The sequence below is a fragment of the Oncorhynchus tshawytscha genome, linkage group LG03 (genome assembly GCF_018296145.1).
Source record: "Oncorhynchus tshawytscha isolate Ot180627B linkage group LG03, Otsh_v2.0, whole genome shotgun sequence".
Lineage (NCBI taxonomy): Eukaryota > Metazoa > Chordata > Actinopteri > Salmoniformes > Salmonidae > Oncorhynchus > Oncorhynchus tshawytscha.
Genome location: NC_056431.1, coordinates 61,707,274 through 61,851,452, shown reverse-complemented (window position 1 = coordinate 61,851,452; position 144,179 = coordinate 61,707,274). Strand labels below are relative to the sequence as shown.

Below are 144,179 nucleotides of genomic sequence, written 5' to 3'. Positions count from 1 at the left end.
AGGAGAGGAGAGGCACAGATAGTGTTGGTGTTATTTGCGCTTCTATGCTTTTGCTTTTACAGGTTAGGCCACTTCCTTTAGGATGCATTAATACAATCCTTGAAAAACGTTTTGCTTCCTTGACAAAGCCTTTCTTCAAAGAATGTTGTTTTTCTGAACCTTTCACACTGGCATTGAAAGAGACACACTAGATCAAAAGGCAAAAATAATTTTCAACACTTTCCTCTCATTGTTTGTGTAATGAGTGGCACTGCTGTCTAAGGCACTGCATCCCAGTGCAAGAGGCATCATTATAGTCCCTGGTTTGAATCCAGGCTGTATCACATCTGGCCGTGATTGGTGGTCTCATAGGGCAGCTCACAATTGGACAATTGGCAGCTCCGTCATTGTAAATAAGAATTTGTTCTTAACTGACTTGCCTAGTTAAATAAAGGTTAAATAAAAAATATAAAAAATAAACCTCAGGTTTCTCCTACTTTGATGATCTGCCTCTTGTTGAGCAGATTTCTCCTGCTGCATGATGTTTTCATCACTCCTCTAAGAGGACCTTTAAGTTTAGCGGAAGATGTGTTCTGTTTGGATCACACACTGTCTATCAAGCAAAACTCTGTTGTCATTTTCATATTTGGAGGCATATTTTGAAAACCACAATGTAAAGAGTGTGTATCAGACCTCCAGGTTGAACAAAGGTGTGGTGGCATCCCAGACTGATGAAGCCACTTTGCATGAGCCTCAGCCTCATAGCAGATCCTTTACCATCCAAGGACCAGCCCTAACCCAATTAACCCGTCTCAAAAATCCCTTTGTGGCTTTAGCTGGACTTTGAAGTCATGGGGACTCCTTTGTGTCGGGACTACTTTCGCTGTCAGACAACCTCCTGGAAATATTTCTGCAAGAGGAATTGTTTACCGTAAACCCAATTTGAAAAACATTTTTAGACCAACTTTGAGACCGGCAAAATCAAAGTCTTTTCGTGTTTTTATGTTGGTTTCACACTGGGATTCATTTCAATAAATCTTTCCATGTGTGTACTCTCTTTGTAATTAACTGCTGTACCAATAGAAACTTAAAGCAGCTCATAATTTGTCCATTCCATTCAAACAGACAGATTGCAAAACCATGTAAAAGCACGACTCTCTTTAATATCTAAGAGGCAAGTGGTTGAAACTCTTTTATGAGTTTGAATTCAATTAAGGCCCATATGAATTTGTTTATGTGCTTTAAGTTGATCCTTAAGGGAAATCAGTGTAATTTAGAGAAAATGTACAGACGTCCCTCTGACAGAGAGACAACGGAGTTTTACTGGAAAAATATCTCTCATTTACATATTCCCATGCTTTCCACAAACTCATCTGGTTTCACACTATTCTGTTGAAGACAATGAGACCATCTGATTCAATTTGTCATAGATAAGCCCTGCGCATGTAGTTCATTTTCCCAGAGCCCAGTTATTAAAAGGGTTAAGATGTCACAGAGAGATCATGTTCTCAATTCGCTCACATTTTTAAACAACACTGTAACCATTTGTAATTAACTTTTCGTAGGAAAATATGCACTTTTTTCAACAATTGAATATGTATCCTCTCAACACCCCACAGAGATAATATCCTGTGAGACAACAGAGGAAATGGTTCTGTTTTGTTTTGTTTTGTGTTGTCATGCGTGTGTATCCGTGTAAATGCATTTCTCAATAGCTCAGTTGCTTGCGTTCAGAGCTTTGTGGGTCCTTTATTTGAACAAGCTGCCTGTCAATGTGTCATACTGAAAGATCTCTGCTTGTGCACTCGCAGACCTGACACGATTCTCATGTGACAAAAATGGAAAACACTCTGGCTGTGTACTGCCTCCTTCATACTGCTCGATGAGAAGATTAAAGCCGATCCAGACGAAGTAGACTTTCTTCATCTCTGAGTTGGTAGATGGGAAGGCCACCAGGGGAAACAGCTCACTTGTCTATGACATCAGACACATTATCATTGATCTCTCACTCTCTCTCTCCTTCACTCACTCACTCACTCACTCACTCACTCACTCACTCACTCACTCACTCACTCACTCACTCACTCTCTCTCTGAGCCCTTCATCCTGTACTCCTCTCTCTCACACTTCCCATTACTCATTACTCACTCTTCCCCCCCATCAAACCGCCCCGATAAGGAGACCCAGACAGGGTCTCGACTGTAGTAATCATACCAAAGCTCAGGAAAGCCCAACAATGAGGGTCTTTGTCCAAGACTGAGAAAAACAACACATCACCTTCACTTGACTTTAATACTTAGCAGGCATCCCTGCTGATAATTGCTGGGAAAAAAAGTGTTGGCACCCCCTTCTCTGGGTAATTGTAGACAATCTGGTGTATTTACGGCAGCTGTCTTCACACCAATAGGATGGCATGGGTCTCACCGACCAGTCACTACGGCCTACTGTAGAGCCTCTATGGAGAGCAAGGGACATTGTTCACAGCTATTACTAAATAAACATTTCCAGAGCCTGCTCACACGGTTGCCAGATTTGAAAATTAGACACACTTTCTGTGGGAGCATAATTTTCAGGATGGCAAAGAAATACTCTGAAATAGTTTCCGAAGGTAGAAATCTGTTGGTGTATAGTTAGAAAATTATTTAATTTTTGAATTGATATCTAGTACACACGCTATACAATACCAGATAACTGAAGTCTCTTGTCACCTTTGGTGATAAAGAGGTAACCCAAATATGACACAGTTCCTTGGTGCAATGCTGAAATTGGATATCTGAGACAGTATTATAGTTTTTCTCAGTCGCTTTGGTGTATTTCTCAGATCAAAAGTGCAATTCTTGATACTACTTGTACAAATTCCAAATCATCTCGTCACTTGTGCACATCATTAAAGCATTTTCTTATTCCTTTTGAACAAATTGCAATTGATAATGTACAAGTGTCAGCTTTTTTCCACATTATCAATTGCTCATGTCATGTTGATCAAAATATAGTAGATGGTTCTCTGTTGAATAGTCTTACCCCTCAAAACATCTAGGCATTAGTTCCTGGCATAAGCCATTACATGCAAAATTGTTGAACTATTTGTCATAAACTGTCAAGCATAGTTTTATACATTTCTATTAGACCTCTTGTACAAAAACGTGAATTGATGAATCGTGCAGGTGAAATTGACCCTCACTCATGAAGGAATGGAAAGTGTTAGTTCAACCAACAATCAACCAGTTGTCTAAATTGCTCAAAGTTGCATCTCATGAAGAATCAATTGGCAAGCATATATATACAGACCACAACACAGAGTTGCAATTTTCCAATAATGGATGGACCAGGAAACGAACAGGGTCAACAGCCAAGAGGAGGAAGAAGATGAGCAAGGATGCGTGGTGGAAGGCAAAACCGAGGAAGAGGCAGAAGAGGACATAGGCGCATATCTGATGACATAAGGGCCACTATTGTAGACCATGTTGTCAATCATGGCCTTACAATGGCTGAGACGGGTCGAAGGGTGCAGCCGAATATTGGGAGATCAACCGTGTCCTCAATAGTTCAAACGTTTCGAAAAGAGAACAGGTATGTCCACCAATGTACAGTGCACTGTTACTGTATATAAGCAGTATACTGTATACTTCCTACAATGCTTCACAGCATACAGAAATATACTATATACAGATACATACTGCACCTTACATGCACCCACCTGTATATTTTACAGTAAAATGTGTGTTCACCTAGTTTTTGTCTATGTGAAAGTGTGCGATGCATCACTGCATTTTTCCCCACATAGGACTGCAAGATTACCTCAAACTGGTGGCAGAGGACGCCTTTTCACACCTCAACAGGAGGAGGCTATTTGCACCATGGTCCGAGCAAACAATGCCATGAGACTCAGGGAAATACAAAGGATCATTATAGAAGACACAATGTCTTTGAAAACATCCATACGGTTAGCATCTCAACCATCGACAGGGTGCTGCATAGAAACCAGATGAGTATGAAACAGCTGTACCGTGTACCATTCCAAAGGAATGAGGACAGAGTTAAGGAGCTACGGTACCAGTATGTACAGGTAAAACATACATCTATGTAACTACTTTACAGCAACATTTTATAGTGATACATAGTACAGTAAGCATAAACTGCACACATTTCCATTGCTGTGGAAGGAACATGCAATATATGTACATTTTATGTCACTCTTCCTTACCAAAACAAATTCAACTGTGTGTTCTGGGATATAGCGTATAATGGAGTTGGAATCAAGTGAACCCTCTTACAACTTTGTATATGTGGATGAGGCTGGCTTCAACCTGACCAAATGCAGAAGGCGGGGTCGGAATATCATCGGTCACAGAGCTACTGTGGATTTGCCAGGCCAACGGGGAGGAAATATCACCATGTCTGCTATTTCGGAGCATGGTGTCCTAACCCATATCCACCTTATAGGGCGATACAACACCCAGCATCTACTCAACTTTTTAGAGACTCTCTACAGGGCTCTCATCCCTGATGATGAGAGGGGTCTGCTTAGAGAGGATTTGCCAAAGTATGTGGTCATTTGCGATAATGTGAGTTTCCATCGATCAAACATCATAAGGCAATGGTTTGTGACCCACCCGAGGATGCTCATAGAATTCCTCCCACCTTATTCACCATTCCTTAACCCAATTGAGTAGTTATTTTCAGCATGGAGGTGGAAGGTGTACGATCGTCAGCCACACACACAGATGACCCTGCTGGCTGCAATGGATGCAGCATGTGAGGACATCACAGTAGACGCCTGCAGAGGATGGATAAGGCATTACAAAAGATTCTTTCCACGTTGCATTGGAAGGGAAAATATCCGGTGTGATGTGGATGAGAATATGTGGGCCGACAGACAGGAACGTCTGGATGTGTAGAGACAGCACAACAGTGCTGCGGGCAAAGTTGTGCCTTAGGGGTGGTTTCCTGTGTTTCTTTCTAATTTAGTTTTTTTTCCTTTGTGCCCCTTGGGTTGTCCAGTCTCTTTCAATCAATAACCCACATACAGTAATATGTAAATATTACTGTTGAAATTGATATATGCCATAGAAGTGCAGCCTTGTGCATTTTCAATACAGTAACTGTCATCCAAACTGTAGCCTAAGTTTACATCAGGTAATACTGTCAAAGTACACAGTTACATTGACAACATGCCTAAACATTTTGATGACCTTGTTCGTGAACAATGACTCAATGACTTATCATTCTGATGACACTGACATGATCATTGGCATGAATATTTACTTTTGAGAGATGTACTATGGATTTTTAGTGACTGACTAGCTTTAGAAACATATCCATTGTATATTGCAGTTTGTACAAATTGTTCTGAGAAATGCACTTATTATTTTGTACATGTTAGGGATGATGTGAAAAATGCACCAAAGCGACTGAGAAAAACTGCAATGACTTGGAGGGAAAAACTGTAATGACTTGGAGGGAATAATTTGACCCCATTTTCATTTCAATGCCTGATCTGCTATTCTAATCAATGGGGTAGCTACAGTCCATTATGGCTGGATACATTCCATTATGACTGGATACATTCCATTATAACTGGATACATTCCATTATAACTGGATACATTCCATTGTAACTGGATACATTCCATTATAACTGGATACATTCCATTATGACTGGATACATTCCATTATAACTGGATACATTCCATTATAACTGGATACATTCCATTATGATCGGATACATTCCATTATAACTGGATACATTCCATTATGACTGGATACATTCCATTATGACTGGATACATTCCATTATGACTGGATACATTCCATTATAACTGGATACATTCCATTATGACTGGATACATTCCATTATGACTGGATACATTCCATTATAACTGGATACATTCCATTATGACTGGATACATTCCATTATGACTGGATACATTCCATTATAACTGGATACATTCCATTATAACTGGATACATTCCATTATGATCGGATACATTCCATTATAACTGGATACATTCCATTATGACTGGATACATTCCATTATGACTGGATACATTCCATTATAACTGGATACATTCCATTATAACTGGATACATTCCATTATGACTGGATACATTCCATTATGACTGGATACATTCCATTATAACTGGATACATTCCATTATGACTGGATACATTCCATTATGACTGGATACATTCCATTATAACTGGATACATTCCATTATGACTGGATACATTCCATTATAACTGGATACATTCCATTATGATTGGATACATTCCATTATGACTGGATACATTCCATTATAACTGGATACATTCCATTATGATTGGATACATTCCATTATGATTGGATACATTCCATTATGACTGGATACATTCCATTATAACTGGATACATTCCATTATAACTGGATACATTCCATTATGATTGGATACATTCCATTATGACTGGATACATTCCATTATAACTGGATACATTCCATTATGATTGGATACATTCCATTATGACTGGATACATTCCATTATAACTGGAGACATTCCATTATGACTGGATACATTTCATTATAACTGGATACATTCCATTATGATTGGATACATTCCATTATGACTGGATACATTCCATTATAACTGGATACATTCCATTATGATTGGATACATTCCATTATGATTGGATACATTCCATTATGATTGGATACATTCCATTATGACTGGATACATTCCATTATGACTGGATACATTCCATTATGACTGGATACATTCCATTATGATTGGATACATTCCATTATGACTGGATACATTCCATTATAACTGGATACATTCCATTATAACTGGATACATTCCATTATAACTGGATACATTCCATTATAACTGGATACATTCCATTATGACTGGATACATTCCATTATGACTGGATACATTCCATTATGACTGGATACATTCCATTATACCTGGATACATTCCATTATAACTGGATACATTCCATTATGACTGGATACATTCCATTATGACTGGATACATTCCATTATAACTGGATACATTCCATTATAACTGGATACATTCCATTATAACTGGATACATTCCATTATAACTGGATACATTCCATTATGACTGGATACATTCCATTATACCTGGATACATTCCATTATAACTGGATACATTCCATTATAACTGGATACATTCCATTATGACTGGTTACATTCCATCATAACTGGATACATTCCATTATGATTGGATACATTCCATTATGATTGGATACATTCCATTATGATTGGATACATTCCATTATGACTGGATACATTCCATTATAACTGGATACATTCCATTATGACTGGATACATTCCATTATAACTGGATACATTCCATTATAACTGGATACATTCCATTATGACTGGATACATTCCATATAACTGGATGCATTCCTTTATGACTGGATACATTCCATTATCACTGGATACATTCCATTATAACTGGATACAAATCAAATCTAAGTTTATTTGTCACGTGCACTTAATATAATAGGTGTAGTGAAATGCTTACTTACATGCTCTTGCCAATAGCGCAAAAAAGGTATTAGATGAACAATAGGTAGGTAAAGAAATAATACAACAGTAAAAAGACAGGCTTTATACAGTAGCAAGGCTATAAGAGTAGCAAGGCTACATACAGACACCGGTTAGTCAGGCTGATTGAGGTAGTATGTACATGTAGATATGGTTAAAGTGACTATGCAAATATGATGAAAAGAGAGTAGCAGTAGCATACAAGGAAGACCTGGCTAGAAGTCTGTTGTGGAATGTGCCTCACTGTCTAAATGTGGAAGAGGAAGTTTGTCACTTCATGGTAATCCTGCTACCAGCTCCGATTCGCTCCGATACGATACAGGAACGATACGTTTTAGTTTGAGACAATTTGTTGCAATTCGGTTTGATTAGAGAATGAATCGACAGGATTCGTTTCAAACATTTGTTGCATAAACACATGCACTTTCCATTCTAAATGAAAATCTGCTGCTGATGGAGCTCATGACCTAGGCCTCTCTGAGCTGGATCTGTCTGAGCTGTGTGTGCCTATGACTGTGTGTGTTTGTTCTGTGTGTGGGTGTGTGTAAATGATGTATGTCTATGGTGTATACTATGTAGGCAGCTGCTTTGAGCCATAAATGACACGAGGCATCTACCACCCCACTACCACTGTCAGATTAGGGGTGGCCATGTAGCCTATGTTTTTTGTCCCTCCACTTTGGTTCTGGAATCACCATTAACCACTAATTAACTTGTCATACTTTAAGATGAAGTGTTTGATCTAGTAATGCATCAATATGTATTGTTTATAAATTAGCTATGACAAAGCCAATGAATAAATAGAACAATTTTGGATTTCAACACATCACAAAATCGAATGGTTTTGACAGTTTGGATGTTTTTAATGAGCATATTTTCTCCTCCATTTTGGCCATGCGGTGTGCCTCACAGAAGTGATTCCTTGTTATGAAATTATCAACTTTACCCTGCATATCTAAAAATGACCACATGCACTGATTGTTAAAAGCAGAACTACCAAAACTATTGCTCATGGGGAACCTAAAAATCGGTTATAAGCCCCGTTCAGCAGGTATTGTCAGGGGAGAGTTGTGTCTTCAGTAGATTACTTTTATTCGGGTAAAACACCATTTTCAACAGCGCATAGAAAGCAATAACCTAGAAAATCACATTTTAGCATTTGAATGCTGAAGGTGCCAGGCAGATGTGCAAGATCAGGAACAGGCCTCCTACCTCGCATTGGTCAGTGCGTGAAGCTGGGCACAGTGCACAGTTTGACTAGACTAGTGATATTCCCTAGTGTTATTCGGCATGCAAAATACTTCCAGATCAACAACTGTCAACACAGTTACATGCTAATGCCGCGTTCATGAGCTAATTGGAACTAGGAAACTATGAATGTTCCGATTTGCTAACTGGTTGTACTGTAGTCATACACTTTCCGCGTTCAACCAGTTAGCAAGTCAGACTTTTCTGGGTTTCCTAGTTCCGGCTAGAAGGTGAACACGCATCAGTTGTCACAAAATATTAGGTATTTTCAGAAGGTATACAAAAGTTGGCCTAATATGAGCAAAACATTTTTGTGAATCTGCGATTCGTAACATTTCAATCAATTTTCTGACCTAACATGCATAGGTCAGAAAATTGATTCAAATGTTATGAATCACCAATTCATTTAAACTGTTTTGCTAATTTCGATCTGTTTGGGGTCCGAGGACCGATGCAGTCCTATCTTAAACATGTGTATCCATAAATCGGTATCTCTCGGTATCGGTATATAAATCGGCATTTCACTGTAAGGTCCTGTTGTATTGGGAGCACATGACAAATAAACTTTGATTTGATTTGAACTATGCCTTTTTATGTTCCTTCTAACAGCCTATAGGTTTATGTAAAAAGCGGTGTGTGAAATTAGCAGGTTTAAAATCTCAGTGGAGGCAGTAAGAGTTACTTAAGGGAGACCATTACATCCATATGTTATTATTGTTTGTTTATGTTCATTGGGCAGTGATGGCAGCGTGTCAGTCCTATTTTTCAGATCTCACAGCAAGAGCAGATTCATCTGGACATGGGCCAAAGATTGACTCAGTGATCACCCAGAAAAGCCTTGTTCAGTGTTGTGCACATGAACAGGCATGTGTGTGTGTGTGTGTGTGTCTGCAATTTGTGTGTGTGCTGTATTCCTGTGTGTACATGCATGTATTCCTGTGTGTGTGTGACGTGAGATCTGTTCTGTTTCTCACCACCCGCTGTGGGCCTCCCCAAGCAGGCCAGATGGATGGTCTCACCCAGTGTCAGGGAGGTGACAGCTGCCTGACCAGGGCCCTCCTGTCCTGGCCCTGCCTGGGTCTGGATCCTGTCCTCTGACAGCCCCTGACAGGCCCTTTGACATGGGACACACCACGCCAGCCTCTCCGCTCTCTCCCCTCTTCTCTCCTCGATCTACCCCCTATCTTCTCTCTCTCTTCTCCCCTTCTCCCACTCTCCGACCTCTCCCCCTCCCTCCTCTCCCCTCTGCCTTCCCCCTCTCCCTCTCCCCTTACCCAGAATGCCTGCCTAATGGAATCCCAGGTTTGCTGGAAATCAATGCTCTCACACAGAGCCCCTTTAATGAAATGTGAGGCACACCCTTACTCCATGGCATTTGTGGTGGCAGTGAGTGCCATGCAATAAGTATTCACCCCACTGATGACTGATTGATTAACCTGTTCAATGACAATGAATGTTTTCATTAAAGATGAAAGAGACTACTAATTGTCTTACAACATACTCTGTATGCTAGGGTGTGGGTGTGGGTGTGGTTGTGTGCGTGTGTTTCAGTGCGTCTAAAGTTAAAGTCTAACATCAGCCTTCCTTTTTTGGTTACGATAACCTGATAATAACTGTATGGTGTCAGACGAATAAACTTTTATTTGCCGTTGGTCTAGCTGGTTCAGAAGGGTTAACAAAGGAACTTACTTCTCCCTTGCTCTTTAACACCACCTTTCCCCCTCTCCCCTTCTCTCTCTCTCTTTCTCTCTCCTCTTCTCTCCCCCTCTCTCTCATCTTCTCTCTCTCTCTCTCTCTCTTCCCTTCTCGCTCTCTCTCTTTCTCTCTCCCTATCTCTCTCATTCTTTCTTCTTCTCTCTCTCTTTCTCTCTCCCTATATATCTCTATATATCTCTCTCCCCTTCTCTCTCTCTCCCACTCTATCCCCTTCTCTGTCTATCCCACTCTATCCCCTTCCATCCATGTCTTTCTTTCTCCCCTTCCCCCTCTCTCCCCTTCTTTCTCTCTCCCATTCTCTCTCTCCCCCTCTCTCTTCTCTCTAAGTGCTGTAAACATTACAGAGCTCTCATTAGAGTGACTAGGGGTGCTGCTGGGGCAGGTGCTGTGCAGTCAGCAGTAACATGGGGTGCTGTGGTACGGTGCTGGGACTGTGCAATGTGTGAGTCATTACTGCAGGCTATGTAGTCTGCAGTCTGCAGGGCTCCACTGGGGAGGAGGATGGGGAGGGGAGAGGAGAGGAGGAGGACAGAGACTGGCCTGGTATAGAGCTGTGTTAATGAGAGAAAGCTCTCTATGGGGATGGAGAGATGGAGCGATGATGGGGAGAACACACACAGTGCCACTCCAGAGACAACTGTAGGATTACCATAGGTAATCTACTAAATGAAAAGCAGACCGCATGTTGCACCGAGGGGGACAAGAAGTATGAATGGTAGTTTACTGTGGAATATTTCAAAACAGCTCTTGTGCTGTGCTCTGATTTCAGGGCATATTCCAGACAGACACTCCTCTACCGGCTTGATTTCTTACCTGCGGCTCCTTGAATAGAGTATGATACATTACTGGGAGTCGCATACAGCTACTGCTTCAGACTACAAGCTTTATATATGATGTTTATTCATTTGGGATTCTTGTCCTCAAGCATCTTTCTCTCTTTCAGGACACCAGAATCACTAGTGAAGTACATCTGGGACACATTATTACATTCTAACCGAGTTGATAAAGACTCGATGAAGTCAATTTAGGACCTCGTTAGCCCACCTGCTGATTTAATGTGGAACATTGAGAATAATCTGTGTGAATAATCTCAGTTCAGGCATTGCTTTGTGATGAGCAAGAAACCACAGTGTCCCTGGAAGTGCTCTGTCATCTCCCTTCCAAGCCTCCTAGGCCTATGGGCCTCCATCAGCCATTAACATCAAACTATACCCAATAGCCTTTCCAGATGTTCTTCTCCCTTGTATTTCACTTAATCCAACACCTCTTCAGGCCACTGTCCATCCGTAAATCAGAGGCTTGCTGCTGGAGGAGGCAGTGAGTGAGGATGTGGCTGGAAACATGCTGACTTCATGAACTCAGTGTGGACATCTTCAGGACACCAGCAAAGCTATTAGCTGTTACCTTTACCCCAGAGGTTACCTTTACCCCAGAGGCCGTCAAGCCTCTTAAAGGGGGTTTAGTATGCCCTGTACTGCCCCACCTCAAAACCATGTGGACTGTGAGGTTTTATGATAACTATACTGAACAAAAATATAAACGCAACATGCAACAATTTCAAAGGTTTTATTGACTTACAGTTCAACAGTTGAATATAAATCAATTCATTAGGCCCTAATCTATGGATTTCACATGACTGGGCATGGGCGCAGCTATTTGTGGGCCTGAGAGGGCTTAGGCCTAACCACATGGAAGCCAGGCCCACACAGTGGGGAGCCTAGCACAAGGGGTACCTGTGTAATGGATGAATGTTTAATTAGCTTCTTGATATGCCACACCTGTCAGATGGATGGGTTATTTTAGCTAAAGAGAAACGCTCACTAACAGGATGTAAACAAATTTGTGCATAAAATTTGAGAGAAATATGCTTTTTGTGCATATGGAACATTTCTGGGATATTTTATTTAAGTTCATTAAATATGGAACCAACACTTTACATGTTGCATTTATATTTTTGTTCAGAATAGTTTGTTTTATGGTCAGTCGCGAGTCACTGAGCGGTGTTGAATGCATTTCACAGATCCATTTGTTGCAGATCTCTGTGGACTAGTGTTTCCCAACTCCAGTCCTCTAGTACCCCCAACAGCACACATTTTTGTTGTAGCCCCAGACAAACTCTCTTGCTTCAATTTAACGAGGGATTGATGGTTAGTTGACAAGTTGAATCTGGTGTACTTATCCAGGGCTACAATACAAATGAGTATTATTGGGGGTACTGCTGTGGGTACTGGTGGTTGGGAGAACTTTTTGGATGGGGGTACTGTTAGGGGTACTGTTACTGGGGTACTGTTTTGGGGGGGGGTACTGGTGGTTGGGAGTACTGGTGGTTGGGAGTACTGGTGGTGTGGGAGTACTGGTGGTGGTACTGGTGAGGTTGCTGTTGACAGTGCTGTTTGGGTACTGTTGGGGGTACTGGTGGTTGGGAGAACTGTTGGGGGTACTGGTGGTTGGGAGAACTGTTGGGGGTACTGGTGGTTGGGAGAACTGTTGGGGGTACTGGTGGTTGGGAGTACTGTTGGGGGTGCTGATATTTGTGATATTTCAATAAAATAACAACTATGTGTAAAAAAAACTATTTTTTATTATCAAAGAATGAATAATGCTGCAACCACTTTAATCCCCCTTCCATTGCCCACAAAGATAGATATATCATACGATGTCCTTGAAGATTCTGCCATGACTCTCCCTGACATACCCAACTTCTAGACAGTTAATCCTCATCAGTCCTTCCTCTCTGAGTTCTTCAAGGTCATCTAGTCCTATGGGAAATCATAGCACTCTAAATCTATCACCTTTGTAAAGGCACAATCCCTCAAAGTTCCCCCTTTTTTCATTTTATTAACGGTTATTGGTAGGTCTGTGCTCTTTTAATGTGGAAATCCATCTGCTCTTGGACTTAGTTTTATCATATCCATAATCCATACCTGCACTGGAAAGATTATTTCACTTCACAAGGAGAATGAGTGATTCGGTGTTGGCCAGTGGTTTATCTTTTTAGAATATATTTTTAATTGCCTTAGATATCTAAATGACATGAGAAATTTGACAGGGCACAAAAAATCATGCAGACAGCTATTTTATTTTGATGCTCCAGCTCTGCTCTCCAAGCTGATATTAATCATCAACTCGACAAAAGATCTGTGATAAATCTTTGCTATGAATGCTCACAGACTGTTAGACATTCCCCACATTGGGGAATGGCAGCGTAGCCTAGTGGTTAGAGTGTTGGACTAGTAACCGGAAGGTTGCGAGTTCAAACCCCCGAGCTGACAAGGTACAAATCTGTTGTTCTGCCCCTGAACAGGCAGTTAACCCACTGTTCCCAGGCCGTCATTGAAAAAAAGAATATGTTCTTAACTGACTTGCCTGGTTAAATAAAGGTAAAAATTTTAAAAATTAAAAAAACATAGCTCCCCACCCTCCATATGTGACAGGTGGAGAGTTCAAGTCAATATGTGACTGGTGGAGTGTTCAAGTCCATATGTGGCTGATGGAGTGTTCAAGTCCATTTTTAGCTGGTGGTGTGTTCAAGTCCATATGTGGCCGGTGGAGTGTTCAAGTCCATATGTGGCTGGTGGAGTGTCCAAGTCCATATGTGGCTGATGGAGTGTCCAAGTCCATATGTGGCTGGTGGAGTGTTCAAGTCCATATGTGGCTGATGGAGTGTTCAAGTCCATATGTGGCTGATGGAGTGTTCAAGTCCATATGTGGCTGGTGGAGTGTTCAAGTCCATATGTGACTGGTGGAGTGTTCAAGTTTGTATGTGACTGGTGGAGTGTTCAAGTCCATATATGGCTGGTGGAGTGTTCAAGTCCATATATGGCTGGTGGAGTGTTCAAGTCCATATGTGGCTGGTGGAGTGTTCAAGTCCATATGTGGAGTGGCTGTGGCTGGTGTTCAAGTCCATATGGAGTGTTCAAGTCCATATGTGGCTGGTGGAGTGTTCAAGTCCATATGTGACTGGTGGAGTGTTCAAGTCCATATGTGACTGGTGGAGTGTTCAAGTCCATATGGTGGCTGGTGGAGTGTTCAAGTCCATATGTGACTGGTGGAGTGTTCAAGTTTGTATGTGACTGGTGGAGTGTTCAAGTCCATATGTGACTGGTGGAGTGTTCAAGTCCATATGTGGCTGATGGAGTGTTCAAGTCCATATGTGACTGGTGGAGTGTTGAAGTCCATATGTGACTGGTGGAGTGTTCAAGTCCATATGTGGCTGGTGGAATGTTCAAGTCCATATGTGACTGGGCAAGTATTTAAGAACATAAGTTCAACTCCCACATAAAGGCCTTCCATACGTGTCATTCTGCTTGTTGCTCAGTCTGTAAAAGCATGTCAATTGACTATACACAGAAGATAGGCATGTCTGTGGGTTTTCCTGGTCAGGTCCCGTGGACAGGAAAAACTAAGCCCATACCACAGTATGCCTATAAAACATGGTGGGCCTACTGTCTTTGGCTGACAGTGTGTCCCAAATAGTCTTTCCAGGACTCCTTTCCTTTTTGACCTTTGACCTGAGAAGACTTGGAAGATAAAAGTAGTGTTTGTGAATTAAAGAACAATATATGGATAAAGCCAGTATGTTCCAGGTCCTGTCCAATGAGTCAGTGGCATTGACCTTGCGTTAGAACCTACAGTGTCTCCACCACGTTGGCAGTAGAGTAATGCTATTCCACTGACGCCTCCTGAGCTCTTACCTCCTCCAGCCTTCACAACAAAGCCTCCAGAGCAGCTGCTCTGAATCGACTGTCAGAAGATCATCCCTTTATTTATTCTAAACAAATTGCTTGCACATGTTCCTATGCTGCCTTCCCCTCAAGGTTAAAGCACTTTCCGCTCGTAGCTGTGCCTGGGAAAGGATGGAGAGACAGAGGGATGTATGGATGGAGAAAGGGATGAAGAGAGACAGTCAGCAGACTGATAGATCTTCTCTCTGCCGTGGAGACTACAGTGGTGGCTCTCGTTTCCCATCGACACCTAAGAACAGAGGGTCAGACACAGGGTAAATTGGATTCAGACACACCCATGGGTGATGTTCCATTGATTCCCGGCCTGTTTGTGATCACACCTTTAAGATACAAATTCAAATCAAATCTGAGATAACATGAGGCAACACACTCACATGGTGAGCAATTACTATCAATGTCATTTGTGACTGACCACCTTGATTCGGTCTTATGCAGCAAAATTTGAAATTGTGTTTTTTACAGTGGATTCAAGCAGACACACAAAGCTACAAAATGGTATATCATACACTGCATTTGATGAACAATGGGAAAGTAATTCTGCTTTGAAAGTTGATAAACTTGTAACCTCACTTTTGAGTGATGACCTTATTTTTGGTACCTACTGGAGAGCTCTTCTTTGTCTACACCCATTCAGAATCGTTCACACCCTCTTAAGCTTTAGTTCCACCAATCACTTTAGGGGTTGATCCGAGCGTTCTGTCCTAACATCAGCAGTCAAGCACCCAAGCAAACTGACTAACAGTTGTTGCAGTGACATTCTATTAAAATGGACACTTGCATAGTGGAGTCTTTTGTTAAGACATGAACCATAATCACAACTCATGACATTACTACCCTGCATGAATCTGCAGGAAGCCAACAAACCAGGTTCAATGTTAGCTAGCTAACATTAGGCTATAACTAGCCAAGCAAATGGTAATGAGATACGAATAATATGATCATACACGTAACGTTAGCTAGTGAGTCAGCCAGCTAATGTTAGCTTAAAGTTAATGAAATTACTTTGTCAAAATGAGAAATGTGTAATATTTGAAAACAAAGCTAGCTAGACTATCTTACCAGGATACATCATGGTTGGATGCTCCTCCCTGTCACGGATGCGATGGTTGCCCTTAGTTTGAAGATGTAATCCAGAGACAAGTGTTTCTCCATCTCTTCAGCTATCTTACTCTAATTCCACTGATTTCAAAACTCGGTCCTCCACAAAGTATTAGCAACACTTGTGCAGTTCTACTAAGAAGTTAAATATATATACAGTGGGGCAAAAAAAAGTATTTAGTCAGCCACCAATTGTGCAAGTTCTCCCACTTAAAAAGATGAGAAGCCTGTAATTTTCATCATAGGTACACTTCAACTATGGCAGACAAAATGAGAAAAAAATCCAGAAAATCACATTGTAGGATTTTTAATCAATTTATTTGCAAATTATGGTGGAAAATAAGTATTTGGTCAATAACAAAAGTTTATCTCAATACTTTGTTATATACCCTTTGTTGGCAATGACAGAGGTCAAACGTTTTCTGTAAGTCTTCACAAGGTTTTCACACACTGTTAATGGTATTTTGGTGATGTTTTGGGGCTGTTGCTGGGCAACAAGGACTTTCAACTCCCTCCAAAGATTTTCTATGGGGTTGAGATCTGGAGACTGGCTAGGCCACTCCAGGACCTTGAAATGCTTCTTATGAAGCCACTCCTTCATTGCCCGGGCGGTGTGTTTGGGATCATTGTCATGCTGAAAGACCCAGCCACGTTTCATCTTCAATGCCCTTGCTGATGGAAGGAGGTTTTCACTCAAAATCTCACGATACATGGCTCCATTCATTCTTTCCTTTACACGGATCAGTCGTCCTGGTCCCTTTGCAGAAAAACAGTCCCAAAGCATGATGTTTACACCCCCATGCTTCACAGTAGGTATGGTGTTCTTTGGATGCAACTCAGCATTTTTTGTCCTCCAAACACGACGAGTTGAGTTTTTACCAAAAGGTTATATTTTGGTTTCATCTGACCATATGGCATTCTCCCAATCTTCTTCTGGATCCATCCAATTGCTCTCTAGCAAACTTCAGACGGGCCTGGACATGTACTGGCTTAAGCAGGGGGACACGTCTGGCACTGCAGGATTTGAGTCCCTGGCGGCGTAGTGTGTTACTGATGGTAGGCTTTGTTACTTTGGTCCCAGCTCTCTGCAGGTCATTCAGTAGGTCCCCCCGCGTGGTTCTGGGATTTTTGCTCACCGTTCTTGTGATCATTTTGACCCCACGGGGTGAAAACTTGCGTGGAGCCCCAGATCGAGGGAGATTATCAGTGGTCTTGTATGTCTTCCATTTCCTAATAATTGCTCCCACAGTTGATTTCTTCAAACCAAGCTGCTTACCTATTGCAGATTCAGTCTTCCCAGCCTGGTGCAGGTCTACAATTTTGTTTCTGGTGTCCTTTGACAGCTCTTTGGTCTTGGCCATAGTGGAGTTTGGAGTGTGACTGTTTGAGGTTGTGGACAGGTGTCTTTTATACTGATAACAAGTTCAAACAGGTGCCATTAATACAGATAACGAGTGAAGGACAGAGGAGCCTCTTAAAGAAGAAGTTACAGGTCTGTGAGAGCCAGAAATCTTGCTTGTTTGTAGGTGACCAAATACTTATTTTCCACCATAATTTGCAAATAAATTCATAAAAAATCCTACAATGTGATTTTCTGGATTTTTTTCTTCTCATTTTGTCTGTCATAGTTGAAGTGTACCTATGATGAAAATTACAGGCCTCTCTCATCTTTTTAAGTGGGAAGACTTGCACAATTGGTGGCTGACTAAATACTTTTTTGCCCCACTGTATATATATATATTTAACTTCTTAAGGCTAGGGGGCAGTATTCGGAAGTTCAGATGACTGACGTGCTCAAAGTAAACTGCCTGTTACTCAGGCCCAGAAGCAAGGATATGCATATAATTGGTAGCATTGGATAGCAAACCCTCTGGAGTTTCTAAAACTGTTATGTCATGTCTGCGAGTATAACAGAACTGATATGGCAGGCAAAAACCCGAGGAGAACCCGGATCTTTTTTTTTTAGGTCACAGGCCATTCCAATGCTTGTCTATGGGATATTCAAAGGAATTCCTCCCAGATTGCAGCTCCTATGGCTTCCACTAGATGTCAACAGTCTTTAAAAATGGTTTCAGGCTTGTTTTTTGAAAAATGAGCTCGTAGTTGTAGTTTTTCAAGGTGTCTCTCATTAGGACTGTAGTCTTGTGGCGCACGTGAATGAGGGTGCACACTTCGTTATTTATCTCCGATGTTGAACATACTACAATCCGTCTTAAATTGTATCATTTGTTTTCATATTAGGGTACCTGCGGATTGATTAGAAACGTTGTTTGACTTGTTTGGATGAAGTTAACCAGTAACTTTTGGGATTCCTTTGTCTGCATGTTGAACAAGTGGAACAGTTGGATTACTGAATCAAACACGCCAACTAAACTGACATTTTCGGGATATAAAGAAGGACTTTATCAAACAAAATTACCATTTGTTGTGTAGCTGGGACCCTTGGGATTGCAAACAGAGGAAGATCTTCAAAGGTATTATTTATAATTATTTTCTTGCTATTTCAAATTTTTGTGAAGCCTCTGCTGATTTGAATTTTTTTTTTAATGCTGGTGTATGCGTGGCATCCCACCTAGCACAAAGAGGTTTTAAAGCCGTGTTGGGCAGGATTACCTACACATACTAACCAGCTCAAATAGACAGAAGCGGGCTATATGGCAGGCCAATCTGAACTCGTCTCTTGGCATGTCCAGCCCACTCATTATCTCAGCCAATCATGGCTAGCGGGAAAGTTACTGGCTTTTTCTGTGGCTAAACCAAGTAGGTTTGTAATTTAACCATTTTATTTGTATTTACATATGGGATACATGTTTTTTTTAATTGAAATTTCACATTTCAGAAGGCATTTCTGCCCCCAAATGTTTTGATTAAAAAAAAGAAAGATTACGTTCAAATGTGTCTCGTGTGAAGTAGTGACCCATGACATACACCTAGTTTCCTGAAACGGGTCATATTTGCACAAGTTGTGCTGTTTGGACACCATGGGAAGTCCTAGGCGTGAAGTGTTTAGTTATGTCTGTCACACCCTGACCTGTTTCACCTGTCTTTGTGCTTGTCTCCACCCCCTCCAGATGTCGCAATCTTCCTCATTATCCCCAGTGTATTTATACCTGTGTTCTCTGTTCGTCTGTTGCCAGTTCGTCTTGTCAGGTCTTACCAGCGTGTTTTCCTGTCTCCCTGCTTTTTCAAATTCTGTTTCCTAGTTTACCCGGTTCTGACCATTCTGCCTGCCCTGACCCCAAGCCTGCCTGACATTCTGTACCTGCCTGACTCTGACCCGTTTATGAACCTCTGCCTGTCCTGATCCTGAGCCTACCTGCTGTTCTGTACTTTATTGACTCTGCACTGGATTATGGACCTCTGCCTGCCGTTGATCTGTCTTTTGCCTGCCCCCTGTTTGGGTCAGTAAACATCTGTGACTCAGCTGTCTGCATCTGGGTTTTATCCATGACTAACCCAGCAGACTCAGACCAGCTCCACAATGCTGTCTCCCTGCACAAGAAGCCACCATTGGAAGACACAAGGAGTTACTGCAATGTCTTATGGAGGGACCCCATGCCCTGGCCCGAACGCCATGACCAGGCATTCAATATATTGCTGGAGCAATTCCGCAGATTCCCCACTGGGCGGTGGGTCACACCCGTAATCTCCCAGTTTACTCCAGTTTACTCCCCCTCGAACCGCTTGAGGATAGCTTACATCATAACGCTGATGTCTGGGAGGACACTCGCCTGGGCCACAGGGAGCAACAGTCTGCTGTCTGCCTCACTCTGGAGGAGTTCGTGGAGGAAGTTTGGAAGGTGTTTGATTCTCCTTTGTCCAGGAGAGAAGCCGCTCGTAAGCTGCTCAAGCTACGTCAAGACTCCCGTAGTGTGGCAGACTACGAGGTGTATTTTCACACATTGGCAGCTGAGAGTGCCTGGATCCAGACGCATTTTTCGACATCTTCCTTCAAGGATTATTGGAGGTGATCAAAGATGAGCTTGCAGCCCGGGAGCTGCTAATAGACCTTGACTCCCTCATAGCCTTGTCCATCCAGATTGATGGGTGGCTTCGAGAACGTAGGAGGGAGAGGGAATCTGTGCCTTGTCACCCTCGCTCACCCTCGATTCCCACCTCGCCTCTGAAGAATCCCGGAGACCGCCGAAGTCTACATGTCCGAGTGAACCCGACGTCACCTGAGTTCTCTTGGGAATCACCGAGGGCTGCCGTCTCAAGCCCTGCATCAGGGCAAGGCTAGATTGACTCTGGCTGAGCGCTTACGCTGACTCCACACCCAGAGCTGTCTATATTGTGGAGCTATGGGACATTTCGTGGCTACCTGCCCATTAAAAACCCAGGCTCATCAAGAAAGTGAAGGTACTCTGGTGGGCCATATGGATAACTTTTCCTCTCCCCTTATTCACACCCCTTTCCATGCCATCCTGCTGTGGGGGAACCAGTCAAAATATCTCCGGGTACTCATCGACTGGGGCCGATGAGAGCTTTTTGGAAGCTACACTGACGTCCGAGCTGGGCATCCCCACTCAGCCCCTTTCCATTCACATGGACGTTAGAGCGCTGGACGGATGCTCTATAGGCCAGGTCACTCACAATACCACTCCCATCAACCTACGAGTGTCGGGGAACCACAGAGAGACAATCCAATTTATGCTGATTAAGTCTCATCAAGTTCTCATGGTATTGGTCATTCTCTTGGCTCCAGCGACACAATTCCATCATATACTGGACCGCTGGTGAAATTATGGGCTGGAGCTGGAGCCCGTTCTGTCACGGCCAAGTCAGCGCAGCCTTCCCCGGGACGTCTTCCTGTAGGCTCAGAAGTTGCCCTGGACCTCTCCACCATTCCTGCAGAGTACCAGGACCTACGGGAGGTTTTCTGTTTCACTTCACTTCCTCCACATCAACCCTATGACTGCGGGATCGTCCTTCTCCCAGGCACCACACCGCCCAGGGGACGACTATCCTCTCTGTCGGGTCCAGAGACCAAGGCTATGAAAACTTACACTATCGTTCAAAAGTTTGGGGGCTCTTAGAAATGTCCTTGTTTTTGAAAGAAAAACATAAAATCAGTTTATTAACATAACATTAAATTGATCCGAAATACAGTGTTGATGATGTAAATTAATATTGTACATTTTTTTTAATGGAATATCTACATAGGCGTACAGAAGCCCATAATCAGCAACCATCACTCCTGTGTTCCAATGGCACGTTGTGTTAGCTAATCCAAGTTTATCGTTTTAAAAGGCTAGTTGATCGTTAGAAAAACCTTTTGAAATTATGTTAGCATAGCTGAAAACTGTTGTGCCAGTTAAAGAAGCAATAAAACTGACATTCTTTAGACTAGTTGAGTATCTGGAGCATCAGCATTTGTGGGTTCGATTACAGGCTCAAAATATCCAGAAACAAATAACTTTGTTCTGAAACTTGTCAGTCTATTCCTGTTCAGAGGTATGAAGACTCAACTAGACTAAAGGCCAGTTTTATTGCTTCTTTAATCAGAACAACAGTTTTCAGCTGTGCTAACATAATTTCAAAAGGTTTTTCTAATGATCAACTAGCCTTTTAAAATGATAAACTTGGTTTTGCTAACACAACGTGCCATTGGAACACATGAGTGATGGTTGCTGATAATGTGCTTCTGTACACCTATGTAGATATTCCATATCATGAGCTTCCCGCAGTGAAGATGGCGTTAGAGTAGTGGAGACACTGGTTGGAGGGGGCAGATCATCTGTTCATTGTGTAGACGGACGACAACAACCTGGAATATCTCCGCACCGCCAATCGTCTCAATTCCAGGCAAGCTAGTGGGCCCTGCTTTTCACCCGGTTTAACTTATCCCTTATCCCAGGTATCGATGACAAGGGGACCGCCACCAGATTCCAGCTCCCCGGTATTGTCTCGGGCAGAGGGTATGGCTGTCCACTCGTGATCTGCCCCTCCGGGTGGCATCCCACAAACTTTCCCCCTGCTTTATCGGCCCTTTCCCCATCGCCAAGACCATTATCCCCTCTGCTGTCCGTCTTCTGTTACCCCGTACCCTCCGTATTCCTCCCACTTTTCATGTGTCTAGTTTTAAACCTATGTCACGCAGCCCTTTGTCTCCTGTTTGTAGGGAGGTTGTTGCAAACAGCAGATGGGGCAAGAGTACACACTAATTACCCCCCATCTGTGTTGGTTATGAGGCCAGCAAGAACCATCCATTCATCACAGGTATCGTAAAACATGGGAACTGATCTAGAAAGACCATCATAAACAAGAAAATGACTTAGATTAGACTCCGTTACATAGCCTCAATCAGTGATAACTTTAGCTTGTCCTATTTACTGTAAACTTATCCTCGACCTGACTTTATGCGCTAACATATTTAGTTAAAAACAAATCATCACTAAAATCAGAATCAACACTAAATTATTGGTTGGCAGCCAATTTTAAATGTATTTTTTCAGGAATGGCAAGTCAATGGCACTGTGTGTTAACACAATAGCCAAGACTCTCAACACTTAATAATAACAAGCACACTTTTATTGCACTTCTAAGTTGTGTTCCAGGAAAGCTTTTTTTTACTGCATCTTACATCGTTGGCACTGTCTACTATAAAACTCTTTTAATTTTCAATCAAATGTATTGATAGCTACAGCCATTCATGAAAACTTGGCAAAGGCCATTGAGCACATTTGTCTCTTAAACTTGGAGCTGCTCTTCTGGGAATGGTATATCCACATGTGTTTCTTTCCATGACATTCCCCCTCTCTTCTTAACAAGCTCACAGAGACATATAAAGCCCTCGGTGTGGACTCCGTGTGGACAAAGGGTGGACTCTGCGACCAACACAGCTCCAGCTCTTTCATCCTGCATTGCTGCAGAGGATCTCACCGCAATGCAAAACAACATAGAACCAAACCAATCAGAGTGGATCCAATGATTCAAGTATTGTTAGACTAAAAGCTAGTCAAGGCTCTGAGTGGATTAAATACATATATGTGATGTTCAACCTAAAGACATGTCAGTTGACAACAGTGTAATTGTGAATTCAAAGAGTCCAATCAGTCACCTCTTCTATTTGATGATCCTCAGTGTATATAATTAATGCAATGTGATACAAAAGCATTGAGAGAAATATAACGATGAAAATAAACATAGGAATGGTGGTATTTGTTTTGAAGTATGGATCTGTTAGAAATGGGTTTCTGACAAACAAACAAATGCCAGGCTTTCCTCTAGCTTCTTAGGGGATCATGAGGCTTAGGAATAAACAATGACACAAATCTTAAAAGGAAAAGACAAATCCCTTCTATGGCATATGCTCTCACCATCACCATCAGCTTGAAAGAGCTGTTTCAAATGGGGGAATAAACATATATCTCTGGATTTGAAGAGGAATTACTCAGATAGAAATGAAATACCTATTCAATTCTAATATGTCTGTAACTTGTACACCTAGTGCTCGAATAACATCCCCACCCCGTTTGAACCGTTTTCTGAACATTGCTGTCTTTAACTTATTTAAAATACATTGTCATACTTTAAATTCTACCTAACAGTAGGGAGGAGTGGGCTAAGTTGAGCCACCCTTCTGGGAAACCCTACATAAAATGTATAATTTGACCAAATATTTAGGAAGAGGTCATCATTTCATGGAGTCTGTGAAGGAAGAAACCACATGAAAAAAGTGAGTGGTAAGCAAGTTACTGTAGGTCCAAAAAACAGGTTCTCACCAAGGCCCCGATTCCGACCGAGTTAAGTGCACGTAATTGGAACTTAATGCCATTTTTATGCCCTTTTCTCTCTATGACGTTGACCTTAAGCATGAGAATAGCATGCTATTCAGCCCCTATTTGTTCAGGGTGGAGAGCTAAGAAATGAACGTGTGGCGGAGGTGTCCACAGATATGCTGTATTCTTAATTCCCTCATAATTCCACCACCTTTACGTGTGAGGAAATCATGAATAAGGTCTAGCGAACCGGCCGGTTCCAAGTGGGAAAAGCATCTACTTAATTTTTTCTGATAGAAATAACAGCCTTCTCCATGCACTGTAATTTATAAATGGATAAGAACTATTGATAAGAGCTAGGTAAATGAGCTATCTGTTTGGAGAAGGAGATTGTAAATACACATAGCAATTGTTTTGATGATTTTTCCTTATGATCCTTGGAAATTGTAAAACCAGCCATATGGAAGCAAACTGAAAGTCATATCAACATGGCATGTATTGTGGCCCCTTTTCACAGTGAAATAGGCTATAAATAGCTGTGCCGTTATTCCGAATTTATATTGTGTGCCCTCATAAATTCCGTGGATGAAATTTTAGCTATAGGCTAAACCTGCCGAGTTAATGTATGCACTTTAGAATGCTTTAATTAAAGCCTATGCCCGGGCTTTTATCCATTTCATTTTACAATTTGTGTCACGATGAAAACTTGCCACCAACAGTAATATCCACATACATTTATAATTGTCACTTTAGTGTTCTTCTTCAATTTTGTAGCTTACATTTTGCATCATTCATTCCGTTTACCTTTCTTTCCTATGTCACGTCCATGTAAGTTGTTCCTGAGGGTCACTGTGGTCACTAGTATTAGTGAATCATATTAGGCTAAAGATGTGCAATAATTTGGGACATGTAGCCTATTTGAATCATTATGGAACTCAGACCACACGTAGCAGGTTAAACCTGGAGCCTGGCGCACGGTTCACGATGTCTGGACCGTTGTCATACAGTTCCATGATTTGTGAGAATTAGGGTAGATGTATTCCTTTATTGTTCAAGCCCTATTGTATACTTTTTTCCACCTTCCAATATTTCATGGATTGAACTTGAATGTGACAACTGTCAGGATGAATCAAACCACTGTATTTTTTTATTCATCAATATATTTTGTGCAAAAAAGTATTTAGTCAGCCACCAATTGTGCAAGTCTCTCTCTCTCTCTCTCTCTCTCTCTCTCTCTCTCTTAAATGTCCTCCATCTACATCTTACTGCAGATAATTAATGACATATAACATTCAATACTGGCTTTTGAATATATATATAATTTGATAGTACCGCATCCATTTTAGCAGGTCCCCTCTCCTAACTCACTGAAGGCCTGGTCCCTCCTATCTGAAGGGGTCCAGCTGTGTGTCTTCTTCCCAGTGTATTTTACCAGCGTCATAGCCGAGGCCACACTGCCCTCATAAACACATCCAGATGGGAGTGATTATTTCTCAAGATGCAGAGATGTGGGACTTGCCAGATCATGCCTCTTTAAGAGTGTTTTGTCACAGTGGCCTGTTTTGACTCATAATGCTTTTGTCTCGTATCGCCGGGGAGAGTCGTCTCCCAGTCATTCAGCGGGAGTGTGTGTATCTTTGTCACTTCAAACACGTGGAACGGAGCTTCGGAACAGAGCTCCGGATCTCTGATAATGAAATGCACCAAATCATATTAATAAATAAAGGTTCAACACAAGTAAAATAAATATCAAATCTCCCCTAATTTGGATAAGTCTTGCGGGTCATAAAAAATGGAATCTGGACACAGTGATGCCCACATTCTGACAGTCGATAACATCATTAATTGATTTTCATCTGAGCATTTTTATAGGTAAATTTGTCCCCAGATTGTGAAACTTAAAGAAGTAATAAACATTATACAGGAGATTATGGGCACTTAGACTGAGATGTGAGTGGATACGAAAATTAGATACAAATGTGTGTGGCGGGGCAGGCTGTCCCAAATCTCACTTTTTCTATGGTCCATGCTATTCAGGGTCCTTGGGTCCCTACCCCATTGAAGTTGTTTGAAGTGAAATGCTCAATGTACATACAGTAATATGTACAGTGCATCATGTTTGTACCCAACAGTATCCTCAAGTATTCACAAAGTACTCCAGACTGGGTTACGCAATGAGCACCATCACTCCACAACAAGCTCCTCTCTAAATACCTATCTATTTAATTATGTTGTAGAAATACCACTGGCACTTTTCCCAGACTTCTACGTTCACAATCAGTCACACAAGATCAGGCTTGGCCAACAACTGTTTATTTTCCCAAATACTAAATGGAAGCCTGCGGATATTACGGTTCATTACACTTTGTCTCTGACTTCAAAGGCTCTGCTGGGAATCGATTGAGTCATATTTCCCTTGTTTCTATTCAGGAATAGAGGTTGGTGTATCACAGAGAGGAGCTGTTCCTCACAGAGATAGAGACAACGAGGAATGTTGATGCATAACAATGGAATATCTCTTATCAGTTTGTCACTTCATAAAAAAATGTTAACATTGCTGGATATGTAATGCAATATGGTGGAGAGCAATGAATCAAACCATACACATTATTTCATTTTGTGGTTTGAAGTTTCAGAAACTATGTATACTCACACGCAGTGTAAAATTCTACATGTATTTTCACAAGGACCACAAAATACCACACCTAAAGCAATTTCTAATAACTGAAATATTAAAACCATGCACAAACGTTATGGTAAGGAGAGTCTTGAATCATGAGAGTTTTTAAATCTAGGAAAAAGTCTTGGATGATTTTGAACTGGGTTGTGTTTTTGTTTATATTACTGTGAGTTTTCCTGCTATTGGCCAAGCCTTGTTGCTTTGCATCAACATCAGAGAGGAATACTCTGGCCCCGTACCTACAGAATTCATAAATAAAGATGTGTAGACAAATTATGCATGACGGCAAACACTTGAATGACAGAAATGTGAGCTGTGTATTTAATAGCATGCCGTTTTGACTCTCTGGCAGGATAACAGAGGTATTATTATCGTACTGCCTGCCCAGGCTCCCCAAACAAATTCACACTTGCTAAATGAAATCCTCCATTCAAAACGTGTTTATGGATAGAAAGCAAATACAGATGCAGCATCTTAATTTGATCACCCTATTGTAGGAGAACTTCCCTGCAATGCAGGACATTTTAAACTTGTAGTGTATTTGAGGTTTAAAAAGGCTTCTGAAGTTTGCAGTTTCTACTTTGAAATGTCAGGTTGGATTTTCTCTTATGAAAAATGTAGCAACCACTATGAAAATGTCCATCCACATAATAATTCACATGCCCAGTTGCTGCAGGATTATTTTCCTGCTGTAGCAAACTGGCTCAAATTACCGACATCTGTAGTCTGGTGCAGAAAATATTATTGTACATAAGAATCCATGGGTGTCACTCCATCAAGGGGAAAACGAAGGGGAGAAACATCCAAAAACAAGTAATGAGTGTGCTTGCAACACTGCCTGTGGAACACGGAACGAGGGAGAGCTCAGTTTGTTGTTTTGGAAAGATTGTTGTGTTGACAGTGTATTGGAACGTTTCTTAGTAGCTATCTTTTGAGTTTGGATCCTATAGCACAGTTGCCATCAGTTGCTGGAACTGCTACTCTCTGTCCAGTGATCCTGCCGACCAAGACAGGGTCTGAGGAGCTATTTGGCATAGCAGCTAGCCTAGCTGCTAGCTATCTGCCTATCAAGCTAGCAGGGTTTTCTTGAGGGCTTGAATGCAGTCCGCAACACAGTTAGCCATTGACCCAGGTTTGTGGCTGTCTAGATCTGGAACACCAGATGTGGCTTCTATGCAATCTGCCCTGTTTGGAACTGGGAGGAGTAACAGCGTAACCCACATTGCTAGCTACCATGACAAAGACCAAAGCCGGCGGGAGTACCGTTGAGGACAGTGGTGTCTCTCTATCACAGGTAAAGGATCTTTTAACGTAACAAAAGAGTTCTACAAGCAGTTGTTATAACAACAAGAAAATAGCTTCAAGTGTTTTGTCCAAATACTAGTGTCAACTAATAAAATAATGGACGACCTCACCAGAGAGGTCCAGGACCTGAAGAACAGTTTGCAGTTCTCCCAGGGTCAACTCGATGAGTTCAAACAGGAGATTAGACTCATAACAGGAGATTGGATTCACAACAAGCGTAGCTTTAATTTGCTATCTTGCATGTGTGATTTAATGAAAGTTAGATTTTTATAGTAATTTATTTGAATTTGGCGCTCTGCATTTTCCCTGGTTTTTGGCCAGGTGGGACACTAGCGTCCCACATATCCCAGAGAGGTTAACTTCTTCGAGATAGGGAGCGCTCTTTTAATTTTTGTATAAAAAATGTTCCCGTTTTAAACAAGATATTTTGTCACGAAAAGATGCTCGACTATGCATGTAATTAACAGCTTTGGAAAGAAAAAACTCTGACGTTTCCAAAAGTGCAAAGATATTATCTGTGAGTGCCACAGAACTGATGCTACAGGCGAAACCAAGATGAAATTTCAAACAGGAAGTGAGCAAAATTTTTGAGGCGCTGTTTTCCATTGTGTCCTTATATGGCTGTGAATGCGCCCTGAACGAGCCTACTCTTTCTGCCGTTTCCCCAAGGTGTCTGCAGCATTGTGACGTATTTGTAGGCATATCATTGGAAGATTGGCCATAAGAGACTACATTTACCAGGTGTCCGCCCGGTGAGCTTTGTCGAAATTGGTGCATAATATTCAGCTGCAAGCATTCTTCCATGTGATTCAGAGGAGAAAGCAGACTTCCACGAACGATATATCATCGAAGAGATATGTGAAAAACACTTTGAGGATTGATTCTAAACAACGTTTGCCATGTTTCAGTCGATATTATGCAGTTAATTTGGAAAAAAGTTTGGCGTTTTGATGACTGAATTTTCATTTTTCTTTGGTAGCCAAACGTGATGAACAAAACGGAGCGATTTGTCCTACACAAATAATCTTTTTGGAAAAACTGAACATTTGCTATCTAACTGAGAGTCTCCTCATTGAAAACATCCGAAGTTCTTCAAAGGTAAATTATTTTATTTGAATGCTTTTCTTGTTTTTGTGAAAATGTTGTCCGCTGAATGCTACGCTAAATGCTACGCTAACTATCAATACTGTTACACAAATGCTTGTTTTGCTATGGTTGAAAAGCATATTTTGAAAATCTGAGATGACAGTGTTGTTAACAAAAGACTAAGCTTGAGAGCTAGCATATTTATTTCATTTCATTTGCGATTTTCATGAATAGTTAACGTTGCGTTATGCTAATGAGCTTGAGGCTGTATTCACGATCCCGGATCCGGGATGGCTAGTATCAAGAGGTTTTAAGGCTCCACTGTGTGGCAGAAAGAGATGGGCAAAGGAGTGGCTAATAGGTCTGGCTGCTTATCTGCAAATTGAGAAACTATGTGACTAAACTCAACAAAAAGAAGAAGAAACTGTATTATGAAGCCATGATCAATGACATAAAGAAAGCTGAAAAAGACTTTGGAGTACTTTAAATGAAATTATAGGCAGAAAGAGAAATTAAACTCCATCTTTCATTGAATCAGGTGGCTTATTCATCACAAAACCATTGGATGTTGCCAATTATTTTAAGGATTCCTTCATTGGCAAAGTGGGCAAACTTAGGCAGGAAATGCAAACAACAAGCAGTGAGCCATCGTACTCATGCATAAAAAATCAACTAATGAAAGACAAGCATCGCAAGTTTGAATTTTGTAAAGTGATTTTGGGAGAGGTGGAAAAAATGTTGTTATCACTCAGTAATGATAAACCTCATGGCATTGACAACTTAGATCGAAAGCTACTGAGGATGGTAGCTGACTAGATAGCCACTCCTAGCTGTCATATCTTTAATCTGAGCCTAGAGGAAAGTCTTTGTCCTTAGGCCTGGAGGGAAGCCAAAATAATTCCGCTACTCAAGAGTGGTAAAGCGGCCTTTACTGGATATGACAGAAGACCGATCAACATGCTGCCAGCTTTTAGCAAAATTGTGTTTGACCAAATACTGTCAGGATTTGGCCAGGGTTGTTCCGGTTTTGGTCACTAGATGCCCCCATTGTGCTTTTTGACCCTTTTGTTTTCTCTTGTTCCCAGTTATGATTTGCACCTGTGCCTCGTTTCCCTTGAATGTATTTAAACCCTTAGTTTTCCTCAGTCCTTTGCTCTGTGTTTGAATGTTAGCACCCAGACCCAGCGATGCTGTGAACATTTGTTGCTCCAGCTGGACTCTCTTGAGATACTCTGTTTTTGTTCCCGTTTTATTTATTTTTTATTATCTTTTGAGGCTTTTTCTGCTGTACCTACCACCTTGTAGATTTACCTTTTGACTTGGAGGATTACCATTGTTCTCTTGGAATTACTTTTGACGTTGTGGATTTATATTTTTGCCTGAGCTTTCCTTTTTACTTTATTAAAACACCGTCTCCAGTACTGCTGTGTCAGCCTCATCTTCTGGGTTCTGCCGACTTAGTGGCTCAGTTTGCTAAGTGACTGTTTCTCACACCGGAGACCTGAGTTCGTAACTGGGTCCTGACAGAAACACAGAGCCAATATGAACCCAGAGGCAGTCAGTTCCCGAGGACTTTTTTGCCACGCTGTCCCAACACGAGGGGACTGTCCAACGCCACGAAGCCGCTCTGGTCCAGCAAGAGGCCTTAATGGCTAGACATTCTCATCTTCTGTCGGAGATGCTGACTTCCATAAAGCAGATATCTGATCGACTTCCCCCGGCAACCGCTCCCGCCCCAGTACCTCAGATTCACGTGCCCGTCGCAGTTAACCCCTGGCTGAACCTCTGTCTTCCAACGGTTCTCAGGTGATCCAAGTGCTTGTAAGGGGTTTTTCACCCAATGTTCTCTCTCCTTCGAGCTGCAACCCTCGTCGTTTCCCATCGACCGGTCCAAGATCGCATATCATCATCCTGCTGTCGGAAAAAGCCCTGGCCTGGGCTACTGCTGTGTGGGATGCCCAAAGTCCCTCTGTGACAGCTACTCTGCCTTTGCTGAGAAATTCAAGTGAGTGTTTCAAGGTCCTACCAGCTGCCCTGACTCACCTTTATCCTCGCTGGCTCCACCGGAACCCATGCAGATTGGACGCATCTCCCAGGCTGAAAGAGACCGCCGGATGAGGGAGCGATGCTGTTTATATTGCGGCAAACCGGGCCATTTCCACTCCAGGGAAACGCACTGTCCCGTGCAGACCTGGGGGGACTGTAACGGGAAACATAACCTCCTCCCATCCGTCCAACTCCCGTCTGCTCATTCCAGTCACCCTTTCCTGGGACAACCACAAGCTTCCCCTTCAAGCCTTGGTAGACACTGGAGCCGCAGGAAACTTCATGGATGGTATCTGGGCGAAGGAGAATGGCGTCCCCTCTGAACCTCTAAGGGACCCCATGATGGTTACTACGTTGGATGGAAGCCCTCTGGGATCTGGACTTGTCACTCGCGTCACTACCCCCTTGCGACTTTCAGTTTCCCAACACCAGGATGTGATGAACTTTCATCTGATCTCCTGTTCCGAGTTCCCTCTCGTCCTTGGCTACCCCTGGCTTCACAGCCATAACCCTCACATCAACTGGTCTGTGGGCACTGTCAAGCAGTGGGGCCCTATGTGCCAAGCCACTTGTATCTTCCAGAGTTCCCCAAGTTCTCCTCCCGAGTCTCTAGAATCCATCAACCTTTCCCGAGTGTTACCATGACCTCAAACCGGTATTTAGCAAACAGAGGGCCACCATGATACCACCCCATAGACCTTACGATTGCCCCATCAACCTGTTTCCGGGCACCTGCCCCCCCCCCCCAGGGGTCGGATCTTTTCCCTATCTCCTCCCGAACGAGCTGCTATGGATACCTACATCAAGGACGCTCTGGCAGCAGGCCTCATTCGTCCGTCCACCTCGCCCACGGGAGCAGGGTTTTTCTATGTGGCCAAAAAAGACGGTGGATTACGTCCTTGCATCGACTACCGGGGACTCAATGCCATAACCGTCCGTAACTGCTACCCGCTACCCCTTATGGCCACAGCCTTTGAGCTGCTCCAGGAAGCCTCTGTCTTCACTAAGCTTGACCTACGGAACGCATACCATCTTGTGCGGGTCAGACCCGGTGACGAGTGGAAGACCGCTTTCAACACACCTACTGGTCACTACGAATACTTGGTGATGCCCTCCGGCCTGACCAACGCCCCGGCTGTGTTCCAAGCGCTAATAAACGATGTGCTTAGGGATATGTTTAACATTTTCATGTTCGTTTACTTGGATGACATCCTCATCTTTTCGAGCTCCCTTCAAGAACACACAAAGCATGTCAGACAAGTACTCAAATGCCTCCTAGACAGCCATTTGTACGTTAAGCCGGAAAAATGTGAATTCCATTCCTCCCGAGTACAATTCCTGGGATTTGTAGTGGAACCTGGTCGAGTCCAAAAGGACTCCAGGAAGGTAGGGGCGGTAGCGGCTTGGCCCACCCCCAAGTCCGTTAAGCAAGCTCAGCGTTTCCTGGGCTTCACAAACTTTTACCACAAATTCATCAAGAACTTCAGCTTGGTGGCAGCCCCTCTCTCAGCTTTAACCAAGGGTGGCAACGTAAGGTTTCTGTGGGGGAAAGGAGCTGAGACGGCCTTCCAAGGACTCAAGCAGCGCATCCTCTCTACTCCCATCCTGACACTACCGACTGCGGATGAACCTTTTGTGGTGGAGGTAGACGCATCAGAGGTCGGTGTTGGAGCTGTCCTGTCTCAGGGGTGAAGACAAGAAGCTCCACCCTTGCGCTTTCTTCTCACACCGGCTTACCCCGGCCGAGAGGAACTACGATCTGGGGGATCGTGAACTCCTAGCGGTTAAGATGGCATTGAAGGAATGGAGACACTGGCTCGAGGGGGCTTCTCAACCGTTTTAAGTGCTTACGGACCACATAAATCTGGAGTATATCCAGCAGGCGAAGCGGTTGAACTCCATACAAGCTCGATGGTCACTTTTCTTCAATCGATTCCAGTTTATCCTCACCTATCGGTCCGGGTCGAAGAATCTCAAACCGGACGCCTTGTCCCGAGTCTACGCTCCTGCCATTCGAGATGACACTAGCATGCCTGTCCTTCCTGCTGCTAAGCTCGTGGCCCCGATCTCGTGGCAAGTTGAGGATACTGTGAGACGAGCTCAAGCTATCGAACCGGGTCCGAAAGGAGGTCCTGCCAATCGTTTGTTTGTCCCCAAGGCAGCGAGGACCCAGGTCCTTCTGTGGGGGCACTCCTCTCGCCTCCCCTGTCACCCGGGCGTAGGTCGCACCTTGGAGTTCATCCAGCGAAAGTTCTGGTGGCCCACCATAAAAGAAGACGTTGACACTTTTGTCAAGGCCTGTCCCGTGTGCTGCCAGGGCAAATCTTCTCAGCTCCGCTCTCAAGGACTCCTTCACCCTTTACCTATTCCCCATCGACCCTGGTCCCATATCTCGTTGGACTTTATTACTGGCCTTCCTCCGTCCCAGGGTAATACTACTATCCTAGTCATCATCGATAGGTTTTCTAAGGTGGCCAGGTTCGTCCCCCTGACTAAGTTACCTTCTGCCAAGGAAACGGTAATTAACCATGTGTTCCGAGTCTTCGGGATTCCTCAAGATATGGTTTCTGACAGAGGTCCCCAGTTCACCTCAAGGTTTTGGAAGACCTTCTGCCAACTCAGACTGGCAGTGGCCCCTATATCTTCACGGCATCACCCGGCGTCCAATGGCAAAACCGAGAGGATGAATCAAGAGCTGGAAACCGCCCTCAGATGTATGGCCTCCAACAACCCGTCCACATGGTCATCCTTTGTTTGGGCAGAATACGCGCACAACACCTTGCGCTCCTCCTCCACTGGTATGTCCCCGCACGAGAGTCAGTTTGGCTATGCCCCTCCATTGTTCCCGGACCAGGAGGCAGAGGTCGGAGTGCCTTCAGCCTTGAAGTTCGTCAGACGCTGTCGGCTTACATGGAGGAAGACCTGTCTTAATCTTCTGCGTTCCTCACAGCGGTACCAACGACAAGCCAACAGACGTCGCCGTCCCGGGCCTACCCTGCGCCCTGGCCAGAGAGTCTGGCTCTCCACAAAACTTACCGCTACGGGTGGAGTCTCGCAAGCTGTCCCAGAAATACATGGGACCCTTTAAGGTTGCCAGGAGAGTTAACCCTGTTACATATCGCCTACACTTACCCATATCCCTTAAGATTAATCCCACGTTTCACATTTCCTTATTAAAACCTGTTTTTTTCTCCCCTTGTCCCGACAGGCAGACCTCCCCCTCCGCCCCATGTCATCGGAGGCCAGCCGGCTTATACCGTCCATCGGATACTGGATTCCCGCCGAGTGCAGCGGTCCTGGCAGTATCTGGTGGACTGGGAAGGCTACGGTCCCGAGGAGCGCTCCTGGGTTCCTGCAAAGACAATACTGGACCCTGACCTCATTCGACAGTTCAGGGCCCTCCACCCCGAGAAAGCTGGTAGGAATGTCAGGAGCCGTTCCTAGGGGGGTGATTTGGCCAAGGTTGTTCCGGTTTTGGTCACTAGATGCCCCCATTGTGCCTTTTGACCCTTTTGTTTTCCCTTGTTCCCAGTTATGATTTGCACCTGTGCCTCGTTTCCCTTGAATGTATTTAAACCCTTAGTTTTCCTCAGTTCTTTGCTCTGTGTTTGAATGTTAGCACCCAGCCCCAGCGATGCTGTGAACATTTGTTGCTCCAGTTGGACTCTCTTGAGGTACTCTGTTTTTGTTCCCGTTTTATTTATTTTTATCTTTTGAGGCTTTTTTCTGCTGTACCTACCACCTTGTAGATTTACCTTTTGACTTGGAGGATTACCATTGTTCTCTTGGAATTAATTTTGACGGTGTGGATTTATATTTTTGCCTGAAGAACTTTCCTTTATTAAAACACCGTCTCCAGTACTGCTGTGTCTGCCTCATCTTCTGGGTTCTGCTGACTATTAGTGGCTCAGTTTGCTAAGTGACTGTTTCTCACACTGGAGACCCGAGTTCGTAACCGGGTCCTGACAAATACAATGCTATTTCTCTGTAAACAAATTAACAGACTTTCAGCATGGTTGTAGAGAAGGGCACTCAACATGTACTGCACTGACACAAATGGCTGATTGGTTGAAAGAAAATGATAAGAATGTGGAAGCTGTACTGTTAGATTTCAGTGATATTATTGACCATAACCTGTTGAAACAATGTATGTGTTATGGCTTTTCAACCTCATGGATTCAGAGCTATCTAACAGAACTCAAAGGGTTTTCTTAACTTCTTTGATATAGGGGGCGCTCTTTTAATTTTCGGATAAAAAAACATTCCCGTTTTAAACAAGAGATTTTGTCACGAAAAGATGCTCGACTATGCATATCATTGACAGCTTTGGAAAGAAAACACAATGACGTTTCCAAAACTGCAAAGATATTGTCTGTGAGTGCCACAGAACTAATGCTACAGGCGAAACCAAGATGAAATTTCATACAGGAAGTGCCCCAGATTTTGAATGCGCTGTGTTCCAATGTCTCCTTATATGGCTGTGAATGCGCCAGGAATGAGCCTACACTTTCTGTCATTTCCCCAAGGTGTCTGCAGCATTGTGACGTATTTGTAGGCATATCATTGGAAGATTGACCATAAGAGACTACATTTACCAGGTGCCCGCTTGGTGTCCTCCATCGAAATTATTGCGTAATCTCCAGCTGCGTGCATTTTTCCATTTGGTTCAGAGGAGAAACCAAACTGCCACGAATGATTTATCATCGAATGTGAAAAACACCTTGAGGATTGATTCTAAACAACATTTGCCATGTTTCAGTCGATATTATGTAGTTAATTTGGAAAAAAGTTTGGTGTTGTAATGACTGAATTTTCGGGTTTTTTTCTTAGCCAAACGTGATGAACAAAACGGAGCGATTTCTCCTACACAAATAATATTTTTGGAAAAACTGAACATTTGCTATCTAACTGAGTCTCCTCATTGAAAACATCCGAAGTTCTTCAAAGGTAAAATCATTTATTTGAATGCTTTTCTTGTTTTTGTGAAAATGTTGCCTGCTGAATGCTAGGCTTAATGCTATGCTAACTATCAATACTCTTACACAAATGCTTGTGTAGCTATGGTTGAAAAGCATATTTTGAAAATCTGAGATGACAGTGTTAACAAAAGGCTAAGCTTGTGAGCCAATATATTTATTTCATTTCATTTGCGATTTTCATGAATAGTTAACGTTGCTTTATGGTAATGAGCTTGAGGCTATGATTACGCTCCCGGATACAGGATTGCTCGACGCAAGAAGTTAATGGAAGCTTCTCTAATGTCAAACATGTAAAGTGTGGTATTACTCAGGGCAGCCCTTTAGGCCCTCTACTCTTTTCTCTTTTCTATTTTTGCCACTGGCATTAAACAAAGCATTTGTGTACATGTATGCTGATGATTCAACCATATACACATGGTTGAATACGCAACCACAGCTAATGAAGTCACTGAAACCCTTAACAAAGAGTTGAAGTCTGTTTTGGAATGGGTGGCCAGTAAAACTGATACTGAACATCTCTAAAACTAAGAACATTGGATTTGGTACAAATCACTCCCTAGACCTCAGCTGTTCTAGACCTCAGCTGTATCTGGTAATGAATGGCGTGGCTGTACAAGTTCAGGAGACTAAATTACTTGGTGTTACCTTAGCTTGTAAACTATCATGGTCAAAATGGCTGTAAAGATGGAGAGAGGTCTGTCCGTAATAAAGAGATGCTCTGCTTTTTTGACACCACACTCCAAAAAGCAAGTCCTGCAGGCTCTAGTTTTGTCTTATCTTGATTGTTGTGTGGTCAAGTGCTGCAAAGAAAGACCTAGTTAAGCTGCAGCTGTCCCAGAACATGCTGACATGTCTTGCTCTTCATTGTAATCAGAGGGCTGATATAAATACTATGCCAGTCTCTCTTGGCTAAGAGTTGAGGATAGACTGACTGCATCACTTCTCATTTTTATAAGAAACATTCATGTGTTGAAAATCCCAAGTTGTTTGCATAGTTAACTTACACACAGCTCTTATGCCACTTATGCCACCAGGGGTCTTTTCACAGTCCCCGAATCCAGAACAAATTCAAGAAAGCGTACAGTATTATATCGAGCCTTTATTGCATGGAACTCTGTTCCATCTCATGTTGTTCAAATGAACTTGGTTTAAAACCTGGTAAAAAAAACAAACACCTCCCCTCTATTTGACCTAGATAGTTTGTGTGTATGTATTGATATGCAGGCTATGAGTGACTTTTTTATTGATGTAGTTCTGTTCTTGAGCTGTTCTTGCCTATTAATGTTCTGTATTATGTCATGGTTCATGTTTTGTGTTGGACCCCAGGAAGAGTAGCTGCTGCTTTTTCAACAGCTAATGGGGATCTTAATAAAATACCAAAAAGCTGGGCGGAGTGCGTTTAGTACCAATTCACAGTTACAAGCTCACATACAAATAGAATTCACATTTATTATCCTCATTAAAGGTTATACACATCCAGGGTTGTGCCTCTAAATATTGTGGTGGGATTTGGGGAAGCTGAGGAGAAGGAAACCTTACTACCCATGATGACACATCAGTGATGAGGGTTTCCTCTAACAGTGCCTTTCTGTTGCTAGTTCTCTCCACTCATTATTTGTATGTCCTCATCATTGTTTTGGGTGACAGAATAAACATCCAATATGTCTCTAGGTTTTCCATTGACTCTGCATGGTGGGAGACAATGTATAACAGGTATGGTATGTATAGAGCACCTTAAAGGAATCTCTGCATGTCTTGGATTGTGTTCTTGCATGAGCATGCAGTTTCCTACCAATGACTAGATGTTGCATGTTACTCCATACACACGCTATTCGCTGGGAAGCCTGTATTGATTTGACCAAACCAGAACTTTGAGTGAACGAGTTCCAAATGGTAGTTAACACTCCAATTGTCAACCTACCACTTGCTGTTACTGTGGACCAAATACGTGGAGGAAACTTCTAGTGTGCACTTGTAAAACATCCATCACAGAATTATTCATATTTGGCAGAAAGGGGCCCTCGTAAGTGTGAACAGCTATGGCATTCTGACTAAATCCTGCTTAAAAGCTGTTCATCCTTTTGTTTTTCCCACACCATTAATGATGTGATGAATGGGCTATGCCAGAAGGGTGCCTGCACCAGAGATGGTCTGTGTTGGAGGACCTGACAGGCCTGCTTCAATGGACAGCTTTCAAGTGGAGCTTGAAGTGGAAAGAGGACTCTGAGTAGATGACGATTGGAGACATGCTGCCCTTCGCGACACCTGTAATATGAGTAATATGTTTCAAATGCCATGCCATTACTACAGCTGTCAATCTCAGTCTGTCTATAGGACTTGGTGTGGAATGAGCTGAATAATATCAAGTGCATTCTCACATTCTCTCTAAGAGGCCTTTCCATGTTCCACAGAAAGCAAAGTCAATACTGCTTGTCCAATAGTCAACAGTTTCCCATGACAACAGAAAAACACAACTATTTCAATCTCTTAGATTTGGCTCCCGAATCCACATATCTTCCCATTTAGTGGTGTCTATCTTGGAGAGGGAGACGGATAATGGAACGCAGGGAGGGATGGCAGCCCTGAGAATGTCTGTAATGAGAAGCAGACTATGGAGGGGGGGCTCAGTTCATCTGTTGTTATTGTTGTCCACAGGTTTGATTTGGCTTCTCTGTTCTTCCCTGCAGGCCCAGAAGCCCATAAATCATTTAAATAGGGAAAAAACTTTCTTAAAACATTCATCAGAACCCATCTATTCAATTACATGATTTAGATCTGAGGTCCACCTGTACGTCGTCAGTAGCTCCTGATGAGAAGAAATACTAACCGTGCCCGTGGCAAAACCTATTGAATATTCCAACCATGTGGACAATGAGTCAATACAAAACAGACTTTGCGAGGCAGATCTTCAAGACAATGATTTCCCTGCTCATATAGAATCCAATCACATATAAGAAATACATAATTGGTAGCTCTATATTGAAAGAACATCATAATACCATTGAGGAATAAGACTGAAAATAAGACTGCAGAAATAGATATATAGACAGAAAAAAAGTGTGTGTGTGAGTGTGTGTGTGTGTGTGTGTGTGTGTGTGTGTGTGTGTGTGTGTGTGTGTGTGTGTGTGTGAGAGAAGATAGGAAACAAAGACAATCCTTTATGACACCTGTTGACACCTAATGATATAATCATGACTCACTTTGACTCCCATTGGCAAGGAATCAGTTGTTGGGAGGTGTGTCATTCAGTGGTCCTAGCATCTCTGTCAGTGAATGATCGCACACAATAGGACACGCTCCTCACAACCACAGCAACACACACAGCCCCAGGAAAGTCTTCTTTGGAAAAGTGACTTCTGAGAGGAACCTATCCACTGCTAACAAGAGCCAGACACATCAGCCAGAGTGCTGTTCTTGGCAGCCAGCATTGGTTCCTCTATGAAAGACAGACATCGCTGCAAGACCAGCCATATACCACAGGGATTTCAGTACGACCACTGGAGTGGTTAGTTAATAAGATGTTTGGCTTTCCTATTACCTTTATGTATTATGGCTCCCTGATTCTGATTTGGCCTTAATTAAGTTAATCAGTCTAGATTGATGTAGTGTACTGTGCATGGAGTTCAATAGGACTGGGTAATGCAACCCTATGAAAAACCATAACAACTGTGGGGATTCGAATGGGGACCCTGAGGAGGGAATGCAGGGCTGAGGGAATGACAACATTCAGATAAACCACTACTTTAATTAGCTACATGGAATTATTTGTTTGGGTAGGATCATGTAGGATCAATGTTCCAGCTACCAAAGTCTTCCTCCACATGAGGACCTCAATCCAAACTGCTATTTTCAGGATATACTTCAGGATCTACTCCCAAGTGCCGTGAAAGTTTAGACAGATTAATACATTTTTAGACCAAGATGACTCCTCTCTACTTTTATTTTTTGTTCAGAAATGTGATGTGATGAACTTCAGATTAACCTGATCGACCACACCAGTTAATTGTGGGTGCTCAACAGCTGTGGGAATGTCTCATGTCTGACCACAGCTTCATATGAATGCACTAAAGTACAGTGAACTTTCCTTTTTTCCTTTTTTAAATTGAATATTAAAACATACAATCTACCTGCAGTGAAGACACTCAACATTTACATTACATTCAGTCATCTAACAGACTCCCATCCAGGGTGACCCACAGGAGCAACCAGGGTCAAACGCCCCACCCATGGGTACGTTGACAGATCTCCCAAGCTCCCAACCGCCAGGCCACCAACCATCCAAGATCCCCCGCCCCCCACAGTCCCACGGAGCTTACCCTTAACCATCCGAGACCTGTCCCCACCCCCCAAGCCACCGTCCCCCAATGCACTAACAACCAACAAAATGAACAAAAGAGAAAAAACAGAAAAACAAAGGAAAAAACAGAAAACAACAATGCAAAAACCAAAGACAAGGACAACTAAAATCAAAACAGCAAGGCCAACTGTATACGTTTGACTGCATTTAAGGCACAGTGAACTTTTCTTCTAAAACTCTATGGCTAACTTGGCTCTCAAAGGATGTAGAAGGGTTTTAACAAAGTAGTGTGTATCTGACATTCAAGGCTGAAACTATACCGAATTTCATCAAAGTACAGAAAGTAGTGACTTTGCTTTTAAGTATCAATAAGATGAATAATATAGAGTCCATTCCAAACAACCAAAAAGCGATGATGGTGAAATATTGTTAGTGTTGAAAAGGATCTGGGAAGCATTAAGCCTTCGAAGACAACATGAAAGGCATTGTCATCAAATTAAAACAACTAGCTATCAAGGAGGTGAAGTATTCCACTTATGGGAAATGAAAAACATTCTCTTTCCACTGCCAGCCATGCTGACATCAACTTGGTGGGTTGTCAATTCATTTTAATCTAATTACACAGCTATTTTAAACAGTCTGTTTTGAAACGTGAAATGACACATCTGAGAGATCTCAAGGTTCACATCGGGGGAGCTGATTTGAATCAGTTCCTCAAACCCTAAAATATTTCACTTGTCTTTGGAGCATTGCTGCTTTAAAAGACTTCCCACCCAACGAGGTGGATGATGAGATGAGCTGAGGAGGGGAGGGGGAGCCATGGCAACATCATAATAACATGATATACTCATAAATGCGAGGCCAGCCAACACTGCCAATACATATAAAACATGAAATAGTCAATCAAATCCGATTCAAAGGGGGAAAATATTAATTTGCTCATCTCATGTGAATCTGAAGGCATAATGTGGCCTGATGAGCTTGAATTAGCTATCTTCCCTGAGGAACCCACTGCGTTATGAAGACTGTACTATCTACCCTGATGACCTGAGGAACTCACTGAGTTATGAGGACCCTACTTCATGCCCTGATGGCCTGAGAAACACACTGAGTTATGGGGACTCTATCTCCTGCCATGATGACTCAGTGGTTCATGAGGCATGGAGGATCCCCTCAAAGCCTGGAACTGACATGCTGTTTGGAAGTCAAGATATGAGAAATCTGACATGCAGCTCACCATTGTATCAGCACAATGGTATGAATTAGGTCAACAGCACATGTATTGTGACCTGTTTGATTGTGTCTGTATAAAATTAATTATCTTCATAAGATAACTCAGACAGCTACCCAATGTAACATTTTCTCCCATGTCGAGGTGATCTGTGTCCAGTGTTGTGAACCCTTACATAAGACCTGACAATTGAATTCATGACAACTACAGTGCCTTCAGAAAGTATTCATACCCCTTGACTTAATTCCACATTTTGTTGTGTTGCAGCCTGAATTTAAAATGTATTAAATTCACCTCTCAGCAAGACAATAACCTAAAACAAGGCTAAATCTACACTGGGGTTGCTTACCAACAAGACAGTGAATGTTCCTGAGTGGCCAAGTTACAGTGTTGAATTAAATCTGTTTGAAAATTCTATGGCAAGACTTGAAAATGGTTGTTAAGCAATGATCAACAACCAATTTGACAGAGCTTGGTTGGTGTGCAAAGCTCTTAGAGACTTACCCTGAAAGACTCAGCAGTAATCACTGCCAAAGGTGATTGTGTTGACTCAGAGGTTTGAATAGATATGTAAATTAGACATTTCTGTTTTTTATTTTCAATAAATCTGCTAAAATTTATAAAAACACATTTTCCCTTGGTCATTGTGAGGTATTATGTGTAGATGAGTGAGAAAAAAAACAGATTTAATCAAATCAAATTTATTTATATAGCCCTTCGTACATCAGCTGATATCTCAAAGTGCTGTACAGAAACCCAGCCTAAAACCCCAAACAGCAAGCAATGCAGGTGTAGAACCACGGTGGCTAGGAAAAACTCCCTAGAAAGGCCAAAACCTAGGAAGAAACCTAGAGAGGAACCAGGCTATGTGGGGTGGCCAGTCCTCTTCTGGCTGTGCCGGGTGGAGATTATAACAGAACATGGCCAAGATGTTCAAATGTTCATAAATGACCAGCATGGTCCAATAATAATAGGGCAGAACAGTTGAAACTGGAGCAGCAGCACGGCCAGGTGGACTAGGGACAGCAAGCAGTCATCATGTCAGGTAGTCCTGAGGCATGGTCCTAGGGCTCAGGTCCTCTGAGAGAGAGAAAGAAAGAGAGAAAGAGAGAATTAGAGAGAGCACACTTAAATTCACACAGGACACCGAATAGGACAGGAGAAGTACTCCAGATATAACAAACTGACCCTAGCCACCCGACACAAACTACTGCAGCATAAATACTGGAGGCTGAGACAGGAGGGGTCAGGAGACACTGTGGCCCCATCCGAGGACACCGCCGGACAGGGCCAAACAGGAAGGATATAACCCCACCCACTTTGCCAAAGCACAGCCCCCACACCACTAGAGGGATATCTTCAACCACCAACTTACCATCCTGAGACAAGGCTGAGTATAGCCCACAAAGATCTCCGCCACGGCACAACCCAAGGGGGGGCGCCAACCCAGATTTGATTTGATTTGATTTATTGTCTTGCTGAGAGGTGAATTAATCTCCCAGTGGCTGATGGAAAGCAGTCTGAACAAGGTTTTCCCCTAGGATTTTGCCTGTACTTAGCTCCATTCTGTTTTTTTTATCCTGAAAAACTCAACAGTCTAACAATTACAAGCATACCCATAACTTGATGCAGCCACCACTATGCTTTAAAATATGGAGAGTGGTACTCAGTAATGTGTTGTTGTATTGGATTTGCCCCAAAACATAACACTTTCTATTCAGGACAAAAAGTTAATTGCTTTGACACATTTTTAGAATTGCAAACAGGATGCATGTTTTGGAATATTTTTATTCTGTATATGCTTCTTTCTTTCCACTCTGTCATTTAGGTTTGTATTTAGGTTTGGTTTGATCCATCCTCATTTAGGTTTGATCCATCCTCAGTTTTCACCTATCACAGCCATTAAACTGTTGTTAGGGAGGATGTTCCTGTGGCGGGATCAAATCAGCGGATATTTTAGAGCGCCACCGAAAGTTTTCGATAAAACTCAAACTTTCATTAAAACACACATACAAGGTACTGAATTAAAGCTACACTCGTTGTGAATCTAGCCACCAAGTCAGATTTGTAAAATGCTTTTCGGCAAAAGCATGAGAAGCTAATATCTGATAGCATACACCCCCCAGAACACCAGACCGTCAACAAAACAACAGATTTTGCGGTAGCCGGCGCTACCCAAAACGCAGAAATAAAATATAAAACATTCATTACCTTTGACGAGCTTCTTTCTTGGCACTCCTATATGTCACATAAACATCACAATTGGGTCTTTTTCACGATTAAATCCGTCATTGTATACCCAAAATGTGATTTGCTGAAGACCGGTCTGATCCAGAAAAATGCCCCTTTACAAGACGCAACGTCACTTTTTAAAATTACAAAAGTTGCCTATATACTTTTACAAATCACTTCAAATTACTTTTCTAAACCAACTTTAGGTATTAATAAACGTTAATAATCTATTAAATTGATCACGGGGCGATCTGTATTCGATAGCAGCAAGTCTTGAAATCATCGTCCATGTTTTCACATTCAAAACATCCTGTGGTGAGCCCAAAGAAAGGAAATGCGTCACGTTACCAAACCAAGGATAAAGCCGCCCCTAAATGACAGCATTGGCGACATCGTGTGGAAGCTGTAGGCTTTTACAGGGGATTGCCATGTATTTTCTTCAGCCTTAGACAATACATTGACTGGCGGATGGATATTATTTTTGTGTTTTTGGTGACCAGTTTTTCGAAGGATTTTGACTCCTAAACACGTTCTGTTATAGCCACAGACACGATTTAACTAGTTTTAGAGACTTCAGAGTGTTTTCTATACACACACACTTATCATATGCATATACTATATTCCTGGCATGAGTAGCAGAACACTGAAATGTTGCGCGATTTTTAACAAAAAGCTGCGAAAATTCGCAGCCTCCTTAAGAGGTTTTAAAGTCAAAGTAAGGCCTCATGGTAAAATCCCTGAGCAGTTTACTTCCTCTCCGGCAACTGAGTTAGGGAGAACGCCTGTATCTTTGTAGTGGCAGTCCTCAACTGACAGCTTCATTAAAGTACTCGCAAAACACCAGTCTCAACGTCAACAGTGAAGTGAAGAGGCCAGCATCCCGGAGTCGCCTCTTCACTGTTGACGCTGAGACTGGTGTTTTGCTGGTACTATTTAATGAAGCTGCCAGTTGAGGACTGTGAGGCGTCTGTTTCTCAAACTCGACACTCTAATGTACTTGTCCTCTTGCTCAGTTGTGCACTGGGGCCTCCTACTCATCTTTCTATTCTGGTTAGGGCCAGTTTGCGCTGTTCTGTTAAGGGAGTAGTACACAGTGTTGTACGAGATCTTCAGTTTCTTGGCAATTTCTCGAAAGGAACAGCCTCCATTTCTCAGAACAAGAATAGACTGATGAGTTTCAGATTAAAGTTATTTGTTTCTGGCCATTTTGAGTCTGTAATCGAACTCACAAATGCTGATGCTGCAGATACTCAGATACTAGTCTAAAGAAGGCCGGTTTTATTGCTTTATTAATCAGAACAACAGTTTTCAGCTGTGCTAACATACAGATGAAGCCAAAGGTTTACATACACTTAGGTTGGAATCATTAAAACTTGTTTTTCAACCACTCCACAGATTTCTTGTTAACTAACTGTCGTTTTGGCAAGACGGTTAGGACATCTACTGTGTGCATGACACAATTCATTTTTCCAACAATTGTTTAAAGAAATATTATTTCACTTATAACTCACTGTAGCACAATTCCGGTGGGTCAGAAGTTTACATACACTGAGTTGACTGTGCCTTTGAGCAGCTTGGAAAATTCCAGAAAATGCCGTCATACTGCTCAGGAAGGAGACACGTTCTGTCTCCTAGAGATGGAACGTACTTTGGTGCAAAAAGTGCAAATCAATCCCAGAACAACAGCAAAGTACTTTGTGAAGATGCTGGAGGAAACAGGTACAAAAGTCTCTATATCCAGAGTAAAACGAGTCCTATATCGACATAACCTGAAAGGCTGCTCAGCAACGAAGAAGCCACTGCTCCAAAACCACCATAAAAAAGCCAGACTACGGATTGCAACTGCACATGGGGACAAAGATCACACTTTTTGGAGAAATGTCCTCTGGTCTGATGAAAGAAAAATAGAACTGTTTGGTCATAATGACCATCATTATGTTTGGAGGAAAAAGGGGGAGGCTTGCAAGCCAAAGAACACCATCCCAACCGTGAAGCACGGGGATGACAGCATCATGTTGTGGTGGTGCTTTGCTGCAGGAGGGACTCATGCACTTCACAAAATAGATGGCATCAAGAGGAGGGGAAATTATGTGGATATATTGAAGCAACATCAAGACATCAGTCAGGAAGTTAAAGCTTGGTCGCAAATAGGTCTTCCAAATGGACAATGACGCCAAGCATACTTCCAAAGTTGTGGCAAAATGGCTTAAGGACAACAAAGTCAAGGTATTGGAGTGGCTATCACAAAGCCCTGACCTCTCTCCCATAGAACATTTGTGGGCAGAACTTAAAAAGCGTGTGCGAGCAAGGAGGCCTACAAACCTGACTCAGTTACACCAGCTCTGTCAGGAGGAATGGGACAAAATTCAAAATTGTGGGAAGTTTGTGGAAGGCTTCCCGAAATGTTTGACCCAAGTTAAACAATTTAAAGGCAATGCTACCAAATACTAATTGAGTGTGTGTAAACTTCTGACCCACTGGGAATGTGATGAAATAAATAAAAGCTGAAATAAATAATTCTCTACTATTTTTCTGACATTTCACATTCTTAAAATAAAGTTGTGATCCTAACTGACCTAAGACAGGGAATTTTTACTCTGATTAAATGTCAGGAATTGTGAAAAACTGAGTTTAAATGTATTTGGCTATGGTGTATGTAAACTTCAGACTGTAATTGCAAAAGGGTTTTCTAATGATCAATTAGCCTTTTAAATTGATAAACTTGGATTAGCTAACACAACGTGCCATTGGAACACAGGAGTGATGGTTGCTGATAATGGGCCTCTGTACGCCTACAGATATTCCGTTCAAAATCAGCCATTTCCAGCTACAATAGTCATTTACAGCATTAACAATGTCTACACTGTATTTCTGATCAATTTGATGTTATTTTAACGGACAAAACATTTGCTTTTCTTCCAAAAAAAAGTAAATATCTAAGTGACCCCAAACTTTTGAACGGTAGTGTATATACATAAATGTCATATATCAGTTTTCTTTTTGTAATACATTTGCCATCATTTCTAAAAACATGTTTTTGCTTTGTCATTATGGGTTATTGTGTGTAGATTGATGAGGGGGAAAAAAACTATTTAATACATTTTAGAATAAGGCTGTAACGCAACTAAATGTGGAAAAGGTCAAGGGGTCTGAATACTTTCCGAATGTACTGTATATGTCCAGGTATATTCATAATTGAAATGTCAAATACAATACTGTTCCTATGTTGCTAATGTTGCTTTAACATGTTTGCCTAGTGCCAATGTTTTCTTATCAGTTATTAACATTAATATTAACAAAATGAAGTATTAAGTGGTTGTGTGGTTTGGCAGTTTGACTTTGCACAGCTGGGATGCAGATGATGATGGGAGATGAAAGCAGCAGAACACATGGGCTCCCATTCTGAAGACTGTATTCTACTCACTCTGAGTTACACTGTAGCAGAATACTACTTTTTCCAACCCTTCTGACACAAACACAAGCCCAATCTTCCTCAGAGCACACCAATAACCACACGGTATGCTGCTTGATTTTACCACAGTAGATCCAAATTGACCGCTACATAGCGAGTTGAAATCAAGTTAGAGAAATGTCAGATCGGAAAACTCCCACTGGGTGGTACTCCCACTGTGTATTTTCCAAACACGCAGGATTAGGAAAAGCCCGAAATAGTGATCATCAGCGCTACTGACTTGAACTTCATCAATTTAATGTTTCTCTAAAAGTTTACATTAAATACCGTATCTCAGGGACCCAATATGGTTTCATTAACAACATTGTGATGCAATAATGTGACCGTGTGAAAGTAGGGCAGTTGGCAGGATGATACGAGAGGCAGGGCCAGGTCCACCAACTCAGTTTAATGGGCTTCTGAGCCTGCAGGTTTATCATTTAATTGACATGCTATTATAGAGTGTTATTACTGTCACTAATATCCAAATAATCCCCCTCCACACCCATGTTAGACATCATGTATTGTTAATGAGAGCCAGCTACCTACAACATCAGAATTTAACTTCATACAAGTATAGAAAAAACATAAAAGTTAGTGCTTTAAACACGTCCAGATTCCTATGCGTGCCATGGGGCAGAACAGCCTGCTCGTTGTGATTACAATCAATGGTGCCTGTGATCATCACGGTGGAAATGAGCTCTGGACTAGGAGCACAAACACACACACACGAATGCAAACATGCACGCACAAATGCGTGGATGTGCACTGCCTGGACCAGTAACCAACACACGATCATTTGCTATAGCATATACACATACACACATGCACATGGGGCAAGAATCTAGCCTCAGACTGGGAATTCCTTTTATAAACGCTGTGGTTTGCCAGAGCCATGGGTTAGCTGCAACATGTCTTATATTTAGAAGCAGCAGTGTGTTGGTACAATATAAAACACATCAACTTACCATGATTGTGTTTTATTGGAGAAGTCAATCATTTCAGAGGTGCCCTGCCTGTTTCCAAAGGCATTAATAGTTTTAGTGGAGAAAAGTCCACACTGTTCTTTTGCAGTGTAATCAATTTCATACACCTTCTCTGGTCCTGCCCCCTGTTGGGTTTTCAGAAGGGAAAATGACTTTAGCAGAGGTATAGGCTAACGCACAACAAAGTCTACTTTATGAGTAAAATTACACATAAACGTAAATATGTGACATTAATTTGTCTGGGTTTGAACCAGCTGTGACCTGATCTTTAGCAGACCTTACACATGGAACACCCAATGCCAGGCAGAGCAGACATGGATTGTACATTCTGAAAGACAGACAGACTGCACCAGTCAGGAACAATATGAACCAAATAGAACAGCTTTTCTTTCTCTATCTTCCTTAACAGAAACACACTGTTCCTTTAACCAACCAGCTGTTAACTTGTTATGGCTGCAATCCCGTTAATGGGATAATTGTCATCAACAACCGCTGAATTGCATAGCGCCACATTCAATGAATATTACTAAAAATATTTATATTCATGAAATCACAAGTGCAATATAGGAAAACACAGCTTAGCCTTTTGTTAATCCACCTGCCGTGTCAGATTTTGAAAATATGCTTTACAGCGAAAGCAATCCAAGCATTTGTGTAAGTTTATCGATCGCTCAACAAAACATTAGGTACACTTAGCATCAGGTAGCTTGGTCACGAAAATCAGAAAAGCAATCAAATGAATCGTTTACCTTTGATGATCTTCGGATGTTTTCACTCACGAGACTCCCAGTTACACAATAAATGTTCCTTTTGTTCCATAAAGATTATTTTTATATCCAAAATACCTCTGTTTGTTTGGCGCGTTGTTCAGAAATCCACAGGAAAGAGAGGTCATGACAACGCAGACAAATTCCAAATTAGTTTCCGTAATGTCCACAGAATTATGTCAAACGTTTTTTTTATAATCAATCCTCAGGTTGTTTTTAAAATATATAATCGATAATATATCAACCGCAAATGTCTTTATCAGTAGGAGAGGGAAAGGCAATGGCAGCACAAACTCTGTTGCGCGAGCAAAACTCATGCGACCATCTGACGCGATGTTATCTTTCTGGCTCATTTTTCAAAATAAAAGCCTGAAATTATGTCTGAAGACTGTTGACACCTTGAGGAAGCGATATGAAAAGAAATCTGGTTGATATCCCTTTAAATGGAGCAAAGGGAGGCTATGGAACATGGAGTTTTCAAAATAGAAGCCACTTCCTGGTTTGATTTTCCTCAGGGTTTCGCCTGCAATATCAGTTCTGTTATACTCAGAGACAATATTTTGACAGTTTTGGAAACTTTAGAGTGTTTTCTATCCAATACTAATACTAATATGCATATATTAGCAACTGAGACTGAGGAACTGGCCATTTACAACGGGCACCTTTTCATCCAAGCTACTCAATACTGCCCCTGCAGCCATAAGAAGTTTTAATACAGTGTATTACCTGTTTCCAGTTGCATGACACAATGCCAGATTCATTATTTGATCAAAAGGAGAGCAGAGAGGAAGAGATGTTCTTGATCCATCAGTCATCTTTCTTATCATTTTGAAGTTATTTTTCATACATTCTAATGACTTATCATTTAAAGAATATATTCCCACAACCAAATCCTTCACCTTACAAGACAACCTCTCATGTACAATGACCTGCTTGACATGATAATGATGTGATTCCTGTGGAACCGAGAAGGAGGTTCTAACCATTCTAACATCCTCTGGGTGGATTCCTTCCTTCTGAATCCGACCCCTGACCGGCTCCTTGTCACTGAGCCCCCAGCCCCAGAGTCCCCTGCCCTGCCCTCCCCCTCAACGGCTGCAGTGTCTGTTCTCTGGGGGGACGGTGACCTCTGACCTGCCTCTGAGGCTCCGCTACCGTCCAGCTCTCTGACACGGGGTCCGGTCACGGACTTCAGAGGAGAGAAAGGAAACACTAGATCTAAAGTTGCCTCCCTGGCCACTAGTCGCTCCTAAAGCTTTAGGCAACCCTTACATGGTGACAAGGGTCAAAGATTCCACGACTCGTTGCTGTAACCTGAGTTTAAATCAAATCACATTTCCATTTACCTAAACTTACTAGTAATGCAGGCTTATAGAGTATACTGTATAAGTAATAAGTATAGTATTTGTATCACATAACTTTCACATAGCATTACACATGATCCTAACTTTCACATATCATTACACATAGTCCTAACGTTCACATAGCATTACACATTTTGGAATTAACAGGATGTCCTTTATTGGCAATATTTGAACGCAACTGTGACAAATGTTTGAAGCGGATATGAGCATACTTAGTTAATAGGCCAATAGGGCCTTCCTAACTTCATTAATTATGAGCAAGTCACATTGGTCAATATCTGTTTATTCCCAGGAAGGAGCATTAAAGGGATTAGTTATAATCCAAGGAAATTATAAACAACTCTAACTCGGCTGGATGATAGTTTTCAAACTGATCTCTCTTCACTATGTCTGCTGTATATTAGTGGAGAAAGATGTTTGGCTAGGAGAGAATCAAATCCAATTTTAATTTGTCACATGCTTCATAAACAGCAGGTATAGTCTAACAGTGAAATGCTTACTTACGGGCCCTTCCCAACAATGTAGAGATGTAAAAATAGAAATAATAGAAAAATAATAACACAAGGAATAAATACACGATGAGTAACAATACATTGGCTACATACACAGGGTACCAGTACCGAGTCGATGTGCAGGGGTACGAGGTAATTGATGGATATGGATGATGATTTCTAAGTGGAGGCCTTCTTAGTAAACACATAGTCAGATCTCAGTGGACCTCCTGTTTACCTTTGACTCTAAGTCTGAGGAACTCAATGGACCTCTTGTTTACCTTTTGACCTTGAGGAACTCAATGGCAGGTCCTCCTGACATCGTGTGTTTGTAATTTGACAAATTAGGATAGTGGCTGAAATGCGAGAAGTGTTGCTCCCACAAGGAGGTGGATCACCTGTGTGATTATAGAATAGGGTTGCACAACACCGATAACGTTCCCAAAATGTTTGTAAAATGTAGCTAGTCTCAACAAAAACCAATACCCTCAACAAGTGTGCTGAGTTCTGAATATGGATCTATCCAAGGGTCAAGGGAATTCAGATAGACATGTATTACCATTTTTTGTGTCTTTTCATGTGTCCTTTAGGTTCCATACAGTATTCTGTGTATAACATACTTATTTTTTGTGTGTTTCTGCAGTGACAGAGTGCCTTACAGAAATGAAAACTCTTGAAATCGGAAGGTCATCGAATCCTGGCATGACCACAATACATTCTTAAGCTTACTTCTTAAGTGCCTGGTAATAAGCCCCCTCTTGGTATTTCTGCTAACCCTCTCCGCAGACATATTATTTAGTCTTACAGTTGTATAATGTCTGCCAGGCACGTAGTGAAGTCGCTATACGTCCATACGTGTTCTGGTCTTCATTAGACTACAGCTGAGCATCCTCCCGGCCTGACAGAAGGTTTTTCATCTGCACCTCCCCAGCCTGGTCCTGCTCAACCAGAATCTAACCAAAAACACCCCACAGCCCTGGGCAAGGTCAGAGTTCCCACCAGCACGCAACATTACAGCAATATTTGCCTGCTCTAATGGAGAAAGAACAACATTCAAGTTACTTTGCATCAATCTCAGACAATATATTCCAGTCCAACCATTCATAAGCATCCAATGGAAATGGAATTGTTCCAGATGTTTGTGATCTAAAAAGAATACCACGCTCAATCATTGGCAATGGAACTGACCTGGAACTCACATGGGAATAGACATGTGCGCATTCAACTCATTAAGACTACCAATCATAATTGTAACTTGATGAGTGACAATGGGCTCCCGAGCGGCACAGCGGTCTAAGGCACTGCATCTCAGTGCTAGAGGCCACACTACAGACCCTGGTTCGATTCCAGGCTGTATCACATCCAGCCATGATTGGGAGTCCCATAGGGTGGTGCACAATTGGTCCAACGTCGTCCGGGTTTGGCCGGGGTAGGCCACTATTGCAAATAAGATTTGTTCTTAACTGACTTGCCTAGTAAAATGAACAATGAATGGGAAATTACTGTTTAACAAGAGTCCTATATTAGAGGGCCCCAACCCCAAAAAGTACTCAATTGTCATACTTGAGTTAAATTAAAGATGCCTTATTAAAAATGACTCAAGTAAAAGTGAAAGTCACCCACTAAAATAAAACTAAAATAATGCTACTTGAGTAAAAGTCTAAAAGTATTTGGTTTTAGATATACTTAAGTATCAAAAAGTAAATGTAATTGCTCAAATATACTTAAGTATCAAAAGTAAAAGTATAAATAATCTCTTATTCCTTATGTCAAGCCAACCAGACAGCACAATTTTATTATTTTTTACATTTATGTATAGGCAAGGGCACACTCCAACTTAATTTAAAATAAAGCATTTGTGAGTCCACCAGATCAGAGGCAGTGGGGATGACCAGGGATGTTCTCTTGATAAGTCTGAATTGAACCATGTCCCTGTGCTGCTAAGCATTCAGTACTTTTGGGTGTCAGGGATGGAGTAAAAAGTACATAATTTTCTTTAGGAATGTAGTGAGGTAAAAGTAAAAGTTGTCAAAAATATAAATAGTAAAGTACAGATACTCAAAAAAACTACTTAAGTAGTACTTTAAGTATAATTACTTAAGTACTTTACACCACTGCAATACTGTGGCGAAGTGGTGAGGCATGGTTCAGTGCAATACTAATCTGCAGAATGGGTGCCGAGGGGTCAGAGGAAATGTATTGGAAATTGTCACTCTCCACTGAAAGGAGTTAGTGTTTAATATACCCCATTTTAATAACCCCCTAAGGTCGATGTCCATACCCGCGTGCAAATCTAATTAGCATAATAAAAAAATCCCCATAAACATCAGTCAGTTTGCATTGGATGCATCCAAATGACCTCATCAGCCTATGTCGCACTTCTGCATCTGCGGTGAAAGGTGACAGAGCTACAACGCTGTTTGTCAGACCATGAGACATCCCGAAAATTGGTCTTCTCACAAAATAATCTGTAGCGTCCACACAGTTTGGCCTACAAATTGTATGACCACTCTATGCATAGGTGAGACTCTCACAAACATGTACATGTTGGTTGTTTCATCTGAAGGTCCTCCGGTACCAGTTCAAAAAATGAATGGAAGTAAACTATATATACAAAAGTATGTGGACACCCCTTCAAATTAGTGGATTCGGCTATTTCAGCCACACCAGTTGCTGACAGGTGTATAAAATCGAGCACACAGCCAAACTCCATAGACAAACATTGGCAGTAGAATGGCCTTACCGTCACAGGATGCCACCTTTCCAACAAGTCAGTTTGTCAAATTTCTGCCATGCTAGAGCTGCCCCGGTCAACTGTAAGTGCAAATAATGTGAAGTGAAAACTTCTAGGAGCAACAAGTGCTCAGTTTTTAAGTGAAGTGTTAGGCCACACACAAGTTCACGGAAAGGTACTGCCGAGTGCACAAAAATAACCTGTCCTTGGTTGTGACACTCACTTTTTATTTAACCAGGCAAGTCAGTTAAGAACAAATTCTTATTTACAATGACGGCCTAGGAACAGTGGGTTAACTGCCTTGTTCAGGGGCAGAACAACAGATTTTTACCTTATCAGCTCAGGGAATCGATCTAGCAACTTTTCGGTTACTGGCCCAATGCTCTAACCCCTAGGTTACCTGCCACCCCCTCACTACCGAGTTCCAAACTGCTTCTGGAAGCAACATCAGCACAATAAATGTTAGTTGGGAGCTTCATGAAATGGGTTTCCATGGCTGCGCAGCCGCACTCAACCCTAAGATCACTATGCGCAATGCCAAGCGTTGGCTGAAGTGGTGTAAAGCTCGCCGCCATTGGACTTTGGAGCAGTGGAAACGCGTTCCCTGGAGTGATGAATCATGCTTCACCATCTGGCAGTTCGACGGACAAATCTGGGTTTGGCGGATGCCAGGAGAACGCTACCTGCCCGAATGCAGAGTGCCAACTGTAAGGTTTGGTGGATGAGGAATAATGGTCTGGGGCTATTTTTCATGGTTTGGTCTAGGCCTCTTAGTTCCAGTGAGGGAAATCTTAATGCTACATCATACAATTACATTCTAGATGATTCTGTCCTTCCAACCTTGTGGCAACAGTTTGGGGAAGGCCCTTTTCTGTTTCAGCATGATAATGCCCCCGTGCAAAAAGTAAGGTCCATAAAGAAATGGTTTGTCGAGATCGGTGTGGAAGAACTTGACTGGCCTGCAGAGCCCTGACCTCAACTCCATCGAACTCCTTTGGGATGATTTGGAACGTTGACTGCGAGCCAGGACTAATCACCCAACATCAGCCCCGACCTCACTAATGCTCTTCTGGGTGAATGGAAGCAAGTCCCCGCAGCAATGTTTCAACATCTAGGGGAAAGCCTTTCCAGAATAGTGGAGGCTGTTATAGCAGCAAAAGGGGGACCTAGTAATGCCCATGATTGTTTATGAGATGTTCAATGAGCAGGTGTCCACATACTTTTGGTCATGTAGTGTATATATCGAGACAGTTTAATTGCAAAAATATGGGGTTAAATACAAATGTTTAACTGATCTTTCATATATCTCTTAGATATAGGATAGACACTTCAGAACAAACTTCCTTTTGATATTTTTTAGGACTATCTGTTGTTTCATATAGTTAATCTGACATTCGATGCTTGTGTGGATGTTTGTGTGGACTAATAGCAGTAAGGCCAAAAATAATCTTTCATCAAATCACTTTTTGATATATTTTTGGGATACTTCAAGGGGTCTTAAAATTCTAAATCAAATAGCTAAATGATCCTTGATTTGACCTTCTTTCAATTCCATATATTTTAGTAGAACCTCCCCCACGGCTTAGACAGGGCGTAGACTCTGATGGGTTAATCAAAAAGACAAAACAGAAGGGTAAATAGAAGGGTAAATATTTGACTGGCCGTGATTATTCAAGCAGTCCAAAAGGATAATATTGTTTACCAAAATATGTTTGAATTGGAAAACAATATCCCCCAGCCTGGAACAACAGGCTTGTAATGTCATACAAAGTGAATAAACTCTCTCCGGGCTTGTAGTGACCGAGACAAAGCTTTTGTGTCCAACAACAAGACTTTTATTTAGTTGTTGCAGTTTTTATTCATGTTATGTCCTTGGACTTGGACTTTAGTGCAGCATGGCTCAAAGGAGATGGGAGGCCTTTGTTTTAAGGTTTTCACATTTGAGTGCTGTGGTATTTGGTGTGTTTGTGGAGAGGACTGTGAAAAGCTGAAAGGGAGCTGGTCTGACTCACAGAGAAAAGAGGCCTTGGCTAAACACTGGACAAGCTCCTGAAGCATAGAGCAGCACATCGGAGGATTAGCGTCCTTGGACAGAGGAACTAATCTCTTGTGATATACTAGAGCTGTACATAAACAACATCCTCAGAGGAGAAAGGCCAGCCACTGCCATAGCACAGCCACTGACCTACTGCAGAAAGAGAGAGGTTCTGAAGAGGTGTAAGGCAGGGCTCAGAATAATTAGCTAGCTGCTGACTGTAGAAAGTGCTGGGTCTTGACCATTTGGAATTGTGGACATCCTTAGAGGGGCAACGGCCAATCGTCTACAGTCTAGACTGCTAGGGCATCTGTTGGCACAGAGGAAGTGGTTAAAGATACACAGTGCGCACACACACACGCACACACAAACTTCTAATCCCTGCCTACATGTTATTATCTACCTCAACAACTCCAGTATCCCTGCACATTGTAAATGCGGTACTGGCACGGACCCTGTATTTAGCTTCCTCTTTTATTTCTCCTGGTTTAGTTATACAATTTTGATCTTGAAAACTGCATTGTTGGGAAGGTCTTGCAAATTAAGAATTTCACTTTGCATGTAACAAATAATACTTGAAACACACACATAGGCATGGCAACAGAGATTGAAGCCCTGGCAATACGCAGTATATGAATCTTGTAATGTACATGAATCTTGATATACTACAAAACAGTAGAATGTTCACACTTCTTGATAATGATATTGCGTTAATAAACAGTAATTGATAATAGCTTGAGGCCATGGCATTATAAAACCCATGTGCACAGAACACTTGTCAGTCTGTGGGAGAGCTAATCGACTGTCTGTCAGTTGTGTATATATTTTTTTTATTTCACGTTTATTTAAACCAGGTAGACTAGTTGAGAACAAGTTCTCATTTGCAACTGCGACCTGGCCAAGATAAAGCAAAGCAGTGCAACACAGACAACACAGAGTTACATGAAAAGAAAACTAGAATATGTGGTCTAAAACAGCAGTGTAGACATTACTAGGGGCAAAAGGGCTAGCCAAGAGTAACATGTTGGGTCATTCAATCCAACATCAGAATGTTCAGACTATGTAAAACTGAATCAGGCCACACTTGGCCAATCCTGTAAGGTGTTTATATGTAAAAATATAATATATATATATATATATATATATATATATTACCAGTAAAAAGTTTGGACACACCTACTCATTCAATGGTTTTTCTTTATTTTTTGGTGTAGAATAATAGTGAAGACATGAAAACTATGAAATAACACATATGGAATCATGTAGTAATCCAAAAAGTTTTAAACAAATCAAAATATATTTTACATTCTTCAAAGTAGCCACCCTTTGCCTTGATGACAGCTTTGCACACTCTTGGCATTCTCTCAACGAGCTTCATGAGGTAGTCACCTGGAATGCAAAGACCAAGTCCATATTGTGGCAAGAACATATACTGCTGCCATCTAGTGGCCAAAACCAAAATTGGAATAATACATTATGGCCTTTCTCTTCCATTTCAGAGATGGACAAAAAAAATACAAAAAAAGTTGTTTTTTTTCTTTGAATGATCTTTTACCAGATCTAATATGTTACTCTCCTACATTCATTTCACATTTCCGCAAACGTCAAAGTGTTTCCTTTCAAATGGTATCAAGAGGCTTCTAAACAGCTTCTACGCCCATAAGACTCCCGAACATATAGTCAAATACCCAAACTACCCAGACTATTCTTTACACCACCGCTACTCTCTGTTGTCATCTATGCATGGTCACTTCAATAACTCTAACAGTTGTACAGTTGAACAGTTGAACAGTCTGTACAGTTGAAGTCAGAAGTTTACATACACCTTGACCAAATACATTTAAACTCAGTTTTTCAAAATTCCTGAGATGAATCCTAGTAAAAATTCCCTGTCTTAGGTCAGTTAGGACCGCCACTTTATTTAAAAAATGTGAAATGGCAGAACAATAGTAGAGAGTGATTTATTTCAGTTTTTATTTCTTCCATCACATTCCCAGTGGGTCAGAAGATTACATACACTCAATTAGTATTTGGTCGCATTGCCTTTAAATTGTATAACTTTGGTCAAACATTTTGGGTGGCCTTCCACAAGCTTCCCACAATAAATTGGGTGAATTTTGGCCCATCCCTCCTGACAGAGCTGTTGTAACTGAGTCAGGTTTGTAGGCCTCCTTGCTCACACATGCTTTTGCAGTTCTGCCCACACATTTTTTATAGGACTGAGTTCATGGCTTTGTGATGGCCACTCCAATGCCTTGACATTGTTGTCCTTAAAGCCATTTTGCCACAACTTCGGAAGTATGCTTGAGGTCATTGTCCATTTGGAAGACCCATTTGCAACCAAGCTTTTAAAATGTATTTTACGTTTATTTAACTAGGCAAGTCAGTTAATGAGGCGAGGGAACTCCACCCCCCCCGTTCAGCTGAAAAGGTGGCTCAGGGAATGCAAAAATATTCTTTAGAAATATTTAACCTCCACACATTAACAAGTCCAATACCTCAAATGAAAAATTAACACCTTGTTCATCTACCCAGCGTGTCAGATTTTTTAAATGTTATAAGGCGAAAACACAGCATATATTTATGTTAGACCACCACCAAACCAAAGAAAAAAATGTAGCTATTTTTTCCAGCAAAAGATAAAAACAGAAAAGCAGGATAAAAAAAAAAAATCAATCACTAACCTCTTGAAAAATCTTCATCAGATGACAGTCATATGACATGTTACACAGTACATTTATGTTTTGTTCGATAATATGCATTTTATATCCATAAATCTCGGTTTACATTAACGCCATGTTCAGAAAATCCTCCAAAATATCCGGAGGAATTATAGAAAGCTACGCCAGATAACAGAAATACTCATCATAAACTTTGACTAAAGATACATGTTCTACATATAATTAAAGATACACTGGTTCTTAATGCAACCGCTGTGTCACTTTTTTTTAACATTACGGAAAAAGCCTAACATTGCAATAATCTGAGACGGCGCTCAGACGTAACAATATTTCTCCGCCATGTTGGAGTCAACAGAAATACAAAATTACAACATAAATATTCCCTTATCTTTGATGATCTTTCATCAGAATGTAGTGCAAGGAGTCCTAGTTCAACAATAAATTGTTTTGTTTCATAATGTTCAATTCTAGTGTCCAAGTAGCAGCATTTGCTACCACTTTCAGCTCATCACATGCCCAAAAAATGACTTCTGGTCCAGGATAACTTTGCATCAAAACTTCCAAAAGACATATTACAGGTCGAAGAAACTGGTCAAACTAAGTGCAGAATCAATCTTCAGGATGTTATAATCATATATATCCAATAGCATTCCAACCGGATCATTCGTTTTCATCTGGGGCTGATTGGAACAGCCGAAGCAATCAAAGACAAATGCGCCACAACAAAATGGCATTCTTTTGCGACACCAACTACTTTCCTTCCCATTAGGTCAAGTTCACAGCAAATGCTCCATTACACTTTCTACTGAATGAGGACATCTAGTGGAAGACGTAGGAAGTGTTTCCAGATCCATAACTTGTTGGGAAGGGAGGGGGCGATGACGTCAAAGTTGCCCCAACTTTCAGGATTTCAAAACTTGTTTGGAAGATTGCCTGCCCTGTGAGTTCTGTTATACTCACAGACATAATTCAAACGGTTTTAGAAACTTCAGAGTGTTTTCTATCCAATGTTAATAATGATATGCATATATTAGCAATTTAGGACAGATTTTGATGCAGTTCACTATGGGCACGCAATTCATCCAAAGTGGAAATACTGCCCCCTATCTCTAACAGGTTTTAAGAACAAGTTCCTATTTTTTTAAATGACGGCCTAGGAACAGTGGGTTAACTGCCTTGTTCTGAGGCAGAACAACAGAATTCGACCTTGTCAGCTCGGGGATTCGATCTTACAGCCTTCCGGTTACTAGTCCAACTCTCTAACCACCAGGCTATCTGCCGGCTCATCCTGACTGATGTCTTGAGATGTCACTTCAATATATCCACATAATTTTCCTTCCTCACGCTGCCATCTATTTTGTGAAGTGCACCAGTCCCTCCTGCAGCAAAGCACACCCACAATATGATGCTGACAACCCCGTGCTTCATGGTTGGGATGGTGTTTTTCGGCAAGCCTCCCGCTTTATCCTCCAAAGATAACCATGGTCATTTTGGCCAAACAGTTCTATTTTTGTTTCATCAGACCAGAGGACATTTCTCCAAAAAGTACAATCTTTGTCCCCATGTGCAGTTGCAAACCGTAGTCTGGCTTTTTTATGGTGGTTTTGGAGCAGTGGCTTCTTCCTTGCTGAGCAGCCTTTCAGGTTATGTCGATATAGGACTTGTTTTACTGTGGATATAGAGACTTTTGTACCTGTTTCCTCAAGCATCTTCACAAAGTACTTTGCTGTTGTTCTGGGATTGATTTGCACTTTTTGCACCAAAGTACGTTCCATCTCTAGGAGACAGAATGTGTCTCCTTCCTGAGCAGTATGACGGCTGCGTTGTCCCATGGTGTTTATACTTGCGTACTATTGTTTGTACAGATGAACGTGGTACCTTCAGGCATTTCGAAATTGCTCCCAAGGATGAACCAGACTTGTGGAGGTCTACATTTTTTTTCTGAGGTCTTGGCTGATTTCTTTTGATTTTCCCATGATGTCAAGCAAAGAGGCACTGAGTTTGAAGGTAGGCCTTGAAATACATCCACAAGTACACCTGCAATTGACTCAAATTATGTCAATTAGCCTATCAGAAGCTTCCAAAGCCATGACATAATTTTCTGGAATTTTCCAAGCTGTTTAGTCAATTTAGTGTATGCAAACTTCTGACCCACTGGAATTGTGATACAGTGAATTATAAGTGAAACAATCTGTCTGTAAACAATTGTTGGAAGAATTACTTGTGTCATGCACAAAGTAGATGTCCTAACCGACTTGCCAAAACTATAGTTTGTTAACAAGACATTTCTGGAGTGGTTGAAAAATGAATTTTAATGACTCTAACCTAAGTGTATGTAAACTTTTGACTTCAACTGCACATACAACTTCAAATAACCGGCGCCCCCACACATTTACTCTGTATCGGTACCCCAACCAGAATATAGTCTCGCTGTTGTTCTTTCACTGCTGCTCTTTAATTACTTGTTACTTTAATCACTTATTCTTATGTATTTTTTGAAACCGCATTGTTGGTTAGGGGCTTGTAAGTAAGCATTACACTGTAAGGTCTACAATACCGGTTGTATTCAGCACATGTGACTAATAAAATCTGATTTGTTAAGAATATGCATTTGGGTATGTCATTTTAAGTGAAATTCAAAAAAAGGGGGCGGATCCCTAAGTAGCAATAGCATCTGAGGTATGATCAATATAAAAACAAAAAGGAAAGCACCTCAAACCTCTTGGCATGCCATCCTCATTTTGGTCGCTTTCATGTACGGTGTTCTCACACACCAGCCTTTATTTACTCGCAATAATGTTTACATTCCACAGCATATTGGAAAGGTGAAGGGATTGAGAAAATATGGATTTAAAGCTGTTTAAATACTAACAGTACACTTGAATTAACTGGCAGGGCACAATACTGTCGTCTAAAGGAGAGTGTTATGTCCAGGCCATCAAACTCCAGGCATGGCTTGCTGGTAAGCTCTGAATGACCGGTTTATTTGGACTGTTTGAGTGCATGTCTCAAACTCCTGGGTAGATCAGTGAATATGCTGTGTTGGAGTATGGCATTATGGAATACACAGCCAACATAAGCACCAGCATCTGCCAAATAGTCTAATGTTTAGAGAATATACTCTATTTCATATTGACTCATTTCTCATAGTAATTTCAAATAAGCAGGAAAAGCATAAGGAATAGTTTAAGGATTATTTTATTACTTAACAGTTTCTACAGTTTCTACCATGGAAAAATAACATGTAACATGAGACTATATTTACAATTCCATTTTTACAAAATGTCTTTACAAGATGTTTTGCCGGATCAAAAACTCGACTAAAACACACACACAGACATAAATAAATAGACATTCACTGACTGTTCCACAACAAATATTTCTACAGCCAATAACATACAATTCCATCATTTCCACAGTTATAATTGCATTAATAAGCATGACAGATTATTCCCCATATAATTCTCTGTTAATGAAATATTGCTAACATAGAGGTAACACAGATGTATTTATGCCTACACAACACTCACGTTTGACATGCAAAACCTTTACAAGCATTCAAGTTGAAGCTAGTAATTCATTTACATTTTAAAATAAAATATTATCAGTGCTTGACTTGGATGGAAATAGGTGGCGGTACTCATTTTGGGTGCTGATACTGTCTATATTTAGGTGCAGGAGCTCCACAATACTTTTGAGCTTATATTCTATAAGAGGAACAGGAGCTCAACAGTAGAACATTTGAGGTGCCGCTACCTGCCCAAGTCAAGCACTGAATGTACTTCTACATGCAACATACTATGAGAAGTATTCTGGGTTAAACTACACTGGTTTTAGTTCCATTATGCCAAAGGAACATTGTTTTACTTACTTGGTAAAACAAAATAAATAGGTGAATTTCAACACTCCTTTCTCAATGAATTACATGATTGTGTTTTACAATTGTATGGCATTTCCCGAACTGTTATTCAAGTGTCTTCAATGTAGTTACTAGGGTTGGGTGGTATCCAGACTTCCATACCGTGCTTGTGCCATCCAGGGTTTTGCGGTATAACCGGTAGTGTACAAAATGGCTGCTATTTTTAACAAATTGCTTTTATTTTTATTTTTAAAAAGCCCAACACATGTAGCTTACCAAAATGTTAACAAGTACTAAGAAATCCTCATAGCGGATGTTAGGTAAATGCTAACGAGCGCATGTGAACATTTACTACTAAAACAGACAACCTAGCGCATAGCGTAATGAAAGTAACGCAAAACGCATAAAACAAATATTAGACAGCAGGGATCCTAATCCAGGTGGGGATTGTCTCTGCTGCGGTTACCAAGAAGCTTGATCTAGCAAGCTAACGTTAGCCACTTAGCTAAAATTAACAAATTAGCAAAACCAAACTGGAAATAATTTATTTGGCACATCTCAGATAGTTAACTTAATAGTTATAAGATATTTAGCTGGCAAATATTACTACAGAATTTCATACAAGTTTAACTTGATCACCTCACTTAAATTGCGCTGCAGGAGTGACTTACCTCACGAAGCTCCCATTTTGCTCGTTGTGCTTCTCTGTAAACAAACACACGTGACTGGCTCAAACAGCTGTTTTGAGAAACTAGCTTCATAATGAAACATCTAACAGGTGAAATTATAAACACGATCTGCTGTATCTATTACCTAGTGCACAAGTTGAATGCAGGTATTAATTTAAAAAGTACTAATATTCAAATGCATTTAAAACAAACAAAAAAATGGTATTGACGGTATTGGAAAATAATACGGATAATATTTATTTATACCTCCCAACCCTTTTAAGTTACTAAGATATTCAAACAAAATGCTTGCATATCATGGTAAAAACAATGTTTTCTCTGGGCCTTTTTTAATCTAACAACGTTTGAGTTATTTTATCTAATGAAATTCAATTGGAATTGATAATATACTGCTGCTTTGTAACTGGTTCTATTGGATGAAAACAGTTTGAGAACTCCTTAACCATCTTAGTCTCTGTCCCACAAAGCCTTCAGTGAAATAAAGGGAGAATGGATCAACCTGTCCTAAAGAAAAGTCCTACATAAGAGTATGTATCTGACTGTATGGTACAGAGAGCCCAGTCAGTGGGTTGAATCAGAAAGGGCTGTGAGGGGAAAGCATATTCTGTGCAGCCTGAATGTGAACCCATATCACATGGGTTGGGGTCAGACTTCATGGTCTGCTGTGTGGTTTCCACACCGAATTCCCTCCCTGGGTGAAGGTGCTGTGAGACAGATTCCGGCCAAACTGGGTCTGATGGGCCAAGGGGTTTCAATGTCTTTCTGCTGAGAGCTTCTGGTGTGGATGGTGCTGCCTGAGTCTGGGTCCTACAACACACCAAAAAAAACATGTCAATATCAGTTCCTAATGAAAGTTCAGAATAATGATCAAAAGGATTATGTGATCATGTAAGAAACATACTCATCAGATGACCTCAAAAGATGTCACTGAAGAGTCAGCTCCAATGAGCTACGGCATCTCTGTTTAAGACCACCTGGACACAGCCTGGTAGTTGACTAGAGGAGAGCAACAGTTGTGATCAGTGGTCAGTGAGCTGGTACTTACGGTGTTGCAGGACTGGTAACACACTGGGGGTCTGGAAGGTCTTGACAGAGGCAGGACCCTCCCCTCCTGACATTATCACCTGGACCTCCAGTCTGTAGTATGTGGCTGGTCGCAGGTTAGACACCACCAGCAGATTATGGTCCTGAAAGGGTTAACAGCACAAGAGAAGACAATTAACCATCGTTGGTGCCACTGTAAAAAACAATCTTTCACATGACACTTAGCATGAGAGGTATTAAGCCACTTCCAAGGACAACTTGAAACGGATAGAAAATTGCTTATTTTTCTTAAGAACCCACATTAAAGATGTGTTTTTTTGTGGAACCTTTTCTCCAGTTGTAAAGGATTTTAACAGCAATGTTGTATCAACTTCAATTTGTCCTCCAAGACTGTCTGAATACTTTTCTCACATACAGACTGTTCAATGTTCACTTTGTTTGGAATTTAAGGTAGTAAACCGTTTTGTTCCCCACACAGAAGTCTAGAGTTTTAGTCCCTTCTGATGTTAACATGTTGAATTAGCTGTTGGGTAACATGGGCTATACCCCATACACCCTCTGCTCTCAATTCAGGTAAACAAAGATGCATCCTGTTTTCTCGCTTTCCCTTCCTGACAAACTGAGTGTAGTTATGGGTGTTTTTATTTTCAGAGCTACAAGCAGCTCGCTGGGCGGAGAAGACAGACAGAACGGGTTGTTGATAGATTATGTAAAACCAGATGAAAGAGGAAGCAGGGAAGGTAGATGACACACAGGAGGATGAGAACTTGTAGCAGGACACGCCCCTCCCTCAGATCTCTCTCGGTTTCTCTGCTCACCACTGCTTATCTGGTTATTCATGTAAAGAGAGCAACACAGTTGTATCCTTAAAATACCTCCACTCCTGGCAGGCGTTGTATAATGAAATGCTGAAGATGGAGCTTATTCTTTAGCTCGGGAAAAATTCAATATAATTTTCCTCAAGAAAATATACATTTCCCTTCCTTGCTAATCTTTTGTGTCCTACAACAAAGAGCCATGTCCTGGTATAACCTACTCTGAAGGGACTGCATGTAACTTTCTAAATAAGAAGTTCTGTCACAGGAACAATAGATTTACTTGAAAAGAGAATGAAATAGACTTACTGGAGGCAGGATCTGGGACTGGGAGATGATGCTGTTGGGCAGGCTGTTTTGTCGGCTCTCTTTGGTGACCTCTGCCCAGGTGACCTGAAAGCCTGTGATTCGTTGATGGGCCAGGACCCGTGACACCCGCCACAAGAAGTTGCCTGTGATGTTTCCCTCGTGGATGGAGAAGGACGCCGTCAGATTCTCTGGCTTAGCCAACACTTTGGGAACAGGGGCTGCAGAGAGAGAAGGGAATAAAGATGTTGAAAAATACTGGTCTGATGGACATGTGTTCTTGGCTTAATATAAATTATATGGTGTGGTAAGAAATTAGTCACAGTACATTTAAAAAAGCAATTGTCTACTTGTACCATAATATGAGAGGATGCCTCTTTCAACTAGCATGTGGAGAGCCTTGTAGTCAGACATAATGTTAAATGAGAATCAGAGTATCATAATAACATGAACTGGTTGTACTGGGCAGCTGACTCACCTCCCTCCCCAGGACAGGGGATGTGTTTGTGGCTCTTGTTCCTGATGGTGGTGCAGGACGGGGTGAGGAAGGTGGTGCTCTCGTCCTTGGCGCGCCTCTTGGACTTGAGCATGTGAACGGTGACTTTGTACTTGCAGGAGAAGAGCAGGCACGGGAGGTTGATATAGTTCTCCTGAGTCAAGAAACACATGAAATGTTCTGAGACTTGGTGACTTTTACATGATGTCACCCAGGTCACATCCCTGAGAACCACCACAGATAATGAAATCCATAGAGAGGATCAGATTCCCTCCCTATGCCCTTAAACATGGCCCACATTACAGAACCACTTTGAACAGTCATGTGTTAGGGGTTAATCCACTAGTCCTCCATTCAAACTACAATGCAAAATTATATCCTTTCTATGGGTTCCAAGTGTAACACAAACATAAAGGGGACACTTAACAATAACGAAGGACCAAGAGTACATTTTGGGGACATTTGAAATGAAGATGACATGTCAACTCAATGTTAAGGAATTCTTAGCACCATTCTAATGCTGCAGACTTGTTTCAGACATTAATTAACTATTGACCTAAAAATCACCTCCTGTGTCCCTTTATCCAGAAAATGTGAACATTTCCTGCTGAGTGGTGGAATTAGATCTTTCATTTGTAATAATGTAGTTCTACCCTAATAGTCAATAACTCTGAGTATTCTCTCAAATGCAAAAACTCTGATTATGAATGAACCAAGGCGCCATGTTTGCACACAAGAGACGTAGACCAACGCTGTGCTGGAATCCTTCCCAGGAATCTATAGAAAAAGGATGTGTATATCCAAGCAACCAGAGAAGGGCTCTCTCAAGAATGTGTTGATTGCCAGGCCTATGCCATCCTAGAACAGCCCTGAGTTCAACCAGCACCACACCACCCCACCCCCACACCACACTCACGCACACACACACACACCCAGCATCCAATGTTCTCATTCTGGGGGTGCATGGTCCCCCCATTACCGGAAATATTGTTTTAGTAAATGTGTTTTATTGGGCAGCGCATCACGTTTGACCACACCAACTGAGTCATAACCAAAACAACAGTCGCTGATTTGCTGCAAAACTACACAACGGAACTGAGGCGCTGAGTGGTGTCCTTTTCTTTAGACAACATGCCTTTTCAGGACGCCAGACAAGAGAGGTTGGAGGGCAATTTGCATACCACTGAGCTGCACATCAAGTCATGGGTCGACACAGCCACTGACACTTGGACTGATGAGGTTTACTTTGATAGAACGTTGATTTGGGGGATGGGACTGACCTGGGTGACTAATTTCTCTGGTCCTCTGGTCTCGTTATGGCTGCAGTACTCAGGCATCCACTGGACATGGTAACGACTCACCAGAGGGTCTGGGAGGAGAAAGAGAGAGAAGGTCACTGACCTGGTGCCAAAACTACAACAAAGAATCCGATGACACAGCCATCATCAGACATGATACATGCTTGATGGATAAAATGATCTTACAATAACACCCAATCAGACTGTTTCAGTACTCTATTACTGTCACACCGTCAACCTGATCTTATCAGGCATTAACAGATCCTCTGATACAGTATCTAGCATAATGCATTAAAATACGCTTCTAAAGACTCATCTCAACATTAACGTCAACATAATAAAATAAGAAATAAAAAGCGGGGTTGAATTTGACTAAACGTGCGTACATTGAACTATTTTTTAGAAATGTGTTGTTTAACCATCTCAAAAGGGAAGGGACCACTGCCGCTACCTCGCTTTCCAACTAAGGTGCCTGAATAGAGGAGCAAACTGACTTACAGGAGATTCAGCAACACTTGGAGGACAATGGAATAAAATACAACAGCTTCTTTATTGCTAAAAGTAGACACTTTTATTTAACCATCTCATCAGCGAAACATGGCATTGTAGGCCTACCCTCAGCAATGGTGAAGCGGCCCTAGTCCCGGCCCTAGTTCACTTCATTACTACATAGTAGTGCCTCATTGGCTGATCAGTTCTGTTTATGCTCCCATTGCCCTGTCATTTTACTGGAATTATTATTCATCCGGCTGTGTGCGTTCCGATGTGAAATTATACTTTTCCCATTAATAATTGAGTTATGCTGGGGCCTCGATTGCGGTCGGGAGATAAAAAGAGGACTTTGAAGGTTTCGACACGGATCTGGCGCACACAGGCTCCCAGCAGTTTGGAAGCAGAAGAGAGAAATTACAGGGAAGCAGGAAATGGGAAGAAAATAAACAAGATATGCGTAGCTGGAGCTGACAGAGGGGAAGAGGTATAGAAAACAAGGAAAGGAACATGGAAAACAGGTATAGAGCTGCGTGGCAGTGTTTGATTTTTATTTCACGTTTATTTAACTAGGCAAGTCAGTTAAGAACAAATTCTTATTTTTAATGACGGCCTAGGCACAGTGGGTTAACTGCCTTGTTCAGGGGTAGAATGACAGATATTTTTTTTCTCTCTCTCTCTCTCTCTCTCTCTCTCTCTCTCTCTCCCCGCGTGCGTCTGTCTCTCTCCCCGCGTGCGTCTGTCTCTCTCCCCGCGTGCGTCTGTCTCTCTCCCCGCGTGCGTCTGTCTCTCTCCCCGCGTGCGTCTGTCTCTCTCCCCGCGTGCGTCTGTCTCTCTCCCCGCGTGCGTCTGTCTCTCTCCCCGCGTGCGTCTGTCTCTCTCCCCGCGTGCGTCTGTCTCTCCCCGCGTGCGTCTGTCTCTCCCCGCGTGCGTCTGTCTCTCCCCGTGCGTCTGTCTCTCCCCGCGTCGTCTGTCTCTCCCCGCGTGCGTCTGTCTCTCCCCGCGTGCGTCTGTCTCTCCCCGCGTGCGTCTGTCTCTCCCCGCGTGCGTCTGTCTCTCCCCGCGTGCGTCTGTCTCTCCCCGCGTGCGTCTGTCTCTCCCCGCGTGCGTCTGTCTCTCCCCGCGTGCGTCTGTCTCTCCCCGCGTGCGTCTGTCTCTCCCCGCGTGCGTCTGTCTCTCTCTGTGGGTCTCTCCCTGCGTGCGTCCCGCTCTCTCTCCCCGTGTGTCTGTCTCCCCACGTGTGCCTCTCTCCCGTCTGTCTCTCTTCCTCCCTCCCCGTGTCCGTCTCCCCGTGATTCACTACATCACCATCTGAGACCAGATGTGTCACAATGTTGACCTGCCTCAAAATGAACGAGTGCAGTAATACAGCGTTGAGATTACCTGTCCCTCAGTTTAAAGTTCTGAATACACAGAGTCTGATGAAGAGAAACCTGATCCTAGGCTTTCAGGGACCAGGTCTCGCTCGCTCTCTCCAGTCCAGCTGTCTGCTTCCTCCTGTATAACCACGGTGGTCAGAGGCAGACCCAGAGCCATCCATCATCATCAACCCAGTTAGAGGCCGTGTCTGTGCCCACCACACCGCCACCCTGCCAGACTAGGACAGCTGCAGTGTAATGGAGTCACCCCCCCAGGCTAAGCCATGGAGTGGGCCCAGAACCAAGTCCAAAACACTCTGGGCTGAACGTGTGCCCAAGCCAGTCACAATCACTCAGCCCTGCTAACCACTCTGGACCAGGAAGACTCTCCAGCTCTTCTCAGTTGCTCTTCTCAGTTGCTCTGTGATTCAGCAGAAGGCCTCATCACCAGGCTTCTCCTCTCCCCAGACTAGGCATTTCTGCCTCCACTTTGTGGCGCTTGGCTTGGGCGATGACATATTAGCAACATAACATTGTCCAGTGAATTGGACTTGACAGGCTACCCTTGGAGCGCACCTTTTGAAGGTTTTCATATTTCCACTCTGGTCTTAATCGTGGGGGCTGGCGCACAAAGTCTAAGGAGGAATACAAAGTTTAAGGAGTCTATGGACACTTATGCAATTATTTGTCTGTAATGCTTTAAATCTTTTACGTCCTCCTGTGTGTTTCTGCAGGGTGACGTCAGGTCTTGTAAAACAAAACGGAGAGTTTCAACACTAGTATGAGAGACGGCTCATATTTGCTACAGCTGTCAATAAGCTCCATCACCTCTTGTTCCCGGTGTTTATTTTTCTTCAGCTAACAGAACATCCTAAACCTCTGCTCCTCCTGGTCCACGGTAGATTCACACTCACTCACCCTGCGCTCATGTTACTCCAGTCAGACACAAGGTTTCATTTAGTTGCTCTACAATATTCAACAGCATTTCTCCAGATTGAACTTAACTGAGAATCATTCATATTCCAACATTAATTAGTCAATAAAAAGATTCAGGATAACTAATGAAGGAGAAATGATGTGGCAATTACAGTAGTGTAGGAGCCAAGACCCACATTCAGAACAGGCATATGGTACATACCTCCCCGGTTCTTCCAGTAAACGCGGACCTGCAGCTGGCCGTCCTGGTAGAATGGTGTGCCGACCTCCAGAGGGCCTGCCGGGCGCTTGCCCAGGGTGGAGCCAACGGGCATGATCACTTCCTTCTCTTTCTTGGACACTGGTTTCACTTGGTTAGACAAAGAGAAGAAAGGTTAAGGTCTAATTTCCAGTCCAGATACACTCAGAAAAGCTCAGAATGCAGCTTTAAGCTCTTTTATGGGAAGGTTACAGTATGCTTAAACATCTTTGATCATACCAAAAGTTATGCTAATAAATACTTTTAAATTCATTCATAAAATCTGTATCGGACAGCATCTTGATTTATCACCAAGTCCAATGAGCTCAGCCTTGTCAATAATTCAATGCCATTTTACATTTATAGTTGAGTCATTTAGCAAACACTCTTATGCAGAGCGACTTAGTTAGTCCATTCATCTTAAGATACTGTAGCTCGGTGGGACAACCACACCTCAAATCATAGTAAGTACATTTTTCCTCAAAGTTGCTTTCAGCATACCCCATGATGCCTTACCTGAGCCATTGTTCTGGGAGGTGGTGCTAAAGTGGAGTGACACCTTGGAGCTCTTCAGACGCACCTGACCCCAGTAGGTGATGGCCTGCAGCTCCACCGTGTAGCTACTGTTGGTCAGCAGCCCCTCCAGATCCACCCAGCTCTGGGCCTGAAACCAGAGACACCCACACATTGTCACCCACAGAGCCAACAGAGTAGACCATAACCATGTCCCTAAATCCAGCAGACTAGAACCGTCCTAACCCAAGCCTGGTCTGTGGAAATAAGAACCATCCTTATTGGGAACACGTGTGCTGGTTTAAACCAACATGTAGAGAGAGGAGACAGTGATAAGGTCTGTGTGAGGGAGCCACATTATCCCCATCCCCTGGGGCTTCTTCACGTTGTGTTTAGGTCTCAGCATTCCTCCAGCAGCATGGGCCTGATAGGCTCCAGTTATTGACCGGCGCTTGTTTTGACATACCACCATCAGCAGGTAGCGTTCAAAGCCCTGCAGTCCCAGAGTGGAAACCAGTAGTACATGTGTCAATAGGTATCTGGTGTCTCCCAGCTTTCTCACCTCCACACCACATCTGCAACTGGTTACCAACACTCATTCAGGATTCGAAGTCAGCAAAAGTGGTCAGACAATGGCGTTTTCGCTTTATTCACTATCAAAATTCTCTTCTTCATAGCGATGATAAGCTAAGTGTCCTTTCAAAGCTTAACCAAGCGTTTCAGGCGAAATAAAGGAAAATAAAACAAATGAGGCCAGCAGTGCGTCGTGCTGCTTGAACAATAGCGTTAAGAGTTTATGTAATCAAATGCGATCTGCCTCGCCTTGTATGTGTTTTTCCATTGTGGGGCCTTTGGTTCTTATTTACATTGCAGAGAATAGGGGAGTGGGGTTTAGATGAGTCTGGTCCAACCAGTCCAGCACAGGCCCGCGGTCTCTAGCCTCCCAACCCGCCGACACATCACCCAGACAGGGGGAGAGAGGAGCCGATGCTTACCCCGTTGGTGGTCTTCCTCCGCTTCTTCTTGGATGGCACCAGGGACTTGCCAGGGTCGGTCCAGCTCCAGAAGACTTTGTAGTGATGGACTGGGATGTCAGGCTCCTCGGGCAGGGTCCAGTTGAGACGGGCTGTCACCGTCCCCTCAGCACTCAGCATCATGTTGGTGACACGCAGGCTGGCTGGGCTGGGAGGGGCAGCAGGATCTGGAGAGAGACCAGGAACACAGTACTGTAAAGTCATGTCATTCACAGCAGCTCTCCTCTCTCCAGCTGTCAGAACTGTTTTTGCTTGTTCAATCTGACGACCGTAAGAGGTGTCAGAAAAGTGACAGCTGCAAGGTCTTTGTGGTGCTAATGATTGGCTTGTGATTCACAAACCGCCCCCCTCACCCAAAAAAAGTTTGTTATTAATTAGAAGGGACGATCAATTAACCACAGAAATGTGTTTATCTTGATAAAAAGCATGTCAGACATTTGGTTTAATGTGTCTAACCAGGGTACATTTGCACCAGTTGAGAAAGTTAAGCAGGGCCTAGCCAGTATGATGGTGTAACGTAATTAGTCCACCACTGACAATCAGTCATGAAATGTTATGACAGGTGTCATTTCACGTTTATGACAGCGTTATGCAAGACGGAGAGCTCAGGTCAAGGGTCACCAAACACATGCTGCGCACTTTGGCTCTACCCTCACATTCCATCTACTCCTCGACTCTCCCTACTGGGGGGCATGCGTGCAAGTAAGATGGCTGGTTTTGAGGCTGGCCAGATGGGGTCTGTCTTAGGATTTCTGGCAGCTACAGTGTACAGTAAAGTATGGATGTCAGGCCGGTAGACCCAGGCAGGGCCAGGCAGTCAAAGAAAGGGGCAGGGCCAGATGCCAGACCAGAGGGAATTAGCTGTTAACCTCTTGAACCTCTGGGGGCAGTATTTCACTTTTGGATGAAAAACGTTCCCATTTTAAACAAGATATTTTGTCACGAAAAGATGCTCGACTATGCATATAATTGACAGCTTTGGAAAGAAAACACTGACGTTTCCAAAACTGCAAAGATATTGTCTGTGAGTGCCACAGAACTAATGCTACAGGCGAAACCAAGATGAAATTTCATACAGGAAGTGAGCCAGATTTGAGGCGCTGTGTTCCAATGTCTCCTTATATGGCTGTGAATGCGCAAGGAGAGCCTACACTTTCTGTCGTTTCCCCAAGGTGTTTGCAGCATTGTGACGTATTTGTAGGCATATCATTGGAAAATTTACCATAAGAGACTACATTTACCAGGTGTCCGCTCGGTGTCCTCCGTCGAAACTATTGCGTAATCTCCAGGTGCGTTCATTTTTCCATTTTGAACAGAGGAGAAACCAAACTGCCACGAGTGACTTATCATCGAATAGATATGTGAAAAACACCTTGAGGATTGATTCTAAACAACGTTTGCCATGTTTCTGTCGATATTATGGAGTTAATTTGGAAAAAAGTTTGCGTTGTAATGACTGAATTTTCTGGGTTTTTTCTCAGCCAAATGTGATGAACAAAACGGAGCGATTTCTCCTACACAAATAATATTTTTGGAAAAACTGAACATTTGCTATCTAACTGAGAGTCTCCTCATTGAAAACATCCGAAGTTCTTCAAAGGTAAAATCATTTATTTGAATGCTTTTCTTGTTTTTGTGAAAATGTTGCCTGCTGAATGCTAGGCGTAATGCTATGCTAGCTATCAATACTCTTACACAAATGCTTGTGTAGCTATGGTTAAAGCATATTTTGAAAATCTGAGATGACATTGTTGTTAACAAAAGGCTAAGCTTGTGAGCCAATATATTTATTTCATTTCATTTGCGATTTTCATGAATAGTTAACGTTGCGTTATGGTAATAAGCTTGAGGCTATAATTACGCTCCCAGATACGGGATTGCTCGTCGCAACAGGTTAAGAAGATTACGGAGACTACAGCCCTGCTACAGTCAGCTCCTCTCCCCTTCCTTCCCTCTCCCACTTGAAAGTGGGTCCAGAACTAAGTCCACAACACTCTGGGCTGAACTTGTGCCCAACCCACTCACAAGAGACTGTTTCAGAGCAAACCAGCTGTTATCCATGCTATATAAAATATGCAGCGAGAGTTTTCTGCAAAATGCCCAAACAAAGTATGATGGTGAAAAATTGCAATCACTCCACACTGCCCTGGACAAAAGGAACACTCATGTGAGAATGCTATTCATTGACTACAGCTCAGTGTTCAACACCATAGTGCCCATGAAGCTCATCACTAAGCTAAGAACCCTGGGACTAAACACCTCCCTCTGCAACTGGATCCTGGACTTCCTGACGGGCTGCCTCCAGGTTGTAAGGGTAGGCAACACCACATCTGAAACTCTGATCCTCAACACTGGGGCCCTTCAGGGGTGTGTACTTAGTCCCCTCCTGTACTCCCTGATCACCCACGACTGCGTGGCAAAACATGACACCAACACTATCATTAAGTTTGCTGACGACAGAACAGTGGTAGGCCTGATCACCGACAACGATGAGACAGCTTATAGGGAGGTCAGAGACCTGGCAGTGTGGTGCCATGACAACAACCTTTCCCTCAATGTGAGCAAGACAAAGGAGCTGATCATGGACTAAAGGAAAAGGCAGGCTTAACAGGCCCCCATTAACATCGACGGGGCTGTAGTGGAGCGGGTCGAGAATTTCAAGTTCCTTGGTGTCCACATCACCAACGAACTAACATGGTCCAAACACACCAAGACAGTCGTGAAGAGGGCACGACAAACCTTTCCCCCCTCAGGAGACTGAAAAGATTTGGCATAGGTCCCCAGATCCTCAAATAGTTCTACAGCTGCACCTTTGAGAGCATCCTAACCGGTTGCATCACCGCCTGGTATGGCCCTGCTCGGCATCTGAACCTAAGGCGCTACAGAGGGTAGTGCGAAAGGCCCAGTACATCACTGGGACCAAGCTTCCTGCCATCCAGGACCTACATAATAGGCTGTGTCAGAGGAAAGCCCATAAAGTTGTCAGAGACTCCAGTCACCCAAGTCAGACGGTTTTCACTGCTACCACACGACAAGCGGTACTGGAGTGTCAAGTCTAGGACCAAAAGGCTCCTTAACAGCTTCTACCCCCAAACCATAAGACTGCTGAACAATTAATCAAATGGCCACTGTCTATTTACATTGACACCCCACCATTTGTTTTGTACACTGCTGCTACTTGCTTTTTTCACTTCACCCCTACCTACATGTACAAATGAACAAACCTGTACCCCCCGCACACTGACTCTGTACCCCATGTATATAGCCTCATTATTGTTATGTTGTGTTACTTTTTATTATTTTTTTACTTAAGAAAATATTTACCAAATGAACTAAACTCTCAAAGGGCTTGTAAGTAAGCATTACATGGTAAGGTCTACACTTGTATTCAGCACGTGACAAATAAAGTTTGATCTGATTATCAGACTGAGCTATGTAAATAACGGAATGACAGAATCAAATCGCTCATCAAGTCCATGACAGCTCTCGACAATCCATCAACTTTGTGGGGCTGATGCGACTGATTGGAGGTCAGTTTTCAGGACTGCAGCAAAATCCTGTTTCCACCTGGTGTTTGATGTCGACAGCCTGTCAGAACACACGTTTGAATAGATTAGAAGTTTAATAGTCACATGTACAGGGTCGCAGGTGTAATTACAGTGAAAATCTTAAGCTCTGAGCACCAACAATGCAGGTCAGTGAAATAAAAAACAAAGTGTAATAATTAGAATATAATAAAATATATACATATTAACACTAACATTGGTAATGGGGGCGGGGGGAGGGCTGGAGCTGGAAAAAGGCAGAGCAGGCAGCTGACTAGTGGGGGGTATTCAGCAGCCTGATGTTCTGGGGGTAGAAGCTCTTGGCCAAGCTTCCAGTTTTTGCCATGATGCTCCTGTACTGCCCATGTCTTAGTGACAGAAGCAGGGAGAACAGGCCGTGGCTGGGGTAGCCCAGGTCTCTGATGATCTTCTTGGCATTCCTGCGACATCTGGTGTTGTAGGTGTCCTGAAGGGCAGTCAGTGTGCACCGATTGGTGCGTTCGGCTGTAGCGCCTTGCGGTCCGCGGCAGTGGAGTTAACGTACCAGGCTGTGATGCAGGCCGACTGTATGCTCTCAGTGGTGCTCCTGTAGAACACTGAGGCCCCTCTTGAACAGACAACATTTCATGCCTTCTTCACAACGGTGACAGTGTGGTTTGACCATTTCAGCTGCTCGGAGATGAGTACGCCGAGGAACTCCATTTTTTACAGTTTCCATGGAGGCCCTGTCGATGAGGATGTGCCAAATCCGTAAATTTAAATAAATTCATTAGGCCCTAATCTATGGATTTCACATGACTGGGCATAGGCCCACCCATTGGGGAGCCAGTCCCAGCCAATCAGAGTTTTCCCCCCACAAAAGTTATTTATTACAGACATAAATACTCCTCAGTTTCATCAGCTGTCTGGGTGGCTGGTCTCAGATGATCCCGCAGGTGAAGAAGCCGGATATGGAGGTCCTGGGGTGGCATGGCTACACGTGGTCTGCATTTGTGAAGCCGGTTGGACGTACTGTAAAATTCCCTAAAATGACTTATGGTTTAAAAACGTACATTGAATTCTCTTGCAACAGCTTTGGTGGACCTTCCAGCAGTCAGCATGCCAACATCTGTGGCATTGTGTTGTGACAAAACTGTACATTTTAAAGTGCACCTGTGTAATCATGCTGTTTAATCAGCTTCTTGATATGCCACACCTGTCAGGTGGGTGGATTATCTTGGCAAAGGAGAAATGCTCACTAACAAGGATGTAAACAAATTTGTACACTAAATTTGTGTGTATGGAAAATGTCTGGGATCTTTTATTTCAGCTCATGAAACATGGGACCAACACTTTACATTTATATCGGGGCTCTCCCCAGCTCAGAGTCGTTGTTGTGCTCGAAGCGTGAGAAAAAGGTGTTTAGCTGTTCCGTGATCGTTAGGAGCCACTGCCACATATGCCTGTGTCCGACTCATTGAATTGCTCCTCCACTTTTTCCCTATACTTGTGTTTCGCCATCTTGATCGAGCTGCGTAGGTAGTATTTGTGCTGTTTAACCATATTAATAGAAATTACCAGGAAGGTCCTTCAGGCAGCATGTAATGTACCACTACCACCAAACCGGTAGCCTAGCGGTTAAGAGCGTGGGGCCTAAATGTCGCTGGTTCGAATCCCTGAGCAAACTAGTTGCAAAATATGTTGATGTGCCCTTGAGCAAGGCACTTAACCCAAATTGCTCCTGTAAGTCGCTTTGAATAAGAGCGTCTGCTAAATTACTAAAATGTAAGGTGGTTTGTGTTTTGGTTCCCTGGTGAGTATTCCACTAGTATCTTATTATAGCTATAAATATTGAAGATCAAGACAAAGGTGGTTACCACTTGACAAAAGCTCTACCCAAAGGCTTGTTAGTAAAGCAAACGCGAGAACTCAGACATAGGGTCAAATCCAAAACTTGATCTCAGTGCACTGCAGTACGCTACGCACAGCTCTCCCTGTACACCAACAGAGCCTATCGGCTCGACATCAGATCAAATCTAGACACAATATTACTCATAAACCTGTGCTCCACAGGAATTCCACAACAATTGGCCGGGTGCTTTAACAAATGTCATCTACGGTCACATTAAATAGCTATTTAGTGTCATTCAACGTGGGATCACACAGAGCAGGACAGGCATCAGCACAGCCCTACAGCCAGCCATCAAACTCAGTGCTAATTTGATCTGAAGCACTGAGCAGCCTACCTTACCTCATTCTCCATGGAAGCCAGACAACAACTTGCATGCAGTTGAAAGCTGCAATATCCTGACTAACTCAGACATATTACATGTTATATGGCTGTAAAGAGGGAAAAGCCCACCTTTGAAGAGCTACACGTACAAAGGTCTGGTTACAACACTATGCAGAAAAGAACATGTTCTGCACTCAGGGGTTTCTGATGACTATGTTCTGTTTGGCATCAGTGTGAATTGACAACTTTAGGATCGGAAGGGCAAGGAATGCTTAGGGAATGCTAAATCAGATTTGAGGTTCAGGTTTGCTAGGTAGGGAGAAGAAGAAAAAAAAAATCAAGGCTTACTTATGCTTGTGATGGATTTTTAAGACATCCTGACAAAATTATTTTGCTATTTGCTTGCAATAAATTAGCATTGCGGGTGTGAATAATCTGTAATGTAAGTATGTATGCATGTATGCATGTATGCGTGCATGTTTCTGCAGACTGAGTTTTCCTCAGTGCATGCTTGATTTAATTCTAGCCAAAAGGTCACAGACACACCAACGCAATACGCAGAAAACACAATTTGTACATGCACATGTGTAACAAAATGGGTCAATGGGCCGTTACTGAGGCAAATCATGTTGTAAAGGATTGTCCCACCTGTTCCTAGGCCTTGACTGTAGCAAAGAGAGAGGATAGGGTGTCACACAGGAACTGACACTCATTGCAGGGGCCCCACACACACACTCAGACGTAGCCTACCTCTGGAGGAGCGGAAGTGCTTGCTGGGGGAAGTAAACCCGCGGGTCCCGTGCACGTTGACGGCTGCCACTCTGAACTGGTACCATCTGCTGGCTCTGATGTCGGCCAGTTGGACGCGCTCCTCTGTAGTCTGAGGGACAGATGGGAGAGAGCAGGCACACAGGGGTCAGATGTCACATAGGGTCACAACTTTTGTGAGTTTTGCTGCAACATCCGACATCTGTCTGTTTTTCCTTGCAAAACTTTCAAAGACACTGACAGTAAGGAATGTGCAACAGTGTCAGACAGTCTGAATGACAGCTGTGGAGTAGCACCCTGACTTTCTCACATCTATCTCATGTGGTGAAAATATTAGTTTTTGTTTTTCCCCCAAAGAATGCATCACAGATTTTATGTTAAATCTTTCAACAAAAGTACTGAGCATGCAACTAAATGAAATGGTTGGATGACAATGTGCTGTCTGTGAATGAAAGAGCGATCCAAATGCAGTAAGGTATTCAGAGAAGCCTGGTTTGGTATGTCGTGGTGTAGTGTGCTGTGCTGTCCTACCTGTGCCACGGTCACCCACTCTGTGGCGTCGTCCTCACTGGGGTGGATGCCATAGTTCCAGCAGCGCTGCACCACGTACAGGACAGGCTCCACAGAGATGTTGAACTTAGAGGACCAGCGGATCTCCAGGTCTCCTGACAGCTGTTCCACAAACACTAGCTCCTTCCTAGGCTTCAGAGGAGCTCCTGAGAACACATACACATGACATCACTGTGAGACTGGCTTTGGTAGAGAATAGGCCATGACATCACAGTGCGACAGAATTAATGAGAGACATGACATCATCACTGGGAGACTGACGTTTGGAGAGAAATTACATAACATCACCACTGTGAGATTGAGACAGACAGCCAGACACTGTCCACTGGGTCAATAGCATGGTCATTGTGCTGTGATGGACCGTGATATACTCTTGGATGAAGAGAATGTGTTTTACCAGCTGTCTCTTTGGGGAGGAGGAAGCAGATAATTAGCCTCTGGGTATGTGAGGTAGGGTGGAGGCAGAGGCGCTTACACTATGTCAAAACACACACAGTACATGGGTAAACACATACAGTGACTTCAGAAAGTATAAACACACCCCTCAAATTTTTCCAGCCTGAATTTTAAATGGATTACATTGAGATTGTCACTGGCCTACACACAATACCCCATAATGTCAAGGTAGAATTATGTTTTTCAACATCTTTACATATAATTTAAAAAAATGAAAAGCTGAAATGTCTCGAGTCAATAAGTATTCAACCCCCTTTGCTATGGCAAACCTAAATACGTTCAGAATAAACATTTGCTTAACAGGTCACATAAGTTGTATGGACTCAGTGTGCAATAATAGTTTTGAACATTATTTTTACACCCACATACAGATAATTGTAAGATCCCTCATTCAAGCAGTGAATTTCAAACACAGATTCAACCACAAAGACCTTGGATGTTTTCCAATTCCTCGCAAAGGGCACCTATTGGCAGATAGATTTAAAAAAGCATAGGGTAATTTATTTGAGCATAGGGAAGTTAATAATTACACATTGGATGGTGTATCAATACACCCAGTCACAACAAAGATTCAGGCGTCCTTCCTAACTCAGCTGCCGGAGAGGATGAAATCCCTGAATGGTTTCCTTCATGAGGCCAATGGTGACTTTAAAACAGTTACAGTTTAATGGCTGTGATAGCAGAAAACTGAGGATGGATCAACAACATTGTAGTTACTCCACAATACGAACCATACTGACAAAGTGAAAAGATGGAACCCTGTAAATAATTAAAATATTCCAAACATGCATCCTCTTTGCAACAAGGCACTAAAGTAATACTGAAATTTTGGGGGGGCAAAGCAATCCACTTTTTGTCCTGAAGACAAAGTGATGTAATATGTTTGGGGCAAATCCAACACTGAGTACCACTCTCCATATTTTCAAGCATAGTGGTGGCTGCATCATGTTATGGGTATGCTTGTAATAATTAAGGACTGGGGAGTTTCTCAAGATAAAAAATAAATAGAATGGAGCTCAGCACAGGCAAAATCCTAGAGGGAAACCTGGTTCAGTCTGCTTTCCACCAGACACTGGGAGATGAATTAATTTTTCCAACAAATGTTTACAGACCGATTACTTCTTATAATTCACTGTATCAAAATTCCAGTGGGTCAGAAGTTTACATACACTAAGTTGACTGTGCCTTTAAACAGCTTGGAAAATTCCAGAAAATTGGCTTTAGAAGCATCTGATAGGCTAATTGACATCATTTGAGTCAATTTGGAGGTGTACCTGTGGATGTATTTCAAGCCATACCTTCAAACGCAGTGCTCTTTGCTTGACATCATAGGAAAATCAAAAGAAATCAGCCAAGACCTCAGAAAAAGAATTGTAGACCACAAGTCTGGTTCATCCTTGGGAACAATTTCGAAACGCCTGAAGGTACCACGTTCATCTGTACAAACAATAGTACGCAGGTTTAAACACCATGGGACCACGCAGCGGTCAAACCACTCAGGAAGGAGACGTGTCCTAGAGATGAACGTACTTTGGTGCGAAAAGTGCAAATCAATTCCAAAACAACAGCAAAGGACCTTGAAGATGCTGATGGAAACAGGTACAAAAGTATCTAAATCCACAGTAAAACGAGTCCTATATCAAGATAACCTGAAAGGCAGCTCAGAAAAGAAGAAGCCACTGCTCCAAAACCACCATAAAAAAGTCAGACTACTGTGTGCAACTACACATGGGGACAAAGATTGTACTTTTTGGAGAAATGTCCTCTGGCCTGACAAAAAAAGAACTGTTTGGCCATAATGACAATCATTATGTTTAGAGGGAAAAGGGAGAAGCTTGCAAGCCAAAGAACACCATCCAAACCGTGAAGCATGGGGGTGTCAGCATCATGTTGTGGGGGTGCTTCGCTGCAAGAGGGGCTGGTGCACTTCACAAAATAGATGGCATCACGAGGTAGGAAAATTATGTGGATATATTGAAGAAACATCTCAAGACATCAGTCTGGAAGTTAAAGCTTGTTCTCAAATGGGTCTTCCAAATGGACAATGACCAGGATTGCAAGCAAAGTTGTGGAAAACAAAGTCAAGTTGGAGTGGCCATCACAAAGCCCTGACCTCAATCCCTTTGAAAATTTGTGGGCAGAACTGAAAAAGCGTGTGCGAGCAAGGAGGCCTACAAACCTGACTCAGTTACAGCTCTGTCAGGAGGAATGGGCCAAAATTCACCCAACTTCAAGTGGGAAGCTTGTGGAAGGCTACCAAAAACGTTTGACCCAAGTTAAACAATTTAAAGGCAATGCTACCAAATACTAATTGAGTGTATGTAAACTTCTGACCCACTGGGAATGTGATGAATGAAATAAATCATTCTCTCTAATATTATTCTGACATTTCACATTCTTAAAATAACTTACGGCTAGTGGTTGACAACATTCCGCTGAAAAGGCAGCGCGCAAAATTCTAATATTTTTGTGAAATATGTAAATTTCATACATTAACAAGTGCAATACACCAAATGAAAGATTAACAAGAAGTTGATCTACCAATCGTGTCCGATTTCAAAAAGGCTTTAGAGCGAAAGCCAAGTCCCAAAAACACACACAGCCATTTTTCAAGCCAAAGAGAGGAGTCACAAAAAGCAGAAATATAGATAAAATGAATCACTAACCTTTGATGATCTTCATCAGATGACACTCATAGGATATCATGCATGTTTTGTTCGATAAAGTGCATATTTATATGCCAAAATCTCAGTTTACATTGGTTCGTTACATTAGGTAATGTTTTGCTTACAAAACATCCGGTGATTTTGCAGAGAGCCACATCAATTTACAAATACTCATAATAAACATTGATAAAATATAACTGTTATTCATAGAATTAAAAGATATACTTCTCCTTGATGCAACCGCTGTGTCAGATCTCAAAAAAACTTTACGGAAAAAGCAAACCATGCAATAATCTGAGTAAGGTGTTCAGACAACGAATCAAGCCAAACAGATACACGCCATGTTGTGGAGTCAACAGAAGTCAGAAATAGAATTATAAATATTCACTTACCTTTGATGATCATCAGAATGCACTCCCAGGAATCCCAGTTCCACAATAAATGTTTGATTTGTTCGATAACTTTAATCTTTATGTCCAAATACCTCCTTTTTGTTAGCACGTTTAGTAAACAAATCCAAACGCACGATGCGCAAGCAGACGAAAAGTCCAAAAGTTCCGTTACAGTTCGTAGAAACATGTCAAACAAAGTATAGAATCAATCTTTAGGATGTTTTTAACATAAATCTTCAATAATGTTCCAACTGGAGACTTCCTTTGTCTTCAGAAATGCAATGGAACTCAAGCTAACTCTCACGTGAACGCGCGTCACCAGCTCGTGGCACTCTGCCAGACCACTGACTCAAAGAGCCCTCATTCCCCCCTCCTTCACAGTAGAAGCATCAAACAAGGTTCTAAAGACTGTTGACATCTAGTGGAATCCGTAGGAAGTGCAATATGACCCCATAGACACTGTGTATTCTATAGGCCAAAAGTTTAAAAACTACAAACCTCAGATTTCCCACTTACTGGTTGGATGTTTCTCAGGTTTTCACCTGCCATATGAGTTCTGTTATACTCACAGACATCATTCAAAAAGATTTAGAAACTTCAGAGTGAAACTTCTATCCAAATCTACTAATAATATGCATATATTAGCAACTGGGCTTGAGTAGCAGGCAGTTTACTCTGGGCACGCTTTTCATCCAAACGTGAAAATGCTGCCCCCTATCCCAAACAGGATAAAGTGGTGATCCTAACTGACCTAAGACAGGGAATTTTTACTAGGATTAAATGTCAGGAATTGTGAAAAACTGAGTTTAAATGTTTATTTTTTATTTTTTGTACCTTTATTTACCTAGGCAAGTCAGTTAAGAACAAATTCTTATTTTCAATGACGGCCTAGGAACAGTGAGTTAACTGCCTTGTTCAGGGGCAGAACGACAGATTTTTACCTCGTCAGCTCGGGGATTCGATCTTGCAACCTTTCGCTTACTAGTCCAACGCTCTAACCAGTTGGTAAATTTCCGACATCAACTGCACATTAGGCACACATTACATTTGCCTCATTGTTCCTCACGTCAACCCATTCAAACGCTTTCAATGTGCAATAAATTAGATTTATTACGAGCGCGGTGAGGGGAAAGTGAGCGGCCAGGACAGATTAACTCTCTCCTGGAGGATTTATTTCAGCTGAGAGGTAGTGACGTATTGATAGAGCATGGGCTGAGTGGTAATGAGATGGAGATTGGAAACAACATTCAGGAGTACAGAAAATCACTGAATAAATCCCATACCTCTCGAATAAAAATCACCTGGCGTTCTCACACACTTACCCAAGGACCTCTTCGCTCCAACTGAGGAGAGGGAGCACCTAGAGCTGCTCTGCATTCATGAAACACATACAGTATAAAACACGAACTCAAGGTTGTAAAGTAACAGCAAATAAAGTGCTCACAATAGTGTTGAATTGACTGTGCTGCATAAGCAGGCTGCTTCATCCTGTTACATCTCTTTTAGAGGCTTTTCAACGTGATTGATTGATGCTTATAAAATGCCGGGTGGGAGATGGAGGGCCCATTTGCCAGACACATATGGAGTCAGTCTTGTGTCTCGTAGATAGAGGCTCTACACAGAGGAAAACCTGTCTGCCATTGTTTTACAGCTCCAGCGTGTGTGCGCGCGTCAATGACGAACGCACAATACCACAGCATTCCTCCTACCCGTCTCATTTTCCCTCAGCCACACACACACTCCTCATCCAACAACCCTCCACATGCAGCTAAGCGACCAATCCTAAACCCTCGCTCAGCTCTCTGCCCTACAAAGATTACCACTATGGGTCCTGGTCCCATCCACTAATCATACTCACAGGATTCATCCTTCAATGGCCACATACTTGCTCTGCCCCATCCAAAAAAACACAGCCATGACGTTATCCCTGATGAACAGTGATGAAGAGCGGAGCGTCCATTCATGTCTCACGCATTCCAACAATAACTCTCCTAGATGCCCACGCACACACTGTCATAACGACCTGGCTAATTACATGGGCCAAGGCAAAAGAGCACCAATCATTGTGGGAGGAACACACCACATCCAACAATACATTCTTCAAAAGGTTAATGTAGTACAATGGCCTCCCATAACGTTTAAATACAGAGGAGTGCTCAGTGTCATGCCATGGTTACCAGAGCCATTAATATACATGGTTTTATACAGCTCTGGTGGTTAACAATGAAGACATGTTTCACATACGTACATTAAATGACTGCATTTGTTTTGAAACACTGAGCAGCCACACCCCGTGGTGGTCAGGCACTGTTCACGCTCGTCTTGAAGTGGTGTGGAGCTGTGAACAGCTGGGGAGGGTGAGGATCAAGCAACAACAGCTTCTCCAGAGGGAGATAGCTCATGAGTAAAGACTGACAGATGTACATGAGGACACGTTTTGAGAACAAGACATGCTTTTCCACACTGGTCTGTGGTCTCCATGTGATAGTAGAATTATCCATTACGAATGACGACCAAGCCATCATGACTCAGAGTTTGAGAGCCTGCTGAACACTTGAACTGGACTGACCACCTACTCAGATTCTCCGCACCTTAGCACTCATCACAACTGATGCTACCAGACTCTTCTTATACTGCTCAGTTTATACACTGCCCCCCCCCCCATCCCCAATACGCATGTAAATATTTGACTATAAACTGTGCCTTCCTGTATTATACTTATACTGCTACAATGTTTATTATATTCTACTGAGCCATTTACTTTGTTCGTGTTATTATATTTTATTGTTGTTGCATTGTTGAGAGGGAACCTGGAGGTAAGAATTTCCTTGGACAATGTATATCATGCGTATCCTGTACATACGACCAATAAAACTTGGAGAGAGTGCGCATGAGAGAGAGCGAGCGAAAGAGAGAAGAGGGAGGGAGAAGAGAGGGGACTAAAAAGAGATAAGAGCATCTGCCTCTGTGCGCTTATATGGGAGCCTCTGTGCGCTTATATGGGAGCCTCTGTGCGCTTATATGGGAGCCTCTGTGCGCTTATATGGGAGCCTCTGTGCGCTTATATGGGAGCCTCTGTGCGCTTATATGGGAGCCTCTGTGCGCTTATATGGGAGCCTCTGTGCGCTTATATGGGAGCCTCTGTGCGCTTATACGGGAGCCTCTGTGCGCTTATACGGGAGCCTCTGTGCGCTTATATGGGAGCCTCTGTGCGCTTATATGGGAGCCTCTGTGCGCTTATATGGGAGGTTCTCACTAGCCTCCCACTAAATAAGAGTCTCTGAGGGGAGAAAACAAGAATCTGGAGGATAGTCATACATACCGTACATTCATTAGGAAATAACGAGGCATTCTCGTGATTAGAGTTAAAATCTCAAAACCTGAAAAGTCTCAAATTTTGCACCACAGTGAAATAGCGATTTTCCATATGCTCACAACATATCTTATTCAGAACTCCACATTGCCAGTACAGCTTTGAAAACAGAAGTTTCAGACTTGTGAATAGTAAGTAATATCACTGAGTTGATGTAAAGACAACAGCTCTATATGGTAGATATAGGACTGGGCCCAGTAGGGTCTTCAGAAGACATAGCATTTAGAAAAATATCTGCTTTCTACAGTGCACCCTTCCTCAGTCAGGGACACACCACACACACACTCCCTGTCGACCTTCACCGGAGCGTGCATGCACACACCACACACATCTGAGAGCGATCTCCATGGGGGAAACGCTCCATTTGTGCACATACAGAAACAATTACTCTCCACACCGTGAGCACATAATTACACATTCATCACTGGAGATCAGGATTGGAATTTTATCCAGACTTAAACCAGACAGCTAATTAAAACGTGCAAATCTGATCCCAAAACAAAAATCAACCATAGGCTACAGTAAGTGTTTGGATTAGCATGACAGTCAACTGTTTGGTTCTATATGTTTGTCTGATCTATGGTGAATGTTTTTAATTGAGGACAGTATATTCCTGCATTAAACTCAAGGATATATCTCCTTTCATCTTCCTCCATCTACAAAGGCTGCACAACAACTGGCCATGACACTGCCATTGATTCTCTCAGAATATAGGAATATTATTAATGCACGCTTCAACACACACATATGCACCACCCCCCTCACACACATCTGTGTGTGCACTTCAAAAGTAATCCCAACTCTGTCACTGCAGTGCTTCAAAGACTTAAAGAAAGAAGCAGCCAGGCTCCCCATTTCCACTGAGCCCAGTTCCATTCCTCCTGCCTTATTATGGCCCAAGGCTGTCAGCAGCCAGAGAGGCGGTGGGCTGCTGATATAACATACAACTGAAGAAGAGATGCAGCTTCCATCTCTTGTCACAGAGGCACAGAGTCTCGCTCTTACGCAATGGGCTACGAGCTCTCCTCACAACATCCAGACACCTCAGGCTGTGCCATTAAACAGTTTTACTGGAGTGGAGTGCTCCCCTTGCGCTCTGTGCATCTGTGAGCCTGAAGCTGATTTGGAACAATTTCACACACTGGATGTATCTTAAAATATGTACAGAATGTTGTGATTGAGTTGAGAAACTCACAGGAAATATTTGAAATGACTCAAAATTCTAATATATGGTTCACTGCATAGCTAATTGGAGTTTGCAGCACTACTCGTGAAACTAGTCATTTATACAAACTGCAAGCTCAAGTTTTATAAGTCCTATGTACAGGATACACATGGTATTCACCATCCAACGAAATGCTTACTTACAGGTTCCTTCTAAACAATAAGAAATAATGAAAGATAACAATAATACAAAGAGTAAATGGCAGTAGAATATACAGTATATATTTTTTTAGCACAAGCATAATACATGAAGACAATTTATAGTCCAATATCTACATGTTTTTGGGGGATGGGGGAATTGGGGAGGCAAGTGTTTAAATTGTGCAGTATTTAGCCATAATAATGAGCCTGGTAGCATGTGATGTGACATATGTTTATAGCATGAATGAGTGAGTGTGTGCTAAGGTGTGGAGAATCAGAGCAGGTGGTCAGTGTAATTCAAGTTTTCAGCAGTCTCTGAGCCTGTTGGTATCAGACCTCATGCTCCGATACCTTTAGCCCTACCATAAGGGAGAGAACAGCTTGTGGTTGGGACATGTGGGGTCCTTGATGCTGCAGGCCTTCCCCAGGCACCGTTTCGAGTAGATGTCCTGGATGGGTGGGAGCACTGTCCCAGTAATGAACTGGGCTGTCTTCGCCACCCGTTGGAGGCCCTTGTGGTTGTGGACAGAGCAATTCCAGTACCAGGTTGTGATGCAACCGGTCAGTACACTGCCTGAAGTATTTGAAGAGGACCCAAGGTGGTAGAACCGAGAGTTAGTGTGAAGGAGGTGTTGTTGCCAATCCTCACAGCCTGTGGTCTGCCCGTCAGGAAGTCCAGGATCCAGTTGCAGAGGGTGGTGTCCAGACCAAGGGCACTGAGCTTGGAGGGAACAATAGTGTTGAATACTGAACTGTAGTCAAAGAACAGCATTCTCACATAGCTGTTCCTCATGTCCAGATGTGTTACAGCCATGTAAATAGTGATGGAAATGGATTCTTCAGTGGATCTGTTGGAGAGGTAGGCAAATTAGAGTGGGTACAGGGTGCCTGGCATACTGGCCTTGATATGGGCCATGACCAGCCTATCAAAGCACTTCATGATGACCTGGGTGAGTGTGACAGGGCTAGTCATTTGGGAATGTCACCTTGTTTCTCTTGGGCACTGGGATGGTGGTCTCCTTGAAGCAGGTGGGGACTACAGCCTGGGACAGAGACAGGTTGCAGATGTCAGAGAAGATGCCCGCCAGCTGGTCAGCACACACTGAGGACACAGCCATGGATGCCATCTGGGCCAGCGGCTTTGTGAGTATTCACTCACGTCAGCCTCGGAGAGCGAAAGCACCTGGACAGAAACTCTTCCTGGATGGCTCGGGATTGTCTGCCTTGAAGCGAGCATAGAATGTGTCAAGCTCATCTGGGAGGGAGGCTTCGTGGGCACCACACAATTAGATTTGCCTTTGTAGTCCGCGATAGCCTTTATTCCTTGCCACATGGGTCATGAGTCTGAGTTGTCCGACATCAATTCAAGTTTAAGCCGGAATCCTTAATGGTGAAACTGCCATGTCTGTTTGCAATATTACAACAACAAATAAGTTACTGCAATCAGGTTGACACAGACATCATTGCACGAGTGATAGAACAGAAGAATATGTATTGCAATATTATTTTCACCACGTTTGGCGACACGCCTCACCACCATTTAGTTAACAAAACAACAAAAAATACCCATGGGGCAGACATTGGTGCTGTTCTCCCTACTGCGGATTCAATCTTTAATAGTAATAGAATAGTATTTTAATCAATAGTATTTATCAATATATAACGACAAAAGGAAGGAGCAGAAAGCTCCATTTGCATTTTAATAGTCCTGTACAGTATCTAGCGTCAGTGTTGTACCCAGTGGATGTTATACTGCACATGTACATGTGTGTCATTGTACCTTTGTAGAGGTTCTTGGGGGTCTGACAGGTGTGTCCGCAGCCATTGGTGCAGCACTTCTTGACAGTGGAGCACTCTCCATCCTCCTCACAGCTCTCCACACAGGCTGCAGCGAAACCACTGGCCTTATCAGGAGCCGGGCAGTCCCCCTGCTTCACCCCCTCCACAGACTTCAGGAACTCACAGCTAGTCAGACACTCATAGTGCTTCTTGGGAAAGAGAGTCTGAAAGGTAGAGGGGGAGGAGGAGGTGGTAGGAGGAAGAGAGGGAGGAGAGGGGCAAGAGGAGTAGGCAGACAGGAGGAAAGGCAGAGGAAAAACGTTATGCTAGATGACTTGTAGCAGTGTGTCAAGCTTCCATGCCTTCATTAAGATCAGTTTATTGGTTAATTGCACACAAGGTAAGACCAAAATTTAACTTTGATTTTAACCCAGCCCCTCTGAAAGACACATACATACAAAGGTTTTAGAGAGGTGCCTGGGAAGCTGTTGTTGTGGGGGGGGGGGTTAAGTGCCAACCCCGAGCCAACTTGGTGAAAATTCTGTCGATGTGCCCTTGAACAAGGCACTTAACCCTAGTTGCTCCTGTAAGTCACTCTGGAAAAGGGCGTCTGCTAAATGACTAAAATGTCAAATGTCTAACAGGCAGGTCAGTGAGCTAACAGGGATTGTCCTGTTTACATTTGACCTGATGACTCATTTGAGTGGTGAGTAAGTTAAACAGCTCTGATTCAATCGAACAGAGTGCCATTACATTACAGTAGAGAGAAAAGAGTCTCCACTTCGCTTGACGCTCTTCATTCCCTCAGACTTTCCTCACTCTGGAGGGAGCACTCAAACTCAGAGATGACATACGTACCTCGCATAAGTCCTGGCACTGGTTTTCCCTCAGGTCCCAGGATTCCTTGCAGGGCTCAAGGCACTGTGAAAGGGAGAAGGAAGGGTGTCAGTGCTTGAAAGACACAGCCACATCAAAGAACTGTGTGTGAGGGAGGGTCTCTCACTCAATTCAATGTAAATTCAAAGGGGCTAGACAGACAGACAGACAGAGCCTTGCGAAAGTATTCGGCCCCCTTGAACTTTGCGACCTTTTGCCACATTTCAGGCTTCAAACAAAGATATAAAACTGTATTTTTTTGTGAAGAATCAACAACAAGTGGGACACAATCATGAAGTGGAACGACATTTATTGGATATTTCAAACTTTGATTTCTAACAAATCAAAAACTGAAAAATTGGGCGTGCAAAATTATTCAGCCCCCTTAATAAGTTAATACTTTGTAGCGTCACCTTTTGCTGCGATTACAGCTGTAAGTCGCTTGGGGTATGTCTCTATCAGTTTTGCACATCGAGAGACTGAATTTTTTTCCCATTCCTCCTTGCAAAACAGCTCGAGCTCAGTGAGGTTGGATGGAGAGCATTTGTGAACAGCAGTTTTCAGTTCTTTCCACAGATTCTCGATTGGATTCAGGTCTGGACTTTGACTTGGCCATTCTAACACCTGGATATGTTTATTTTTGAACCATTCCATTGTAGATTTTGCTTTATGTTTTGGATCATTGTCTTGTTGGAAGACAGATCTCCATCCCAGTCTCAGGTCCTTTGCAGACTCCATCAGGTTTTCTTCCAGAATGGTCCTGTATTTGGCTCCATCCATCTTCCCATCAATTTTAACCATCTTCCCTGTCCCTGCTGAAGAAAAGCAGGCCCAAACCATAATGCTGCCACCACCATGTTTGACAGTGGGGATGGTGTGTTCAGGGTGATGAGCTGTGTTGCTTTTACGCCAAACATAACGTTTTGCATTGTTGCCAAAAAGTTCAATTTTGGTTTCATCTGACCAGAGCACCTTCTTCCACATGTTTGGTGTGTCTCCCAGGTGGCTTGTGGCAAACTTTAAACAACACTTTTTATGGATAGCTTTAAGAAATGGCTTTCTTCTTGCCACTCTTCCATAAAGGCCAGATTTGTGCAATATACGACTGATTGTTGTCCTATGGACAGAGTCTCCCACCTCAGCTGTAGATCTCTGCAGTTCATCCAGAGTGATCATGGGACTCTTGGCTGCATCTCTGATCAGTCTTCTCCTTGTATGAGCTGAAAGTTTAGAGGGACGGCCAGGTCTTGGTAGATTTGCAGTGGTCTGATACTCCTTCCATTTCAATATTATCGCTTGCACAGTGCTCCTTGGGATGTTTAAAGCTTGGGAAATCTTTTTGTATCCAAATCCGGCTTTAACTTCTTCACAACAGTATCTCGGACCTGCCTGGTGTGTTCCTTGTTCTTCATGATGCTCTCTGTGCTTTTAACGGACCTCTGAGACTATCACAGTGCAGGTGCATTTATACGGAGACTTGATTACACACAGGTGGATTGTATTTATCATCATTAGTCATTTAGGTCAACATTGGATCATTCAGAGATCCTCACTGAACTTCTGGAGAGAGTTAGCTGCACTGAAAGTAAAGGGGCTGAATAATTTTGCACGCCCAATTTTTCAGTTTTTGATTTGTTAAAAAAGTTTGAAATATCCAATAAATGTTGTTCCACTTCATGATTGTGTCCCACTTGTTGTTGATTCTTCACAAAAAAATACAGTTTTATATCTTTATGTTTGAAGCCTGAAATGTGGCAAAAGGTCGCAAAGTTCAAGGGGGCCGAATACTTTCGCAAGGCACCATCCATCCATACATCCATTACATCCATACAACAAAGCAAGTGAAATAAACAAACAAAAGTGAGAAACAAATTCAACAAAATCAAAAACTATTAGAAAATTATCAGTAAAACTGAAAGTTTAAATATTAGACATTTCAAGTGTTATATTAATACAATTTTAGTCACATGCACTAAATACAATAGGTGCAGACCTTACAGTGAAATGCTTACTTATGAGCCCCTAAACAACAATGCAGTACATACATATATATATATATATTTTTAGATAAGAATAATAAATAAAAGTTAAAGAGCAGCAGTAAAAAGGGGGTATTGGTGCAGTGTGAGTCAGTGTGCGGGGGCACCGGTTAGTTGATGTAATATGTACATTTAAGTAGAGTTATTAAAGTGACTATGCATAGACGATAACAGAGAGTAGCAGTGGTAGCAATACAAATAATATGGGTGTTCAGGAGTCTTATGGCTTGGGGGTAGAAGCTGTTTAGATGCCTCTTGGACCTAGAATTGGTTCTCCGGTACCGCTTGTCGTCCGGTAGCAGAGGTAACAGTCTATGACTTGGGTGGCTGACAATTTTTAGGGCCTCTGACACCGCCTGGTAGAGAGGTCCTGGATGGCAGGAAGCTTGGCCCCAGTAATGTACTGGGCCGTTCACACAACCCTTTGTAGTACCTTGCGTTCATAGGCCAAGCAGTTGCCATTTCAGGCCGTGATGAAATCAGTCAGGATGCTCTCGATGGTGCAGCTAAAGAAACTTTTGAGGATCTGAGGACACATGCTAAATATTTTCAGTCTCTTGAGGAGGAACAGGCTTTGTTTTGCCCTCTTCACGACTGTCTTGGTGTGTTTGGACCACGTTAGTTTGTTGGTGATGTGGACACCAAGGAAACTTGAAGCTCTCAACCTGCTCCACTGCAGCACTGTCGATGAGAATGGGAGCGTGCTCTGTCCACCTTTTCCTGTAGTCCACAATCATCTCCTTTGTCTTGATCATGTTGAGGGATAGGTTGTTATTCTGGCACCACACGGCCAGGTCTGACCACCTCCCTATAGGCTGTATCGTTGTTTTCGGTGATCAGGCCTACCACTGTTGTGTCATCGGCAAACTTGGTGTTGGAGTAGTGCCTGGCCGTGCAGCCATGAGTGAACAAGGAGTACAGGAGGGGACTGAGCATGCACCCCTGAGGGGGCCCTGTGTTGAAGATCAGCGTGGCGGATATGTTGTTACCCTTGCTTAAAACCTGGGGGCAGCCCGTCAGGAAGTCCAGGATCCAGTTGCAGAGGGAGGAGTTTAGTCCCAGGGTCATTAGCTTAGTGATGAGCTTTGAGGGTACCATGGTGTTGAACGCTGAGCTGTAGTCAATGAATAGCATCCTCACATACAGTTGAAGTCAGAAGTTTACATACACCTTTACCAAATACATTTAAACACCTTTACCAAATACATTTAAACTCAGTTTCACAACTTCTGACATTTAATCCGAGCAAAAATTCCCTGTCTTTGGTCAATTAGGATCACAACCTTATTTTAAGAACGTGAAATGTCAGAAAAATAGTAGAGAGAATGATTTATTTAATTCATCACATTCCCATTGGGTCAGAAGTTTACATACACTCAATTAGTATTTGGTAGCATTGCCTTTAAATTGTTCAATTTGGGTCAAACGTTTTGGGTAGCCTTCCACAAGCTTCCCACAAGAAGTTGGGTGACACGCACACGCTTTTACAGTTCTGCCCACAAATTTTCTACGGGATTGAGGTCAGGGCTTTGCGAGGACCACTCCAATACCTTGACTTTGTTGTCCTTAAGCCATTTTGCCACAACTTTGCTTGCAAGTCAGGTCATTGTCCATTTGGAAGACCCATTTGCAACTAAGCTTTAACTTCCTGATGTCATATTTGCCAGCATCAGTACTGGACAGAAGATTCCGGGCACTGAGACTCCTCCAGGCACTGCTCCAATCAAATGTCCATGCAGTGGTCCTCGCAGATGAAAGATGTTGGAACAAAAGACGTTGAGAAGATTCAATATATCAACATGATTTTCCGCCCTCATGATGCCATCTATTTTATGAAATGCACCAGTCCCTCCTGCAGCAAAGTACCGCCACAACATGATGCTGCCACCCCCATGTTCACATTTGGGATGGTGTTCTTCGGCTTACAAGCCTCGGTATTGGAGCAGTGGCTTCTTCCTTGCTGAGTGGCCTTTCAGGTTATGTCGATATAGGGTCCGTTTACTGTGGATATAGATACTTTTGTACCCTTTTCCTACAACATCTTCACAAGGTCCTTTGCTGTTGTTCTGGGATTGATTTGCACTTTTTGCACCAAAGTACGTTCATCTCTAGGAGACAGAACGCGTCTCCTTCCTGAGCAGTATGACGGCTGCGTGGTCCCATGGTGTTTATACTTGTGTACTGTTGTTTGTACAGATGAACGTGGTACCTTCAGGCATTTGGAAATTGCTCCCAAGGATGAACCAGACTTGTGGAGGTTTGTTTTCCTGAGGTCTTGGCTGATTTATTTTGATTTTCCCATGTCAAGCTAAGAGCACTGCGTTTGAAGGTATGGCTTGAAAAACATCCTCAGGTAAACATCCAATTGACTCAAATGATGTCAAATAGCCTAACAGAAGCTTCTAAAGCCATGACATAATTTTCTGGAAAATTCCAAGCTGTTGAAAGGCAGTCAACTTAGTGTATGTAAACTTCTGACCCACTGGAATTGTGATACAGTGAAGTATAAGTGAAATGATACAGTGAAGTATAAGTGGGAATGTGCAGTATGGAGTGCAATAGAGAATACATCTGTGGATCTGTTAGGGCGGTATGCAAATTGGAGTGGTCTAGGGTTTCTGGAATAATGGTTTTGATGTGAGCCATGACCAGCCTTTCGAAACACTTCATGGCTACAGACGTGAGTGCTACGGGTCGGTAGTCATTTAGGCAGGTTACCTTAGTGTTCTTGGGCACAGGCACTATGGTGGTCTGCTTAAAACATGTTGGTATTACAGACTTGGACAGGGATAGGTTGAAAATGTCAGTGAAGACTCTTGCCAGTTGTTCAGCGCATGCTCGCAATACACATCCTGGTAATCCATCTGGCAATGTGGCCTTATGACTGTTGACCTGTTTAAAAGGTCTTTAATCACATTGGCTGCAGAGAGCGTGATCACAGTCTTCCAAAACGGCTGGTGCTCTCATGCATGTTAGTGTTATTTGCCTCGAACCGAGCATAGAAGTAGTTCAGCTTGTCTGGTAGGCTCGTGTCACTGGGCAGCTCTCGGCTGTGCTTACCTTTGTAGTCTAATGTTTTGCAGGCCCTGCCACATCCGACGAGCGTCAGAGCCGGTGTAGTATGATTCGATCTTAGTCCTGTATTGACGCTTTGCCTGTTTGATGGTCTGTCAGAGGGCATTGCAGGATTTCTTATAAGCTTCCGGGTTAGAGTCCTACTCCTTGAAAGCGACAGCTCTAGCCTTTAGTTCAGTGCGGATGTTTCCTGTAATCCATGGCTTCTGGTTGGGGCATGTATGGGTCATTGTGGTGACGGAGTCATCGATGCACTTATTGATGAAGCCAATGACTGAAGTGGTGTACTCCTCAAAACCATCGGAGGAATCCCGGAACATATTCCAATCTGTGCTAGCAAAACAGTCCAGTAGCTTAGCATCTGTTGGGGGAACGTAAAATGTCTGCCTTCTTCTCCGGCGCCATCTAATGCAAGCAGCTATTATCAGCTATGCACAATTAGTTGTAGTACAAATATTACGGGAAGATACATTAACAGATAAATATTAGGTGGTATTTTACATTGTTGTTTGTGTTCCACCGGTTGCCCTTTTCTCATGGCAACGGGCCACATATTTTGATTGCTGTCCAATTTCATTGCTGCCCTGAAGCTCTGTTTGTGAACAGAGCCCCAGAACCAGCTGGCTGAGGTGACACTTCTCTAGGTTAATCTCTCTGTAGGTGATGGCTTTGTGGTGGAATGTGCTTCACTTCCTTTTAGGTGGTTGTAGAATTGAATAGCTCTTTTCTGAATTTTGATAACTAGCGGGTATAGTACAAATTATGCATCTCTCTCATCTGAAATGTACATTAAAATATTATATTACTGGTAAATGTACAGTGTTGTAACAAAGTGCAAATAGTTGAATTCTCCCGACGACTGCCAAGCACCTCCCTCAGCCACTTCCATGGCACACACCACAATCAGCGATCATACCTCTTTGTTGCAGATGCCCCACATACCTTCTGAGAACATCAACAATTTTCTACAAAAGGAGGTAACAGGCCAAGGTCCAAGGGGGATTTGTTTCTGAATAGAACAAAGAGCACAAAGTTGTCGTGACTTCCAAAATCCATTCAATAGCTGGGATATTTTGTCTGGCTCTTCTGCCCTTGACAAATTCCTTTTAAAAAATGCATCAGCATAACCCCCCTCAACCACCCTCTTCCCCCCTTCCACCTCATGTCTGGACCTGATACAGTTTGGCACTGGCACCAACGCTCTCCCTCTCTCTGAACCTCGACCAGTCGTACACATATAGCATAGTTAATAGATGATTAACACACCCAGTTAAAATGTTCTTGGGATTCCCTTTTCAAACACGTGGAATTTATTTACTGGATGTTCGGCGCAGGCATGGGATCAAAGAGCAGCCTAGTTGTGACTGCAGTGCAAGTTGTTTAGCCCAACATATCAGATGAGGAATTGATAATGAAAATACACCAATAACGGTCAGACTCCAATCGCTGTAAACACAACAGCTTGCCCTCCACAAATCAAACTCAATAAGGCTAAATGTAATAAAAAACATGAATGTCCAAGGGAATCAGGCATCAGATGCCACAGCAGAAAAGGGGCATGAGTTCAGAACCTCAGGTAGGATAAAGGGGCTGGAGGTTGATGTGTTCCTGGTGCTGCTAGTTGGCTGCTACAGAACCAGTGGTACTAGCAGAGCCCGTAGGAGAGTCTCCCACAGAGGAACCACTGCTTCTGTGTGGTTTTGACGGGACAAAACCACAGTGACGAGAGACCTGCCAGAGCTAGTCAGCTCCATTCAACTTGGACCCTCTGCACCAGCTCCAACAGAAACCCAGCAGCTAACTGTCAGACTCCCCCACTGCATTCCTTGTATGGGAATGTCCAATATGTTGGTCAGCAGGGGGGAATCATCTTTGATAAACGAGATGGAGACCTTCTGTGAGAGGAGAAATGAGAGCTAACGAATGTTCGTGAGGTGAACTTGTGGCCAAAGACTTTTGGATGTCTCGCTTCAAAGACCATTAGATACAGTATATTAGTCAGTCAGAGGATAAAGTACAGTATTTGTCCATGTTTCACTGACGCAGAGACGAGCGGTTAATAATCTCTTAAATTGCACCGTTGATGTAAGAAATGACTCATCTCAGCCAGGGAGCTGAATCTGTGTTTATGAGTTTTTAAATTAGCTCATTAGCAGCATCTGTCATTATGCCATTTCCAGTGAAAAGTTTATTTGCTTTTTATGGAGTGCGTAAACCTGGCTTCTGGGAGGAATATGGAGCAATCAGGGCCCTGTGCTCAGCTCACCTGCCAGTTCTCAATTACACACTGTGGTCTCTCAGAACTCTGGTCACTTGGTCTCACCTCCTGTGTGGGGTTGGCGGAACACTGTCTGGACACTCAAGTGTTGAGGAGTGAGAGAAAGGGGATAGAGGCGGGAGACCGTTACATTTTTCTTCAGCGGCTTCAACCTCCCCTAAAACCAAGTACAGTACTGACTGTATGTGATGAGCACAAGTTCAGAATGAACCCCTGGAGACTCAAAATAAACCACAGGGGGGAAAACACAGAAATAACTTTCAAGAAAACTTCAAGTGCATTAGAACAATAGTTTTACATACAATAACATACTCATTCATAATAAAATGCATGTTTACATAATCCTACTGGTGTCTTTCAAAACCGCATATGTCCTCACAAATGATAAGTTATATGTGCTAATTTAAGCCTAACACATTTCCAGTTGCAGTAAATTATAGTAGGCGTCCTTGGTAGTAGCAGCACTAACGACCAGCCTATCTAGCCTAAAGGAACCTCAGCCAGCAGACACAGCACATGCCAAAGTCCTAAAATCCCATCTACAAATCACTTAACATACCGTAAGCCGTGGGATCAAGCCAATTTTCCCATTAAAAGATCATGTGTGCATGGGAATAAATGCATTCCATTGGTTGAAGAAAGGCTCAGGTCACTGTATGGTTCATCACAATTGGATATAAACTCAGCAAAAAAAGAAACAAATGTTTACACAACAAGATTCAACAACTGAGGCAAACTGAACAAGTTCCAAAGACATGTCATGTGACTAAAAAAATGGAATAATGTGTCCCTGAACAAAGGGGGGTCAGTATCTGGTGTGGCCACCAGCTGCATTAAGTACTGCAGTGCATCTCCTCATGGACTGGACCAGATATCCCAGTTCTTGCTGTGAGATGTTACTCTTCCACGAAGGTATCTGCAAGTTCCCTGACATTTCTGTGGGGAATGGCCCTAGCCCTCACCCTCCATCCGACAGGTCCCAGACGTGCTCAATGGGATTCAGATCCGGGCTCTTCGCTGGCCATGGCAGAACACTGACATTCCTGTCTTGCAAGAAATCACAAGCAGTATGGCTGGTGGCATTGTCATGCTGGAGGGTCATGTCAGGATGAGCCTGCAGGATGGGTACCACATGAGGGAGGAGGATGTTTTCCCTGAAATGCACAGCGTTGAGATTGCCTGCAATGACAACAAATTTAGTCCAATGATGCTATGACACACTGCTCCAGACCATGATGGACCCTCCATATTTCGATAAACGGAAATCCGACCAGCACCCCTGGTGAGAGAAAACCGCGACTAGTCAGTGAAGAGCACTTTATGCAAGTCCGGGTCTAGTCCAGCAACGGTGGGTTTGTGCACATAGGCGACGTTGTTGCCGGTGATGTCTGATGAGAACCTGCCTTACAACAGGCCTTTACAAGCCCTCCGTCCAGACTCTCTCAGCCTATTGCGGACAGTCTGAGCACTGATGGAGGGATTGTGCATTCCTGGTGTAACTCGGGCAGTTGTTGTTGCCTTCCTGTACCAGTCCCGCAGGTGTGATGTTCGGATGTACCGATCCTGTGCAGGTTTTACACGTGGACTGCCACTGCGAGGACAATCAGCTGTCCGTCCGGTCTCCCTGTAGCGCCGTCTTAGGCGTCTCACAGTACGGACATTGCAATGTATTGCCCTGGCCATATCTGCAGTCCTTATGCCTCCTTGCAGCATGCCTAAGGCACATTCACGCAGATGAGCAGGGACCCCGGGCATCTATGTTTTGGGGTTTTTTCAGAGTCAGTAGAAAGGCCTCTTTAGTGTCCTAAGTTTTCATAACTGTGACCTTAATTGCCTACCGTCTGTAAGCTGTTAGTCTTAACGACCATTCCACAAGTGCATGTTCTTTCAATGTTTATTGAACAAGCATGGGAAGCAGTGTTTAAACCCTTTACAATGAAGATTTGTGAACTTTTTTGGATTTTTACAAATGATCTTTGAAAGACAGGGTCCTGAAAAAGGGACGTTTCTTTTTTTGCTGAGTTTATAATTGAAGTGAAAATGGATTGAAACTTGCGTTTGAAATGCTTGCGTGTCAAGACAAGTGGAATTGAGATGGCATTCCATGCGCAAAAGATTACAACATAGATCCGACCTTGTATGTTAGTGCATGAAGCTTATCACTTGACATTCGTCTCACAATAATTTAGTACAAAAATATGTTTTCATACAATAAAAAAAACAAAACAAGGAAGTGTATTGAGGGAGTGGATATGTCATAAAAAAAGTATTTGAGTATTTGTATTTGAGTTCCTCACTGTGAGAGCTCTCCCAGGTAACTGACAATCTGTCAGCGTTTCGACAGTCACACCCACAGAACTGACATTTTAGTAGAAGAGGGGGTGTGAGCCATGACAGATGTCTTGCCAAAGCAAATAGGAGACGCTTTGTATAATTACAAAGGTGACTCAATCAAAAGACAACATGGAAGGGAAGGCGGCTAATTGTGCTGGTCATGTTGCATCTGTCTGGTTAACTTGGGTGTCAGTCTGAGATAGAGTTGAAGCTAATGCCTAAGACTGGACATCCAGACTAACATCTTTTGGAATAACAATGTGACATGAGATTGTTCTATAATGGGTTAACATATTTATATGCAAGTTTCTACACCAAAAAAATATGGTGAATTGAACTGTTTTCACTCCCAGATGTGAACGAGCACATTGACTATCGGTAGAGGCTTGAGTTCCACCAGAGCTCTTGGCTAGAGCAATGTATGAACAAAAGTGTTTGTGCTCCTGACTCTCCCTTTGTGTCCTTATCATCCTCCCAAAACAGTGAGTGGTACAGTACATTCTGCATGGCGAAGTAGAGCCAGCCATGGCCCATCACTCCCCATTTCACGCTGTAGTAAAACACAGCAGTTGTTGCACTGGTGAGCCCTGAAAGGCTTTCTGTGGGGCTGATGTGAGAGTCAGGGACTGAATGGCTGCCAATGCCACAGCTCCGTCCTCAGTTCGTTACGGAGTAGGGAATACTGCTTAGCTAGGTGTGTGTGTTAATCCTAGAACTTCCACGGGCGGCTGCTGGTTATCTTAGTCCATCGTAAAAAAGGCTCACTTCCCAACGGGGACAGCTGGAACAACAAACTCTGAAAAATGTCTTGCATAAAATGTCACAGAAAGTGTTATGCTTCAGTTAATGAAGCGTGAAACGCTACCAGTCGAGATTGCCGCAGGCTACACAACACACACTGTAGACATAATAAAAGGCAGGAACATCATTCATACTAACGTATTACATAGGAGACGGTTTCCCATACCGTCTGAGCATATTTGTACAATCATGGGGCGGGTTTAGGAGAGATGCGTGTGGCTTTCTGACAACAAGCTATATGATTAATTCCTTTATTTCATAAACGTACTGTGATCCATAAAAATAAAAATCATATTTCTATACGTGGATAACCAATATGATAGCTTTCCATCCATTCTTTCAACTATGAAGTTGAAAGTTGGTGGTGGGGGAGATATTTACGAGGCGTGTCTGGAGTCTCAGGGAGGGTGCAGCGCTGCAGCAGTAGGGACAAAACTCCTCTGGGTGAGGGCTATATGGAGGGATCTCTGTTGTTGATCACACTGTAAATCTCATCTCCTATCGCAGATAAGTTATGACCCTTATCTGCTGCCCTGGCACTTTTCACACACATCACCAGACTCAATCGCCACTCACTTGCTAAGAGCCCAGCTCATATCTATCAACCCACACAGGAGCTACCTGGTTAAAGTTCCTGCTCTTTATCCCTGTCCTTTCCCTCCCGCAGTCTCAGAAGAGCTGCTATGAGCACCATTACTCTTGATGTTTCTCCCGTCTTCCCTATGTTGCCCCTCATTCTTATTCATGGCAGACGGCCCACTTCAAACTGCATAGCGATTTCAAAGTCAGCTTGATTTCCATCCAAATCCATTTTAGTCAAGAGTTTTATTTCAACCCTGTCCTAGAAAACATTTTTTTTTAAGTGAATTTCATTACATATTTGAAATTGATGAATTGAAGTTGTACATCTGGTGAGGAGTTTCCTGTCAAAACAACTGTGAGGCCAACACATCAGAACAGTTTAAACATATTTCATTGAGTGTTGGGTTGTGAATAAGTAGAAAATCGTATATGCTCTAAAGGCTTTCCAATAGGTCTTTGATTTGCCATTAACTTTCATAGGATTGTAAAAATGTTGACAATAAATCTGGGTGGAGTGACTTTCGTGAGCGATTACACAATAAAGTTCAGTGTACCTTGAGTTCAGTAAACCGTAGACATTCCTTCAGTGGACTGAGTAACATGAGGTGTGGGTGTGCATTAGGCTCTCAAGTTGTGTCTCTCTCTCTCTCTCTCTCTCTCTCTCTCTCTCTCTCTCTCGCTCTGTGCAGTAAACCAACACAGGTGCGTTTGGAATTTCAGTCAAGACACACTGCCACACTAGAGTGTGTGAGTGGATTAGGTATGTCAAGGTTGGAGGAGAAGGAGGCCGATTAACTGAAGTGCTCTAACTTGAAACTTGATTCTACACCCCCCCCCAGCACACACGCACAAACAAACGGGGACACACACATCCATGCACGTGTAGCATATGGGGATGTGTGAAACTTAAGCCTCGTTCACATTATCCATAAGCACCCCATTACATTGCGCCAGATGTCATGCATTTCAAATGGGGACGTCCACAACGGAGTGGAATCGCCATGTCCGGACACATGCGTGTGTTAGTCACACTGGTCGCTGCTTCATGCACGGAATAATGAAAGGTATGCCCCCAGTCACCTTCAGCATTCAAATGTTTGTAAAATGACTGGAGCAATATTAGGCTTTATTAGTTGAGTGACAACCATCATTAATTTGGTAGGTTATTGTCGATTTTATGTCAATTGTTCAAGTTCACCATCAGCAATAGTTTTGCTATGAACAATCATGTACAGTGAGTGTACAAACATTAGGAACACCTATCTAATATTGAGTTGCACCACTTTTGCTCTCACAGCAGCCTCAATTCATCAGGGCATGGACTCTACAAGGTGTTGAAAGTATTTCACAGGGATGCTGGCCCATGTTGATTCCAACTCTTCCCACAGTTGTGTTGTCTGGATGTCCTTTGGGTGGTAGACCATTCTTGATATACACTGGAAACTGTTGAGCGGGAAAAACCCAAACTGGTGTGCCTGGCATTCCAATCAAATCTTATTTGTCATAGGTTACAATGAAATGCTTACTAACAATCCCTTAACTCTTAATTGAACTGCATTGTTGGTTAAGAAAATATTTACTAAATAAACGTAAGTTTAAAAAAAATTGTAAAAAAAAGTAGCAAAATAACAATAACGAGGACATATACGGGGGTGTACTGGTACACTGTGCGGGGTACAGGTTGGTTGAGGTCATTTGTACATGTATGTATGGGTAAAGTGACTATGCATAGATAATAGAAAACGCGTAGCAGCAGTGAAAAATATAATGGAGTGTGTGGGGGGGGGGTGTAAATGTAAATCTCGCCTTACGGTCAGATGCCGAGCAGATGCCATACCACGTGGTGATGCAGCCGGTCAGCTCTCAATGGTGCAGCTGTAGAACTATCTGGGGACCCATGCCAAATCTTTTCAGTCTCCTGAGGGGGGGGGTTACCAAGTCATCTTCACGACTGTCTTGGTAATAATCAATAATTATGCTCTTTATTTAACCATCTTGCTTAAAAACGTTATTTGTTCATCAACAATTGTGAATAACTCACCACAGGTTAATTAGAATGGTGTGCTTGAAAGGATGCATATAACTCTGCAATGTTGGGTTGTATTGGAGAGAGTCTGTCTTAAAATCATTTTCGATACACAATCTGTGCCTGTATTTAGTTTTCATGCTGGTGATGGCCGAGAATCTACTCTCACATACGTACGTGGTTGCAAAAGGCATTATTTTCTTAACAGCGCAATTTGCCAAGGCAGGATACTCTAAGTGCAGCCCAATCCAAAAATCAGTCAGCGGCTTCTGATTAAATTCAATTTTCACAGAACCGCTTGTTGCAATTTCAATGAGGCTCTTGTGGACTGGAGGCAGGGCGTGAAAGGGATAACGAATCGAGTTGTTCGTGTCATCCGTTTTGGGAAAGTACCTCCGTAATTGTGTACCCAACTCACTCAGGTGCTTCGCTATATCACATTTGACATAGTCCGAAAAGCTTGAGTTTATTTGCACACAAAAGAACCAAACAATGATGGAAAGACCTGTGTGGTGTTCTTGTCAATGCAAAAAGAGAAGAGCTCCAATTTCTTAATCATAGCCTCAATTTTGTCCGCACATTGAATATAGTTCTGGAGAGTCCATGGAATCCTAGATTCAGATCATTCAGGCGAGAAAAAACATCACGCAGATAGGCCAGTCGTGTGAGAAACTCGCCATTATACAAGCGGTCAGGCAAGTGAAAATTATGGTCAGTAAAGACAACTTTAAGCTAGTCTCTCAATAAAAAAATAAAACATTTTTAAAAAAGTGTCAATACTTTGCCCCTTCAAAATCAGCGCACTTCAATATGTAGTAAAAGTGTTACATGGTCGCTGCCCATATCATTGCATAGTGCAAAAAATATGAGAGTTCAGGGGCCTTGCTTTAACAAAGTTAACCATTTTCACTGTAGTGTCCAAAACGTCTTTCAAGTTGTCAGGCATTCCCCTGGCAGCAAGAGCCTCTCTGTGGATGCTGCAGTGTACCCAAGTGGCTTCGGGAGCAACTGCACGCACGCGTGTTACCACTCCACTATGTCATGGCTTTTGCGCCATCAGTACAGATACCAATACATCTTGGCCACCAAAGTCCATTTGGATGTCACAAAGCTATCCAGTACTTTAGAAATAGCCTCTCCTGTTGTCCTGGTTTCCAGAAGAGAGGTCTTCCTTAATTGGCCCCTCATAAACATAATGGACATATACCAGGAGCTGTGCCAGGCCCACCACGTCTGTTGACTCATCCAGTTGTAACACATAGAATTCACTGGCTTGCTTTGAAACAATTACTGCTTCTGTATAGTGTTTTGGGCCTTTTCCCGAGCATTGTCCCAGTCATATTCGTGGCAGCAGGAATAATTAAGTCCTCCACAATAGTATGGGTCTTGCCTGTCCAAGCCACTTGGTAGCTCACCATATAAGACCCTTCTAGCTCCTTCTTATTAAATGGTATCTGTTGCTTTTATACATATCTTAATTCTCACTCAAACTCCCATGGCTTATTTTTCAAATTGGCATGTTTCTTTTAAATGTCTGTGCAAGAGTGAAGGTTTCATTGAGTTGTGAGATAGTACTTTTGCACATATAAACACACTGTGGCTGGGGAAAGGCACTACTCCCAATATGTGAACCCCAAATCAATGTAGTTCTCATCATATTTGTGCATCTTCATTGGTCCAACATCCCAGTCTGTTGTTCGGTGCTTTCCCGGGTAAGGGGGCAGTAGCTCTTGGGATGCATTAGATTCACAACTGTCCGTGTCCATAATAGCAGGGCTAACAACAAATGTAGGGTTACTGATGCTTGCATTGGGTGTGCTCGTGGAAGCAGAATAACATGTGTCGTCGAAAAAGGTGCAGTACTGCTGGTAGTAGCAGGCCTTATTTTTTTAACCATTTATCCATTTTCAAGTAAACGGAATGAGCAGCAGCTACGTTTGGCTACATTCGGACCGTTAGTGAAATTCTCACGAGAGTGTTACGGGTAATGTGATTGGATGTTCATTTTTTGACCAGGCTACCTGTATTTGACATAGTGTTGTTATTTCACTGAATACTAGGATGGTTTAAATTTATTTTTGGCAGTGAAACGAGGCTACTCAGGCGAGAAAAAAACCTCACCCAAATATATAACCCCGTTGGAAAATATAAAATGGACCGTTTGAAAATGTGAAGACTTTTCTTTTTTTTTTAAATGCGAATCACATTTTAATTTGGCGTACCCCTGTACTACAGCGTATTCAATTTACGAGCAGAGACATTCTTCAAAAGGACAAAGGACTCAGTTGGGCAAAACGGCCTTCCATCTACCACCAACCTACCGAAGCGCAGCTCAGAGTAAATATTTATTGCATTTTCCTTTTCCAAATGGGCAGTAATTTAGAATGCATAAGGTACTGTATTTACGATAGCACAGCGTCACCATTTGTTCCTCAGTCTTCCCGCTCTTTCACCCAAACCCTTTTCTTTTGTGTAACCAGCTGTCATATCTGTTAAGCCCGCTAGGGACGTTTTCCTTTATGACGTAATTTGTAATCAAGTTATGATTTAAATATGTGTATGTGTAATTCGTTAGGTATTTAGTAAATAAATAATTAAACCCAATTTTGTATTGCTGATTCAACTTGTTAGCCAGGGTTCGTGCAGATAATCAAGAATTTACAACTTTCAGATGAGACTGAATTAAGATGACGATTAATATCATCGAGAGGGAAAGATGCACCTCTACTTTTATCTAGCTTTTCGCATGCCACCTTCGGGAAGACGGTCAAGTGTGCTAGCAACGCAGAGGTCCTGGGTTCGAAGCCTCGGTGTGAGCCGAATCAGGAGGAAGCGGTACTCGCTAAGCAAGAAGCTTAGCGAGTACAATTCAAGCTCTGGTTTGACTCAAGACGACGTAGACTTCAAAGGCATTCTCATTGGTTTGTGTTGGTTATGATGTTTACCATGGATTACATGACTCATGTTAACATACACCCTCTCATAGGTTCACAGCACAGCGTAAAGAACACACAGACATGCCTCTTTCTATATGTCTGTCATAACAGACTAGTGGAGAAAAGTCTGGTTTCCATTCCCCTCTTCCTAGGGTTCATCAACCCCTTTCACAAGGTTATTATCTCAGATTGTTTCTAAAACTCATTTATCAACCACTTGACATCCGCCATTTGGTGTCAATTCATAAGTAGAGTTGCAAAATTCCAATAACTTTGAGTAAAGTCTCTGGTTTTTCAGAAATCCCGGTTGGATTTCTGTAAAACCAGGGAATTTATTGAAAGTTACCGGAATATTGCAACCCTAGTGATAAGCTATCAAAGCATATAGCAATTAAATATTCCCCAAAATATTTTTATAGCTCATGCACCAATATAATTAACAGGGTAATAACAATGAGCAAAAGGAATGCATGACAAGTCACCATACATTTCTTGTTCTTTGACACAATTAAATATTACATGTCAACTCTAAACGGCCTTGAAAGAGAAGTAGTTATAAAACTTTGTGAATACCATTATCCACCCAATGTTATCAAAACAACATTGTGCCGTAATGTAGAAAATAGACTAAATAAATAAAAACCCTTGAATGAGTAGGTGTGTCAAAACCTGACTGGTAATGTAGGTGTTCCTTTTGTCCAGGAAGAAAAAAAGGTCAGTGTGGAGTGCGACAGATTTCTTCATCTGTGGATCTGTTGGTGCAGTATGCGAATTGGAGAGGGTCTCGAGTTTCCGGGATGGTGTTGACGTGAGCCATGACCAGCCTTTCAAAGCACTTCATGGCCGCCGACATGAGTGCTATGGTGCGGTAGTCATTCAGGCAGGTTACCTTCGCTTCTTGGGCACAGGGAATATGGTGGTCTGCTTGAAACATGTAGGTATTACAGACTCGGTCAGGCAGAGGTTGAAAACTTTCCAGTTGGACCAAGCATACTCTGAGTACACGTCCTGGTAATCCATCTGGGCCCCGAGGCTTTGTGAATGTTGACCTATTTAAAGTCATCTGGAAACAGCTGGAGCTCTCATGCATGCTTCAGTGTTGCTTGCCTGGAAGCGAGCATAAAAAAAAGGCATTTAGCTCGTCTGGTAGGCTTGCGTCACTGGGTTGCTCACAGCTGGGTTACCCTTTGTAGTCCGTAATAGTTTGCAAGCCCTGCCACATCCGATGAGCAACAGAGCCATTGTAGTAGAATTCAATCTTAGTCCCGTATTGACGCTTTGCCCGTTTGATGGTTTGTCTAAGGGCATAGCGGGATTTCTTATAAGGGTTCAAATTAGTGTCCCGCTCCTTGAAAGAAGCACCGCTAGCCTTCAGCTCGGTGCGGATGTTGCCATTAATCCATGGCTTCTGGTTGGGATATGTACGCACGGTCAGTGTGGGGACAATGTCAGCATCGATTTGTGGTGGTAAATAGACAGCTACGAAAAATGATGAAAACTCTTGGTAGATATTGTGGTCTACAGTTTATCATGAGGTACTCTACCTCAGGCGAGCAATACCTCCTTAATATTAGACATCGCACACTAGCTGTCATTGACAAATAGACACACCCCCACCCCTCCTCTTAACAGACATAGCTGTTCCGTCCTGCCATTGCACGGAAAACCCAGCCAACTGAATATTATTTGTGTCATCGTTCAGTTACGACTCAGTGAAACATAAGATATTACAGTTTAATGTTCTGTTTGTAGGATAGTTTTGAGCAGAGATCATCCAGTTTATTTTCCAGTGATTGCACGTTGGCCAACAGAACGGATGGTAGAGGCGGGTTACACACCCGCCGATGAATTCTCACAAGGCACCACGATCTCCGCCCCCTGTATTTCAGTCTTTTCTTCATGCGAATGACAGTCATTTGGGCCTGGCCTCGGAGAAGCAGTATACCCTTCACGTCGAACTCATTAAAGAAATTTTTTTAGTCCAGTTCGAGGTGAGTGATCGCTCTTCTGATATCCAGAAGCTATTTTCACTTATAAGAGACCGTTAATTAGAAACAATGCAGAAAAAACAAAACAGCACAGTTGGTTAGGAGCCCGTAAAATGGCAGCCATCCCCTCAGGAGCCATATTAACCAATGTTTGAAGACTTGCTATTCTGTTCTTCAATAGAGAGCGGGAAACAGTGAGCAACCTAGCAGGTGGTATCAGACATTTTGAGTTTCACTTTAATGATTAATTTAAATGCAGTTGAAGGGAACAGACAACAAAGAGCATTGGAGGAATATCTTGCCAGAAAGGGAGAAGGGGAAAGAGGGGGAGGAGGAGGGGAAAGCGGAGAAGGAGGGGAAAGAGGGTTCATGCATTATACATGTAATTCTCGGAGATGCCTGTTTAATTTATGAGCTCCAAAAAAAAGATATTAAAAAAAAGCCCAGCCCAGCCAGGATCGAGGCTTTGTCTGTCTGCTGTGGAATGCAATAGCAGTTCACTTAATACTTCAGGACGCTGACGTTTCACCCATAACAGCCACCAACATCCAACTCACTACTATGTAATTTCTGAAACATACCGACACAACAATCAAAGCGGCAACGAAGATGACTCATTCTGGTCTGGTCGTTTGGTACTGTTGTTACATTACACCACCAGCCAGCCAGCCAAGACAAGAGGTGAATATTACAGTGGCTGGTAATGTGAGCCTCACTTATCATCTTTCTCAGGGCTCAGTTTACATGTCATGACAATTAGACTCAACAGGATGTCTCCATCAGACGGGGTCAGATGGGTTATAAACATGTCTAGTTGTCCTTTCACTGTGCTGCGGTGGCCTGGGAAAGAGATGGGCCCTCTGTGGCAGTAGCCCTCTTTGTCACACACCACTCAGCTTAACGTCCCATCTGAGTACTGTACTCTAGTCTCCCCCTCATACCAGTGATAATAGGAACCACCACATCGTCCTGCATGATGATGGATGGATGAAAGTGGAGCATAGAATGGGAGAACAAGCTAATGCACTTTCACAGCATCACCCACAGACATTTGTTTAGGCTTTGTTTCCCAATGCAAGATAAGATTTCAAGTTGTGATAATCAGATCATATTTTCCACACAATAGGAGAGAAAGAGACTACCATGTAGTCCGTGGTGAATTGTGGGCAATTAAATGCATTTAGTCTTTGCCAACGTGTTCCTGTTGTTTCCATACACTTCGACTCGAGGAATTACAAATTAAAATGTAGATGATCTGGAATCTGGAAGCTTCAGACCACTCACTATCTAGGTGAGAAACATCTACAACATCACAGGTCTTCATAGGGAGTGAGACTGACCTAATCACATTCCACTGCTATCTGGATTGGAAGTGTTTCTCTTGAGAAACACTTCAAATCTACTTCTCACACTCAACCAGACCCCACAATCGTCTAGTAGCAGACACAAATGGTAGTTTGTGAACAGGCAGTTAACCCACTGTTCCTAGGCCGTCATTGAAAATAAGAATTTGTTCTTAACTGACTTGCCTGGTTAAATAAAGGAAAAATATAAAATAAAATCTCTACCAGGGAACACAAAAGCCAGAATGTCAATATTCAGAGCATGAGGCTTTACCCAGAGGGCCACAGGGCCAGGTCAAAGGTCACTGGATTTACACTGGTGAGTGTTTGTAGGGATCAAGCGAGAGCTTAGGCTGGAATGGCCGATTTCGATTACAGAGCAATTAGGAGCCTTTGGAAATCCTAGCAGTGTAAATTACTCTTCTGTTGACATAGTGACCAGGCCAACTCCCACACTAATTATGAGATAAGAGCGAAGTGTTTCTGCTGACTTCATCATACCAGTAATTCCCTACTGAATATTACAGAACAGCGTTTCCCCTAGAATGTTTTAAAAACAAGTTTCCTGCTATTCTACACATTTTGCCATGGCTTATGCCTTGTTCTTATGCTATCTGCGTTACAAAAAATATATATATATTGGGTCCCATGCCATTTTGGGAATTTTATATTTTCCCTGACTGTCTACTTTTTTTTTTTGGTGATTGCAAACTAACAAAGATTATCTTACTTACAAATATATGGCTCCATTATCTTTTCTACATACTTTATATCTGGTTTGAGTGATTTAAGTTTACACTGAAAGCGTTTTACCGTATATATATATATATATATATATATTTTTTTTTTTTCAGTGGCAGCCACGATTTAGCCCACGGTGGTGCGCCACTGCTAAATGCATGAAAGGGAAACACTGCAGACGATCTGTGCAGTTTCATTCAGGAGATGAATATGGCAAATATGATGTGATGGATTGGATTATAAATATCCAGTCAAAAACACCCTCCTGATGAACACCCCTTTAAAACTAACCTTCCTCATCTCTGGGTCCAAACTGTGAAAGGTTGTGTAAGAAAATAGTGATGACTTTGTATAACAAAAAGGTTGACATTCCAACTTTTCCTTTAGTGATCTCAGTCTTGCTTTGCAGGTTCTTTCCCTGTCTCCCGATTCACATTGTGAATTATGATCTCAACAAATAGCAGGCAATAGAGCAACCCCCCCCCAGCCAATTAAACTTAACAGCCATGTCCAGATCAGGTCCTTCCTGCTGGGACTGACCAGCCTTACTTCACTCCTCCACCACCCACACAAAAAAGGCTGGCCTCAAACTCACCCACTCTTCAAATATAAAAGGTCAGAGACTGGAAATAATACAAACAGTTAGCAGTGTGTGCACACAGAGTTGAACCTAAATAGTGTTCTAAGAACTAATGCCACGGTCTAATGAGATGAGAAAAATAAGCATTGAAGGAATACCAGTTAGAACAATTTAGTATATCTCAATACTTGTCCAATGGTATGTATGACATTTCACTTCTAGAATGAAGTGTGTTTTAGTCTTCAGTCAGAGTCTAGACATGACAGCACACACACTTGACAGCAGTGGAGGCTGCTGAGGGGAGAACGGCTCACAATAAATGTCCTGAACGGAGCAAATGGAATGGCATCAAACACCTGGAAATCATGTATTTGATGCCATCCCACAGATTCCACTCCAGTAATTACCACAAGCCCGTTCTCCCCAATTAAGGTGACACCAACCGCCTGTGCTTGACAGTGATTTTCACTCAGATGTGGAGGGATCTGTCCATAATGGTGGTGGGGCTGGATGTGGTGGGTGAGGACAGAGGTGTCGGTGACCACTGAGGGTCTGGTTCAACCACCACCAAAAGGTGGATTGAAGTGCATCCAAGCAGACAAAACAGTGCCAGCCATAAACCATCCACACAGCACTTAGATATTTTCACTGCGCCTCCAAATGCGACTGCCTCCCGCCAGAGAAAACATCGCCCCACAAAGACCATAGCACTCAGGACACACCAACAGCATTTGCTGGCCGAGAGTTCTTAGCACCTCAATGTAATTTGCGAAATGAGTGCTCACCGATTTTACATGTAGAACCAAATCACCTGAAAAAATGTCCGCAGTCAGACGTCTACAGCTGGTTGTCCCTAAAACCCAGCAAGCTGAATGATTGGCAGACAAACACTACATCCACATTCAGTGTGATGTGTGTGAGCCTTTAGTAAATTGCCATGACATACTCTAGAAGTTTGTAGCCAACGAAGAATGTGATATTTTCCCAGAGCACATGCCATCAATTTCCTTTTTAATGAAGGTTAATGCAGATTACGGAAAAAGCCAAAGCTACCAATTTAATATTATTGACCTAGAAAAACACTACTGTTGGGGAACCCGGATAATTATTTTTGGCGTAAGAAAACTAGTTGGTAAGAAAGGGGGGAGGGGGTGAAAGACACTTAAACACAAGACTTTCATAGCTCTCCACTGCTTGCTATTCAAGCAAACTGTACTGTAGCATTCGTCAAAATGTAAAGGTTGGGTTGACGCGTGTAATCCAATAGAACAAACAATGTGTTAGTTCTTATTGCAGGGATGTCTAGCTCTATGGGTATGATGGGTAAGGAGAGTCAAAAAGTAACCCGGAGCGTTTCAGTTCTGTGAAGGTATTCCACGACTCATTGCTGTTAACTAACCGTCCTGCAGACAATGCTGCTTTACAAAGCTTCTCTACTGGCAAGCTCTGAAAACCTTAGTAGGTTGGTGATGCGGCAGATGGGGGAAGTCGTCAGTTCACTGAAATCATCCGTTCACTGCTGAGGGATGTAATACTACAGATTCATGGATGACTTATTTTCATGTTAGCAATGGGCTGAACTTTCTAGTTCACGGAGAACTCCATCTCCCCGGTCAATGATCTCCCCGGTCAACAAGTTGGCATGGTATTGTATTACATCTTTATTTCAATGCATGATTTTCTCCTTAAATCAAAAATAAATTTTGTTCTTATACCAAATTGAAAAACTGGGTATTGAAGAAATGGGTTGAAATGCTGGAATTTACACAGTTATCTCCAGGCCTGGGTAACGGAGCATGGCACACAGTCTTTTTTTTCTCCTTCCCTGTGAGGAGTTTGGGTAATGATAATGAAGTGCATTGCTTATTTGCAAACTGACATTTAGCTGCCTCAAGTCAATCCTAGCATATGATTTGGCGCTTGGATCACACCCTTGGGGAAAGCAGCCCACGTTAATGTCAGCCATACTCTGCATGTGGAAAGCTTTTTGTCTGCTGCAGACACACACACGCACGCACGCACACAAAGACACTCTTTGCACAAGGAGCAGGAAGAGAGAGAACGCCCTGCAGTTTGCAAACTTTCGATGAGTACCTTATCCAAATGTCTCAAGTGGGACGTTATGAAAGCAGAGTAGACCAAATGACAATAGCTCAATAGCTCATACAAATGGCTGCCTACTCTCCACTCCGTCCTCCTGGCGTCTCGGCTGAATAGGGGTTGGCCTGTTGTTATGGCATGCTATTGATTCCCTGCCACTGCCACCTCTCCCTGCCCCGGCAAGAGGGCAGGGGGGGTTAATCACCATGACAATGGGGGCTGCTGGGAGTTGGGAGGCTATGGAAACTGCATCGGAGAAGGCCAGGAGGACTTTCCTCCATCTCAGTTGAATACTGTGAGGCTTTAATTTCCTTAACCACTGACAGATGGATAGGGTCACAGCATCTTTGTCTAAATAATGAACCAGTCTTTACCACACAGGGACCACACTATGGGCCTGGATGGATGGATAGGGCAGGCTGCAGCCCCTTGGCAAGGTAGACCCAGGAAGGGGGAGGATGACTTTTCAGCCAATGCTTTTGTCTCTCTGTTTGACAGGGAGCTGTTCATGAAGTAAGGAGAGGCTAATTAGAGTCTGTTGCCATTCACACAGAGGCACTGTACGACATGGGCCCATTTGGAGTGATTGTTTGAGCTGACACTATGGCCCCTGTGCTTTGAGAGGCTGAGAGAAAGAGAGCGAGGAAGGAAGGAAAGACTATTGTGAACTTTTAATATTACTTTAAAAGATGTTACATCATGTTCACACTCCAAACAATCATGTCTTAAAGTACAGCCTAAACAAGTCCAAAATGCTAACTGATATGTAACACACACACTTGTTTTACTATCCTTGTGGGGACCAAACTATTGACTCGCATTCAAATTACTATTTTTCCATACTCTTAACCTAACCCTACCCATAACCCCAAACGCCAAAGTGACGGTGGAAGAGTTGAACTAAAATATTGTTGTCTATCAACAATGACAAGCTACCTGGGTCTGACAACTTGGATGGAAAAATGACTGAGGATGATAGTAGACAACATTGCCAATCCTGTTTGCCATTTCTTCAATCTAATCCTACAGGAAAGTGTGTGCCCTCAGGCCTGGAGGGAAGCAAGAAGTTCCGCTACCCAAGAAAAGTATAGCACCCTTTACAGGCTCAAACAGCCTGTTACCAGCCCTTAGTAAACTTTTGGAAAAAATAGTGTTTGGCCAGATACAATGCTACTTCACAGTTAACAGACTTTCAGCACGCTTATAGGGAAGGGCATTCAACATGTACGGCACTTACACAAATGACTGATGATTGGCTGAGAGAAATGTATACAGATGGTGTTCTTTAACGGAAGCATCTCCAAAATAAACCTGGTAGAGTCCGGCATTCTCCAGGAAAGCTGTATAGGCCCCTTACTTTTATCAATCTTTACTAATGACCTGCCACTGGCTCTGAGTAAAACCTGTGTGTCTCTGTATGCTGAGGACTCAACACAATATACATCAGCTACCACAGCAAGGGAAATCACTGCAACAGTTTCAGAATGGGTGACAAGAAATAAGTACTCCTAAATATTTCAAAAACTAAAAGTACTGTATTTGGGACAAATCGTTCACTAAACCCTAAACCTCAAATATTTTAATGAATAAATGTGGAATTGAGCAAGTTGAGGAGACTAAACTGCCATAGTCAAAACATATTGATGCAACAGTAGCTAAGATGGGGAGAGGTCTGTCTAAAATAAAGCACTTAACAACTATCAAAAAGGTAGGTCCTACAGGCCCTAGTTTTGTCGCACCTGGACTACTGTCCGTCGTGTGGTCGGGTACCATAAAGAGGGACTTAGGAAGATTACAATTGGCCCAGAAAAGGGATGCACGGCTAGTGCTTAAAATGTACGTGGAGAGTTAACATTAATATTATGCATGTCAATCTCTCCTGGCTCAAAGTAGAGGAGAGATTGACTTCATCACTACTTGTACTTACGAGAAGTATTGACATGTTGAAATCAAATCAAATTTTATTTGTCACATACACATGGTTAGCAGATGTTAATGCGAGTGTAGCGAAATGCGGTTGACATTTGATTGTGAGGAATTCTAAAATCAGGTGAACAGAAGGATTTGACTTCCTGTATATTTCTGTGATCACACCACGTCTCGTTAGCCATAAGGCATACGCCCCCGCCCCTCTTCTTACCAGAAAGATGTTTGTTTGTCGGCGCGATGCGTGGAGAAACCTGCTGGCTGCACCGCCTCCGATAGCGTCTCTCCAGTTAGCCATGTTTCCGTGAAGCAAAGAACGTTACAGTCTCTGATGTCCCTCTGGAATGCTACCCTTGCTCGTATTTCATCAACCTTGTTGTCAAGAGACTGGACATTGGCGAGAAGAATGCTAGGGAGTGGTGCACGATGTGCTCGTCTCCGGAGTCTGACCAGAAGACCGCCTCGTTTCCCTCTATTACGGCGTCGTTTTTTTGGGTCGCCGGCTGGGATCCATTCCGTTGTCCTGGTTGAAAGGCAGAACACAGGGTCCGCGTCGCGAAAATCATATTCTTGGTCGTACTGATGGCGAGTTGACGCTGATCTTATATTCAGTAGTTCTTCTCGACTGTATGTAATGAAACCTAAGATGACCTGGGGTACTAATGTAAGAAATAACACGTAAAAAAAAAAAACTGCATAGTTTCCTAGGAACGCGAAGCGAGGCGGCCATCTCTGTCGGCGCCGGAAGTCAATGCAACGGGCTGCCTGTTTAAACTACTAGCACAGCTCAGACACCCATGCGTGCCCCACAAGACATGCCACCAGAGATCTATTCAGTCCCCAAGTATAGAATAGACTATGGGCGTCACACAGTACTACATAGAGCCATGACTACATGGAACTCTATTCCACATAAAGTAACTCATGCAAGCAGTAGAATTAGACTTAGAACACACAGATAAAAATACACCTTATGGAACAGCGGGGACTGTGGAGACATACACAATAACGTACGCACACATGGATTTTGTGTTGTAGATATGTAGTAGTAGAGTAGTGGCCTGAGGACACACACTTAATGTATTGTAGATATGTAGTAGTAGAGTAGTGGCCTGAGGACACACACTTAATGTATTGTAGATATGTAGTAGTAGAGTAGTGGCCTGAGGGCACACACTTAATGAATTGTGAAATGTAAAATGTTTTAATTGTATACTGCCTTCATTTTGGTGGACCCCAGGAAGAGTAGATGTCCTCACAAGGATAGTAAAACATGGAAAATTCGGACGAGACATTTCGCCAGGCCTCCCCAAGGAAAAAGGCTATTTTAGGGTTAGCTAATGGGGGGGGGGATCCATAATAAATACAAACCCTAAAAGAGCCTTTCCTTGGCGGGCACGGTGAAATGTCCCACTTGTCCGAATTTTCCTTGTTTTACTGATCTCGTGAGGATATCTGGTCCACACAAGGATAGTAAAACCAAAAAGGTATATATATATTTTTTTAAATGACACACACAAGGTAAACAAATGCAAACGGACATGTTTGTTAGAATCTCTAGCATTTTCAGAGTTCTAGCAATGTAGCCGGTTGATTATGAAAACCCTATGCAGTGCTTGGACTTGCAGCCAGCAACAGCCTTTTCAAACATAAAACTCATGATGAATGGCTGAGGAATGGCTTGTGCCAAAAACTGATGCTGGCCATCACCATGGAAAGGAGAGAAACAAGTTTCGCTGCATTAAAGTGAAAACAACAGAGGCACTCCTTTAAAATGAAGCCATATCTCTCCTTTAAAAAAACACCATGACAAGCTCATTAGGCATGACCTGAACAAGTTCTGGAGCCCAGAAATATTAATTTAGCATTTACATTTTTGTCATTTAGGAGATATTCCCTTATCCAGAGCGACTTACGATGCTTTTCCCAGAGGCTCGCAGCAATATTAAATTAATGTATTTCATTAGTGCCATGTAGTTCTAAATGTTGCAATGTACAGTATAATGTAATGATAATGTGCATATGATCACATACAGAAATATATACTTAAGCAATAAGGCCAGAGGGGATGTGGTATATGGCCAATATACCACGGCTAAGGGCTGTTCTTACCCACGACGCAACATGGAGAGCCTGGATACAGCCCTTCGCCGTGGTATATTGGCCAGGGGCAGAAGGTAGCCTAATGGTTAAAGCTTTGGGCAAGTAACCAAAAGGTTGCGAGATCGAATCCCCGAGCTGACAAGGTAAAAATCTGTCGTTCTGCCCCTGAACAAGGCAGTTAACCGACTGTTCCTAGGCCGTCATTGTAAATAAGAATTTGTTCTTAACTGACTTGCCGAGTATATGAAAAAAAAAGGTTAAGTAAAAATAAATACCACAAACCCGAGGTGCCTTACTGCCATTATAAAACGAGTTACCAACTTAATTAGAGCAGTTAAAAGATATGTTGGTCTGATATACCACAGCTGTCAGATATGTTTTATGCAGCCAGATATGTTGGTCTGATACCATAGCTGTCAGACATTCAGGGTTCGAACCACCCAGTTTATAAAGCAGATTGTATGAGGACCTTAATAACTGATGTTCCCAAAACCTTTTTCAATTAATCACAATCCGCATTGAATATCAAATCAGAAGATGGCGTTTACAGAGAGGGCTGCCCCGCTTCTAGTTCTTAGGAAACTTTGCTGTATTTAGTTTTTTTTCTGTATTATTTCTTACATTGTTAGCCCAGAAAATGTTATTACATACAGCCAGGAAGAACTATTGGATATCAGAGCGGCGGTAACTCACCAGCACTACGACCAGGAATACAACTTTACCGATGCGGATCCTCTGTTCGCACCACCCAGGGCAATTTGAACTGATTCCAGAGGCTGACCCAAGACAACGCCGACAAAAAAGGGGCACTCGGAGCGGTCATCTAGCCCGACTTAGGAGGCACACACACCACTCACCGCTTCCGAGTATATTATTCGCTAATGTTCAGTCCCTGGATAACAAAGGTGTGATAAGATCAGGGAAAGGGTTTCTTTCCAGAAAGACATCAGGGATTTTAACATACACTGTTTCAGAGAAACATGGCTCTCTCGGGATATACTGTCAGAGTCGGTCCAGCCATCTGGATTCTCAATTCATTGTGCTAGCAGGAATAAACATCTCCCCAGAAATAATGGGGGAAAAGGGGGGGTGTATATTTAACGATTAACGACTCATGGTGTAACTGTGATAACATACAGGAAGTCAAGTCCTTTTGTTCACCCAACTTAGAAAACCTCAATCAAATGCCGACCGTACTATCTACCAAGAGAATTCTCTTCGATTATAGTCACAGTCATGTATATCCCTCCTCAAGTTGATACCACGACGGCCCTCAAGGAACTTCACTGGACTTGACTTATATCCTGAGGCTGCTTTTATTGTAGCTGGGGATTTTAACAAAGCAAATTTGAAGAAAAGGCTGCCTAAATTCTGTCAGCATATCGACTGTAGTACTCGCGCTGCTAAAACACTAGACCACTGTTACTCCAACTTCCGGGATACATACAAGGCCCTATCCCGCCTTCATTTTGGTCAATTTGACCAGGACTCAATTTTGCTCCTTCCTTCCTATAGGCAGAAACTCAAGCAGGATGTATCCGTGCGAAGGACTATTTAACACTGGTCTGACCAATCGGAATCCACACTTCAAGATTGTTTTGATCGCCGGACTGGCAAATGTTCCGGGTAGCTTCAGAGAATAATATTGACAAAAATACCGAAACAGTAACTGAGTTTATCAGGAAGTGTATAGGAGATGTTGTACCCACTGTGACTATTAACTTCTCTAGGGTAGGGGGGCAGCATTTGGAATTTTGGATGAAAAGCATGCCCAAATTAAACTCCCATCTACTCAGGCCCAGAAGATAGGATATGGATATAATTAGTAGATTTGGATAGAAAACACTAACATTTCCAAAACTGTTAAAATAATGTCTGTGAGTATAACAGAACTGATTTGGCAGGCGAAAACCTGAGAAAAATCCATTCAGGAAGTAGGATTTTTTGTGTGTAGTTTTCTATTCAATGCCATTACAGTATCCATTGACTTAGGACTCAAATTGCAGTTCCCATGCCTTCCACTAGATGTAAACAGTCTTTAGAAATTGGTTCTGGCTTGTATTCTGAAAAATGAGGGAGTAAGAGTTGTCAATGAGTGGACCCTGCTGTGTCATGGCTTTTTCATGGCGCGACCGGAGAGTGCCTTTCTTGTTTACCTTTTATATTGAATAATTATTGTCCGGTTTAAATATTATCGATTATTTAGGCTAAAAACAACCTGAGGATTGATTATGAACATCGTTTGAAATGTTTCTACGAACTTTACAGATACTATTTGAATTTTTTGTCTGCCTGTTGTGACTGCGTTTGAGCCTGTGGATTACTGAAGAAAACGAGAACAAAACTGAGGTTTTTGGATATGAAGAGACTATCGAAAAAAAGGAATACATGAATGTCTTCTGAGTGCAACCATATGAAGATCAAAGGTAAGTGATTATTTTATCTCTATTTTTGACTTGTGTATCTCTTGTACTTGGCTGGTTACTGTTTGTAATGATTTGTCTGCTGGGCTATGTTCTCAAATAATCGTAAGGTATGCTTTCGCCGTAAAGGATTTTTAAAAACTGACACTGTGGTTGGATTCACAAGAAGTTAGATTTAAAGATTATGTTTAATAGTTGTATCTTTTCTGAATTTTTATAATGAGTATTTCTGTATTTGATTTTGGTGCTCTGCAATCTCACTGGATGTTGGCCTGGTGGGACGCTAGCGTCCCACATACCCTAGAGAGGTTAAACCTACCCTAAAAAGAAATCGTGGATAGATGGCAGCATTCGCGCAAAACTTAAAATTGTGAACCACCACATTAAAACATGGTAAGGTGACTGGGAATATGGCAGAAAACCAATAGAGTAGTCATTCCCTCCGCAAGGCAATCAAACATGCAAAACGTCAGTACAGAGACAAAGTGGAGTCGCAATTCAACAGCTCAGACACAAGACATGTGGCAGGGTCTACAAAAGGAAAACCAGCTACGTTGAGGACACCGACATCTGGCTTCCGGACAAGCTTAACATGTTCTTTGCCCGCTTTGAGGATAACACAGTGCCACCGACACAGCCCGCTAGGCTCTCCTCCTCCGTGGCCGACGTGAGTAAGACATTTAAACGCGTTAACCCTTGCAAGGCTGCCAGCCCAGAAGGCATCCCTAGCCGCGTCCTCAGAGCATGCGCAGACCAGCTGGCCATCCCAGTCTGCTGTCCCCACATGCTTCAAGATGGCCACCGTTGTTCATGTACCAAAGAATCAAAAGGTAACTGAACTAAATGACTATTGCCACGTAGCACTCACCTCTGTCAACATGAAGTGCTTGAGAGACTAGTCAAGGATCATGTCACCTCCACCTTAGTTGTCACCCTAGACCCACTTCAATTTGTTTACCGCCTCAATAGGTCCACAGACGATGCAATCGCCATCACACTCCCCAATCCCATCTGGACAAGAGGAATACCTACGTAAGAATGCTGTTCATTGACTATAGTTCAGCATTCAACACCATAGTACTCCCCAAGCTCATCATTAAGCTTGAGGCCCTAGGTTTGACATTGCTCGTCCATATATTTATATATTCTTAATTCCATTTGTGCGTATTGGGTATGTGTTGTGAAATTGTTAGATATTGCTGCACTGTCAGAACTAGAAGCACAAGGATTTCGCTACACTCGCAATAACATCTGCTAAACATGTGTATGTGACCAATAGAATTTGATTTGAAGGAACATAGAAATATTTAAAATATCAAACAAAAGGGGATTGGTTACATGTGGGCGTGAATACAAGATGTTGATTGTAATTCATCTTCATAACAAATGCAATACTGTGAAGTCAGCAGGCTGTTATGCAGTTTGACATTTCACTGTGTTTCATATTATCCATGTAGTCATTTATAATCAGAGGGTGTCCAAATCATCCTTTGTAAATCATACTGTCCAACACTAATTGGGCCCAAATGTTCAGCATACGAGCTCTGACGAATGAACTGGGTGTCCTTGGACATTTCCAGGTATATGATTTAGAATACACCCTCAATAAAACAGTGTGAGAAACACAAACATTAACACAGGAGAGCATTTGTTTTCTCTACCTGTGCTCCATGCCAAATGAACAAGCCATACGAGCTAGTACAGACAAGGATGAGATCCAAATTGGTCATCACCTTCATAATAGCACGCTTCACATAAGCCATTTAGACAATGTTTTTATAACAATGGAAAACACAGGAGATGAAAAACAAAAAAACGGTAAACTTCTGTAGAAGTGTGAATGAGAACACTCAGCTAGATTATTTACTTCCTGGATGGAATTCAGTCCTCAAACTATGACACAATCAGAACCAACGAGTAGGCTGGTTGCTGCTGTCCTGGTTTATGTGAACAGAAGAGTTTGACAGACAGAGCGCATCAGTTACAGTATGAAATAGCACCCTATTGGCAGTAAAGTGCACTGGTTTTGGCCAGAGTCACATGGGGCAGGCCAAAAGGTGGTCCCCTAAATAGTGACTAGGGTTCAGAGTTGCCCCATGTGTTTGAGCCCCACTGTTGTGTCATCGTCATAAGCCTTTCTGGTTGTTGTCCCAGAATGCCTTGGGCTGAGTCTGTCCTCAGTCTACTGTCTGCTAAGTGGACTCAACACCACAGTGAGGGGCTTGTCAACAGCTCCCGGTGATGCTGAGAGGAGATATCAGCACCATCTTTTCAGAGCACCTGTCAGTCTTACTATCAACCGTCTTCGGGACAGGGCACGAAACCCAAACAAGACCCTCGGGAAATGGAGGATAAAATGGCCTACAGTAATTCTAATGAACAAAGAGCTGTATCAGAAATGGGTTGTGGAATCTCAGTAACCCTAGAACAACTTGACTGATGAGAAGGTAAAGAGCATAACAGCTATCACAGTTTAAAATTGTTTGTCTAGAACGTCTAAAGTTATGGTATAAATCAGGTATCTCAAACTTGTTTTGTACATTTCCTGTCATTTAGTTTTTTTAAGCATATGCAGCCAAGACGTGTTACATACCTTTGAGCACTGTTTGTGATTCTGACACCACACCAAGGATCCATTATTCTGTAATGAAAATAGAAAGAAGATTATGACTTTTGATTTTATAGGGAGAAAAATCTATTCAGTCATTGTCAATGTAATGCAAAAAGAAAGGCGTTTCATTCCAGGACACACAGTAGCTATTCACACTACAATTCAAACAAACATCTGAAAAGCAAAAAAAAGGTGTGCTCTGAATCAGTTTCACCACAAAGAAAAACATTATTTTAATTAGAAATTAAGATTCTTTCACCCCAATATGAATCATAACGAAGCAAGGTCAGAGTGGGGTGGATCTCTGGTCAGTTTCAGTGTCATTCAGAATTGGAGTGCCTGCATTTGATCTCACAACAGACATCCCAGGGGTCACTCGCATAGGAATTGATGTCAGCACTCATATGGAGAGTGCAGACACCTCTAATACCCCCCTAATTGCTTTGTGTCACCTTCTGGGACCCATGAAGCCAAAGATTTAGTCCCAATTGTGCCTAAAGACAAAGTGTCTCCCTGTCATCTTGAGAAGTTCTAATGGCTTAAAAGCCTGACACAAGTGGCCATTTCCTGAGCTCCAATAGAGCAGAGGACCACAAGGCTATTCTCTCCCATATGGATTCACTTGGACATTAAATGTAAGATAAATAACCGCCCAGACAAAATTGACCATTTGATTAGGGGCTAAAATTGCACTCTGGCTGTAGGTTGAAATATTCATGTGCTTCATTGGTTAGCTCATATTCTCAATGAAGTTCATTTGCCATTATGAATAGTTTGGACATTTCAAATATAGAGAAAGGAAACGTAAATAAAAGGCAATGAGTGTGAATTTCCATTAGCTGACGTATGTTACAAATGAAAGGTCACCGTTAGACATGAATCAGTGCTTTGTTCTGTACAATAAGACACTGCGGCAGGACTGACTGACTAGCCAAACTTTAAAGGTCTGCAAACCAAGAAGTCTGCTCAAGTTCAATGTCAAGTTCAAAGCCTTCTCAAACAATGTAATCCAGTGGAAATTCTCAGTGAGACCTCAGGAAAAAACTGATCATTAAAGGCTTTACTTTGCCATCCAGTACCAGTGAGCACTGCGTGTTTGGCGTCAAGTATAACAGTCAGCTGGCTTCAAAGACATTCATGGTACATCAGGAATTCTAGAACAAACTTCTAAAGCTGTATTACTTAATTTGCAATACTATAACACAGAAGTTACTGAAAACAGTTTCTTCCCCTCGCAGACATCATTGAACGGGAGATAGAAGAGCACAATATGTACAATGTATTTTGTACCATGCTGAGCAATGCTCCTCAGTTCGGCAACAATAACGGTGGTGGGGCAGCCAGTGGTTGGGGCCGCTATTTCCCCCTACAGCAGATTCTACCTTTAAACGTCCATTCCACAAGCTGCTCTACTGCCAATTTGAATAACATCTCAAATAAATCCATGTTACTAATGAACAGGATGAAAGACTGACAAAACTCAGAATTTTACCAAACAAAGACCAGATTAGTAGGGAATTGCCAGGGACCTCACGATACGATATCACCATACTTAGGTGCAGATCCGATATCTATTGCGATTCACACGATTCTATATGCATTTCGATTTGATACTGTGATTTTATTGCTATTTGATGTTCCAAACATATTGCTTACCATATGTCTGACACAGAGGGCAAGAGAGAGCCATGAGAAAACAAAACAACAGTCATGGAATGAAAGTTGCTGAAAATAAATACTGCGATAGTCAAAACGATACATCAAAAATAACAGATGATGTAACTTTATCGATCCCCCCCCCCCATCACTATGTTCCACCTATAGATTACATTTGAAAGACAGCACCTGACATTTTGGAACCGGAAAACATGAAGAATGCACATTTAAGGCAGGCTGCAACAGGGTAGGATACAGTAAGCAATACTACAGAAAAGTATGTACACTGAGAATACAAAATATTAAGAACACCTGCTCTTTCCATGACAGACTAACCAGGTGAAAGCTATGATCCCTTACTGACAGAACTTGTTAAATCCACTTCAAAATCAGTGTACATGAAGGGGAAGAGAAAGGTTAAAGAAGGATTTTTAAGCCATCACACAATTGAGACATGGATTGTGTAAGTGTGCCATTGAGAGGGTGAATGGGCAAGACAACATATTTAAATGCCTTGAAACGAGGTATGATAATAGTGGCCAGGCACAGGCACACCGGTTTTGAGAACTGCAACGCTGCTGGGTTTTTCCACACAACTATTTCTCGTGGGTATCAAGAAACCCAAAAGACATTCAGCCAATTTGACAACTGTGGGAAGCATTGGATTCAACATGGGCCAGCATCGCCGTGGAATGCTTTTGACACCTTGTAGAGTCCATGCCTCGATGGATTTAGGCTGGGCAAAAGGGGGGGATGCAACTCAAAATTAGGAAGGTGTTCGGAAAGTATCCAGACCACTTGACTTTTTCCACATTGTTGTTACAGCCTTATTCTAAAATTGATAAAATTATTTTTTTCCTCTCAATCTACACACTATACCCCATAATGACTAAAACAGGTTGAGAAAAAAACAATCTGTGAGGCAAAGGAGTTGTCCGTAGAGCTCTGAGACAGGATTGTCGGGGTGTTGGGGCACAGATCTGGGTACCCAAAAATGTTTGCTGCATTGAAGTTCCCCAAAAACACAGTAGCCTCCGTCGTTCTTATATGGAAGACGTTTGGAACCACCAAGACTCTTCCTTGAGCTGGTCGCCCAGCCAAACTGAGCAATCAGGGGAGAAAGGCCTTGGTCAGGGAGGTGACCAAGAACCCGATGGTCACTCAGACAAAGCTCCTCTGTGGAGATGGGAGAACCTTCCAGAGGCACAACCATCTCTGCAGCACTCCACCAATTAGGCTTTTATGGTAGAGTGGCCAGACAGAAGCCACTCCTCAGTAAAAGGCACATGACAGCCCACTTGGAGTTTGCCAAAAGGCACCTAAAGGACTCTCAGACCATGAGACTCTGGTCTGATGAAACCAAAATTGAAATCTTTGGCCTGAATGCCAAGCTTCATATTTTTGGCCTGAATGCCAAGCTTCATGTCTGGAGGAAACATGGCACCATCCCTACGGTGAAGCACAGTGGTGGCAGCATCATGCTGTGGGGAGGTTTTTCAGCGGCAGGGACTGGGAGACTAGTCAGGATCAAGGGAAAGATGAACGGAGCAAAGTACAGAGTGATCCTTGATGAAAACCTGCTCCAGAGCGCTCAGGACCTCAGACTAGGGCAAAGGTTCACCTTCTAACAGGACAACAACCCTAAGCACACAGCCAACACAATACAGGAGTGGCTTCGGAAAAAGCCAGAGCCCGGACTTGAACCCGATCGAACATCTCTGGAGAGAACTGAAAATAGCTGTGCAGCGACGCTCCCCATCCCAACCTGACAGAGCTTGAGAGGATCTGCAGAGAAGAATTGGAGAAACTCCCCAAATACAAGTGTGCCAAGCTTGTAGCGACATACCCAAGAAGACTCGAGGCTGTAATTGCTGCCAAAGGTGCTGAGTAAAGGGTGTGAATACTTATGCAAATGTATAATCTGTTTTTCATATTTAATACATTTGCAAACATTTCTAAAAACCTGTTTTTGCTTGGTCATTATGGGTGTTGTGTGTATATTGATGAGGGGGAAAAAAAAACTTAATCCATTTTAGAATAAGGCTGTAATAAAATGTGTAAAAGTGAAGGGGTCTGAATACTTTTCGAATGCACTGTATGTACTGTATTTTGATTGAAATGTTGTGCTATATAACATGATGGATATTTTTTTTATATATGTAGGCTCATGCAAATCTAATGGTATAAAAAAATCAATTATGATCAAACAAATCTAAATAATATATCAAGTGACAGTAAATAAAACCCCTGGCATTTACACTGTGGGAGAACACTCAAGATCATTTATACAAATTGTTAAGAGCCCAGACCCGCTCCTAAATAACAGGCCTAGTTTAACACCTTTCACAGCCCATTTGTCAATGGCGACAGATAGGGATCCGCAGAGGGGCTAATTTTGCTCTGTGACAGCATCTCTGCAGCACTGGTGGGGCTCAGTGGGACGTTGCCCCAGCTGTCCAGGCCTGACCCCAGCATGTCATAGAGCAATGGGGAATAATTATAGGTCAAGACTTCATCCCAACGACTCAGTGGCATTCCTCAGCAGTTTCAACATTATGCAGTGCTGCTGAGGGACTGTCAAAGACACTGATCGATTAATACTTTCCAGATCAACTCACAGCTTTCTCTGTGTCACTGGTGAAGTCTTGTAAACACAGATTCACCCCAGAGATGTATTATGACTTGTGTCAGTTGAGAAGGAAGAGCAGGTGGCCGGGGGCATGTTGTATTGTCTAGACATTTGAGGAACATGGGCAAAAAGCCTGCTCTGCATTCCATCTTTTGAAAACCGCTCTCTTTTGTTTCCTGTTCATCTGTAAGATTTTTGTGACATCTCTGTTCAGTGTTCACTTTCTACATCCAATTTTTCATAAACTAATATTGTGTAGCTGCAGTCCTACATTATATTAAATCAGTGCTGATGAATATATTTATGTTTTCAGCAATTCAAACACAGAAATTGTACATCACTGACATCGGTAAAAGACCTGACAAACATCTATTTGGATCGAAATATTGTCAACCAATAAATATGTGTAGTGCATCTTGGTGTGCAGACTAGACTTTATTATTTTATGGATTAGTCTGGCCCAGCACCCCATTCAAAGCGAAGTGTGTTTGATTTCATAGACAATTCAAACCCCAGGCAGAGACAGCTCAAAGAGCAAGCAACCTGCCTATATGTCCATCAACAACCTAGGAGCCTCTTGGGATCAAAATAACTAAGCAACCCCCTAGGTCATGTCATCTATTGACTGGCTCAAATAAAAGCCCTTCAGATCTAAGTCCATAGCTGTGGGCTCTGAGTAAATCAAATGTGTGAATGGAAAGACAGGGCTAGTGACAGAGTCCTGTTCTTCAGGATAACATACACGAGTAGTAATATAATAGGAGCTATAAGTGAATGTTGTATCACATTGAAATGGTGAAGGTGTTGAGGCTGTATCCTGTCAGGAATGTGTACTGTTTGTCTGAGGAGACACTAGAGGATGTACCAGGCAGTAGCACTCACTGAGAGCTGACAATTACAGACACGACTGGCATGGATTAAACCTTTTACAGAGGTGTGGCCAAGCTACATAGACCCCTATTCATCCAGTCTTCACTAATAAAAAAGTCCACACGAGACAAGCAGTGGCTGTCGTCTGATTCCACCCCAACTTATTTCATATCAAAGGCTAAAACAAGTGGACATGGATAAACTACTTTCTTTCCTTAGCAATGAACATAAGTCTCTCAAGTGCAATACTAACTTTCAGTACCTCCGCTAATTGGGTATGAAAAAAATAACATTTTAAATTCCATTTATGACTTCAAATGTAATAACAAGTCCACACCTTGTTTTTTGGCTTCATGGGTCCTCACATAAATTCCACTACAAACCTGATGCTTTCAGAATGTAAGTGAACAGAGAACCCAGTTCACTCTTAATATTTTAAAGTGTCCAGTGACCATATTTATGACTGGGTGTTCCCCTCTGTCTATTGTACCAGGTTGACAAGTCCCCTATAAGTGAAGTAAAATGTCAATAAAAACATCTGGATTTGGAAGTAATGCTACATTCATAAATCTTAAATTGCCATAAATCCAAAACCCAAAAGGCCATGCCTTTTTCCGACTGCATCTTCAGTCTGTTCCTACTAAGCTCAATAACTCATCACTGACAATTAAAACCGTATTCCTTGGATCCTGTTTCAGCCAAGTTCAAGGGAGGACTTGTCTGGGAGTTTACAGCTGAAAGTGCTAAAATCATTTACAGTTTTTAATTTCAATATACAAACAAATGTATCTATTAGGCTATAAATTCTATAAAAGATCATATAAAAAAACAGAAGAAAATTGTTTCTGGCTGCTACAAAAGTTATGAAAATTGGCTGTTGTACAATACACACAAAGAGGTAACTTTATATATTTGTTCTAATGTGAAAAATCAAGTAACAGTAAATGTCCCCTCTAGATAAAAGCTATTGCTGAAAGTGTCTATTTACATGAAACTGAAAACTTTGTGTGTCTTGGTTTCCTTAAACAGTATTAAATTGCCCCTATTACTAAGAAGGAATGCTTTCCGAGTTGAATTAAGAGGTCTAAAGTCTCAATCATATTAGAGGAGGGAGGAGAGCAGCCGCCCGGCCAGGCCTGCTCTGTAATAAGATCTGGCAGAGGAAGCAGATCCACCTGTGGGTTGCAGCACGCCGAGCGCTGACTGAGCATGCGCCAGTTTGTGGCAAAAGTACATAAGAGCTTATCACATTTAGCCAAAGTGGGCCTCTGCGTTTAGCAGGAAGGTGACCTCACTGGGGATAGCATCAGTAGGCTAGTGTCCCTTCTACGAAGTGTGACGCTGGAATTTGGTGGCAGGGGTTAGGGCTGGGGCACAGGGAGGCATGTGTTTTTTCAGCTGACCAGACATCCCATTTCCACATGAAAGAGCCTGCTGAGAGAGAACACAGTGCATTTGACAGTCCTCACAGAGTATCAACAACAATTGGCTTCTATTCTTGGAGCTGCAAGCCTGCTCACCCAGCACCTTATCACTGAGCATAAATGCACCTCTTCCTCCTAATTTCCTGGCCTCTGAACACACCTGAGATCGAATACAAATGCTAAGGCTCTACAGTCTATTACTAGCCAATTAACCCTTTATAGTTGCAGGGGAGTTCACTAGTTTCACCTCAACCTCTGACTTTTCAGTTGAATGGTGATTGATTTTATGCCTCAATATCAAATGCCTGGGTCGTGTTGAGAAGTTGTTGAAATTATCTTCAAACTAATTTATGAGAGCTTTAATACACTAACTGGTCTAATAAAGAATAACAAAACATATGACCTAACATAAACCCAACAAATATAGAGAAGAGAGAGAGAGACAAAGCACTCAATTGATAGTTAGTCATGTTGACGAGTTCTTCTAACATTGATTCCAAAACCCACACAGAAATTAGTAATAAAATACTAGTGTGAAAGGCCCGACTTCATCCTTGAAAATGCAAATGTTCACTAGTGAAAAACCGAGTGCAGATAGAAGGTGAAAGAGTGCTGGAGAAGAGAAGGATCAGTGGTGAGTCCTTTTCACTGGGTCATGAGAGAGAACTGTGTGTCCAGTGAAGGGTGAAAACTTCTGACACCGCTTATCAAATCACCCAGAAGACAAGGCTAAGTACAGCAAATCACTTCTTCCAACACAAATTGTAGAAGGCCATCGAAACACACTTGGTGGTCCCCATCGGTGTGTATCAGCCTTGTGATCCATTTTCCAGGTTATTTATGGCTAATTGTGAGGTGAGTGAAATGAATGTGGGGTGAGAAGAAAATGGCCTCATTTTGATAGACTATACACAAAGTAGAGCATACATCCAAAGATGTGACAGGTAGCCTAGAGGTTAAGAGCATTGGGACAGTAGCTGAAAGGTCGCTGGTTTGAATCCCGAGCCAACTAGGTGAAGAAGAAAAAATATATGTTAATGTGCCCTTGAGTAAAGTACTTAAACCTAATTGCACCTGTAAATTGCTCTGGATAAGAGTGTATGCTAAATGCCTAAAATGTGAAAACCTCAACTTGGTTAACAAATCTCAAGAGCAGCACTCATTACTTACTTGTATTGGTTATTAATTAACCAGTTAATAGATTTTTAAAAAACAGAATGGCAATGCTAGAATGTCATTGCATTATAATAGTAAGTGCCATGTCCTCTGCTGCAGAATTTATCCATATAGTGGAACGCAAAACCAATCGACTCCTGTAGGGTAATCAACTATGCCACTTTTCGGCCCCACAGGATTATCAATAAGCTTTTATTTCATAGAAGAGGCCAAATCGTTTACGCTGACATTTCAGTACCAATAGCTTATTCAACAGATGCAGTGCGGGTCTTGACCTCAACTCTGTCTCTCGAAAAATGCCTTATTTTTATTATATGGAGGACACATAATGCGTAAATTCAGTAAAAGTTGAAGAGACTGTGAGCAACACACTCTTACCTGGGAGTGCTTGAAAAAAGCGGAGATGCGAGTGATGTGCAGGCTGAGACACCTTGAGGCACATCTAGCTCGGTAAATGCTGCCAGTGAAGAAAGAGTCATCCTGCCTGGTCCTCGAAGCGAAAGTTCCATGGGTCGACAACTCTGTAATCCATAGACACAGGGTAACACATACGTTTACGCTCCTGGGCAACATTTTTCGTTTGCGGGTAGTCTATTGCTTTTTATTCGTCCATTGATCGGGCTACACTGCGTGTTGACTCCAGTGGAGAAACTAAAGAAACTTCAATTATACACTGGGGAGGAGTCAGAACCGCGTGCGCTCTGTGATTGGCGGATACCGATGTGAATGTCAAATACTGCGGGTGCCTTGTAGCAGGTAGAGGTTGTGGACTCACTGTGAAGGATTTTGAAATTAACTATTTTTGAGTTAATGGTTTGAATGATTTTGTGCTATTGCTGTGAATAACATTTTAAATCAATGTCATCTCATGACATGAATTGGCTACTTATGTAACATTGACTAGGTACCGTTACCCCCTGTATATAGCCTCGTTATTGTTTTATTGTGGGTTTTTTTTTTGGTAAATATTATCTTAACTCTTATTTTCCTTAAAACTGCACTGTTGGTTAAGGGCTTGTGGGTAAGCATTTCACAGTAAGGTCTACACTTGTTGTATTTGGCGCATGTGACAAGTAAACATTTTATTTATTTTATTTAAAATCTGCAGAACTTCTAGTTGCACACACTAGGCTAGAGGTTTTCACAGTGGACCTGATTACCTAGGCTACCCTGTTTATCATGCAGTATTACTATCTCCCCAAAACATAAATAGCTCATCCTACATAAACCACACCTTGAATAGGAAGCTCCACATTTCATGTCTTCGACCTACTGCCACCTACTGATGACACAACACATCAGAATTTCATAGTATACAGGTTGTCCAAGACCCCATATATGGCCCCTGGAAAGCTTCCCAGGAAACCCCTTTCGTCCAGCCTGTGCCTCACCGTTTAACAGTAGCTCGGAAAAATATTCTACCTAGAAAACAATTAAAACCATCTTAAAACAAATTCCTCAACATGGTCTCCCATTATCTGGCATTGTTTCATAGCCTAGGGATTGGAGCAAATATGACATGTAGGAAAATATTTAAATCCTTGCCATTTATTGATGAAAAAAACAAACAACGTCAGTATTTAATAAGAAAGTAGACACTGTTGCTCTGCTATTCTCAGCTTATGGGAGTGCTTTCTTGTATACCATTACAGCCGCAATGTAATGAGCTTTTATAAGGGTTGCTCTTAAACAGTATGCAGAATGGGATGCAAATGGAGACTTACACAATCATTCGATTTTGGGTCAGGTAGCCAACTCGCCCTGGGCCAGCGATGCTCAGTGCCAAATACTTCAGCCCTTACCTCTCTCTCTCGCACTCATGAAATGGGTCTGTTAATGAGGCTGCTGGTGCCAAGGACAGGGATCACCCCCAAAATACTAGTTTCTGTGTCCAATAACACATTTTTATCAGTTACGTATCCTATAGTTATCCCTCCTGCAGGTTGTGTATCCACTAGGCATGTTTGCTAGAGTATGATTTGTGATTAGAGAAGAGAAACAGCTACCAATTTTCTGATACTGTTGCATGGTGTGTAAACACATTCCCATGGCGGCAGAAACACTATCTGAATGGGTGTTCATTTCCCTGGTGGTCCCAGAGCATAATGTGGTGAGAGATAACTTGTGGTGAGCGATCCCTTGCCACTCTTAAAATATTTAAACGCGGATGTCTGTGTACCTTAAAAACAGTGAAATGGCTTAATTTGTTGGCTTATTACAGCCATGTGTGGTAGGGGTTTTATGGTGTGTGGTGAAGGAAACACGGTGCCTGTGTGTGGTCCTAATGTCTCCTACAGCCTGTGGGACACGCATGCATCCCTCCTCACACTGACTCCATCGTTTCATTGACTGGGAAAACCTCTGCCAATCGTGACCTCAGGCCATAAAGCCAGATCAGGAGCGGAGGTGTTTGTCTGGGCAGAGATGCATCTCTGGCACCTGATTGTTTTTAGTTACCCTCGTCACCGTGTTAATTCACTCCATTAATTACTGTTGGGGTCTCTACTAGCAACTGATGTTTACATGCGTAAATAAACCTGTGTGTACTTTGCTCCGAAGTCTGAGTCCTCTAGATTGAGTAATCTATAGGTACCTAGAAAGATAAAGACACTTTTGTATTGTTGGATATAGGATGATTTGTGGGATTGCCCTGATGGCATTGTTTTAAAAAAAAGTGTAATGTATCATTGGTCAACATTTAGAGTATGTTGATATCTTCCAGGACAATGCCAACTGAAGCCCATTAACCCAAACTTCCTTTCTAAAATCCCCTAATCCCAGCATCACCTCTGAATGGCCTGAACCTAACCACCTCACCACCCCAACCTCCCCCTGACCTCAACATCTGACCTACAGCTATACACCCATACTCAAAATGGTGCCTTAACACAAACAAAATATAAATGGTAAACCAAATACTGAGAATTGATGTGAAGACAAGTACGCTATTTTTCTAGTATCTTGAAGATGATTGAGTGTGACATGGCAGGTTGTTATGGCTACACTTCCTTGCCTGCACAACATGTGAAAATAGTAGTGTTTCATCCAATTGAGAGCTTGTGTATGGGAAAGCCTCTGACACACTGTCAATTTCACTGAGCACAACTTCCAAGCTGCGGTAGTCTGATATATTCCACTGCTTGCATGGTCTGCTTCAGTCCTGTTACACAAATATGGGCTTTGACACATGATATGGAGAAGAAAAAAAGTTTTGGGAATTGGTAACAAACCAGCATCCGTTTTCACCCAGTTTTGATGTTGTTGTAAGAAGAAGTGCTCAGCGCCCATCTTTGATCCCAAAGGCTGCAGGTGTAGTCATTGTTACACACACCTGTGACTGCAGTAGTATGAAGGCTCTCAGATCAGAAAGGACAAGCATGTACAGGATCCTGACTGATGATCAAATACAGGATATCTTGTGTTATTTTAGTGAGGTATGGGCAGACTAAGTACATTAGCTATAAAAGACTACTGTTCAAATAATAGCGAATACAGTGCATGAAAGAAAATATACAGATTGAAAGTTGCATGCCTCTTTGTGCTTACCAATGACCTTATCTGTCAAATTAAATTAGGTAATTTAGTTTGTATAGGTTCAAATAGTGATTGTGATCATGATGATTGTTCCTCTTGTTCCATATCCTTTAAAGGTCAGATTTTGTTATTTTATTACTGTCTACCACCCTCGAATCAATATATTAGGATAATTTGAAAGACATCAATTTTTTAATAGTCCTAAGGACCTTTCCCACTTCCCCATCTGGCAATATTTTTCCTTAAAGCCAATGTTCAGGTCATACAGATTGTCAGTGTTATTATAGATGAGTATCGCTGAAACATACTGTTACAACCATCAAAGACACAATATACAAGTACAGTACCAGTCAAAAGTTTGGACACACCTACTCATTCAAGGGTTTTTCTTTATTTGGACTATTTTCTACATTGTAGAATAGTGAAGACATCAAAACTATGAAATAACACATATGGAATCATGTAGTAACCAAAAAAAGTGTTAAACAAATCAAAATAGATTTTATATTTGAAATTCTTCAAAGTAGCTACCCTTTGCCTTGATGACAGCTTTGCAAACTCTTGGCATTTTCTCAACCAGCTTCATGAGGTAGTCACCTGGAAGGTATTTAAATTAACAGGTTTGCCTTGTTAAAAGTACATTTGATGAATTTCTTTTCTTCTTAATTAACGTGTTTGAGCCAATCAGTTGTGTTGTGACAAGTTAGGAGGGTGGTATACAGAAGATAGCCCTATTTGGTGAAAGACCAAGTCCATATTATGGCAAGAACAGCTCAAATAATATACATTTAATAATTTAAATATTGCTTTCTCGGGAACAGGCCCAGATCCCTGTGATTTGCGTGAAGAGGGGGCATAGAAAAAGGGTCCGGAGAGCGGGCTGCCTTCTGAGAATTTGTAGACAATCGAATAAACCCTTCCTTCCATTCTGCTAGAAAACGTTAAACTACCAACGGGACATTCAAAACCATAATAGCTTATGCTTCCTGGAGACGTGGCTGAACGACGACACTCAACATACAGCTGGCTGGCTATTAACTGCACCGGCAGGATAGAACAGTGCCGTCTAGTAAGACAAGGGGCGGTGGACTATGTATTTTTGTAAATAACAGTTGGTGCACGAAATCTAAGGAAGTCTCAAACTATTGCTTGCCTGAGGTAGAGTATTTCATGATAAACTGTAGACCACACTACCTACCTAGAGAATTTATCCGTATTTTTTGTAGCTGTTTACCACCACAGTCAGAGGCTGGCACTAAGGCAGCATTGAATGAGCTGTATTCCACCATAAGCAAACAAGAAAACGCTCACCCAGAGGCGGCGCTCCTAGTAACCGGGGACTTTAATGCAGGGAAACTGAAATCCGTTTTACCAAATTTCTATCAGCCTGTTAAATGTGCAAGCAGAGGAAAAAACTCTGGACCACCTTTACTCCACACACAGAGATGCATACAAAGCTCTCCCTCGCCCTCCATTTGGCAAATCTGACCATAATTCTATCCTCCTGATTCCTGCTTAAAAGCAAAAATGAAAGCAGGGAGCACCAGTGACTAGATCAATAAAAAGTAGTCAGATGAAGTAGATGCTAAGCTACAGGACTGTTTTGCTAGCTAAGACTGGAAGATGTTCCGGGATTCCTCCGATGGCATTGAGTAGTACACCACATCAGTCATTGGCTTCATCAATAAGTGCATCGATGACGTCGTACCCACAGTGACCGTACATACTGTACATACCCCAACCAGAAGCCATGGATTACAGGCAACATCCACACTGAGCTAAAGGCTAGACCTGCCGCTTTCAAGGAGCAGGACTCTAACCTGGAAGCTTATAAGAAATCCCGGTATGCCCTCCAACGAATCATCAAACAGGCAAGCGTCAACACAGGGCTAAGATTGAATCGTACTACACCAGCTCTGACGCTTGTCGGATGTGGCAGGGCTTGCAAACAATTACAGACTACAAAGGGAAGCACAGCCAAGAGCTGTCCAGTGACACGAGCCTACAAGACGAGCTAAACTACTTATTTTCTTGCTTCGAGCCAAATAACACCGAAACATGCATGAGAGCACCAGCTGTTCTGGAAGACTGTGTGATCCTGCTCTCATCAGCCGATGTGAGTAAGACCTTAAAAACTTCTTATGGCTGGGGGGCAGTATTGAATAGCTTGGGTGAATAAGGTGCCCAGAGTAAACTGCCTGCTACTCAGGCCCAGAAGCTAAGATATGCATATATTATTCGTAGATTTGGATAGAAAACATCCTGAAGTTTCTCAAACTGTTTGAATGATGTCTGTGAGTACCACAGGACTCATATGGCAGGCAAAAACCTGAGAAAAAAATCCAACCAGGAAGTGGGAAATCTGAGGTTTGTAGTTTTTCAAATCTTTGCCTATCCAAGATACAGTGTAAATTTGGTCCGATTGTACTTCCTAAGGGTTCCACTAGATGTCAACAGTCTTTAGAACCTTGTTTCAGGCTTCTACTGTGAAGGCAGAGCAAATGAGAGCTGTTTCAACCAGGTGTCTGGTGCGACCTGCGTTCCATTGCATTTCTAATGACAAAGGAATTGTCCGGTTGGAACATTATTGAGGATTTATGTTAAAAACATCCTAAAGATTGATTCTATACATCGTTTGACATGTTTCTACGAACTGTAACGGAACTTATTGACTTTTCGTCTGGACCTAGTGCTCGCGCCTCATGAATTTGGATTTGTGAACTAAACGCACAAACAAAAAGGAGGTATTTGGACATACATTATGGACTTTATCGAACAAAACAAACATTTATTGTGGAACTGGGATTCCTGGGAGTGCATTCTGATGAAGATCATCAAAGTTAAGTGAATATTTATAATGCTATTTCTGACTTCTGTTGACTCCACAACATGGCGTATATCTGTATGGCTTGTTTATGTGTCTGAGCGCTGTACTCAGATTATTACATGGTGTGCTTTTTCCGTAAATCTTTTTTATAATCTGACACAGCAGTTGCATTAAGGAGAAGTATATCTATAATTCCATGCGTAACACTTGTATATTTTATCAATGTTTATTATGAGTATTTCTCCAAATTGATGTGGCTCTCTGCAAAATCACCGGATGTTTTGGAAGAAAAACATTACTGAACATAACGCGCCAATGTAAACTGAGATTTTTGGATATAAATATGTACTTTATCGAGCAAAACATACATGTATTGTGTACCATGAAGTCCTATGAGTGTCATCTGATGAAGATCATCAAAGGTTAGTGATTCATTTTATCTCTATTTCTGCTTTTTGTGACTCCTCTCTTTGGCTAGAAGAATGGCTGTGTTTTTCTGTGACTAGGTACTGATCTAACATAATCATTTGGTGTGCTTTCGTCGTAAAGCCTTTTTGAAATCGGACATTGTGCTGGGATTAACAACAAGTTTATCTTTAAAATGGTGCATAATACTTGTGTATTTGAGGAATTTTAATTATGACATTTCTGTTGTTTGAATTTGGCGTCCTCACTGGCTGTTGTCATATAGATCCCGTTAACGGGATTTCAGCCGTAAGACAGGTCAACATTGATGAGGCCACAGGGCTAGACGGATTACCAGGATGTATACTGCGAGCATGCACTGACCAACTGGCAAGTGTCTTCACTGACATTTTTCAACCTCTTCCTGTCCGAGTCTGTAATACCAACATGTTTTAAGCAGACTACCATAGTGCCTGGGCCCAAGAACACTAAGGTAACCTGCCTAAATGACTACTGATCCATAGCACTCACGTCTGTAGCCATGAAGTGCTTCGAAAGGCTGGTCATGGGTGACATCAACACCATTATCCCAGAAACACTAGACCCACTCCAAGTTTCATACCGCCCCAATGGATCCACAGATGATGCAATCTCTTTTGCACTCTACACTGCCCTTTCCCACCTGGACAAAAGGAACACCTATGTGAGAATGCTATTCATTGAATACTGCTCAGCGTTCAACTCCATAGTGCACACAAAGGTCATAAATAAGCTAAGGACCCTGGGAATAAACACCTCCCTCTACAACTGGATCCTGGACTTCCACAGAACTCTGCAGCAATACGCCATTCCATCTGGTTTGCGTTTAGTGGGACTATCATTTGTTTTTCAACAAGACAATGACCCAACACACCTCCAGGCCGTGTAAGAGCTGTTTGACCAAGAAGGAGAGTGATGGAGTGCTGCATGATGACCTGGCCTCCACAATCACCCGACCTCAACCCAATTGAGATGGTTTGGGATGAGTTGGACCGCAGAGTTGGACCGCATCTCCAATCCAAAATCTAGAATCAGCTTCCTATTTCTCAACAAAGCATCCTTCACTCATGCTGCCAAACATACCCTCGTAAAACTGACCATCCTACCAATCCTCGACTTCGGCGATGTCATTTCTAAAATAGCCTCCAACACTCCACTCAACAAATTGGATGCAGTCTATCACAGTGCCATCCGTTTTGTCACCAAAGCCCCATATATTACCCACCACTGCAACCTGTACGATCTCGTTGGCTGGCCATTGCTTCATACTCGTCGCCAAACCCACTGGTTCCAGGTCATCTACAAGTCTCTGCTACGTAAAGCCCCGCCTTATCTCAGCTCACTGGTCACCAAAGCAGCACCCACCCATAGCACGCGCTCCAGCAGGTATATCTCACTGGTCACCCCCAAAATCAATTCCTCCTTTGGCCGCCTTTCCGTCCAGTTCTCTGCTGCCAATGACTGGAACGAACTGCAAAAATCACTGAAGCTGGAGACTCGTACTCCCTCCCTAGCTTTAAGCACCAGCTGTCAGAGCAGCTCACAGATCACTGCACCTGTACATAGCCCATCCAACTCATCCCCATACTGTATTTATTTATTTTTCTTGCTCCTTTGCATCCCAGTATCTTTACTCTCACATTCATCTTCTGCACATCTACCATTCCAGTGTTTAATTGCTATATTATAAATACTTTGCCACCATGGCCTATTTATTGCCTTACTTCCCTTATCATACCTCATTTGCACTCACTGTATATAGACTTTTCTTTTATCTACTGTATTATTGGCTGTATGTTTGTTTATTCCATGTGTAACTCTGTGTTGTTGTATGTGTCGAACTGCTGTGCTTTATCTTGGCCAGGTCACAGTTGTAAATGAGAACTTGTTCTCAACTAGCCTACCTGGTTAAATAAAGGTTAAATAAAATAAAAAATAAAAAAGAGAAGGAAAAGCAGCCAACAAGTGCTCAGCTCATGTGGGAACTAATTTCAGACTGTCGGAAAAGCATTCCAGGTGAAGCTGGTTGAGAGAATGCCAAGAGTGTGCAAAGCTGTCATCAAGGCAAAGGGTGGCTACTTTGAAGAATCTAAAATATATTTTGATTTGTTTAACAGTTTTTTTGGTTGCTGCATATGTGTTATTTCATAGTTGTGAAGTCTTCACTATTATTCTACAATGTAGAAAATAGTACAAATAAAGAAAAACCCTTGAATGAGTAGGTGTCGGAACGTTTGACTGGTACTGTATGGAGAAGGTGGATGTGGAATGTCCTGACTTAATACCTCCAATATATCTGGCTCAACTTTCCTTTTTAGTTTCTTGTTTTCCCCACACTTGTTGTATGGTCTCAGACAGTACCTACAGCCATTGCATGATATTCTATAGCCTATTGCACATAAAACAGCCCAGTGGAAAAAGACAGTTCCAATGCCTCCCATAAAGAGAAAGACAAGAATATACAAGCCATACTGCTTTTATCACTACAGGTGACCCCTTCTTAATCTAAGCACATCATGATTGCACATTGATAATGTCTCTGGGATGATATTGAGATATTGCATAAAACTGCAGAAAAGCCAAGAATAACAACAAACATAATAATGTCTCACGGCATCATGAATGCTAACACCTGTGATGACATCATTACAACAGATACACATCTATTTTCCAAGTGGAGGCATGTAGGGCTGAAATGGGGCTGTTGAAAACACTGACACTGCGGTATATTCAATTGTATAACTGGTTACATCTAGGGCAGAGTCCCAAAATGTCTCTCATTTTCGCCGTGGCAGTTTTATTTCCTACCACCAGGGGGAATCATTTGAGCGAATATGTCTGGACTGTTTCATTATGCGTTGATGACTGTTATCGAGTCCTTGCCAATATTACATACTTTAATCTTGGTTTATTGTACACCTTTTGCCATTGCTGAAATCAGTATTTTTCACATGGCCAGATATTTAACCATGATAGTTATGGTGTTCTAATGAACTACTGGAGTATGCCACAATTTCAGTCTTATGAAATGACTACACTCTTACAGTGGTCCCTCTCAATTTGGTACAGTAGTCTTTGTTTGTAATACTAGAGTCTAGACTATGGACTCCATCGACAGAATGTATTCACAAGACTTTCCCACATTCCCTGTGATAATATTTATCCTCTATATGAGGTCGGAAAAACTGTTAAGTGTGGGAGACTTCTAAACATAGATGCCGTTGGAATATTGTTCTGGCATTCACCATGTAACGGTCATCGTCAGTGGATGAAGAAGAGGACCAAGGTGCAGCGTGGTATGTGTCCATATCTTTTAATAAAGAACTTGAACACTGAACAAAAACAATGACCCGACAACTGAAAACAGTTCTGGCTGGTGCAGAAACACAACAGAAAACAGAAAACAATCACCCACGAAACAATAGAAAACAGGCTACCTAAGTATGGTTCTCAATCCAGGACAACGATTGATAGCTGCCTCTGATTGAGAACCGTACCAGGCCAAACACAGAAATAGAAAATCATAGAAAAACGGACATAGACAACCCACCCAACTCACGCCCTGACCATACTAAAACAAAGACATCACAAAAGAACTAAGGTCAGAACGTGACACACCACTACCTCCCTAAACAATACTGCATTGTGCAGCACTGTAGGCACTGATATCAGCAGGCTGCTATTCTCAACTCTTCAAAAGATAACTATCGCGCTCTCCCAAAAGCTTGTTCAGACAAACAAAGAGGTGTAATGGGTTTCTACTCAAAAAGATGTTGCATAACGCTTACCAAGCATACGAACACATTACACCTCTGTCTGCTATTCTCAACTCTACAAGCTTCCCAAAGTGGATAGTGCCATTAAGTTACTTTCCAATAACTGATCAATGTTATAATGTTTTTTAATCTGCTCAATGTATTTTGATTGATGTGTGAGTGTCCCTCTGAGGCTGTTGGCCAGGTAATAAACTCAGTCTATCATTTTGCTGGGTGGGTTATCCTTGACTTTCCACTCTGTCTCTTAGCAATACCGTTAACGTGAGGTTAAGGAACCTTCTATTCATTGAATATAATATTGAGAGAAAAAAATGAACTTTGAAAAAAAGCATTTTTTCCCGTACACTATTAATGAACGTGATGGGTACTATCAGAGCTGATGGGAATGAGATACAGCACAGGGTAGAGTGAAGACATTTAGTGGCCAGTAGATGGCAATGTTGCCACATACAAACTTGTGGGTGCTGAGTACTCTGCTTTTTTAGTGGTTTGTTTTATTTGTAATAATTATTTCCAGGAGATGATCCAGCATTAATAACAAACAATGGATAATTAATTTAGGTTTTCTCGTCTGAGGAACATAATTATCAAAATTACATATGTAATGGAAAATAGAACACATCTTGGATTCTAAATTTGTTTTGTTCTTTCTCTCTGACACACACACACACACACACACACCATTTGTATAACGGTTCTACGATCTATTTTGAAATATAATGTAATGACAATGCCAATCACTGTAACCTCACCTGGAAAAAGATCTCTAGGAAGGGCTTAGTAACCTCATAAATGACTTTTATGATGTGAAAAATACTGCTTGTCCATTGCTTCAGTCCACCTTACACAACACCTTTCTTCTGCCACATACAAAACTCCCTGGCCCATAGCTCATATATACACACAGTGTCATTGATATATGTCTTGATAGGGACTAAGGCAGCTCAGTAATTAAGTAGACCCAATGCATACAAACAATCCCATAAAGCAAGGTGATAGTGTGGGGTGACAACTCACTCGGCTGTATTACTACTGTCATTGGCTGGCTGGGCTGAGTGGATGGCCCCATTACACAGCAAAATGCTGATATGACAAAGCACCAGGCTGAATCCACTGATTTCACAGCTGTAACTAGGCTATAGCAGACATTCCCCGTCCCCTATCCTTCAAAACAAACAATGCATTATCACTATTAGACCACATCTCCAGTTAGATTTCAGTATAAATCATATTTTGTTTTAGATGTATCCAGGCTGTGAGGTGAAATTCATGAACCATCCAGAGCATTTAGTGTCCCATGGGGGAATGCTGTGAAAGTTATAAACTAGACATGTAATGTTAGTATTTAGCTTGCTTTTATTTTACCAAAATATGCAATCGATCTTACAAGGAGTCCTGTTTTATTGTCTGAACACTGTGATGATGTAGAAATATTGACCTTGGTGATACTGTTATTTTAGTAAAATGATTTTGCATTAAATGAAAAGCTTTTGGTCTTCTCAAAGCTGTTGTTAGATTACATTGCGGTAATACACATTGGTTTAAATTACAAAGTGAAAGATTAACAACTGAGAAAAAATGAGGGTGAACAATGGTTTTGAATGAGATTTGTCACCTCAGTGGACAATGAAGCAGAACTGTAAATTGTCATTTCTAGCTACCGAGTGTGAAGGGGGTTCATAACATAATATTCAGCGCTGCCAGCATCTCCATTAAAACCTGGAATCGCTGACATTTCAACTAGCTATACCATTAAAGTAATCTGCATTGTACATGTTTTATTTTGGCTATTGTGACTAAAGACAATGTCTCCGAACATCATGTCTGCTGTGGAAAAGGGTCTTTAATATATACATTTGATTCATTTAGCAGAATCAAACCCACAACCCTGGCATTGCAAGTGCCATGCTCTACCAAGTGAGTCACACAGGACTATAATATTAATTTAGATTACAATCTAAAAGCTTTCATATGTTTACTTTCCTGCAAGGGTATGTATATGAAATACATTCTCACATTGACTTTAAGTGGGAGTTGTAACAGCCTATGGCGTCAAAATCATTATAATTATTAAGGTTCATTTGGCCATTCGGACCAAAAATAATATTGAGCAGTATTACATAGGCCTAGATTATGTGTAAACATATTGCAGTTTGGATACAGATTGTTCTAGTAATAGAGCCAAATCAAGATGGATTTTCTATAAGAGATAACTAATCAATCATGAAGGGAATCAAGTTGCTTCTCACCACAGATAATCCCTGTATAATCTATTGCACATTCTCAGTACATTAGAATATAAAACCTACTAGAGACATCAACTGTCATGTCATTCTTTAACACTTATTGTTTGAGAACTTGGAGGAGGGAAGGAAGCAAGAGGTGGAAGGAGGAGAGGAGAAGCAGCAGGAGCCTCAGGTCATCAACCCTTGACCCCTGACCTCAGCTCTTGAATCGCTGGCATATGTCTGATTTCCCCACTTTTCCCCTCACTCCCTCCCTCCCTCAGAAATGTGACTATAGCTGAGAAAGAATGCACTGCACTCCCTTTAAGAAGCATTCCTTAATGTGTGAACTGCCCCTCTCTACCACCACCACACCCAACCTGAGCCACCTCTGGTCTCTTGGTCCTCCCTTTCATGAACACTCACACTTGACTTTTTTTCCTCTCTTACCACCTCTGACTTTGTTGATAGCTACTCTATTGAGTAAACATGTACTTACTATGACTGTGATATGTGGTTGTCTCTCCTGAATACCTTAAGAGAGACGCACTAACTGTAAGTTGCTCTGGATAAGAGCTTCTGTTAAATGACTAAAATGTCATGTCAGATGTGAACATGGTAATATATTTCCTCCAGATAAACATCTCAGCGGAGAAGTATCGACCTAATAGATTTATGTGAGAAGATAAAATACAGTATACATTTGCAGCAAAAAGTGTAGTCATATAAAAGTATATTCCCTCTGAGAAGTGGAATTTCACAAAGGTAAACACTCAGACCCTGTCGCTGAAAATAGCTTTCCTTTTCTTGTATGCTGTGTTGCTCTGTCTGGAAAATGGGTCTGTATGACATAACAGCACCATAGAAACCCTCATGCGTCTCTCGCCTGTGCGGTTGCTTGCAGTGGGGGATGGGAATGATGGAAGTAGGGGGGGTACAGTGTTACTGAGTTCACAAAGCCTTTCCTCACTCACACGCATGTGCACACAGAGGCATACACATAGGCACTGACTTACACACACACGCACACACACACACCCTAACACAAACACACACACAGATGCGAGCACACACAAACATGTGCATAAACACTAGCACACACACACATACACAGTAGGCTTCTGTGTTGGTGGGTGGATTGTCTTGGCCCTGCCAGACTGACTCACACCCTGTCTGTGCTCGTATTCTCTTTATGGTATGAATAAAGCAGGAGGGCTTGGGAGCTAAATCCAATATGTCAATGGGTACTGCAGCACAGTGAGAAACAGAGACACAGCTGGATAAAACCCTGCTAGAGGCTGCGCTTCCCAGTGCTAATAACAGCCCAACAAGAGCTGTGTGACTATCGGCACCCTTCCCCCACATCAACATATTACCATCCCCACTCTGTGCTGTCTAGAAAGGTCACGTGACCCTCATCAGTCTCCCGGGTTGGGGGAGGGGGAACAGATTGAACCTGTTCTTTGTTAGGAGGTCAGACCCAGCTCCATGGCAGGAAGAGTTCTTACCACATACACACTAATAGCCGTACACTTACAGGCTACAAATTAAGCCCAGGTCAAATAATTAACATAGGCCCTACTTCAGAGCAGAAAACACTAGCCACGCTGGCCACAAAATCCCCAGAGGCCTGGAAAGTGTAGTTACAAGTGCAATATTGGAAAAGGCCATTTTTTTCGCCCGTTGACCCCTAAATAAGGGGGTAATATTGTAATAAGACAATGTGATGAGGAATATGATCAAATCCTTTAATCTGTTTGTACAGCCAATATATATATTTAATCAGAGTAAAGTAGAAAAGATGGTTTTACCATAAAATCATTTGCAGAGGAAAGGAGAAAGCTAAATTCTGGGATGCAAGGATGCAGCAACTTTACTCGCAAGAATGATTTATAAAGTTTGATGTAAAAGTGTAATGTATTTGGATGGTTTTACTGTCAGTTACATCTTAATTAATCTAAATTATATTTAAATTCAATTTTGACTGTGAGTGATGCTTTTGATATACAGTCACACTTAGCAGTTCAGAATCCACATTTTACTTGGCTACAGTAGTAGTACAGTCAGTATCACTATCATTGGTGAAATAAAATGTGGAAATGGTAACAGTGAGAGTACTAAAGTACTATGCAATACTATGTAATAAGTGTTAATAACAATGTTATTACATAGGTATGAATCCATTGCTATCTCTTTCAAACGTGTGCATGGTACTCTGACCTACTGTATGATGA

General features: G+C 42.4%; 1 protein-coding gene across 1 annotated transcript; it reads right to left on the bottom strand.

The window, feature by feature from the left end:
- Positions 1 to 61,603: 61,603 nt before the first annotated feature.
- Positions 61,604 to 129,796, bottom strand: LOC112233794 (anosmin-1). Its single transcript, XM_024401665.2, has 14 exons — positions 129,518 to 129,796; positions 121,367 to 121,414; positions 89,481 to 89,543; positions 88,624 to 88,846; positions 78,553 to 78,737; positions 78,004 to 78,133; positions 71,458 to 71,663; positions 70,466 to 70,613; positions 69,914 to 70,060; positions 66,911 to 66,999; positions 65,613 to 65,784; positions 65,138 to 65,355; positions 64,015 to 64,156; positions 61,604 to 63,776 (listed from the first exon to the last, which is right to left on the bottom strand). Exons 1-14 carry the CDS (start codon positions 129,710 to 129,712, stop codon positions 63,721 to 63,723), a joined length of 2,022 nt encoding a protein of 673 aa, XP_024257433.1. The 5' UTR covers positions 129,713 to 129,796; the 3' UTR covers positions 61,604 to 63,720.
- Between the last annotated feature and the right edge of the window lie 14,383 nt (positions 129,797 to 144,179).

What these genes read in the sequence shown, in the direction of transcription:
- LOC112233794 (XM_024401665.2), bottom strand. Translation starts at nt 129,712, where the DNA reads ATGTTGCCCAGGAGCGTAAACGTATGTGTTACCCTGTGTCTATGGATT. An exon ending in ATCACAAACAGTGCTCAAAG is followed by an intron (nt 89,544 to 121,366) that starts GTATGTAACACG and finishes TCCCTTTCACAG; the next exon opens with TGCCTTGAGCCCTGCAAGGA. An exon ending in GGAGGAAGACCACCAACGGG is followed by an intron (nt 70,614 to 71,457) that starts GTAAGCATCGGC and finishes CTCTGGTTTCAG; the next exon opens with GCCCAGAGCTGGGTGGATCT.